This window comes from Cydia pomonella, chromosome 27 (genome assembly GCF_033807575.1).
Source record: "Cydia pomonella isolate Wapato2018A chromosome 27, ilCydPomo1, whole genome shotgun sequence".
Lineage (NCBI taxonomy): Eukaryota > Metazoa > Arthropoda > Insecta > Lepidoptera > Tortricidae > Cydia > Cydia pomonella.
Genome location: NC_084729.1, coordinates 6,260,200 through 6,378,588, shown reverse-complemented (window position 1 = coordinate 6,378,588; position 118,389 = coordinate 6,260,200). Strand labels below are relative to the sequence as shown.

General features: G+C 37.3%; 5 protein-coding genes and 1 non-coding gene across 10 annotated transcripts; 1 reads left to right on the top strand and 5 right to left on the bottom strand.

Annotated features, from left to right (window-relative positions):
• Positions 1–8,456: 8,456 nt before the first annotated feature.
• On the bottom strand, positions 8,457–18,144 carry LOC133532497 (L-dopachrome tautomerase yellow-f-like). Its single transcript, XM_061871207.1, has 9 exons — positions 17,709–18,144; positions 16,017–16,178; positions 14,115–14,276; positions 13,894–14,010; positions 13,139–13,312; positions 11,718–11,884; positions 10,207–10,384; positions 8,968–9,070; positions 8,457–8,614 (listed from the first exon to the last, which is right to left on the bottom strand). The coding sequence occupies exons 1-9, from the start codon at positions 17,821–17,823 to the stop codon at positions 8,572–8,574; spliced, it is 1,221 nt and encodes a 406-aa protein (XP_061727191.1). The 5' UTR covers positions 17,824–18,144; the 3' UTR covers positions 8,457–8,571.
• Positions 18,145–22,138: 3,994 nt separating this feature from the next.
• Positions 22,139–65,691, bottom strand: LOC133532476 (gelsolin-like). 3 transcript variants are annotated; one of them, XM_061871168.1, is made up of 23 exons: positions 65,565–65,691; positions 58,806–58,917; positions 43,082–43,162; positions 42,116–42,190; positions 41,210–41,402; positions 40,199–40,314; positions 33,787–33,964; positions 33,050–33,150; positions 32,528–32,644; positions 31,901–31,969; positions 31,731–31,793; positions 31,317–31,428; positions 30,959–31,079; positions 30,267–30,423; positions 29,817–29,882; positions 29,279–29,351; positions 28,789–28,883; positions 27,229–27,354; positions 25,380–25,500; positions 24,733–24,878; positions 23,902–24,012; positions 23,244–23,360; positions 22,139–22,287 (listed from the first exon to the last, which is right to left on the bottom strand). In XM_061871168.1, exons 1-23 carry the CDS (start codon positions 65,603–65,605, stop codon positions 22,237–22,239), a joined length of 2,442 nt encoding a protein of 813 aa, XP_061727152.1. In that variant the 5' UTR covers positions 65,606–65,691; the 3' UTR covers positions 22,139–22,236. The 3 variants fall into 3 exon arrangements, with proteins under 3 accessions (XP_061727152.1, XP_061727153.1, XP_061727154.1); XM_061871169.1 differs by lacking the exons at positions 58,806–58,917; positions 65,565–65,691 and adding an exon at positions 58,428–58,495; XM_061871170.1 differs by lacking the exons at positions 58,806–58,917; positions 65,565–65,691 and adding an exon at positions 56,513–56,639.
• LOC133532475 (uncharacterized protein K02A2.6-like) lies at positions 34,539–39,769 on the top strand. 2 transcript variants are annotated; one of them, XM_061871167.1, is made up of 2 exons: positions 34,539–35,781; positions 36,132–36,264. In XM_061871167.1, exons 1-2 carry the CDS (start codon positions 34,792–34,794, stop codon positions 36,135–36,137), a joined length of 996 nt encoding a protein of 331 aa, XP_061727151.1. In that variant the 5' UTR covers positions 34,539–34,791; the 3' UTR covers positions 36,138–36,264. The 2 variants fall into 2 exon arrangements, with proteins under 2 accessions (XP_061727151.1, XP_061727150.1); XM_061871166.1 differs by having other exon boundaries at positions 35,686–35,781; positions 36,132–39,769.
• Positions 65,692–71,109: 5,418 nt separating the features above from the next.
• On the bottom strand, positions 71,110–92,917 carry LOC133532501 (gelsolin-like). 2 transcript variants are annotated; one of them, XM_061871212.1, is made up of 11 exons: positions 92,780–92,917; positions 89,485–89,556; positions 81,920–81,994; positions 80,873–81,065; positions 78,905–79,020; positions 77,254–77,431; positions 76,380–76,480; positions 75,113–75,229; positions 74,637–74,705; positions 74,460–74,522; positions 71,110–71,542 (listed from the first exon to the last, which is right to left on the bottom strand). In XM_061871212.1, the coding sequence occupies exons 2-11, from the start codon at positions 89,551–89,553 to the stop codon at positions 71,471–71,473; spliced, it is 1,053 nt and encodes a 350-aa protein (XP_061727196.1). In that variant the 5' UTR covers positions 89,554–89,556; positions 92,780–92,917; the 3' UTR covers positions 71,110–71,470. The 2 variants fall into 2 exon arrangements, with proteins under 2 accessions (XP_061727196.1, XP_061727195.1); XM_061871211.1 differs by lacking the exon at positions 92,780–92,917 and adding an exon at positions 89,743–89,935.
• On the bottom strand, positions 80,141–80,213 carry Trnav-uac (transfer RNA valine (anticodon UAC)). The gene has a single exon. It is a non-coding gene; the product is annotated as a tRNA-Val (tRNA).
• A 5,820-nt stretch (positions 92,918–98,737) lies between the features above and the next one.
• Positions 98,738–115,722, bottom strand: LOC133532612 (cholesterol 7-desaturase nvd). Its single transcript, XM_061871363.1, has 9 exons — positions 115,200–115,722; positions 109,773–110,018; positions 106,112–106,295; positions 104,748–104,933; positions 103,962–104,134; positions 103,000–103,105; positions 102,534–102,655; positions 101,175–101,345; positions 98,738–99,934 (listed from the first exon to the last, which is right to left on the bottom strand). The coding sequence occupies exons 2-9, from the start codon at positions 110,010–110,012 to the stop codon at positions 99,770–99,772; spliced, it is 1,347 nt and encodes a 448-aa protein (XP_061727347.1). The 5' UTR covers positions 110,013–110,018; positions 115,200–115,722; the 3' UTR covers positions 98,738–99,769.
• Positions 115,723–118,389: the final 2,667 nt, after the last annotated feature.

Genomic DNA, 118,389 nt, shown 5'->3' with positions numbered 1-118,389 from the left:
AGATTGAGATGAAAATCGATATCTGAGGATCCCAGAGGACCTTTATTATGATTCTGAGGTCAAATTTTTAGAAAACGCACGCCATTTAAAATTTCGGCATTTAAGCTCAGATTGAGATGAAAATCGATATCTGAGGATCCCTGAGGACCTTTATTATGATTCTGAAGTCAAATTTTTAGAAAACGCACGCCATTTATGTTTTCGGCATTTAAGCTCAGATTGAGATGAAAAACGATATCTGAGGATCCCAGAGGACCTTTATTATGATTCTGAGGTCAAATTTTTAGAAAACGCACGCCAGTTTTGATTTCGGCATTTAAGCTCAGATTGAGATGAAAATCAATATCTGAGGATCCCAGAGGACCTATTTTATGAATATAACATAACTTACTTTTACTTTTCACTTTATCTAAATCCACGAATTCCATGGTGAATGTCTTGCACTCGCGTTTCAACTCTGGCCTTGTCGGTGTCAGTCTTACTCATGGGGCGACACTTAGAAATGTAGTTAACATTAGTTAAGATGGAGGCGATTTATATTAATTGAAGCGAGACATCTCTAACTTTTGCTTAAAGTCGACTTCCGATTATGCAAACTACGCCACCAGATGTCACTATAAAATTGATACAATTTAAATATGGAAGTCGGACGTAAGGAATACAATCTCCATGTACCTACCAAAAAATGACCGTCCGTCCGTCTCTAGTTAGGTGACAAAACGGCGCACGGTGGGCTGAAAATCGGCCTTCATAGAAATAGAAACCGAAGTCTTAAATTTGAACTTTTTTTATTGGAATAGCTTTTGTTGGGTTTTATTATGTCCCAAAATTAATCTATCGTAAGTAGCGTCTAAGAATATATTATTAAAAAAATAAAAATAAAAACTACATTAAAATATATCTTAAACAAAACTACATAAAGATAAAAAGGAAAAAGATTCAAAACTAAAAACTACAACTAAAGTTATAAGTAAAAAGCGGCCAAGTGCGAGTCGGACTCGCGCATGAAGGGTTCCGTACCATTTAAGACGTATTAAAAAAAATCTACTTACTAGATCTTGTTCAACATTTTACCACTTTGGACACACATTTTACCACTTTGGAAGTGTCTCTCGCGCAAACTATTCAGTTTAGAAAAAAATGATATTAGGAACCTAAATATCATTTTTGAAGACCTATCCATAGATACCCCACACGTATGGGTTTGATGAAAATTTTTTTTTTAATTTTATGACGTATTAAAAAAAAAACTACTCACTAGATCTCGTTCAAAACCAATTTGGAAGGTGGAAGTTTGCATGGTAATGTATATCATATATTTTTTTTAGATTTTTCATTCTGTTATTTTAGAAGTTACAGGGGGGGGGGGGGGACACACATTTTACCACTTTGGAAGTGTCTCTCGCGCAAACTATTCATTTTAGAAAAAAATGATATTAGAAACCTCAATATCATTTTTGAAGACCGGTTTGATGAAAAAAGATTTTTTGAGTTTCAGTTCTAAGTATGGGGAACCCCCAAAATTTATTGTTTTTTTTCTATTTTTGTGTGAACATCTTAATGCGGATCATAGAATACATCCACTTACTAAGTTTTTTTGATCAATATAGCTCTTATAGTTTCGGAAAAAAGTGGCTGTGACAGAATCGGACAGAAAGACGGACATGACGAATCTATAAGGGTTCCGTTTTTTGCCATTTGGCTACGGAACCCTAAAAATTGGCTCCAGCTCGGTGCCTTGTGGCAAGGTGCCTAGAAGGCTGGCGGCATTGCCGCGCTGGACAGCAATGCCAATGCGTTGTGCGAGGTAAGAGCCAGCCCTCTTGTCACCCGTTGCCTACACGAGGCGCTTCGAAAGCTCTTTAAAAATGTTGTGAGCGCCAGGTCCCCACGGGCCAAGGGTTTCCACCCCAAAAGGCTCAAACATATAGCTCAAATCTTAGCTAATTTGGTTGGAAAAATAATTAGTTATATTTTTTTTTCAAAATCTTTGTATGGCGCGTATCAGAAAAATCGAGTTTTCTCCGAAAATAAAATTTTACCGTAATATCCTGACAGATGATTTTAAAACCAATTATTCTTGATTTTTCCACATAATTAGAATTTTCCTACGGGGTGCACTTTGTTTTAAATCGATTTTTTTTAATACGGTTATATTCGTTATTTTGACTACAAAAAATGAATTTGAGTTTGATCGAACCAATAACTTACGCGTAGTGAATGATGGATGTAATGGTTTTATTTTCAATTTTCTACTTGTAACTTGTGTGTTTATTATTTATCTACTTAATTAAAACAATGAGCAAAAGTTATTTCAGCATGAAAAAATAAGTTTTTTTTATTTTTTATTAGATAAGTGCATACGGTAGAAAAGTTCGCGTTATGTCAAAATATCCTTAATAATTGATACAAGGTTGGTACATCTGCAAGGATATTACGGTATACAATTAATTTTTGAAAAAAAAGAACCGTTTTACTCGTACGCTCCATACATTTGGTTAAAACAAAAATTCACTACGCGTAGATTATTGGTTCGATCAAACTCAAATTATTTTTTTGTAGTCAAAGTAACAAGTTTAACCGTATTACAATAAAAAAAATACAAAAAAAAAATTAAAAAATTACATCGATTTAAAAAAAAAGTGCACCCCGTAGGAAAAATCTAATTATATGGAAAAATCAAGAATAATTGGTTTTAAAATCATCTGTCAGGATATTACGGTTAAATTTTATTTTCGGAGAAAACTCGATTTTTCTGATACGCGCCATACAAAGATTTTGAAAAAAAAAAAAATATAATTAATTATTTCTCCAACCAAATTAGCTAAGATTAATTTTTGGACATAATAAAACCAAACAAAAGCTATTCCAATAAAAAAATTCAAAATTAATACTTCGGTTTCTATTTCTATGAAGGCCGATTTTCAGCCCACAGTGCGGCCGCCATCTTGGATTCCAAAATGGTCATCATTTTCGAAATCTGCACTCCCTAAAACCTATGAAACGATATCCATGACGACTTTTATGACAGTGCACGGCCGCCATCTTGGATTCCAAAATGGTCATCATTTTCGAAATCTGCACTCCCTAAAACCTATAAAACGATATCCATGACGACTTTTATGACAGAGTGCACGGCCGCCATCTTGGATTCCAAAATGGTCATCATTTTCGAAATCTGCACTCCCTAAAACCTATAAAACGATATCCATGACGACTTTTATGACAGATTGCACGGCCGCCATCTTGGATTCCAAAATGGTCATCAATTTCGAAATCTGCACTCCCTAAAACCTATAAAACGATATCCATGACGACTTTTATGACAGAGTGCACGGCCGCCATCTTGGATTCCAAAATGGTCATCATTTTCGAAATCTGCACTCCCTAAAACCTATAAAACGATATCCATGACGACTTTTATGACAGAATGCACGGCCGCCATCTTGGATTCCAAAATGGTCATCATTTTCGAAATCTGCACTCCGTAAAACCTATAAAACGATATCCATGACGACTTTTATGGCAGAGTGCACGGCCGCCATCTTGGATTCCAAAATGGTCATCAATTTCGAAATCTGCACTCCCTAGAACCTATAAAACGATATCCATGACGACTTTTATGACAGAGTGCACGGCCGCCATCTTGGATTCCAAAATGGTCAATATGTTCGAAATCTGCACTCCCTAAAACCTATAAAACGATATCCATGACGACTTTTATGACAGAATGCACGGCCGCCATCTTGGATTCCAAAATGGTCATCATTTTCGAAATCTGCACTCCCTAAAACCTATAAAACGATATCCATGACGACTTTTATGACAGAGTGCACGGCCGACATCTTGGATTCCAAAATGGTCATCATTTTCGAAATCTGTACTCCCTAAAACCTATAAAACGATATCCATGACGACTTTATGACAGAGTGCACGGCCGCCATCTTGGATTCCAAAATGGTCAATATTTTCGAAATCTGCACTCCCTAAAACCTATAAAACGATATCCATGACGACTTTTATGACAGAATGCACGGCCGCCATCTTGGATTCCAAAATGGTCATCATTTTCGAAATCTGCACTCCCTAAAACCTATAAAACGATATCCATGACGACTTTTATGACAGAGTGCACGGCCGACATCTTGGATTCCAAAATGGTCATCATTTTCGAAATCTGTACTCCCTAAAACCTATAAAACGATATCCATGACGACTTTTATGACAGAGTGCACGGCCGCCATCTTGGATTCCAAAATGGTCAATATTTTCGAAATCTGCACTCCCTAAAACCTATAAAACGATATCCATGACGACTTTTATGACAGAATGCACGGCCGCCATCTTGGATTCCAAAATGGTCATCAATTTCGAAATCTGCACTCCCTAAAACCTATAAAACGATATCCATGACGACTTTTAAGACAGAATGCACGGCCGCCATCTTGGATTCCAAAATGGTCATCATTTTCGAAATCTGCACTCCCTAAAACCTATAAAACGATATCCATGACGACTTTTATGACAGAGTGCACGGCCGCCATCTTGGATTCCAAAATGGTCAATATGTTCGAAATCTGCACTCCCTAAAACCTATAAAACGATATCCATGACGACTTTTATGACAGAATGCACGGCCGCCATCTTGGATTCCAAAATGGTCATCATTTTCGAAATCTGCACTCCCTAAAACCTATAAAACGATATCCATGACGACTTTTATGACAGAGTGCACGGCCGACATCTTGGATTCCAAAATGGTCATCATTTTCGAAATCTGTACTCCCTAAAACCTATAAAACGATATCCATGACGACTTTTATGACAGAGTGCACGGCCGCCATCTTGGATTCCAAAATGGTCAATATTTTCGAAATCTGCACTCCCTAAAACCTATAAAACGATATCCATGACGACTTTTATGACAGAATGCACGGCCGCCATCTTGGATTCCAAAATGGTCATCAATTTCGAAATCTGCACTCCCTAAAACCTATAAAACGATATCCATGACGACTTTTAAGACAGAATGCACGGCCGCCATCTTGGATTCCAAAATGGTCATCATTTTCGAAATCTGCACTCCCTAAAACCTATAAAACGATATCCATGACGACTTTTATGACAGAGTGCACGGCCGCCATCTTGGATTCCAAAATGGTCAATATTTTCGAAATCTGCACTCCCTAAAACCTATAAAACGATATCCATGACGACTTTTATGACAGAATGCACGGCCGCCATCTTGGATTCCAAAATGGTCATCATTTTCGAAATCTGCACTCCCTAAAACCTATAAAACGATATCCATGACGACTTTTATGACAGAGTGCACGGCCGCCATCTTGGATTCCAAAATGGTCAATATGTTCGAAATCTGCACTCCCTAAAACCTATAAAACGATATCCATGACGACTTTTATGACAGAATGCACGGCCGCCATCTTGGATTCCAAAATGGTCATCATTTTCGAAATCTGCACTCCCTAAAACCTATAAAACGATATCCATGACGACTTTTATGACAAGAGTGCACGGCCGCCATCTTGGATTCCAAAATGGTCATCATTTTCGAAATCTGCAATCCCTAAAACCTATAAAACGATATCCATGACGACTTTTATGACAGAGTGCACGGCTGCCATCTTGGATTCCAAAATGGTCAATATTTTCGAAATCTGCACTCCCTAAAACCTATAAAACGATATCCATGACGACTTTTATGACAGAATGCACGGCCGCCATCTTGGATTCCAAAATGGTCATCATTTTCGAAATCTGCACTCCCTAAAACCTATAAAACGATATCCATGACGACTTTTATGACAGAGTGCACGGCCGCCATCTTGGATTCCAAAATGGTCATCAATTTCGAAATCTGCACTCCCTAAAACCTATAAAACGATATCCATGACGACTTTTATGACGAGTGCACAGCCGCCATCTTGGATTCCAAAGTAGAAGTCTACTTGAAACGGTACCGTACGGTACCCTTTCAACTGTAGCGGTACCGTTTGAAAAATGTACCTATTACATTTTATTTATTCGGGTACCGTTACAGTTGTATAGCTTTTCAATTGATACCCTTAGTTTAGGTATCGGTCTTGTGCGATTTTATTCGGGTACCGTTAGCTTTGGATACCTATTCAATTGATACCCTTTGTGTAGGTATCGGTCGTTTGCGATTTTATTCGGGTACCGTTACAGTTCTATAGCTTTTCAATTGATACCCTTAGTTTAGGTATCGGTCTTGTGCGATTTTATTCGGGTACCGTTAGCTTTGGATACCTATTCAATTGATACCCTTATCTTAGGTATCGGTCTTTTGCGATTTTATTCGGGTACCCTTAGCTTTGGATACCTATTCAATTGATACCTTTATTTTAGGTTACCGGTCTTTTGCGGTTTTTCAGTCCCTGGATATGGATATCACTCATTTAGATGTCACAACAGCCTTTCTTAATGGCCAGCTTAAAGAAAGCATTTTTATGCATTTGCCAGAAGGTTTTCCTGTCATTGATTCAAATAAAGTGTTAAAATTAAAAAAGGCTGTTTATGGCTTAAAGCAATCATCACTTGCTTGGTATAAAAAGGTTGATGAAACTTTGTGTAACTTAGGATATACTAAGAGTAAACTTGAGCCTTGTGTATTTGTTAAAAATCATAACAATAATAAGAAAACTATTGTTGGAGTTTATGTTGATGATTTTTTGATATTTTCAAATCATAGTACAGAAAAAGATAGTCTTGTAAAGGCACTGAGTCAAAAGTTTAAATTAAAAAATGTGGGTCAAGTAAAACAATACTTAGGCATGAGAATTAATATAAATAAAGATGAAAATTTCATTACTATAGATCAGGAGAATTATATAGAGACATTATTGAAAAAATTTGATATGGAAGATTGCAACCCTGTTGAAACTCCTATAGAATGTAAATTGAATGTTGAAAAAACAAATCTTTGTGAAGAAAACCTGCCATATCAAAAACTTATAGGTAGCTTGATGTATTTATCAGTATTAACTCGGCCTGATATATCTTATGCTACTAGTTACTTGAGTCAATTTAATAATTCTTATTCTTATGTTCATTGGAACTATGCTAAAAGAATTTTAAGATATTTATTGAGAACAAAAGACTATTGTTTGAAATATTCCAAAGGAAAAGCAGAACTGGTAGGTTTTGTAGATGCAGATTGGGCGAGTGATACCATTGACAGACGGTCATATACAGGTTTTTGTTTTATGAAGTCTGGTTCTGCTATTTCTTGGGAGAGCAAAAAGCAAAGGACTGTTGCTTTGAGCTCATGTGAGAGTGAGTACATGGCTTTATCAGAAGCTTGCCGTGAAGCCATTTACTTGAAAAACCTTGAAGTGGAACTGATGGGTTTTAGCAATAAAATGGTTATATACAATGACAGTCAGAGCGCATTGAAGCTGGCAAATAATCATCAGTCACATAAGCGTTCTAAACATATTGATGTTAGATATAATTTCATTAGGGAAGTGATTGATAATGATATTGTTGAAACAAAATATTTGCCAACCGCTAACATGCCCGCTGACCTGTTAACAAAAGGTTTACCAGAGGTGAAACATTACAGGTTTATGAAAACACTTGGTGTGATTCAGAAATGATTTTATTACTTAATTTCTGTTATCACTAAATCATTTTTATATATTCACTTGAATAGTGTAATTACTTCATGTTTTATTTTATATGCCTGTAGAGACAAAATATTTTTTTTTAATGAAAGATAGTTTCACTGGTTTATACCTGTCAAATATTAGTTTATTTCTTATTTTGATATAGTGGGGGTGTTGTTTATATATCAAAATAAGTTTAAAATATAGTTCCTAGCGCCATCTAGTACAGGCATGTAACAACATATGTCTATGGTAATATCTGTTCTTATGAAATAAAATCCCGTTACTTGTCAACCGTCATCCGTGTGTTTCATTACTTTCTTTAGAAGGGGAGTAGGATGACTTAAACAATGTTTTTGTGTATGTCATCCTAATCCCCTTATTTTTGTTTACACATACAGTACAGGTCTACAAAGCGGTAAAACGCTGGGATCAGCTACGAGCGTAGCGCTACGAAAGCATTGGTAGCGAATGTGTATCAGTACTTTTTGGGTTCCGTACCTGTAAGTATTATATTTTGTTTTGAAGATGTGGACATTTTGATAGTGTAGACATTTTGGCAAAAACGGAACTCTTATAGGATCATTTTGTCAAAAAATGCTGTTATTAAAAAAATAAAAAAAAAAATTAGTAGGGGAGACACCCTAAAAATATACATTTTTTTAAATTTTATTTTACGACTTTGTCGCTATGATTGATTTATGTATCCATGCCAAATTGCAGCTTTCTAGCACTAACGATCACGGAGCAAAGCAGCGCACAGATAGACGGACATGGCGAAACTATTAACATGACGAAAAAATAACCCCAAAAAAGGATTTGGACAACAATCTAGTCATTTCAATAATCTAGTCATATCAATATTTTTTTTGAAGATGTTGACATTTTGATAGTGTAAACATTTTGATATGGTGGTTTTTTTAAATTACGCGCATTTCGTATTCTTGATCAGATCTTGCACTCTCCCTCTGAAAAAATAAATGGTTAATATTTTTATTCATTTTGAACATAAATATATTGTAATTATAACTGAGTTGACATACATAGTTGCTTAAAAATAATTTTAACCGCTTATTAGATCCACTTGCGAAAGTGAGCTGAGCCGGTCATCGGGTGCTACCCTATCGAACAGAGGGCCTATATACCGTGAATACAGTCTCTTTTACACTAATTAAGGCGTAATCAGAGTGACAGAGAAAGATGCCCGCAATTTGAGAACTTCGGTGTTCTATCCGACACACACGCCCCCTGTCGATAGTGATTTAATAAAGGAAAGATTTAATGTAGTTTATCAGAATTCCATCCCAAAAGCTTGACTTACTTCAGAATGTAGAAATTATTTTTCGTGGGGTCTAGGGTGCCGTAAACAAAGCGGGGGATCTGATTCACTAGGACCCACACCTCGTCAGCTTTCACCTTTAAATCTGCAAGAACGTGAAAATAAGGGAAATTAACAATTTTTACTTAACGTGTTCATACAGTATACAGGATGTTTATTTAGTCACCCGCAATAATTTACGGGGTGAATACATAGGTTATACTGAGCAATTTTTACTATGAGACCAACCCCGAAATCACGAAATAAAAAAAATTTCTGTTTCATACATTTTGGCTGTCTGACCTTGACATTTTCTATGGGAGAGTAATTTTTTTTTCGCGGTTTCGGGTACACACCAGCACCACGTTCTCGGGCGTCAGTGGTCTCCTAGTGTTGCAGCAGAGGACTTTATGAAGGCACTCTAGTTAACTCTGAATTGTTGACATACCCGAGATATACACAAGTTTGTCATGGTCCTGTGTCACCAGCACCTCGTTTTCTGGCGTCAGTGGTCTCCTAGTGTTGCAGCAGAGGACTCCATTTTGAACGGACTCTAGTTAACTGTGAATTGTTAACTTACCTGAGATATAAACAAGTTTCTCATGGTCCTGTGCTACTAGTACCACATTTTCTGGCGTCAGTGGTCTCCTGGGGTTGCAGCAGGGGATTCCATTTTGAACGGACTGTAGTTAACTGTGAATTGTTGACATACCCGAGATATACACAAGTTTCTCACAGTCCTGTGTCACCAGCACCACGTTTTCTGGCGTCAGTGGTCTCCTAGTGTTGCAGCAGAGGACTTTATGAACGAACTCAACGAGGGGGGTGGGGTTAGGGTCGGCAACGCGCATGTAACTCCTCTGGAGTTGCAGGTGTACATAGGCTACGGAGACTGCTTACCATCAGGCAGGCCGTATGCTTGTTTGCCACCGACGTAGTATAAAAAAAAAAAAAAAAAACTGTGAATTGTTAACTTACCTGAGATATAAACAAGTTTCTCATGGTCCTGTGCTACTAGTACCACATTTTCAGGCGTCAGTGGTCTCCTGGGGTTGCAGCAGGGGATTCAATTTTGAACGGACTCTAGTTAACTGTGAATTGTTGACATACCCGAGATATACACAAGTTTCTCACAGTCCTGTGTCACCAGCACCTCGTTTTCTGGCGTCAGTGGTCTCCTAGTGTTGCAGCAGAGGACTCCATTTTGAACGGACTCTAGTTAACTGTGAATTGTTGACTTACCTGAGATATAAACAAGTTTCTCATGGTCCTGTGCTACTAGTACCACATTTTCTGGCGTCAGTGGTTTCCTGGTGTTCCAGCAAAGGATACCATCTTGGGCTACGTTGGCGAAGAACAGCACGCCGTCGTGGTAGTCGTGGCTGCCGCTTTGGGTTAGGGGACCTCTTGTGCCTAGGAGCTGGACAAAATGAAAGTAAAACGTTCCAATTAATTAAATCCAATGTCATGAGAGAAAGAAGTACTTTCATATGCCAACATTTTCTTGGGTAAGGGATACCGCGCGTACCCAAAGTTTTATTAAGTATTTAACACTAAAGGTGGCATTCGGTTGGTGACTACAGTAACGTTACTGTTGCAGCGTTACAACGCTCAATCAAGGCCACCTTAAATTGCATCACACCAACAGGTCAGAATAAGTATAACATAATAAATAAATAAATAAATATATATATATATATATATATATATATATATATATATATATATATATATATATATATATATATAAAATAAGAAAAAAAAATATATAAAAAACAATCAACCAGGACAAAGCGAGATGACATCCATATTGCCCATCAACATCATGGACCTAGAATACTAAGGAAGCAGTTTCGCTTAAACACAAATAGGTTTCCATCATTCACCAATTTTCTAGTATTTACGCGTGACACACTCACATTGACAGTAATCTCTATGGTCTCATCCACAAATCTGCCGTCAGTATAATTGAAACGTCAGTGCATTAATTGTTCGAAGAAAAGAATTAAGTAAATACGCCGGCATGCGTGGTCGAATGTTGCAAAAATGCTACCGATCGAAAGAAAAAAAGAGGCAGGATAAATTTTCATACATAAGTTAATCAATTATCACATTATTAATCCAATAAGTAGTACCTAAAGTGGAGGGCGGTCTCACTTTTTTTTCCATACTAAATTGAACCTTATCCCCAAGATAGAAAGGTGTTCATACCAAACTACAGAAAATGTACTCAATCTGCCTAGGTATACATTCGTGACACGCACACATTGAATCCTTCCGCCATTGCACTGTTACAGCTGGTCGTCAGTTGCGCGGCCTCTGTCAAATTGTTCCTCTATGGTGCCCATATACCTCTGTTTCGGACGCAGTTTAAGGATATATCCGGATCCGGGTCAGGCCACAGCACAGCGGATGTTATTCCAGATCTAGAGCAGAGCCCAACTAGGGAAGTACCTCCTCCTTACAGTAAACCGCAGCCAAATAACACTAGCCCCTACTCATACTGTTGTGTTCCTGCAGTTGGGTAAGAGCTCAACGAGAGTGCGGAGTGTTAGGGTCGGCAACGCGCAAATAACTCCTCTGGAGTTGCAGGCGGAGACTGCTTACCATCAGGCGGGCCGTATGCTTGTTTGATACCGACGTAGTATAAAAAAAATCTTCATCCTTTCGGAGCTATGCGTCCATATAAAGTAAGTTAAAGCTCATACTCCAAATCATGCGTACCTATTTCAAACGTTCATCTGTTACCTTACCCTCACTTGACCATTAACGTTTCCTTGTTTCGAAGACTTCAGCATAGACGTGTCGATGGAGAACTCCTGGGTGGACACCAGCGGGTGAAAGAAAGCTGTTCTGTTGGTGGCATCCCGGTTAGATAGGGTAATGCTGAATAATCCATCTCGCCAGTTGATCACGTGTCCTGTAATGAAGAATGGTATCTAACATTTGTTATGATATAGAAAGAAAACAAGAGTATTTTGATTAGGAGGAGTCGGCAGACCACTGTTCAAGAGCCTAACGCAACTCTTTGGGGGTACTCTTCGGTCATTCAAAAATTTAATACAGTTCTTAATTCTCTTTGACAGTTTTTTTTTTTTTTTTTTTTTATACTACGTCGGTGGCAAACAAGCATACGGCCTGCCTGATGGTAAGCAGTCTCCGTCAACACCTGCAACTCCAGAGAAGTTACATGCGCGTTGCCGACCCTAACCCCACCCCCCCCCCCTCGTTGAGCTCTGGCAACCTTACTCACCGGCAACAGACAGAGAAGTGTAATTGACCATAGCGCCAGCGGAGGTCTCCGTTTTAACTCTGGCATTTTGCTTTTGTACCTATGTCCGCACATTCTCCTCTACAAGTCGCAATTCTTCACCGATTCCCGTGAAATTTTGTAACCTTTGATTAAACAAAAAAAATGTCGATCTAGTTTTTGGAAAATTTTCTAAATGCAGAAATTGGTATAAAGGACTTAAGCGCCAATAGCATCTCTGGCGCCTTGGACCATTGTGAGTTCACTGTCATAACGACTCCACGAACTAAGTAATTTCACTTTTACATTTTCTAATCTTAACACGAGCTTTATAGCTCACAGAGCCACTAGTAGTAAGATGGATTTTAAAGAGAAGTGCTTACATAGAACTTTGGAACAGCCACGTGCGAAGTTGTGATCCCCATTTGTCCCCGTTGGGCACAGAATAAGTGCGTTCATATGAAATGTTCCGATTTATGGCGGTGAATAGACCACCAGTAAGAGTGAAATTCATAGCCCCATCATCCAGCCTAAAAAGGCCGTCCTTTAACCTCCAGCTGTCTTTCTCTTTGAGTGAGAAGACGATGAGAACGTTGGTGGCAAGGTCCGTGATGTAGGCGTATGTGTCTGAACAGGAGGCCCCAACGTCCACCGTTATGGAGGTTAGACCAGGATCCAGGTAAAGTAAGGAAAAAAAGTAGGTACAAACCAGCAACAGTAAAGTTCATGGCCCCCTCATCCAGCTTGAAACTGTCATCCTGGATCCTCCAGCTGTCTCTTTCTTCGAGTGCGAAGACGATAAGACCATTGGTGGCCAGGACCGTGATGTAAGCGTATGTGTCTGAGCAGGGGGCCCCAACATCCACCGTTATTGAGGTTAGATCAGGATCCAGGTAAATTAAGGAAACACATGTAGGTACAAACCAGCAACAGTAAAGTTCATGGCCCCCTCATCCAGCCTTAAACTGTCGTCCTGGATCCTCCAGCTGTCTCTTTCTTTGAGTGAGAAAACGATGAGACCGTTGGTGGCCAGGTCCGTGATGTAGGCGTATGTGTCTGAACAGGAGGCCCCGACGTCCACCGTTATCGAGGTTAGGCCTGGATTTAAAGAAAGGAATAATACTAAGTATTAAGACAATTGATACTCATACGCATGTTTGCTTTGATTTACGTCTACATACCTAGTTCTTTTTTACGACGGTGACAGACAAGCATTCGGCTCATCTGATAACGGCAACTCCCTTTGCGTTCCGCTATGCGACCCCTTAGAAACTAGTTTTTTTTAAACCTCATCGAGATAACCTTAAGAGAAAGAGTTTAGTGGGAGGAAATTCTAATTTTTAGTGCAAGAAGGTAATAACTCTAAATAAGTAGGTATATTAGGTAACCTACACAGGATTGTCCAAATTTACCACCTTGTCATGCAAAGATGTCGGTGCCGAGTGCCAAGGCATCCGACACTTCATTTTCTATGACGGGTGATCGAAGAACATGTGATCTTTTGTATAGAAAAGATAGAAAATGAAGTGTCGGGTGCTTCTGTCCGGACCCGAAACCTTCTAGCGTTAGTCATCCTCTATGATAAAATTGATAAAAGATGGGGATGGCCGTCATAGCTTATAGATTCAGCATTGTTCATTATTAATCTATTAAATTGGATAACGGTATTAATATTTTACCTCCTGGCGTCCTCTCGTCGACCAGATCCGTGGGTTTGAGCTGGTATCTCAAGATTTGGCTTTTACTGTTGAGGTCATAGAGAACTATTGCGGGAGGCTGAATCTGCTTCCTCTCTCCTGAAACATGCACTAGATATTGGAGATGCAACTGCGATTCGATAAATCCTGCTTGAATAAATAAATTTTAGCTCATCTTTTATTTTTTTAATAACGGATCTTACCAGGAACCTCTAGTAAACCGGTGTCCACCATCCAAAGCCGCCCACACTCGTCGACCCTAGGCCGATATACAGAAACGAGATTCCTGCTGGCTACGTTAGGGTATGGACGCAGTACTGGGCTTGGGTCTGACAGCTTTATATAGTTTAAGGTTGAGGGAATACCTAAAATATTTTGGTACCATAAATTTCTTCTAAGCGTATATCTCTGTATCTTTAGGTATTTAAATAAAAGCAAACAAAATCTACCCTCACATGGCTCCTTAAGCCAGTTGATGGTAGATGAAAACATTACATGATCAAATAATGTAGGTTCAAGTCAGGTCGTTCCTGTTCAGATGATGTATTCAGGTGGTTTTGTATTTGGTTGTTTAACCAATAAATGTTACATCTACCGGAAAATGTACAAAATGTTTGTTTACTTTTATTTAAATACCTAAAGAAGAAATACAGAGTAAGTATAAGTAGTTGTAGTTTTGAGATAACTTAGTTCAGATCAAAATGTGCTTCATTGTTATCTGTTTAATGTTATTAATTAACTGTAAGTAGATAACATATCAGCTGCAAGAATATTGTAAACTTGCTTATCACTGTCTACCATGCCTGACACATATATATCGCCTTGAAAATACTAATTCATAGAACCACCGCAAGGAAACTCGCTTAAGAAAAACCGCATCGAAATGGTCCATCCGTTCGAGAGCTACGATGCCACAGACAGACAAACATTGGCGTCTTTTTTTGCATTGGGTGTTAAAAAATCATATCTAAACGTGAATTTCGCGATACGGTTGTTATGCTTGGTGGGATGGTGGGGCAGTATTGTTTTGATTCACCTCTGTGAAGTAAACTAGATGGACATCGGTCATAACAAAGGCATATCGAATTTGATTTCACATTCACAGGGACACCAATGACATGCGTTTTTGGAACTATTCCAGCCAATGGACTAGAATAACTATAAGTCTGACTAGAACTCATAAAAACCGGCCAAGAGCATGTCGGGCTATGCTCAGTGTAGTTTTAGTCCGTAAAAATAGGCCGCCTTGAACTGGGGCTATTAGTGGGTATCCTTTGCAGTCACGTCTGAAAATATCGATACAGACCAAGTGGCTAAAATATGTGTACATAACAAGCAAAACTAACCTTTGTAGCACTTTTACTAAGAAAGGAAAACTTTTAGCAAAAATTCTAAATGGCTTAACTGATTTTTCCTTGCAAGTCTTTATTTCCAGGTTTTTTTTTGGTCCAAAAGTTAGAAGAACGGGGACACATTTTTTTTTGAAGCGATTATTCCGAAAATATTCAATTCAATTTTCAATTTCAATTCAATTATTTATTTAATTCGAATCCACAATAGATCCATAATTGTTAGTATTTACAACAAATCTTAAAATTAATTAAGGTTAGTGACATAGTTACAACAAGGAAATGCCGCCAACATGCTTGGTAACCTTGGTACAATGCATCAAGGGCCTATCTTAGATTTAAGCTACAGTTAGTTAGTGTAGTTATAGTAACACATCTAGAGTCAGACCAAGATAAGTTAGCAGCGATTTTAATAGCCCAGATGGTGCAAGTGTCAAGTAAACATCATAATTTCATAGAAGTTTGATGTTTAAAATAACACTTGCACCGTCTGCGCTATCCAAATCGCTGTCAACTTATCTTGTTTTGACTCTATAAGTATATCCATTATGAAAAATACTAATTCATAGAGAGGGAGAATTTTTCTAATCAGGCAATGTTTGGCGCTGTAGGCAATGTTGAGCAAGTTTACAGTACTTATCGGATAAAAATTGTGCCAAGAGTATAGCATTAATGAATATTGTCATGCTAACCTTTTCCCTCAGAAAACTCATACGTTTTTTGAAGAACTTTAGAGAAAGATGCACTTAATCATACCATGTCGTCTCCTCGGTATAGTGACGAAGACAGTATCTCTGTAAACTTCAAACCCGATTGGCACATTGTTGTACTGGATGAAGAACTTCTCTGCTTCTAGTAGCTCGTCGGCAAAGTGGACGTTGTCGTCGACGGTGCGGTCGTAGTCAGAGTTCTTTGTGTCTGAGATATACAAGAAGACGCTTTGAGGTAATAACATATACTATACTATATGGCTGTGGTTGCCGCTGCCGCTCGGTGTACCTGTCAGGTACGCACAGTTTGAACATTTGTAAAATGTCCGGGTTGCAGATACTAACCCGAAGAAAGTAGATAGTAACCAACGCAAGTCATGGTTGTTTTCTATGTATTTAAGTATTTATATCAAAAAATATGTTTATTGCACAAGAAAGGACACAGAAAAAGAATACAGCGATTGTTTTTAAGAATTGGTGCATAACTAGATTGACAACAGACTTTCCAGAAGTCCCCGCACTAGGCTAGGCCTGTATCGCGGGAGACCAGAATTACATATAAATGTCATGCAAGTCAACGAAAAACTAAAATATATTTTTATATATTAAATATGACAATCAGGTTTATACCTAAGTTGATACATGCAATTTTCAGTATTAAACTATTTATCTTTTGCTTCATTATTTATAACTTCGGTTCTATACATAGGTTCTATACTAATATTTTAGTCTAGTTCATTTTATAAAATTAATAAAGTTAATGTTAAACAATTCTTAGGAGTAATGTCTCAGTTACGCTATAATCAAGTGACAACAACCAGTTGAAGAGTAACCTTTTGGCTACATGCAGAGTGCAATTAATTAATTCGCTCTGAAACTTTACGGCCGTGTTGTAAATCGAAGAGCAGAGGACGTCGCCGTCGTCTCCCAAAAGCAGTGTTAACCCACGGAACAGGCAACTTAAACACGCGTTTATATAATCGTTGTCCGAGTTCCCTCAACACAAGCCTTCTTGAGTTTACCTTTGGGCTTAGTAAATTTTTAGCGAAATGTCCTATAATATTAATTTATTATTCCCTTTATTTCATTTTTTCTCTTACGTCAGGTTTTTTACAATATGTATATAAAAGTAAAATATAAAAACACTTACAAAACAATACAAAAGATATAAACACATTATAAAAAACCTAACCTAGGGTGCCGCCAGCAGCGGGGCAGGGCCCAAGCTGCCGGTGGTCAGGGCCGCAGAGAGAGGAACGCATAATTTATTATTATTATTATAGGTAGTATTTCTAGAAAGTACTTTCAATTAACAATTTAGGCAAAAGTATCGTTATTTATGGGACGGGGACTAAAATATCAAAAATGCTATAGAGCAGAAATGTATCACTTTCTGCACACTTTATAGAACAACACCGATCCACTTTCAGAGCATGAGAAAAGTATTTTACTTACATATTGTTAAAACAATAAACCACTCACCTTTAATTATTCAGACCAAGCTAAGTTGGCAACGATTTTGATAGCCCAGCCTGTGTAAGTGTTAAGTAACGTCATAATTTCATAGAAGTTTGACGTTTAAAATAACACTTGCACTGTCTGTTTCTGTCAATGTTTTTTGGTATAGGTAAGTGTTTATTAGCTTCGAACGGTTATGTGCAAGTCCTTACCTTCATTTTACTTATAGTTTAGGTACTTAATTCATTCTCTTAGAAATGAACCATAAATGGATACTTACACAGAACTCCATCAAAATTATAACTAATTTGCTTCCACGAGAACACCACATTCATGCCGTGACTGTTCACTTTTAAAATTGAACAAAACAACAAAATTGAAATATATCTTTTCATATTTGTGAAAAAATGTCAGTTCACTTTGAGGTTATAATCACAACTGCAAGATTTTGTTTATAGAAATAAATGTATTTTAAAGTATTGTAAGTAGAGGTCCGCGCCACGCCGGCGCGCCGCCGTCGACTAGCCCCGGCGCGCCGCCGCCGACTAGCCCCGGATCGTAAACAAAGTCACGCCGATCTCAAAATTTTGTACATCGATGTTGTGCGAAAATCTATTGCCGGCTTTTCCCAAGCGCGAGCAACGCAGTATCTCGCAGCCTATTATTGCGAACGTAAAAACAATATTTCTACGCATATTTTGAGAAAAATCTATAAACGTAATAAACATAAGAGGCTCGGTAGAGAGTTCCATTTTGTACCATTTGGCGTTGAAACTCTAGGTCCATGGGGTCCCATCGCGCAAAAGTTTTTTTTGTAGAAATCGCAAAGGGTCTGGTGACTGAAGAGCTGGCGGGTTCCTCGCACAACGTATCAGTATTGCGATAGAACAAGGAAATACCGCCAGCGTCCTTGATACAATGCCTACTTTAGATTTAAGCTAGTTATAGTAATCCTCTGTATATATCCATTATGTATATTGTTATTGCACATAAAATGTTATCATAAATGTTTATTTCTCTAAATAATGACCTTCACACCGGCGGCACCGTGCCGCTCCGGGTATAAATGCCGGCGCGCCGCCGCCGGTGTTTCGGCCTGCGGCGCGGACCTCTAGCTGTAAGTAATAAAATACTTGTAAATTAAATCTTATACCTCTCTGATAAAGATGCTTTTCGTACAAAAATCATCTCGGATACTGAATCGAGTTTGTTATTCAAGTTGAGATAATGACTACCTAATTTGGCTTAATGTCATCATGTTTATGTTAATCATGATACAGACTCAAAATGACTTATATCTTACGCGATTATAATGCTTATAGCTAGGGTAGTATGATCTATTAATGGTCTGAACATTTACCTATCTGTTCTATGTAAGTACAGTCACGTCTAAAAATCGATACAGACAAAGCGCCAAAAATATGTATTCACGACTTTATTGCCCATATATTAAGGTAGTATATACATATTTTTGGCACTTGGTTCGTATCTATATTTTTAGACATGACTTTACTGTTTAGGTTTGACTGCAGTTTATCTCTTCCCGAATCCTTGTAAACAACATATATGTAGACCGAGTGAAAAGTACAAGTCTCGAGCAGCTTAAGGTATAAAAGGGCATAAGTGTTACGTGGAAATTACACCCTTAACACCTTTCCGCATAGCCAACGTGTCAATCGTTACAGATAAAGTGAATCATCCTTTCTCTTCGTGTTTTCCCGGAAAAACGTTTGTATTTATTATGCTAATTCGGTCAACCTCAGTACTTTTTGTACTGAGACGGACTGGAATAACATGTCACGTTCGTACGTTTTCGTGAAAATACGATCAGAAAGGGTTATTCACTACATCTGTAACGCTCCATAGCGTATCGTAGTCATCTCTCTCTATCACTCTTCTATATTAGTGCGACAGTGACCGTTGCGTTTCGTTCGCTACGGAGCGTTAACGATTGGGTTCCATACCCAAAGGGTCAAACGGGACCCTATTACTGAGACTTCGCTGTCCGTCCGTCCGTCCGTCTGTCACCAGGCTGTATCTCATGAACCGTGATAGCTAAACAGTTGAAATTTTCACAGATGATGTATTTCTGTTGCCGCTACAACAACAAATACTAAAAACAGAATAAAATAAATATTTAAGGGGGGCTCCCATACAACAAACATATTTTTTTTGCGGTTTTTATAAATAATGGTACGGAAACCTTCTTGCGCGAGTCCGACTCGCACTTGCCCAGTTTTTTATAATTATTTTAGTTTATTTATATCACAACAAATCATACTTGTACCCTTATAGGGACCGTGCGCGTTGGAGGGTCTGCCATCTTGTGGTCTGAATCGGAACCATAAACATGCACATTTACACGTCAAGTGTTTTCTTGTGCATAGTAGGTACTGCCATCTTGTGGGCTACATCGGAACAATAAACCTCACATTTACGCTTCGCGCCAAAAATCTGACAGCTCCTGTGCTGCCTCCTACAGTGCATGCACGCTCCCTATTCACTAGGGCCACAGATATGTTTCTTGTCAATTTGGTAGCAAGCATACATTGCTCGCCTAACTAGAAGTATTTCGTAATTTTCGTATACTCATATTCAAACAGTTTGGGTACGGAGACAGATGACATCTCAATATAATATTACAAGATATTGCGTTTTAAGATTGTATGAAAATGACAGCTGTCACCGTTCTCCAGCTATTTATAAATACTATAATTAAGTTAAAAATACAATAAAACATATGAAATGGGAGGAGGAGGAGGAGGGAGTCGAAACCACCCGATGCTGCAGCCAACTTAAAAGAAGGTTCCAACCATAGAGTTAAGATATTGACAAAGAGAATTTGACTTATGCCAAACTGTGACACTGCAATGGCTGTATTTTTTCTATGGCAATGGCGGATGGTATAGGAGTGGCATCTCTTATGGTAGAACCATAGAAATAGGATAGTATAGAACGACTGTCAAACTTGGAAAGTGTGACCAAAAATGAAATGCAAGTGTGTGCGTAAATTGTCTATGTGCGAACAAAAATAGTGATGTCATGTTACAACATATTAATAATCTATCGATGTTTAACTGCTTTATCGACTACTTTTTCAAATGTGTTTGAAAAAGTTGAAAATGATAAAGTTGAAGTTGTTTGAAAATGTGTTCGCAAAGAGTTGACTTACCAAAGAAAATTTGAATTTCGCGCCTTTTCCTGCTGACAACTTGGGTTGGATGTGTATACGCTGTGTACAAGTATACGCTGTCTTGTGTTTCCTTGTGTTGGCGGCATAGGCGTGGAAAAGTGGTTAAAATGTAAGTACTGTGTTGGAAAGTGAAGTTTAAATTTATCGCTAAACATGTACACGTTCAAAAAAGGTATTATAACAATCGTTATTATTTTAAGTCGGTTATAAAGGTAATATCTTAATGATGTCTTGTGAACAACTAATTCCATACCTACTAATATACCGACAAGTTATCGATACAGTCATATGAACATTTTGTCAAGCCCTAGCGTAAAGTAACAGTTTAGGTTTTTACACAAAATATTCTAAATTGTTGACTAATATGATGAAATATTAACACACAATTGAAGAAAAACTTATAATGAACTGTTATAATTGGTTTTTTACACTTTTTATGCTGTTAATTTGATAAAATATCGTTACGAAAAGTTCGCTAGGAATATCATAATTACCTGTGAAATGAGTATTTTCCTGGTTTTTTTGGCCCTGAAACACTACAACCCGGCACACAACATGACACCATCGTCACTAAATTACTTAATGTATAATTTTCTTTTTGATTCGCTTATATTTTTCACGTTAAAAAATACGGCAATATGATTTTGGCCGCCTCGGCCGCCTTCGAACTCAAAATTGGTTACGTTTTCTCATATGTAGTCTGCCTCTTTTGCACTTATGGCTTGTTCATATACGTCATGGCTTCCCTTTCGCACACTTCATCTGTCTGTCAAGCGAAGCGACTGACATGTCTCTGGGTAGAACTGTTGCAAAAGTGTCCAGCTGTCAGCTATAAATAATAGTTCCAAATCTCTCCAGAGTAGCGCTAGAGTAGCTAAGAACCAAGGCGTTATTGACGGAGTGAATTGCGCTGTCTATGATTTGATTTTTTTGTTCAAGTACTCTAGGTATTGTAGCGTCACCTATTTAAAGTTTTTTGATGACACTTTTTGGTACATGGAGATTTCGTTCCTTATTTGAAAGGATGCGTGTAGGCGAGTGATACCATGTAACACAAAATCTCCCCGATGGTGAAATAATTATTCTTAAATAAAAAACAGCACTGTTTTATGTTCGACAATAAATATGAACCTGATTTTATAGGTATAAATAATAGTCCCAAATCTCTCCAGAGTAGCGCTATGAGTAGCCAAGAACCTAGGCGTTATTGACGGAGTGAAGTGCGCTGTCTATGATTTGATTTTTTTTTTTAAGTATTCTAGGTATTGTAGCGCCACCTATTTAAGGTTTTTTGATGACACTTTTGGTATATGGAGCTCCAGCGAGCCATACTAAAACTTACGGTGGGGAATAAAAATATTGAGTCTGTGACAAGCTATCTCTGCTACTCCTACTGAAAGTCCTATAAGAACATCTCGTTCGGTCATCTGCCGGCTTTACGATTTCATCTCTATTCTTATTGTACTACTCGTATGCTCCGTAATAATAAAGAGAATGGGAATGACATAAATCACACGTATTTATAGAAACATTTATTTCACGAGGTTATAAAAATGGGTTTACATTTCTTAATAGTTATATCACATTATTTGTGCTCTTTAATTAACAAAAAATCTTATTCTACATCAATGTCATTGTTAATTTCTTCCTCCGAACTCTTGTTTTTCTGAAAGAAAAAAGAACAATTATCATCCCATATCAACATATATAGTGATCCTTCCTAGGATGCGTTCTTCCGAGCTCGAATAGTGCTAAGAAATAGTTATATGTTTTACAAGGGGGCAAAGTTGTTGTTTACCCGCTCGTACGTGCTCGTGCAAAATTGAACCACGAGCGTAGCGAGGGGTTTGAGTTGTTATTCATGAGCGTTGCGAGGGTTTCAAGGCACGAGGGTTAAACAAAAATTTCACCACACCAACGCGAGAAAAATACTAACTAGGTATGATATACCAAAAAACTCAAATCGAAATGAACGTAAAAAAATCATTAAAAATAATTATTTAAAAGTCAATTCCACCAGCTAACATAAGGAAACAACTCAATCTTTGCATCTGATTACTTTGCCCCACATGTGGATAAAATGCAACTTTCTCATTCGTTTTTGAACAATTAAGCGTGCCTTTACCAGTTGGCGTGGTGAAAATTTAATTGTTTTTTATTAATACAGACATTTGTTGCCGAGTTGTGGATGTTTTCTATGTATTTTACTTTTTCTATAATACATATCTATGTTCTTCGTAGTATCGTATAGTATCCTCGTCTGGTGTTTACCCACAAAGCAAGTCTTATATGTTAAGCTTACTGTGAGACTAAGTCGATTTGTGTATGTTTGTCCAATACTTTGGCACATTATTACACAAATTGACTAAGTGGCACAGTAAGCTCAATAAGGCTTGTGTTGTGGGAAATGTATAAGACAACGACAAATATATACATATTTATAAATACTTCAATACATAGAAAACACCCATGACTTAGGAACAAATATTCATACTCACAAATAAATGCCCTTACCAGGATTTGAACCCGGGACCATCGGCTTCATAGGCAGGGTCACAAACTGACTTCAACATTAACTTATCTTATTTACAAAGGTTTTTTCCTAGACAGAAAAGTCCTTACCAGCCACATTTGAGGGTCCCATTCTCCGAAGACGGCCTTAAACAGCTCAGGCTCGTGATCCTGTTTGATGACCACCGCCACCGATGTTCCGGCGTGACGCACCTTCCTCAGGTATGCCTGGAGAATACAACATTGTAATAAATAATAAATATGACATTGTTACACAAATTGAAGCGCTGGTGGCCTAGCGGTAAGAGCGTGCGACTTGCATCCGGAGGTGGTGGGTTCAAACCCCGGCTCGTACCAATGAGTTTTTCGCAATTTATGTACGAAATATCATTTGATATTTACCAGTCGCTTTTCGATGAAAGAAAACATCGTGAGTAATCCCAATAAGGCCTAGTTTACCGCTTTGTTGGACGGTCAGATTGCAGTCACTTTCGTAAAAACTAGTGCTTACGCCTATTCTAGGGAGCAGTAGCCAAGCGGACCGTGGGCTTGCATGAGCTGTGACAAAAATGACGAGACAACGCGAGGAAGAAGAAGATTATTACACAAATCGGCTATAAATATAGAGGAGATATAAGATATAAGAAAGAAAGAAGTTCCCATTTTTGCAATGGATAATTTCGTTTCCCATTCAATATGTCTTCGGGTTGCGGCAATTAGACCACAGACATATTTTTTGAGAATGACCGAGTTTAGTCTGTGTTGATACCTCAGCGATGTGGTTGCCAGCTTTCTTCATGGCGTCGCTGGCCTCCTTGCCGATCCAGACGTACAACTCGTCTCCCGAGTCCAGTAGGTACACGTCATCTTGGTGGAGAGCCTGGGAATATAATTTTGATAAATCAATATCTACATACTTGGTAAGCTCATCAAAAGTTATCACATTCTCATGTATACTCTAACCGCCCACAGATCAAAACCGGTCAAGACAATTATCATGAATCAAAATAAACATTCAAAGTACAATGGAATGGAATGCCTTAATGACTTCTGCGAAGCTAAATTGTTTGTTTAACACAAAAGAAATCATATCCTACATGAGATTTTCAGAGTGTATTTAGTTTCTTATCTCCCATAATTGGGTCCCAGTACGACTTGCAAGAAAACAGGCAAGCAACTTGTGCTGATCGTTCTGGATCTGACCCTTCTGATGAGCATTGATCTTCGTCAAAAAGTCAAGGTTTTGCATCAACTTGGTTCATCATCATCACCCGCTTAAGCTAGTCTTCAGTACTTGATACCACTGATAAAACGACATCTTTAAGATTCTTCCCTTGTGTTCAACGTTGAAGCTTTCTGCGAAGCCGACAGCGTTGTTACACACAGATCTCCATGTGATCGGCTTGACCACTCACGTGCACTAGTTTTACCGTACCTTATATCTGTGACGAAATACCTCCATCTTTAGGATCTTTTTGCTTAATGTTTAAGATTTCTTCGAAACTGATGGCATTGTCGTCAACACAACAATTGACTGCTACCTGTGATGCATCACTGGATAGCAGTCAACCTTCCACACCCTTACCTTTAGGATTCTTACCTTCTGTTCAATGTTGAAAATTTCTTCAAAGCTGACAGCGCTGTTGCCAGACAGATCGGCGTCAAAGAGTCGGGGCTCGGCACCGAGGCGTTTGGTCACTCGCTCGCGCCACGCTTCAGTGCTGGATACTTGTGAAGCATCACCGGCTGAAAGGGAAGATTAATAGTGTGAATTAGTTATGAGCTAAAACAGAGTACACGTTCATTATTCCGCGCAGCTGTGTCTAAAGTCCGTATAGCTCTCATTATAGCCGACCTCCGGTAGGAGATGGCACTGGAAGAAGAAGAAGAAAAATAAACCAGAAGATGTTCCTAAATCAAAACACAATCGGACGAAATCCCTGTCAATGACACCAGTCATTCAGTTATTATCAGATAATAAGGATTTTGAGACCAATCAATACAATGAATTGTGATTTGTCACTTAACTAACTATGATCTATTATCAATGTGTTCACATTGACTGTCTTCCACCCATACTATAGTTGATTTATGGTATGGTATGGTTGGTGGTTTAGTATTGTCTGTAGTATGGTGGACATTGGTATGGATTTAGGTCTGTTCTGAGGTTTAAAGGTAAACATGAAATAATACTTCATATGGTGGCTAAGTACCTATTGGCGTCTAGATTCAGTGCTATCTACTTACTCAGGTAGGACCAGAAGTCATCGGGCTCGTTGCCTTGAGTGATGACCTCGAACTCCTTATCGGCGCCGAGGATTCTTTCCACGAATTGTGCTGCCTCTTGCTGTTCCACATCGCTGGAGGTCTGGAGAGTATCGATTTATTAGGCTTTAATTCAAATACAACAAATACATAAATTACTACTAATATTTCTTCTTCTTACCACCTCTATGCCGACGACCTCCAAATTTACTCTCAATGCGTAATTAACGATCTACCTAAGAGTATCGGCTCCATAAATCGGGACTTGGAACACATTTCCAGTTGGAGCAAACGCTATGGGCTGAATGTTAATCCGTGTAAGTCGCAAGCTATAATTTTAGGCAGCTCTCAACTCATTTCTCGGATTGACTTTCTTAACTTACCTTTCATAGTGTTTGATGGTGTCCCGGTTCCATTATCGAGCCAGGTAAAAAATCTTGGAGTTATATTTGATCGCACACTGTCTTGGGTACCACAGATAAGTGAGATCAGTAGGAAGATGTTTGCTTCTCTGGGGTCACTTCGCAGGCTTCGTAGCTTCTTGCCGCTCGCTACCAGAATTGCGCTTGCTCAATCTCTTCTTCTCCCTATATTGGATTATGCCGATATTTGCTATCTTGATCTTACAGAGGACCAGCTAAATAAACTTGAGCGCCTTCAAAACGTCTGTATAAGATTCATATTTGGATTACGCAAATATGACCACGTCTCTGAATTTCGTACCCAGCTCTAGTGGCTCCCTATTCGTCATCGCCGTAACTCTCATATTCTTGTACTTCTTTATAACATTCTTTTCAACCCCTCCACCCCTCTATATCTTAAAAAGCGTTTCAACTATCTTTCCTCGGTCCGCTGTGCGGAGATGCATCTCCTTGCTCCACCACCGTCATCATCAAAATTTTATAGCAACTCTTTTTCTTTTCGTGCTGTTCGGTTGTGGAATGCTTTGCCATTAGACATTAGACGTGCAAAATCCCTTCCCGTTTTCAAAAGTCTTTTGAAGACTCACTACCTTTCGCTGCCTTAACTTGCCTTTATTTATGATTGTATAATATATAATGTATGTATGTATATATGTATTTATTTTATTAGTATGTAGGTATGTATTATATTGTTTGCGTCTTCATTTTGTTGAATTATATATGTATATCGGCACTACCCGTTCAATGTTGTAAGTTCATTGTTTCCTGCTACCCAAAGGTTGTCTGGAAGAGATCGCTTCTTAGCGATAAGACCGCCTGTTGTTACCTAACTTTTACGTGTTTTTTTCATTCCCTGTCTATTTTTAAATGTATGGTGCACAATAAAGAATATTTACTTACTTACTTACTTACTTACTTACATAAATAGACATTAAATAAGTTACTAAGTGTAGTGTCACCTACGTGACTTCTCTTGGGCTGCAGATGTCCGTAGATTGCGGTGACGGCTTTCAATTAAGCGGGTCTTTAATACTTATTTGCCACCAACATGGTGTGAAAAGTTTTAGGGAAATTGCTAAACCCTTCAGTTGTCAAGCGTGTATTTGAACTAGCCTTTTAATCATCAAATGATGATTGGTGAGAAATTGAAAGACATTCAAATCGAATACCTACATAAATAAATCATGGATTCGTAACTTTTGCTTTATAAGGCGCCAATCTATAAAATACTAAACTACCTATTAACTAGATAGATGTCAAGTGTAGTCAACAATGGGGTGATTTATATAAATTCGAGGATTTCTTCAGATAGTTCAGGTGCTCCCAGGGAACACCACGCGGCCCACCGGTTGAGAAGGTGTCTGTTTAATGTTTTTGTTATAGATGGATGACAAAGAATAGGTTCTCACCTGTCCATGCCACACGTAGATCTTGTTGGGCGTCTCCAGCAGGAACACATCCTCGGGCTGCAGACTGGTGGTCACTTCTGGCACCTGTTCTGCCCTCATGTCCTCAGCTGCCTTGGTTCCGTGGATCTATCATCAAAGGTATATTAGCTGGTGGTAGTTGCTGGATTGCCGTTTAATATTCCTCAATGTAAGTAATTAAGTTACTGGTAAAAAAAACATTTTTTAATTTCTATATTATTTCCGACTGAATTTAATTTCCCAAAGAATTGAACTTATCAAAACGAATCATATACGAGTCCAATATCAAGGGGTCTAGTAGTTTCTCAGTTTTCTATAAGTGAAGTTATAATTAATGTGTTTATGATACCTAGTTAAAAGTGTTAAAAATATCGATTTGCTCTTACAAATTATAAACGTAGATTTTATCTACATATATGATTTGATCATTAACCAGTGGTGGCATCATGGTTCCATTTTTAGGGTTCCGTAGTCAACTAGGAACCCTTATAGTTTCGCCATGTCCGTCTGTCTGTCTGTCTGTCTGACTGTCTGTCTGTCTGTCTGTCTGTCCGAGGCTTTGCTCCGTGGTCGTTAGTGCTAGAAAGCTGAAAGTTGGCATGGATATATAAATCAATAAAGCCGACAAAGTCGTACCATAAAATCTAAAAATTTAATTTTTTTTAGGGTACCTCCCCTACACGTAAAGTGGGGGTGAGTTTTTTTTTTCGCTTCAACCCTAGATTGTGGGTTATCGTTGGAAAGGTCTTTCAAAACTAATAGGGGTTTTCCAGAAACATTTTTTGATAAAGTGAATATATTCGGAGATAATCGCTACGAAAGAAAAAAAAAAATGTGTCCCCCCCCTCTAACTTTTGAACCATAGGTCCAAAAAAATATGAAAAAAATCGTGGAAGTAGAGCTTAAGAAAGACATTAAATGAAAACTATAGCCGACATGATCAGTTTAGCTGTTTTTGAGTTATCGCAAAAAGTTTTCTCTTCATAGTAAAAAGACACTTTAATTAGGTACTGATTATGCAAATTTGCCTATTTGTTTAACTCGGGTGAAAGGTACCGTTTCATCCCTTGGTTAACAATTTACTATACTTTAAGCTCCAGTTTAGCTTATTGTGACGGAAGAGTAACTACGGAACCCTACACTGAGCGTAGCCCGACATGCTCTTGGCCGGTTATTATCACTTTACGTCACTATGCCCGTCACTTTCGCGCTTACATACATGTTAGAACCATCTTAGGTGTACCGTACGGCTAAGCTGGTCAGCTCTTTATCATTTATCACCATGCTTCTCACATTCTAACAAGTATGTAAGTACAAAAGTGACAGGCATAGTGACAGGTGATAAAAATGGAATCATGCTGCCACCGCAGTATCGCTACATATTCGCTAGCGACTGCGTAAACTAACTCACAATGCATCTCCCTCGTACTGACATTGGTGCAAGCGACACGCACTGCGTTTGAGTTGACGCGTAAAACTGATGATGAGGGTACTGGTAAGCTCAAAGTAAAGTGCAGATAGACGGTATCTTAGCTAACTTACCCTGAACAGCCTGACGCCGTCGGTGTCGTAATTGTCCTTCTGGTTGGAGTTCCTGAACCCGGAGGCTTTCCCACCCAGAAGGGTCACCAAGCGACCTGATTGAGTATCACGTTATTACTTTACTAGTCAAACCATAATAACACGTATTTAAAATACCTTTTAACAAAAAACATAACTTAACAAAAAAGTATGTCTTTATTATAGAAAAAGATACCTACACTCATGAACAACTCATAAGAAGATAATTAAAAATTAACAAAATATGAAGTCATAATATGTTCCTGCCTCGACATGGTGCTAGCCTGTTGATCAGCGCTGTTCTTCGACTTTAGGTGTTCTTGGCGTTTAAAAGTTTAAAAAGCAACTGCATGAAATCTTATTACATTTAGCCCTTGCTTTATGTCGATAAAACGTGCCGTAGACGTTCACTATGAAGTATAAAAGTTATCATCCGGTACCAGAGTTACATTTGAGCTGATATTAAACATACCCTTGAAGATCTTGAGGAAGTGTTGAGGCTCCTCACCCTGAGGTACCCTCACCAGCGTAGCTTTGCCAGAGAGCTGCAACAAAAAGCTAAATAATAACAACTGTTGTGGCATCATAGACTACGACCAAGCTAACTTGGACCCGGGTATGTCCTTAAACTACGTCCAAAAGAGAGGTATGGGCATTGCGAATGTCATCTCGCTTTGTGTGGTAGGGCACAGCACAGCGGATGTCATTCCAGATCTAGAGCAGAGCCCAACTGGGGAAGTACCTCTACCTTACAGAAAACAGCAGCCAAACAACACTAGACCCTACTCATAGTGTTGTGTTCCTGCGGGTGAGTAAAGTTGCCAGAGCTTAACGAGGGGGGGCGGGTTTAGGGTCGGCAACGCGCATGTAACTTCTCTGGAGTTGCAGGCGTACATAGGCTATGGCCACTGCTTACTACTAGGCGGGCCGTATGCTTGATTGCCACCGACGTAGTACAAAAAAAAAAACTTACAGTGGCAATAAGCTAAAATATATGTAGCAAAACTTACTGCGTTGTCAAGGGCAACGGACTGAATCGCCGCTGCAGTCTTCTCGTCTAAGGTAGAATCTTTGCCCTGCGAACATACATATTGTTATAGTGGTAGTGATATTAATAAAATGTATGTTTTATCTAGGACTAAGTCAATTAGGTCGTTCAAATTTGTTTACAATTTTGCTACCGATCTATCGGATACGATACGTTGTGTCATTCTAACTATTGCTCAATCTCGCTCTGTTGGACTGATAAATTGCCAGGGTGGCAGACAGATCGCTTCGCAATAGCAAATATCTTCTTCTTCCTCGCGTTGTCCCGGCATTTTGCCACGGCTCATGAGAGCCTGGGGTCCGCTTGGCAACTAATCCCGAGAATTGACGTAGGCACCAGTTTTTTTGAAAGCGACTGCCATCCGACCTTTCAACCCAAAGGGTAAACTAGGCCAAATATAACTGCAACTTACCAGCCAAAAGTAAACAATATGGCCACGGCCCGTCTCTCCCTGATACTCGTACTGGATGACATAAGAGTCGCCTTGGAACAGCTCGCCGAAACGCTTGCCGGGTTCAGTGCCGGGCGAGGCAGAGTCGTACGCCTTCACCAGCTCCAGGCCTTCGATCCTGAAGAAGATATTAATTGAAATAGATGTGAAAAAAAAATACAAGGGCCGAGAGAAGACAGTCCAAATTCGGACCGAGGTTCGCGTCTGACGATGTAACTACCAAGCCATCTGGTCACGGCAGCACCCGTCCTTACACCAACACCTTTGGTCAGCTCTGAGGGTGAGCAGTCCCTAAGTTGTACATCGTTAATACTCGTACTCAGGAAAACTGGTATTTAGTTTTGGTGATCTTGTATGGTTACACTGCATTATAGTCTCTCTTTAGGTATTTAAATAAAAGTAAACAAAATCTACCCTCAAATTGCTCCTTATGCCAGTTGAGGGTAGATGAAAACATTACTTGATCAAATAATGTAGGTTAAAATCAGGTCATTCAGTGACAGATGCAGGCGGTATTTGGTTGGTTAATCAATAAATGTTATAACTACCCGAAAATGTATAAATTTGTTTACTTTTATTTAAATACCTAAAGATACAGAGTATAGGTGTAGACGGTGTCTCCAGAATTCTCTGATGAATCTGATGATACTAACCTGTAGACGACGTATTCGCCATCGCCCTGGTCAGGCATGAAGCCGCGGGCGGAGCCAGTCTTACCAACCACTCGAGCACGCTTCGCAGATGTCGCTTCGTCTCCATTGAAGTATTCTTCATCTGTACAGATCATTTCATTGGTATATTAGTAAAGACATTTCTTAGAATCCGTCCAAGCTATTTCATTGAGGTCATCCGCATTGAAGTCCTGACGTTATTATAAGGACATTAAAATGAAGCAGCCAAGAAGTGCAATCCCAATTGGAATATAACCTTTATTGTGACATGTTCCCTCTTTTCAAATTTTATAACTTGCATTCAATTAAACCTTCCAATAGGAACCAAATTGTAACTCACCACTGAGCGACCTAACCAAGCGGTTGTGTGACATGCCAACGTCCCTCCAAGTGGCGAAGTATTGTTTGAAAGCGGCCGGCTCGGTGCCCTGAGGGATCCTGGTTACTTGTACCTGGGAACATATAAATAATTATTAAAATTCATTTGCTCCTTTTTGTTAGACTATGCTGTCACTTGGAAGATTGTGTTCGACTTCTAATTCTAAAAAAAGTCGGGGAAAAACAACGCTGCGCCTACGCTATTTTTTATTGGGACAAATTCCTCTAATGCATCAAGTTATGTTGATTATACATCGTTTACTGTTGGATATGTTATTTCTCTGTTTTTTTTTTTTATTAAACTAACATCAAAATAAACACAAATCGAGAACACTGTTGGTGGTGGTGGTACACTGTAGCAAATATGAAAACTTACCCATTTAGGATAGTTTTTAGCGCTCAAATACTGCTGGGCCTTGTTCATAGCTTCAGACTTTTCCTGAAAGAAACAAGTAACGTAGGTAGTAGGTATGTACGTCCAGATAATATAATGATTCATGCCTTATTATTTCTTATTTGATATAGTATTAGTAATTTTTTTCTTACCTTATCAGTAGACTGTTTGCCAACCCAAACGTAGATGCTGCCGCTGACCGTGTCCAGAATGTAACATTCCTGTAAAAACAAATATGTCCTTAGTTAAAGACAGCAAATCTTGCTTTTCAACGTTTTTTCTTTAAAATGAGCCTTCATACTATGCTATAGAGCCAAGAGAAGCTAGTGGAAGGTCAACTTAGATGGTATGGGCATGTAATGCGACGTCCACCCGAACACATGACCCGGCAAGTACTCGAAGTGTTTCCGGCGCCAAGAAGAGGAAGACCTCTCCAAACATGGATAGCTACCATAAACAAAGACGTGAAAGATGGAAATGTCACATCTAAGACAACCCAGGACAGAGCCTGGCGAAGAAGGACTAGGAGAGCTGGCTCCAAATGATGAGATAAGGCTAGGCGGAGGGAGAGAGAGAGTCTATTGTATAGAGACCTCCATTCTAAGCGTTTGCATCATCTTGATCTTCGATCTAAAACAATTTTTAGGGTAGCATAGCAATAGCAAGCAACCAGTCCCGATTCTGTCCTTTGCTATTCTGCTTTGAGTACCGATATCTCCTTTTTTAGACTATGTTGTGGAAAGATGTACCACAGATATTGATGATAAATTGGGACTCACAGCGGGCTTCAGCTGCTCCTGGCGGAAGGGTTTGGGCAGAGGGGTGATCTTCAGGGAGCCGGTGCTGTCCGAGATCTCGGAGAGGGTGATGGTCTGCTCCTCGCTCCTTTCGAAGGCCTGTACGAAAACACGACACAGGTGAATGATAAGAAGCAATGCTATTCACAAAAAATACGGATCTATAATCTGTATTTTACAGCCGATTACGAGATGAACCGATTATTGGATGAAATTAGCACTTATGTTGCGGAAATTAGTTAACATTTCATACTCGCATCGAGCCGAATCGACCCGCAAATGCCACAGTAAAAGTGTAAATTATAGGGACTTATTTAGTAGACTTTACATCATATTTTTCTTCGCTATTCAGCTGAAAGCTTTTAGCTTTAGTGGCTACATTGCTTGTTGCTTTTGACTTAAATATCTCTACTTCTTACGTGGAGGCACAATAGCCATTAATTGGGATCCATTATATTTTCAAACATAATTTTGTATGGCGGATGTATTACAGATTTATTTTACCTGGTCGTCGCCGCCGGCGCTCTCTTCAGGCACGCTATCCTTGGAACCAGATCCGAGAGCCGTGAAGAATTTCTGGATATCGGTCTCGCTGGAGTACTGATCTGTAACATTGATGGATCACGTTTTGGATATATTTTTTTAATGAGAAATTTACAAATTAAGCACTTGTTAATTTTTAACTTAGTAAATAGATAGATCCTGGTCCTCAAATTTGGTCCGATCATGTAGCCTAAGATCTCCACTCTTTGACATTATGTTTTATGACCCTTTATTTGCGTTGCGTTGCATTGCTTTATATGCGTGAGAGACGTTGACATTGATACAACGGGACAGAGGGTGATTGGAGGCATTTGGAGGTCTTTGATATTGTTCGCGGAGGACGCTAAGGATTAGCTGGACAGAAAGGAAGACGAACGAGGAGGTACTGAGCATGGCAGGAGAGGATGCCTGTTAGAGACAGTAGCTAACAGAAGGGGCAAGATGGTTGGCCACCTGATACGGCACGACAGATTCTTTTTCAACATCCTGGATGGCAAGATTGAGGGGAAAAGATGCAGAGGAAGGCCCAGATTGACATATCTCAGCCAAATAAAAGATAAAGTTTTTACCGTATCGTACGAGGAAGTTAAAAGGCTGGCTCAGCTAAGAAAAGAGTTGCGATTACTCCACCGACAAGAGCATAGCTCTTAAATATTACCAAACTAAAGGACTAACTAAGGAGAAATAAATAAATTTACCAAGGATTTCCACCCGTCCCCTGCCGTTATGGTCCTGGTCCCTGATCTGGTTGGCGACGGAGATGGCCTTGAGCTTCTCCACGTTCTTGGCTTTCTCGCCAACGAACACGTAGATGTTCTGGTCTAAGTCCAGGATGAAGCAGTCACCCTTGTTCATGGAGGAGATCAGCGGGTCCACCTGGAGGTTTATATATTATGTAAATGTCCTAGTGCTGGAGACTTGCCAATAGTTGCCACCTTCAATCTAAATTCCAGGTGACAAACGGATTGTTTTAGTACTATATACGACATCGTGTTAGAAAATAACATTAAATAAAATAAAGATAGGTGTCTTTTAAGTCAAAAGTTCATCTTAAAATCTAGAGAAATATAAAATAAAGAAATATAACAAGCTGGAGTTAACCCTGGTAGGTCAATGACATGTAGATTTAAATTTGAAAGTGAATATCCATCAAAACTTGAACAAGAATCGACCAGCGCTCGGCCAAATTTAAATAATTTTTCCTATGTAATTTTTTTAAAGCGTGTTCGGAAATTAGGATTTCGATGGTCCATTTAATTGTCACCCTGACTTTAGCCGGGCTTTACACAAACAGGTAACCAACCACATTGAATGGAAGCCGCTTTATTCGATCGTGTCATATCTTAGCTGCAAAACTATGGAAGGTAGAGGCAAGGAACAGAAACTCCTTAGGCAGAATTGTTGCAAAAGTGTCCAGCTGTCAGCTATAAATAATAGTTCCAAATCTCTCTGATATGTATATAGGTAATGAGTTGTGGACCTACCTGCCAGTCTCATAATAAATAGCCTACTGAACAGACGTGTGTCTTTATCTTATGCACCCTGCACATATATTACATTGGCGATCGACGATTAAATTATGGACTATTGATGCGTGCAAAATAAAAATATTGTTTTTTTTTTACTGTGTTAGTGGTGTTAAAATATTAAATTGACTTGAGAGCGGTTATTTTGTTGTGGTGCATTATTAGTGGTACAAAAAAATGTCGGTTGGAAAGATCAAGGCTTTCGAAGTAGCTTCTGGCAATTGGACTATGTACATCGAGCGTTTGGAGATGTATTTTCAAGCAAACGACATTAAAGCGGATGTGCATTTACCAACGTTGATAGCGGTCATGGGCGCGGAGGCGTACGAGCTGTTGAGAAATTTGACTAGCCCTAAGAAGCCCGGGGACTTGGAATACTCGGAGGTCATTAAGATTATGCAAGAGCATGTGGAACCCAAGCCTTCGTTTATGGCCGAGAGGTATCGTTTCCGGCTGCGGCGTCAGGGCGAGGACGAAACCGTGGCACAATACCTCACGGAACTCAAGAGATTGTCGAAACATTGTGAGTTCGAGTCGTCATTAGAGGACAATCTCCGTGACCAGTTAACGTGTGGATTAAAAAATGATACTATCAAACAACGTCTCTTTGCCGAGAAAAATTTAACCTATTCAAAAGCGGTAAGCCTTGCGTTCTCGTTGGAAGCGGCGGAGAGGGACGCAGCGACTGTAGAACGCCCGTGTGCGAGCGAGAGTAACGTTGCCAGATCGGACATGGCGTCCGTAAATTCGATCACACCGGGACCACGTGGCGGAAATAGAGGCAACAATCCGAATAACCGACAGAATAACAGTGCCAGTACCAGCAATATGCCGAATAATGGCTCCAAATGTGCAGTGTGTGGACGGGAAGGCCACCGTGAAGCGGGTTGCCGTTATAGAAATGCCACATGCAGCAAGTGTGGGTGCAGGGGGCATCTTAGGCGGGTGTGCCCGTCTTGGGAAGCAGCCAGCGGTCAGGGGGCGGCCAGGGGGCGCAGCTCGGGCGCCGGCACACGCGGCGCGGGCGCTGGCGGTCGCGGCTCGCGGCGCGCTTTTCACCACGTCCAGGCGGCACAATATGAGACTCCGGGAGCCGACGAGGGCAATTCGTCGGAAACCGAATTTGAAGAGAGTTTGCATCATCTCTGCTTGAACGACTACAGTGCGGTAAGCATGTCTATGCACGTAGACAACATAATGTTAGACATGGAAATAGACACGGGCTCCCCAATATCCTGCATTAGTAAGGAAAATTATTATAAATATTTTAGACATAGGCCGATTAGGCCATTCAATTTGTCATTTACATTTATTGATGGGAGTAAATTTAAACCGTTAGGGGTTATAAGGCCAGATGTTGTTTACGACGGGAAATTAAAAACTTTAGAACTTTTTGTTGTAGAAGGGGGTACAGCAACTTTGTTAGGCCGGCAATGGCTAAGGGAGCTAGGGATTAAGATCCCTGTATTTAACTGTCAGACTGTGAGTAATGATGAACTGTGTAAATTACTCGACAGGTATAAGGAGCTATTCAGCGGCGGGCTGGGGCGGTTTACGGGCGGCAAGGCGACTCTTCGCGTAAAGGAAGGCGCGGCACCGGTGTACTGTCGCGCGCGCCCTCTGCCGTATGCGCTGCGCGATCGGGTAGACCACGAGCTGGACGAGATGCTGCGCAGCGGAGTCATCGAGCCCGTCGACACATCGGAGTGGGCCACGCCCCTTGTGCCGGTACGTAAAGCTGATGGTGGATTAAGGATTTGTGCCGATTACAAAATAACCCTGAATCCGAATTTGCTGATCGATAGGTACCCGCTGCCAAAAATTGATGATTTATTAGTAAGGCTGAACGGGGCTCGCGTTTTCTCGAAAATTGATTTAACCCAAGCGTATAATCAGGTAGAATTAGATGATTCGAAGGAATATACGGTTATTAACACACATAGGGGATTGTTTAAGTACAATAGGTTGGTCTACGGTCTATCTTCTAGTCCTGGTATTTTTCAGAGAATTATGTCTAATTTACTAAAGGATATTCCACAGGTAGAAGTATTTTTAGACGACATTTTAATAGGCACACCAGACGTGGCATCGCATTTAGTGACATTAGACAAAGTTTTACGAAAATTGCATAGTCATGGCATGAAACTGAAAAAAAGTAAATGTTTCTTTTTTACTGAAGAAGTTCAGTACTTAGGTTTTATTATTTCTAAAGACGGCATTAAAGCCGACCCGGCCAAGATTGAAGCAATTGTTAAAATTCCACGACCACAAAACGTAACAGAGTTAAAATCATTTTTAGGCATCGTTAACTTTTATGCCAGGTTTGTGGCAAGGTTGAGCACCATATTGTCGCCTTTATATGACTTGCTTCGGAAGGGCGTAGTGTGGAAATGGGGTAAACAATGTGAAAAGGCATTTAAAACAATTAAGCAGGTATTAGTCAGCGCCGAAGTATTGTTACATTACGATCAAAACAAACCCCTGATTCTTACGACAGATGCTAGTTCGCGCGGGATTTCCGGCGTGTTGACCCAACCCTGCGTCGGCGCGGGGCCGGGCGCGGCGGCGGAGCGGCCGGTCGCCTATGTCTCGCGCTCGCTTAACGACGCGGAGCGTAATTATTCGCAAATTGATAGAGAAGCGTTAGCGATTGTGTTTAGTTTTGAAAAATTGCATCAATTTCTATATGGTAGGCGTTTCGTGTTAAGGACTGATCATAAACCCCTTGTTAGTATATTTGGTCCGAAACAGGGTATCCCTGCGATGGTAGCGAGTAGATTGCAGCGGTGGGCGATTAAGCTGTCGGCATATACCTACGACATAGAATACGTGCGGACCGACGCGAACGGCGCCGACGGGTTATCGCGCTTGCCGGTGCCAGTCAAAAATGCGACGTCGCTTGATGGCTCACCTCCAGAGCAAACTTATTTACATTTTGTGCAGAATGAAATGTTGTTAGACTATCATGAAATCAAAACACAAACTCAACGAGATCCAATTTTAGGTCGGATTCTAACTTATTTACGATCGAGTTGGCCATCTCAAATAGAAATAGATAACTTACGCCCTTATCATAACAGGAAAGGCGAACTTTATGAGGAATTAGGATGTGTTATGTGGGGCCATCGCGTTGTGATACCACAGAGCTGTAGGAAAAAAGTATTGGCTTTATTACATGAAAGTCATATGGGGATAGTGAAAACTAAAGCTTTTACAAGGAGTTACGTATGGTGGCCCGGCGTCGATGAGGCCGTGGAAGCTATGTGTCGCGCGTGCACGGTGTGCGCGGCCGAGGCCGACGCGCCGCCCCGGCACAGGCCCGCGGCGTGGCCATTCCCGGCAAGAGCGTGGTCCAGGGTCCACGCAGATTTTTTAGGCCCTATAGGTGGGGTAACTTATCTCATTTTGGTGGATGCACGATCAAAATGGTTAGAGGTCTTCCCACGATGTAGCACCTCCGCCGCTAATACAATTGAGAAACTGAGTGAGGCTTTCGCTCGCTGGGGTCTGCCAAGGCAATTAGTATCCGATAACGGACCGCCGTTTACTAGTAGGGAGGTTGCGGCATATTTGACAACTAATGGTATAGAACATTTGTTTTCAGCACCATATCATCCGGCATCGAACGGAGCAGCCGAGAATGCTGTGCGCATTATCAAAAAGGTTATTAAAAAAGCTGTTAGGCAAAAGCAAAATATAAATATTGCAATCAATACATTTTTATTACATTATCGTAACACCGAACACTGCACAACGGGTGAAAGTCCAGCGGCATTAATGTTAGGTAGGCAAATACGTACCAAATTAGATGCTATTAGACCGGATTGTGAAAAAAAGGCGCGCGAGTCCCAAAAGAAGCAAATGTCTAGTACTGCAGGTGTAAAACGTGTATTTCAGCCAGGTGAACTCGTTTGGGCACGGCAATACCAGGGCGACACGAAATGGACACCCGGGCAGATATTACGGAGAGAGGGAACAACCGACTATACAGTGTTAGATAGCTTAGGCAGGGGGTCCCATAGGCACGTCGATCAGCTAAAGCGGCGTTCAGGTGTTTTAGTATGTCCACCAGATCCATCAGCTTTACTCTTACCGCAGGGCAGGCCAGAGGAACAGGGGACCACGGCTAGAGAGGCGGCACCCACTCCATGTACGCCAAGGCAAGCGAGGTCATCGGCGACACCACCAGACACCCCGGCGCACAACGTCAATGGAGGCGCGCGCCACAGTACACCGCCAACACCTACCGCTGGCCCCAGTAACGATCCCCAAACGTCACCCTTGCCGCCACCGGAACCGCCTCAACCCCGCCATGTTAGAGAGTGCCGGATTTTAAATCCACCGAGGTACAAATTTTAGTTAGGTAATTTTAGTTTTATTTTAACGTTACCTCTGTAGGAACCTTTTACATGCAAGATAGTTAACTCACCATTCGCATACCTTACCTCGTTGCAATAAGGTTTACAAAGGTTTAGCTGGTTGTGTTGATAATAATATACCTGTATAAATAGTAGTAAATAGTTATAACTTAGCCTGCGGGTACGTTGTTAACTAAGTAGCATAAAATAAATGTTTTGTTTCTTTATTAAAACTTTTTTGTTTGTTATATGTGATTGGATGAATATTGACCTAGATTTCATTTGTTTAAGTTATACTACTGTTTAGAGTCAATACCAAAATTAATTAAAAGTTACTTAAATAATAAGAAACATGCCTAATGTGAGTACATGAATCAATTTTTTCATCTATAGGAATGTTAACTCTCCTTCGCGGGTAAACCACTTTAAATTAAATGTTATACTTACCCATGTACGTTCCTATACCTACGGCTCATCAGCTGATCTGCGTTCCGATTTACGATGACTTTGTTGAGTAACCGACATAAAGTAAGATAACTACATATTATGTTGCAATACTGTTGTTGATGTGTAGGTATAGGTACATTTTTTTTTATGTACTTAGTATTAAGAAGAGAGTAGGAAATATTAAATTAATTTCTTTAATGATAATTGTTTGCCGACTGAGATTTAAACTGTTTTTCCATTTTTTTAAGACTATCCACGTTTAGTTTTTAAGAAGAGAGTAGTGATATGTATATAGGTAATGAGTTGTGGACCTACCTGCCAGTCTCATAATAAATAGCCTACTGAACAGACGTGTGTCTTTATCTTATGCACCCTGCACATATATTACACTCTCCAGAGTACCGCTAGAGTAGCTAAGAACCTAGGCGTTATTGACGGAGTGAAGTGCGCTGTCTATGATTAGATTTTTTTGTCAAGTATTCTAGGTATTGTAGCGCCACCTATTTATGTTTTTTGTCGGACACTTTTTGGTATATGGAGATTTTGTTCCTTGTTTCTACCTTCCATATGCAAAACGACTCGACCTGATTAGACTTGATCTGGTTTAAAAGTAAATGTTCCAATGTTCTGTTCTGATCCAGAGTATTATATTCTTTGTTCTGATCGCTTTGAGGTTACATGCTCTCTCTCTTTCAATTAAATGAGTTGGAGCGTGTGTTTTCAAGTGGGTTGAAAAGGACCCAGCATATATGGATTATAATATTATTAAAAGTACGGACTTGTCTAACGCGAACGTTGCGCTTGCCCTTGATCTGGAAGAGGCGTTTGGCTGCGCCTGCGTTGGTGGTGACGTGGTTGAAGCCGGAGGCATGGCCACCGTCCAGGTAGCGAATGGCTGGAACGAGAAAATAAAGTTTAAATAAAAAAACACCTTGATGTGCCGTCGGAAAAGTGTTCAAAATTGCGACGTTTCCACGTAGAAATTTTTTTTTAGAATTATATTTAACTTTTGTATGGAAATCGAAATTTCCCATTTCCAAAATGAAAGTTCCCTTTGTTTTATGTAAATTTTCTTGAAATTTCCGAGAACTTCACCTACTTTTTAGAAATTTTACGCAACTTGCATATTTGTACATAATGTGCTCCAAAAGACCACAGTTTTACTCGATTAGTGTTAAAAATATAGTATAGGTAAGTATAAGTAGCTAATGTTTTCATATAATACATAAACAAAACAAGACAATTAGCGCATTTCAGACTGTTAAGTTAAACAAGTTAATTGATGACTTGATGAGTAATGGAATGGAATAATGGATGTCGATCATCATCTCAGACTCTCAGACTAAAATAGCCACGTTTACGTTTGCAATCCAAAGTAGGCACTAGGCAATCAAGAAGAAGTATATATAGGTAGAACTTGTTGACTTATGCAATAGCGTCTGTGTTTTGTGGGTGTTATCTACGTACCGCTTTATTTAGGTAATCGAGAATTTTGAAAATAACAGTTTTGAATGATTCACTATTAGTTTCACTAGACTTAAATGGACCGGGATATGGACCATGATTACCTTTTGTATTGTTTTCGAGCCCCTGATATTCAAAAACAATACAAAAGGTAATCATGGTCCATATCCCGGTCGATTTAAGTCTAATTTAGAAAATGTTGAGTTATAGATCCGTACTAAGCTAATTCTGCAAAGACTTATCGCTGCTGATCCAGTAGTGGATGTCCCAGGACAAGTTGTTGAATTTCTATATCAGAGCGTAAATGAAAGTTTCAGTAGACTAACCAGGTTGGAAATACTGCAGGAACTGCGCGCTCTCATGCCCCAGGGTCTCTCTATGCTGGATAGCCGCGCCGCCGAACTTGTCGTCCAGCCCGACCGTCAAGATGGCTGCCGCGCCGGACTCGTCCTGTGTGGACTCGCTGCCGATCCAGTAGTGGATGTCCCAGGATAAGTTGTTGCGTTTGTCGGCTGACGTCTGGAAGAGGAGTCACTGGTTATTAAAGTGAGGTAACATATAACTGGGACATTTTACGGACGCTATTGAAATAATCCTATTGATAAAAAATTGATCTGTTTATCAGCGTGATGTGTGAATGTCAATGTACGTTTTCGTATTTCGTTTCAATATATTTTTGTAATATTATAGGACATTGTTACACAAATTGACTAAGCCATGATGCCCCACGGTAAGCTCAAGAAGGCTTGTGTTATGGGTACTCGGACAACGTTATATAATATATAAACATTTAAATTCATAGAAAACATCCATGACTCAGGACCAAATATCCATGCTTATCTCACAAATAAATGCTCTTACCGGGATTTGAAGTATTTGAACCCACTAGGCCAGACCAATATTGTCAAATTATCTTATACCTATATATATTATATATTTAAATTTAATGAGCAATTTTTGTATATTTAAATATTTTGGGGGATCTCGGATACGGCTCTAAAGATTTCGATGAAATATACTATTAGAGATTTCGGGGGCGAATAATCGATCTAGGTAGGTCTTGTCTCTAGGAATAGGTACGCGCATTTTTGAGTTTTTCAATGTTTGCCGAACAAAATTCGGTCTCCCGGATATCATTCGGTAATATTTCAGTTAGTCTGACGTTTTCAATCAATCAATCAATCAATAAGATTTTCAACGTTTGTCCATTACTTTATGGAATTAATATTTACCTTTAATACAATGTAGGAGTCTCCTTTATAGAATTTTCCAACATCTTTCTGTGGAACGGGCACTGGGTTGAAGTCCTGAAATAATAAACTACAATTATTGTTTACTATTTATGAAAACGCGAAGAAACGATAACAGTATTAAAATAGGTACCTAATTGTGAAAGGAAAGTACCTATGTGTAAGCACTTTAAGATTATACGAACTTCCACGAGTATCAAAATGTATTAACTAATAACGGAAATAAAATATTGAAATATTCTTTATTTAACAGTCGAATTTGAAATTTTCAAAAAATAACGAAACGATAGAAAAATTATATATGTTTCTAAATTGCTTAAATCGTTTTAATTGCTTGTAAATTGTGTGTATTTGCAGCAAACAAATTTATAAACGCTTTATCTATCTATCTATCTATAAAACTATCGAACTGCTTACAAAATTTCAAGAGAATCGGTTGAGTAAATACGAGGTCTGATGGCAAAGCATCTTTGTCAGTAGAAAAATACAGGAAATTCAAAACTTGTATGGGAGATCGATCCTTTGCACCAAATTTTTTCAAATTTATCGCCTTTTTCTACTGACTAATGTCTTTCCCTGAGAGTTTAAAAACTGACATGTATACCTCAATCGATGAAGCGCTGGTGGCCTAGCGGTAAGAGCGTGCGACTTGCAATCCGGAGGTCGCGGGTTCAAACCCCGGCTCGTACCAATGAGTTTTTCGGAACTTATGTACGAAATATCATTTGATATTTACCAGTCGCTTTTCGGTGAAGGAAAACATCGTGAGGAAACCGGACTAATCCCAACAAGGCCTAGTTTATCCTCTGGGTTGGAAGGTCTGATGGCAGTCGCTTTCGTAAAAACTAGTGCCTACGCCAAATCTTAGGATTAGTTGTCAAGCGGACCCCAGGCTCCCATGAGCCGTGGCAAATGCCGGGACAACGCGAGGAAGAAGAAGATGTATACCTCAATCCTCCAAACCTCCAAGCCGGCTTGTCGGCCGGCGTTAGCGAACGCGGGGTGCACCATGGCCTTATGTCTCGCGTCCTGTAACAATAGACAAATTTAATAAATTACTTTCATTATAATATAAGTATATCCAATCAAAAACATTACTTACATTCTTCTTTTAGAACAAAAAAAATGTAGATGTAATATTAAACCAAGTGACTTATTTTAGTCAGTAGTGTCATTACAGAGTGCCTACCGCGAACCACGTTCGAAGTGTTACCTCCCTGTCACACTTACGTACGAATTTACAAGTGCGACAGAGAGGCAACACGTCGAACGTGGTTCGCGGTAGGCCCTCAGTACCGCCACAGATCATATACCGCGGAGTGTCCACAGAACTTTATTTCCACCGATTTGCCTACTCGTATTTTCAAATTGTGTCAATATTAGATATCTTTATTTTTTCAAATGATGTGCCATCAGCTCTTTGTTTTGCTTGTAGTGGCTCTGTGAGCTGTAGGCCTCGCAAACCCCGACGGCTCCACTTTAGTCAGACTTCTACACCGTGTTTTTTTTTCCCTGCTGGTGCCCTGAGTTTAAATTAAGTAACTTTCTCAAAGACACCGGTATTCTAATTAACTCCATTTCGGAGATAATCAATAATTAATAATAATAATGCCCTTACGAGCGTATACAGGGCCTGTTTACATATTGATTAGTGTTTAGTATGAGTTTTTACATTTGCTAATAAACTTAAGTACTATCTCGGACGACCGATGTTCGAAATGACATTCATATGTCACAGTTTTCAATTGTTTTGTGGAGTTAAATGTAATGCCCGTGTTACTACAATGCTATATAAAATATTTGGTGACATTTTGTAAAAATAAAATTGTTTTATCTGATATCCCGAAGTTAACGGAATTCAATATAAACGCGGTGTATAGTTATTATAAGTAGGTCGCCGTGTTGTCTACATATTAAGGGTCACCCCACACTAGCGTTTTTTGTGCGTCAGCGGTTAGTCAGCGCTATGGAAAAAGGCGTCGCTGCGCAGTTGCGCCAACGTTGCGTCGAGCAGCAGCCATAGAGTTGACAAGCGTCGACGCTAGTTAAATCATAATATGAAAAGTTACGCAAACTTTTGATAGCGCATTATTTTAAACTGAAATTTAAAACGAAATCTATTTTTTTTTCCTATAAATTCGGTCGTATATTTGAATTTTACAACCAGTGTGCTAAATGTTGACATTGACGTATATCGTATGAACTCATAGTTCGTCTTGGAATAGGAAAGGTGAGCAAGCAAAGTCGACATTAATATCCTTTTGGCACGAGGCCAAGAAAACAATTTGGGTAAACAATGTCAAGTGTGATCGTGTTACTGACCTATTCTTCATGATTTAATAACAAAACTTCCGTAAGAGTTTTTAATGATTCACGGTTAGTTCAGTACACTTAAATCGACCGGACAAGTGTGGACAAGACCAGTAGTAACGTTGAAAGCGAACGCATCCGACGCGCACGAATGAGGGTAGACCGAGCGCGGTCTACACAACTGACACCCACCCGCTGTCTCCAGTTACCCGTGAACAAGATGAATATATAGTCGTTAGATTTGTAGCTAGACTTGTTTGGTTTGTCCGGTTTTTTCTTCTATTGAGCCAACTTTAACCTTAGGTTTTAGTTAGTCTGCCCTTGAAAATATAATCAAGTTTTCGAGGGGTTTTACACGGAAAATGCCTTTGAATAAAACGTGTGAAAATTCAATATAAAAAAAACTAAATTGTTGTGTTTTTATTTCGTGCAAGATATTCAGAAATCATTTATTTTTAGAGTCAACATCCTTATTTAATTCCATAAATCATAATAGCTGAAGGTTGTTGACATCTGTCAATGGACAGTAAGTAATAAGTAATAAGTAAGAAGTAAGTAATGACTTTATGGAATTGATAAGGAATCTATATTTGGTAATATTTCACGGTTAGCCGAAGGTTGTCGACGTCTGTACATTACTTTATGGGATCGATAAGGGATGGGAAGGTCACGGTGGCCTTTATTTACCATGACATCACTATGCTGCCCATCACACTAGCCGTAAGTAACCATTGGGGAACTGATTCAATTATGTAACGTATGCCCTCGTATTAAAGTCCAAATTCAAACTGGTTCCATTGGCTATTACGGCTTTGTTACGACTGTTACATGTATGTATTGTAGATTGTAGAAAGGCTGTCTGATCACAGTGATCACGGACATCACGGTAAGTCACATAAAAGTAGTAATTGTGCAAATTTTTTGATGTTGTCGTTTGTTTTTCAAAGCGGCGTACAACATCTAAAAACAAAATCAATGTCGATTTATGATCTTTTGTTTTCGTTCGCTGTTTGTGGGTCGTTGTACGCAAAAACTATATCTTGGATAGAAATGTTGTTGTTTTTAGAGAATTATAAAGAGCTGCCTTAACTGTAGTAGGTATTAAAGGAAACAACAGGACAAGGATATTATATCTGTCCGACCTAATAAATATGCCCACGTCAATACGTTTACCATCGTGTTTCTATAAAATGTAAAACAGTCACCATCACATATACCGGAACGGCCGAGGTGGTCAAAAATATCTGAACACGCACCTAACCTTGGTCGCTCCGATATATCTGATGGCAACTGTACAGTCAAAAATGTAATTTGTCCTATAGTACGAGTATGAGGTATATAGCGACTTCCATGTTGTTTGCCACTGCGATAAGGTACGGAATGGGTCACAAATGAAATCTTTTGACTGTACCTACTTATTGTATAATATTGTAGATCGTGTCATTCACGACGACGCGTGCCTTGACACTTATTGTCATATTATTAAAGTTTAGATTTGACAAATATGCGCGTCACCGTGGATGACACGAACCATACATAATATCCGATTATGTTGAGTAGGTATTACATAATCTTATATTTTTTACCGAATTAATTGCCAGGCATTAGATCAAAATTAAATATCTATGTCTCAACTAAGTACGTACTTACAATTAAATAGGATTATATATCTTGTAGAAAATTAAATAAATTTTCATTTACAAGCTTAGTTTGCACCCGAAACATTTCTAAGCCAGCTGTTTTATACAAAAACGTAAATAAAAGAGACTAGAAAAGTTTTATATGCAAATAAACATAAAACGACATCTGCAGTATATTTAAAGACTAGGAATTTTAATGTGCCTAGTGCTCTCGTAAAACCTAGAACATCTGGAGCACATCAGCCGGCTCACAGAACGTAAACACAGATTCAATTACAAGAATTTGCATTTTGACAAAAAACTTTCAGGAATATTTTCTTACTTACCTACACTTCTTTAAAAAAATGTCATTAAAAGATATAACTACAATCTTTTAACAGAAATGAAACGTATTTTCTTCAAATTATTATTCTACTCGTTGACTGTAATGGTTGAATTCAGATTTCGTATACCAAACTATATCTGCACACTTTTCATGTATGGGCTTCCAGCTTGAATATTTGGTAATCATTTCGATACACTGTATTAGTCAATTATGAAAAATTTGACCAATCACGTGCCGCCGCGCACCCATAGAAAAGACATAAACGGGAAACTATTTCATTCAACGCGCGTTCATGTGTTTGTACTACATTTTAGTCTGTTGAGATATTTGCCAATTTTCATTAATTATTTAGGTTTTATAGCAAAATAAATGTTATTTTAGTTGACTAGTAGAAAAAGTATTGTAAGTATACAATAGTGATATAATCAAGCTTTTCAATTTCGTACCTTACTTAGGCAACTCATCAAGCTTCGTTGAAACCTGCCGAAACCGACACCGAAACTTCGGTCTGACACTATATAGACATAGACATATACATTATTTATTGGTAATAATAACTTAATAACTTACAGGTTATTTTATTTTAGTATATGGAAAACCAACAGCGCTATATATATCTAGAACTTCCAATAGACAATAGATAGATTATTATAAATTAGTCATTATATACATATTATTTCATTATTATATGTATTATAATGTAGTGTCTGTGTAGTCTGCGATTCTGAACTAGGCTATGAACGAAATTCCAGTATAACTAGAGCCCTTGACACGTATCGAGTATATATAATCGGGAATCAGATTTATTCTGGTACTCAGCGATGCATGAATATAAATCTCATGGTCGTGAAAAACATTTGCACTTTACGATAAGTGAATCCACTTGACTGGTTTGTTAGATTATTTTAAGATTTAGATGCAGCAATGTTATATATTTATTTTATTTAAGGTTGCGGGTTCAAATCCTGGCTTGTACCAATGAGTTTTTCGGAACTTATGTAAGGAATATTCTATGATGACTAGCTTTTCGGTGAAGGAAAACATCGGGAGGAAACCTGCATACATCTGCGAAGAAAATAAAAAAGGTGTATGTGAAGTCTCCATTCTCCAATACGCATTGGGCTCACGTGGGGACTATAGCCCAAGCCATTTCGCCGAGGAGGCCTGTGCCCAGCAGTGGGACGTATACATATAGGCTGAATTATTATTACTATTTTATTTACATTTTATTGCACAAAATTTATACAACAATATACAAATGGCGGACTTAATGCCAAATGGCATTCTCTACCAGTCAACCATAGGGCCAAACGAAGCTCTCAATACATGTTTGTCTTCAAAAAAAGGGTCCATATAAGTGACACTTATCTGACACAAGTTATACCTTCTTCATAAATGTACCCTGCAGCTTTTACTACCCAATACACCATTTCCCGCTAATTTTTAGGGTTCAGTAGTAACTAGGTACCCTTATAGTTTCGCCATGTCCGTCTGTCTGTCTGTCCGCGCTTTTGTGCTAGAAAGCTGGAATGTGGCATGAATATAGTTTATATTTTTCTCCGTGAGCTTCTACGGATTATCGTCTTATCTATTGTTTAAAAACCGCAAAGGCGCGTGCCACTATGAAAAAATGGTCAGGCCGCATAGGTAGCGTTTATTGAATTACTACTCTATTGAGCACGGAATAAGATTCATTATGAACTAACACAGAATTCTAACAGAATAGCTGTCTGATCTCTATTGGTGCGTCTAAGGTAGGCGACTAAACGCTCTCAAACCAGCTTAACTTGTGACACTGCGATCCGAAACAAAGATACGTATTCGAAGACCTCGCTTGCGGCCTGACCATTTTTTCATAGTGGCACGCGCCTTTGCGGTTTTTAAACAATAGATAACACGATAATCCGTAGAAGCTCACGGAGAAAAATAGAAACTATACCTATAAATTAGGTACGCCGTTTTTTAGCTCCTCTACACGAAATGTGGGGATGTTTTTTTTTTCGTTTCAGCCTTATAGTGTGGGGTATCGTTGGATAGGTCTTTCAAAACGAATCGGGGTCTTGGACTATTTTTTGGTTCAACATCATATTTTACACCTGCAGCCTGTGGGCTAGCTATACTCAGCGGGCGTACAATGCTCTACGAATACAATATAACAACGTTTTCAGGATGCTGATGGGGCTGCCACGGCACTGTAGTGCGTCGAGAATGTTCGCGGAGGCGCACACGGATGACTTTTTTGCAATTATACGCAACAGATCGGCGTCACTTATGCAGAGACTGTGTGGCAGTACCAATAGCATCCTGAAAACGTTGGCAGGTAAGATAGATGCACCACTGCTCATGCACTGGAATGGACTGCATGTGGCAGCCACAGATGCTGAGAAGTGGTGCATCTAGATTGCCTAGTTATACTTATTTTTTATATTAATTTTTTTGTACTTGTTGATATGTTATTATTATTTTATATGTCACTAACCTTAATTAATTTTAAGATTTGTTGTAAATACTAACAATTATGGATCTATTGTGGATTCGAAATAAATAAATAATTGAATTGAAATTGAAAATTGAATTGAATATTTTTGGAATAATCGCTTCAAAAAAAAATGTGTCCCCGTTCTTCTAACTTTTGGACCATTGACCAAAAAAAAACCTGGAAATAAAGACTTGCAAGGAAAAATCAGTTAAGCCATTTAGAATTTTTGCAAAAAGTTTTCCTTTCTTAGTAAAAGTGCTACAAAGGTTAGTTTTGCTTGTTATGTACACATATTTTAGCCACTTGGTCTGTATCGATATTTTCAGACGTGACTGCAAAGGATACCCACTAATAGCCCCAGTTCAAGGCGGCCTATTTTTACGGACTAAAACTACACTGAGCATAGCCCGACATGCTCTTGGCCGGTTTTTATGAGTTCTAGTCAGACTTATAGTTATTCTAGTCCATTGGCTGGAATAGTTCCAAAAACGCATGTCATTGGTGTCCCTGTGAATGTGAAATCAAATTCGATATGCCTTTGTTATGACCGATGTCCATCTAGTTTACTTCACAGAGGTGAATCAAAACAATACTGCCCCACCAAGCATAACAACCGTATCGCGAAATTCACGTTTAGATATGATTTTTTGACACCCAATGCAAAAAAAGACGCCAATGTTTGTCTGTCTGTGGCATCGTAGCTCTCGAACGGATGGACCAATTTCGATGCGGTTTTTCTTAAGCGAGTTTCCTTGCGGTGGTTCTTAGCTATGTTTGATAGAAATTGATCCAGCAGTTTGAAGAGTATCATTTCCAAAATGATGTAAGCATTTTTGGTATAAAATGGATATTTTTGCTATATACTCATATAGCGTACGGGTTTGAAAATATTTATTTACGATACAAGTGCGAAAAATAGGAAATTCGTAACGAGTGGCGATAAATTAAAACACGACCAAAGGGAGTGTTTTAAATCGACACGAGTTGAGACGACACGTGTACGATACGTGTCGCGAGAGTTTTTCAGTACATATGACCCTTTAAATTTTCGACATAGTTACATAATGTGCTCATTTACGCACTAGTGCGGGAAAGCAAACGTCAGTACCCCTAGTGTAAATTTATTCGATAGCGAAACGTGACGTACGCGTTTGCGTTAAGTCTCATTTTATATGGGATTTTGAGTTTCCAAAACGTCCCGCTTGGCGCGCTGTTTCTTAATCCCATAACAAAATGAGACTTAACGCAAACGCGTAACGTCACGTTTCGCACTGACGTTTGGGGACTTTGATGAACCCCCGCCATCTTGGAAAATGTGTTTCATTCTTAAATACTTACTATCCTTATATATCCATTATGTATATTGTTATTGTAAATAAATACTTTTTAAATAGAAAAAAAAATACTTAAAAAATAGCACAATTAAATACTTAGAGTGTAGTAGGAACGACAAAGTAGGAAAAAAAGGGGAATCTCCCCTTATCGTTTCTAGTGAAAAGGTTACAACGTGGAAATGCCACGAATATATAATAGACATTTTGCACTGCGAGCGGAAAGGGGTGGTTTCGGTAGGTCTTCATTGTTTTGACAATAACTGAGTTATTTTGACGATATGTAAATCATTATAAAGGCATTGCAGATTAGATTCATGAAATTAATGGTTTACAAAAAAACTAAATTTAAATGTAAAAGTACTACCTATGAACAACTTTTCTTAGAATGTAAAATTTTAACAGTTCATGAAAAAGTCACGTTATTCTTAGCTATGGAACAAATGTATAATGATGAGTTTAAAATACCTATTGTCAATCAAAGGTTAATAAGAAACAGAGATAATAATAAATTGCTAGTACCTAGTTTTACTAATTATTTTGGCCAGAGATGTAGAAAATATTTAGTCCCTATGATCTATAACGAGTTACCATCGGATTTGAAGACCAAAAGGATAACAAAACGAACATTTAAAAAGAAACTTAGCAATAATGTATTAAATGAAAGGTAAAATACAACCGCTATAAATTGTACACATGCACTGCATTTTTATACTGTATGATCACATTGTAGCGTTAACGCCTTACTTCATGTCGTAAACAAAAGTATTATATCTGTTTAAAAATAAACTTTGATAGCTATCAATAGAAGTGAATATTATAACCGCCATATAGGGCTGCGCATGCGGTAAGGGGTTAAATAGATAATAATATAAGTAACATATAGACTACCTAGCTTACATATTATAGGAGTTTCGTCTGCCAACAAACCACTCTGTGGTTTGGCAGAAGTATATTGTAAATATTTATAAGGCATTAAACGTGAATAAACGTTTTTTTTTTTTATATAAAATAAGCTATCTGCAACAGAAAAGTCCCGTTTCTTAAGCACAGTTTTTTTCTTTCGGAGCGAATATTTCCGAAAATATTCTGTTGAGATAATTTAGCCTATTTACGTCCCACTGCTGGGCACAGGCCTCCTCTCATGCGCAAGAGGGCTTGGGCTATAGTCCCCACGCTAGCCCAATGCGGATTGGGGACTTCACATACACCTTTGAATTCCTTCGCAGATGTATGGAGGTTTCCTTCCTTCACTGAAAAGCTAGTGGTAAATATCAAATGATATTTCGTTTATAAGTTCCGAAAAACTCATTGGTATGAGTCAAGATTTAAACCCGCGACCTCCGGATTGAAAGTATCCACTATATCCACTCCGGATTGAAAGTATCCACTATATACAAATATCCACTCGGCCACCACCGCTTGTAAAAGCGAATTTTTTTTTAACAAAACTTGTAGGGGAGGTACAGTCGCCATCAGATATTTCGAAGCAGCCAAGGTGTCCAAATATTTCTAAGCAAGACTAAATTTCAATAAATTCTGCACTCTGCAAATGCCATTTATATCATAACTATTGCAATGGCAACAAAATCTGAGCACGGTTTTTTCAATAATTTCTTTGCACACGTCTAGTCGAAAATATCTGATCGTGCCATGGCGATTGTACCTAAAAAAAAATTCTTGGTATTTTTATTTTACCATTTTGTTGTCATGTAATGTATCCATGCCTAATTGTAGCTTTCTAGCACTAACGATCACGGAGCAAAGCCCCGGATGGACAGACGGACATGGCGAAACTATAAGGGTTCCTAGTTGACTACGGAACCCTAAAAAGAATGTGAATCTTATTAATAAATAAACCTGTCATCGTACCTGCTGTATTTCCCACTAAAAAAGCTTTAAAGAATTTCCCAGCGATGTTTCCACCTACTATATGTTCAAAGTTTCGTTTTATAGGTCATAAAATATTCCTAAGTCATAGTGAAAATAGAGAACTATATCAATATATCATTGTGCTAACCTTTGGCACTAGCGGACAAGACTAAGAATATATTTTTTTAACATTTATTTAGAAAATTAGTTAAATTTTATTTGTATGCATCATAATTTTATGTTTTATATCGTTAGCAGTTTCTCGGCTTCATAAATTTTAAGATTTTGCTACGAAACTACTACTAAGCTGATTATTATTGATAGATTTTGCAGCTTAGCACCGACTTCAAACATACCAGTTGGTAACTCGTGTATGTAAATAGGATAATATTTTATTTTATCCTTTTTGAAGTCAGTTTTTGTTTAAAGGGTTTTTCAACAGCTGTTATGCATATTGAGGGCAGTGGGCAGAATAGACATGATCGTCAAGTCACGAGGTGTAATTTAAGAAATCAAATGTATACTACGTTTCCGTAGAAGATAGCTTACTGTTATGTGTTCGCTATGTACGGAGCTATTCATAACATGTTTGTTTATTTATCTACCAGCTTTATGAGGACAGACGGAACGTTCAATGCAGTATGTTTGTATACATTTATTAGGGTTGCCAATTTTCTCCTTAAATAAATAATATTTTTTTATTTTTATTTATTAAAGTTCTAAACATTATAATAATATTGTTGTTCCACGGGTAATGCCACCTTATGGCGGTCGGCGCTTACGTTGTTATTAACGACGCTCCAATACTAATGCGGCGCTACGCAACGTAAGCGCCAACCGCCATGAGGTACTTTTACTCGCGAATCGTCACATTTATTAGGGTGATAAAAACATTGTGTTATTATTACTATAGAGAAGTCGTAGCGAACAATGAAATTATCGCAATCGCAACCTGTATCACGAAACCAAAGCGTTGTAAAACTTGTAAACGCCGGGAAATTGATGGCGCTTACGCGTTTAGGTCGCCGGATTCACGCTCCGCCTCTATGGTTTGTTGTGTAAACAACAACTCACGGCGCGAAATACTGGTTCTCTGTGCCGGTTCTATACGTAGTAATAATAGTTCAAAGAATAACACCCAATAAATAATAAGAATAATAATATTCTTGAAATGTATGGCTATTTATACGACATGTCAGATAAACGTCCGTTCATACAATAAGTATGACGTGAGTATGACGTGAGTTAATAAGAGGAATAATAGTTCAATGTAGAATATACATGGATTGTACCTGGATGTTTTCTTTGTATTTAAATAATGTGGGAAGAAATTAAATTAATGGCTGGTTTAATATAGAGGTTATGGACATTTTGGTCATAAATCTGTCACATTTTTTATATATTCTTTTTCTACATGTCATGTTACACACCCATAAAATACTGAACTTGATTCATTGCATGACGTCACTAGGGCTGTAAAATAAAATTGTTATTTTCGGTTTAACGACCGTTTTTCCACAAAAATAACAGGGTATTTTCAACTGACTTACAAAATCGCCACTTTTCAATTGGACGGACGTGTTTAAATCTTAGAGCATTTAACCAACCGAAGTCACCTTTATGTGCTTACACTTCTGTCGAAAACCTCATCCAATGGTCATACTCACGTCATACTTATTGTATGACTATGAACGGACGTTTATCTGACATGTCGTATAAATAGCCATACATTTCAATTTATTTATTTGCAACAGGTACAAAATACAGCGGGCCGCCGGCATATAAATGCCTTGCACGCTCTCACATATACGGCGCCCCACACACTAAAAGGTCGGGCAAAGCCCAAGGCCCCATACGCACTATGCGCCAGCCGCGTGCGGTTGCGGCGGACCGCTTAGTGCGTTCAGTATTTATGGTTGCGGTTTCATACATTCTTAACCGTCATGCGGCTGTCCGCACGCGGCTAGCCGCTTAGTGCGTACGTAGCCCAACGTACAGAGCGCGCTCCGCGGGCTCTTATATAGGGGGCACCTGCGACGCCCCTCACACTCAAAGGTCGGGCATAGATCGCGATCCGCGCGCTCTAACAAACCCCTCACACTCAAAGGTCGGGCATAGATCGCGATCCGCGCGCTCTAACAAACCCCTCACACTCAAAGGTCGGGCATAGAGCGCGATCCGCGCGCTCTAAAAAACCCCTCGCACTCAAAGGTCGGGCATAGAGCGCGATCCGCGCGCTCTAACAAACCCCTGACACTCAAAGGTCAGGCGAAGCCCTTCATTAAGGTGTTTAACTTAATGCTAGGTGTACAGTACGTGGACCCTGATAGGGCGTATCTAAACCTTAGGTACTTTTGACGTGCCCGATATAGGTACCACGTATACTCGTAATATCGATAAAAAAATCATTAAGCTTATAGCAAATTTACGCTTAGTTTTAACATGCTACTGTCACTTTAAGAATTAGATTCTTATCTTTATAGTACCTACTTGAGACATGACATGATTATAATCAGTTTACCTACTTCAGAATAAGTGCTTAAGGAAGGACAAAGTGACGCAACTGTATTGTAATGTATTTTTTTTATACTACGACGGTGGCAAGCAAGCATACGGCCCGCCTGATGGTAAGCAGTCACCGTAGCCTATGGACGCCTGCAACTCTAGAGGTGTTACATGCGCGTTGCCGACCCTTATGTTATGTAATAGTGGTGTTAGTGTTATCTATTTATTGACCGCGGGCCAGGAGCATATATAGTCAGTCGTCGCCTCCCGGCTGATACTTTTTCCGATGATAGTTTAGATGATATCGTGAATTTAAAAAAAACACTCAGCCGGTTGTATCGCGGTGGAAAGACCGTCAGCTGTAAAATAAACATGTACAATTATTATTATTTTACATGTAAAAAATACGCGCCTTACCACTTCAAATCCGCAAAGTATGCGTAATTTGTAAATTGCGTAACCGTTTATTTGGAACGCCTGATGGAATGCTATATGCAAATTTTCTTTGTTTTATTACTATAATAAAAAGGTAAAGCGTTTAATTTTTACATGTTCGTGCGATCAGCTCACGTTCTTACCACCGCGATACAACCGGCTGACGATTTTTTAAATTAACAATAGCATCTGAATGATCATGTGACAAATTATCAAACAGGAGGCGATGACAATTTTTTTTTACTTGTTTCGGTGGCTGCCATTCCTCAATCCACCAACACTCTACTTTTAATTTCGAATACAAGGAAATTAAAATACACGTGCAATCTTCAGTAGTATTTCTTGGGGGTACTTTAATTTAACAATGTAGGTAAAAACATCGTTATTTATGGAATGGGGAGTTAATTATCAGAATGGAAATTGTACAACAAATCCATTTAAAACCATAATTTAATTTTTTCTGAGAACAAACCTATAATTTTTTGCACACATTTTAGAATAACAAGGACCCACTTTCAGAGCATGACCATGAGAAATGAAAATTAGTTTTTATGATACAAACGTTCTGGGAACTAACGGCCCGATTCGAAGAATGAGATACGATAACGATAAGTTCTGGTTTAGATAAGTTCTCATTTAGATATCGTTTGTATGTCGTATAATTGACAGAAGCAGCTCAATTCGGGCAACGAATGTCACTTTGACGTTAGAAATATCGTAGATAGATCTTATTGGGATCACAGCGGAATAGAAATAAACGTCAATTTTGACATGTCGTTTGGTTATCGATCTTTCAAAGATCTTAAACGTGTCTTAATCATTCTTCTAATCGGGTCGTAAATAAAAGAAAATCTTGCTGGTTCGGGTTCTACCTAAAATACTAGTTTTAACAATATATTTCTCGCAGGTACCTACTACGGTCAAGTTTCAGTACCATTTCGAACTTTGTCACAGTAACAACATTATGAGGTTTCTAGCGTTTTCATATCGATTGTCACTGTGGCAAGGTACGAAATGGTGTGGAAATGAAATTATTTGTCTATACCTGGACATAGCTTTTTAAAAATATACTAGACATTTTGCTGTATTGAAATGGTATTTAAATTACTTTGACTGATTTCGAGGGTAGGCGTAACTTACCCTGAATGAAGGTTGACACTATGTTGACATCAAATAAGAGATTTAAAATAATTAAGTCGTTAACTGCCACTATTTTGATATCAAATATAATTTAAAATTAGTAATTTATTTCACTGACAATATATAGTTAAAATATAATATAAGTAATAGTTTTATTTTGCCGTTTTACGCTAGAATATTTTTTCGCATCTCCCTAAAGTTTTATTTTGACACAAATCCGCATCTCCGTAAAAAATCGCATAGCAACAGCGTCTAATTATCATATCTACCGACACTCGTCATATCGAACTCCCTAAATATTTAAAAAGTTATACTTAGGCACTCAAAAACGTGTATACTTACTGGCAATAATTAAAAAAAATCGCAATATAGTTTTAAACGCGCTCGCGGCAGTGGCACGGGCGTTTGCAACAGCCACGCGATTCGACTGCTCTGATAATCCAATGTCAATGCCATGGGGTTGTCAGTGTTAGAATAGGAATATCCTGAATTTTATGTAAATTATTTTTTCTTTTTTAGTTTTAGTTAAAAATATTGAAATTAATAATTATTCAAGCTGTTAGACCACTACACTATTCTTACAGGTTTTTATTTCGTAATTTTTAACAAGCAGAAACGCCTGCCAACGATGCTTTTAAGCTTAGAATAAATTTAAAAGTAGAAAAATTACTGCCTTGGGTGAGACTTGCACGGCCTCTGGATTTTTATTTCTTATTTTTATGATGATATCACCAATTTAATAAAATTTTGATTAATGATAGTTATGGCTAGAATGTTTAGAGCTAATGAAATTAAGGACAATAATTACATTATGGCAAACTAGTATCATGACTACAGAGCATTAGGGCCAATACCTTTTAGGACAAAACGGTTAGGGCAAGTGATTTTTAGGACAAAAGTTATAAGAGATTGCGAGGGAGATCCTGGACACAGGCCTTCTCTTATTGCAAATCACAGTTTTTGTTCTAGGCTCCCTTATTCATAAACTTACTAAGCCTCTGTTAAATTTTGTATTTTTCTAACAAAATAGAATGTTGAAATTACGGTTGAGGACAAAAGATTTATCAACGGCTTGTTGGTTTTGACAGACGTACGAGTATATGGGGTTTATATATCTATCCTTTGAACTTTCTGCTGAGAAAACAGAGAAAATTATAGGTAGTTATGTGTTTCCCTGTCCCTCTTAGCAGCAAGATAGCAGAAAGTATCCGGTGAAAGGACAGATGTAATTACTCCTTTAGGAACCACGACACAGCTCAATAAGGAATATAAAATATAGAAACATTAAATTCCCATAATTTTAATGTTTTTTTCTAAACCTAGCAACACCGGCGCCGCCTGCGTGTGACCGTCTCGCCTGCATTGGAGATGTACTAAAGAATGGCTATAAAAAAGGCATTTTCTAATCTATCAACGATTTAAGTTTATACTTAAAGCACTAAGATATTAAGTCGAGAATTCAATGGCGAGATAAAATCTAATATGTCTTTTAAGGCTCCTCAAAAGAAAACGAAGGTCGTTCATTGTTTTGGCATAATTATAAAAACATATCTATTTTGCCCGCTATTTACTTAATGTAGTATCAGCTAAAGGAGTTCATTAGGTAGTGATACTTTCGTCAATTAAACCGTGGTTTTATAAACAAACAGTTTTTTCAAACGACAAGCTAATTTCAGTAAACAAAATTCGACCTCACAATTATTTTTTATACGTTATAAATGATACGGAACTCTTCATGGGCGAGTCCGACTCGCACTTGGCCGCTTTTTATTTATTTGTGTCGGGTTTATCAGCAGGTAAACTAATTTGTTAGAGTAGCTCTAAGTATCATGGGACTTACGTAATTAACTTAATAATACATTTAGGAGTGCAGAGGTACCTATACTGTAGTAGTACCTACATACTTTATAAACGAATGTTGTCAAGCGTAACGTAAAGCGAATCATATACAATGAAAAGTACTTTTCTGGCCTCCGCCCAGAACACATTATCTTGTCAGTGAGGCTAGTAAACTCAGACCAAACTAAGTTGGCACCATTTTGATAACCCAGCCTGTGCAAGTGTTAAGTAAATGTCAGAATTCCGCAGAAGTTTGACGTTTGAAATGACACTTGTACTGTCTGCTGCCAACTTATATTGGTCTGACTCTAATGCCAGTAATGGCAGGAGTGCGTGCTGCAGTGCGTGCGTACGCACAGCCCTCTATGCCGCTAGTCCGGATTGAGTCATACAATCATTAGAATAAGGTTCACATTACCTTGTCAGTGAGGCTAGTGATGCCGGTGACGGCAGGGGTGCGTGTTGCAGTGCGTGCGTACGCACAGCCCGCTATGCCGCTAGTCCGGATTGAGTCATACAATCATTAGAATAAGGTTCACATTACCTTGTCAGTGAGGCTAGTGATGCCGGTGACGGCAGGGGTGCGTGTTGCAGTGCGTGCGTACGCACAGCCCGCTATGTCGCTAGTCCGGATTGAGTCATACAATCATTATAATAAGGTTCACATTACCGTGTCAGTGAGGCTAGTGATGCCGGTGACGGCAGGGGTGCGTGTTGCAGTGCGTGCGTACGCACAGCCCGCTATGCCGCTAGTCCGGATTGAGTCATACAATCATTAGAATAAGGTTCACATTACCTTGTCAGTGAGGCTAGTGATGCCGGTGACGGCAGGGGTGCGTGTGGCAGTGCGTGCGTACGCACAGCCCGCTAGTAGCAGCAATGCTGCGAGCGTCCGTAGTTGAGCCATGCTGAAACAAGGATACATTTTAATTAACGCACAGAAATAATAATTTATCGGAAAAAGTTAAGAGGCTGTCAATATCTAAAGGTCGCAATTGGGAACTTGACACATGTTGAATATTATAACAAAATTTAGTTAAATGGATAGAAAATGGGTCATTCATTATAAAAAAGTGGAATTTAAAAAGACATATGTGACGTTATCTATGAAAAGGGACCTTATTGTCGATGGCGCTTTCGCCGTAATAAACGATGCTCCGATATAAATATAACACTGCGCGACGCAGTACGGCGTAAGCGCCAATGATATTATAAAAAAATACAAGGCTCCAAAGGCTCAAAAATATATTTTTACTGTCAAATATAAAAAAAGAATATTGTACCATTAGATTCCTTAAATATTACTGAAAAATAAATTGTAGGACAACTATATACATAAACGCAACATTTCACGGTCTAAATAGCAATTTTCTTGATCTTCCATACATTTAGGACAGACTAATTTAATGTGACGTCACATTACATTATAATTTTGTTAGAGACGTTTCAGTAGTCGAGTGCGAGCGTCAGACTTTAACTCTCATTTCTGATCTTTGTGTTGCTTAAATGCCATGAGTCCTATAGACATTTGATCCTCAAGAAAATCAAGATCGATTGACATTATTTACAAAAACCTGTCAAGTAGCCAATTCCCACCTCTCGTGAAGTTTTATGAGCAGGTTCGGTAGGTGGTTAGGTATGTAGATCGATTTTTTCTGTAGTTTCGTTTTCTGGAAAATGTTCAAACTTGTAAAAATTGGCATAAAGGACTTAAATGCCAGTAGGGTCTACGGCACGTAATAATTCGATATTCGGCATATTCGGCAAGTTTTCCAATGTTCATATTCGGCAAATATTCGGATCTAAAATTCGGATAGTCAAAAGATACGACTGTCGCCTTAAAAATCTACTTAAACACACCTTTTAAAGGCGTCACCTTGAACTACCTGTGTTTACAAACACACACATAAACAATGTGAGTAAATCTCTATAAAAACTGTGCGAAGCGGAAACTCATTCATAAGGAAAAAGTGTTGCAATCGTAAGGTTTGTTAGTCACTTAATGACGAGTATTAATTAGTAAGCTTACCGCTTATTAATCAGTCGATGTCATTATTTCTTTCTAGGTATTTTAAGGCAAGACTGGTAAGGAATGGACTGGTAAATGTAGGTATTTTTATATTGACGGCATCGGCATTCATAATATGCCTGCAATTGGGGGCCGGATTTAGGGGAGGGCAACCGGGGCTACTGCCCCGGGCCTCCACAAAAATGCCCCCCCCCCACAATAGAAAATTCGGTAAATTTACCATTTTATTTGGAAAAAATTTGGGGCCAGGGGGCCTCCACTCCTTTACTGCCCGAGGCCTCCAGACCTCTAAATCCGGCATTGGCCAATTGGGATGTCAAACATCTTGATAATGTCGCGCGAGTGCTTAAAAACACATGAGTTAAGCCGTAAAAGTAGTTTAAGAAACAGGATTATATGCATTAAAAAAATTAAATTTGTAAGTGCCAATTAGGTGCATAATTAAAGTGAAGGTTTCGTAAGACCAATATTACGGAGTGTCATGGAAATTTATAGATAAGTCTAGTCATTTATTTAAAAAAAAAAACGTGTCTAATACTATAGATTTAAATGAATCTGTTTTTATAGACAGCGGGCGGCGGTGGGTTACAACATAATAAACAAATTAAATATGGAGTATAGAATTAAAAAGAGTTAAATCTGTTATGGTAGAACTGTTGCAAAAGTGTCCAGCTATCAGCTATAAATAATAGTTCCAAATCTCTCCAGAGTAGCGCTAGAGTAGCTAAGAACCTAGGCGTTATTGACGGAGTGACGTGCGCTGTCTATGATTTGATTTTTTTCAAGTATTCTAGGTATTGTAGTGCCACCTATTTAAGGTTTTTTGATGACATTTTTTGGTACATGGAGATTTAATTCCTTACCTCCACCTTCCATAAAATTAAATCTATTTTTTTTCCAGTCATATGCAGTATGGAGCCAAATCTTTTAAAATTGATAAAAAAATAATGAAAAGTCAAACTAAAGCAGCTCTCTGACTCTTGTTTATAGTAAAATGCAGCCAGTGCTTAAACTGATGTTAAATACTTAATTATTTTACGGGATTTGTCGTTTACGTCTTATTATTGGCGTCACGTCCATTACAGGGGTTTTGTTAAATACATGGTAGGTATAGCTTTTAATATTATAGCATTAGCTAGTATGATACATCCTGTTGTATCTAAGAATCCGCGACCGGCATACAAACGGGTTATCCTTGATACCTATTTAATTCTCGCATGGAGGTTAAAGACTTAGCAGCAAATTCTTCTCGTTGAAACAAATCCAGTCGCAAAACGATAATTTTAACTATAAGTAAGTAAGTAGGTAAACACTTTGTTGTACGAGAAAAATAAATATTACATCAGATGGAAAAAAATATAAAAAAATATTGGGTAAATAATTGGGGATAAACATGCTAAAAGACAGTCAACCATTGGGTCAAACAGAGACATATTTTATTAATTTTGAAAGATAATTAAATATACTGCGGCTGATTTTATTAACTTAATATGTTCGGGTATCACTATAAATTGTATGAATTGTTATGAAGGCGTATACATACATTTTTTTAGTCACCCCTAACGTGGATATATTGATGGCTGGGAGATCAAACCCGATGAATCATTTTTCATTTCATTTAAATTATAACTACACGATTGTCAGGTATATAATAGTTCCACTTTCAAAAACCCTTTTGCTCGAGCTATCGGGTTTGACCACCCACCTATCGATATGTATAAGTATGTACCCACGCCAAATTTAATTAGTTAATAATTAATTTAATACTTTGTGATCAGTGATACCTAAAAGTTAATAAAAAATTGGTACCTATCAACTTCTAGTATTTTTTTTTTAAATTAAATAAAGTTTCTAGAAATAAACACGTTCACTAGCTGTCAATTAAAAGTTAAGTATCAGGAAAAACAAAATTAACGAATAATATAATGTTAATTTCTAAGTATTAATGCATAACAATAGAATTACGTAGCGAAGGGAATGAAGTAAATAAGTCACAATTTGCATAGTGAAGCGACCTTTGTCTTATTATCACAATAGGTTATTGGATTGTACAAATAATCAAATAATTTTGTTTTGTACGAAATTATAGCAATTGGCTTTGCCCGTGACTTGATACCAATTTACATGCATGTGGTAAAAAATTAAATAAAAAAAGTAGTAAAAAAAATCAAAAGCTTATTTGTTTTTTTTGTAGTGTTTGTTGTTAGATCAGTAGTTTTTGACCTTTTTGAGTTTCAAAAAATAAGTACCTATACTAATAAAAAAAACCATGATATGAAACACTTTTTTTGTGACGCTCATAAATATAAAAGAATGTAATGAAAATCTATTATTTATACATTCCTTTATATTATTATTACATACATTCCTGAACGGGTGAAACCAAAAAATCTAGATAAGTGAGATACTTACAGGTTTTCAAGACCTTTATTTGATGAACAATGGTAACGTAGAGATAAGAAAAATGTATGAACATTATAGGACATTATTTTCTCTTTCAAGATCGAAATTATGATTCTCAGGGTCACTTGCACCAATCCTGGGTTAGCCACTAACCCGTTAACCCAGGGTAATATTCTACTGGTAACTCCGGGTTTAACCGATCAACCCCGAGTGAGTGGGTAACCCTGGATGGCGCAAGTAACCCCTTAATAGAGGTATCAGAAATCGGTAGAAAATATACCATGTGGATAATTGTGTAGCCTTTTTTTAATTATTTAAATAAATGTAGAACCGCATATTATTACTTATTACTACTCGTTAATTAAATATTGTACTATTATTAGATCATTACCTATGAAATTGGCGTTTTGTATAAGTAGAGAACTTTAACGAAATTCGATTTTTCATACAATGAATTTTGCGGATTATTTTGTGATGGCATTTTCAAACAAAAGAAATTTTTGCCAGTAATCTGAGACATTATTAAGGCACATTTTCTATCTCATATTTTTTTTTATCTGTCCCGTCAGAAAAATATAAGTCATTTAAATACTCGAGCCGGCAGCACATGAAAAGAGCTGTTTTCAGGGCGGTATTCTGAATACATAAAACAATAATTGTATGTATAATCGTTGTTTTGTAGCGCACTAATGAAATTAAAAAATACTTCGAAGTTACTATTAAAATAAATAAACTATGACATGACTAATACTTATGAACAAAAACGCCAATTTCATAGGTAATGACCCAATATTACTACGTATAGAACCAGCACAGAGAACCAGTATTTGTGAGTTGTTGTTGTTTTGACAATAATAGCAGCGGAGCGTGAAGTTCGCGACCTACGACTTACGACGTTTTGGTCGCGTGGTACAGGTTGCTATGGCGACAATTTCATTGTTTGGTATGGCTTCTATATAGCAAAGAGAATTAAGAAGACCAAGAGTGCTCACTCCATACAACGGTTTTGTGACTAAAAATACTATTATTTTAGTAGTCTACATCTAGTGTCAAGTAGCGGAACTCTCAGTACTGCTACTCGACAGTAGATGTCGCAGCAAACAAAAAGTCTAATGCTCAACGATTTTCCGCTAATATTGTAACTAGAGTAATCTGGAAGCTAGATGTAGACTACGAAAATAATAGTATTTTTGGAAACAAAACCGTTGTATGGAGTGAGCACTCTTGGTCTTCTTAATTCTCTTTGTATATAGTAATAATAACTCAATACTCTTTTCTTTTGTCGATCAATTATTTTTATAACTCAATGTGATATATAAAACGATATTTTTGGATCACTCTGTGAAAGTTATTCAACTTTGGCAGATATCCGAATGACTGTTATATCAATAATCAGCTGCACAATGGACATGCCGAACTAAACTTTATATATAAAGAAATAAAGTCTTCATTAAACAACACGGTGACAATATTTTCCTTAGTTTTGCCTTGTGACCGTGAATATGAAAGCGGCATATTAATCTCGCGTAAGTAAGACATATCGACTATTAGTCTCGTAAGTTTGTATGACGAGTATCTTGACCAAATGACTTATCAACTTTTTGCGTTTTTCTCGAGAACGATATTTTCTGCAGGCGTATTATACAGTGTGTATTTTTGATATAACCTCAAACTTAAACTAGACGTAGGTTTTAGTGCTATAAAACAATTCTGAAAGATTTTTTTAGTTTAGTCTTCACTACCAGAGCACAATTAATTTTTGAATTTTTTTCGAGCGGCAATGTATATTACATCATGATCACTTTTGACAGTTGTGACGCCGCCGCGTCATTAATGAGACGTTTTGATTTAAAACAAAGAAGTGATATATTGAATTATTTTGTATGAAAAAATAAAAGTCGTCCATTTTTTATAAAACCTATGAAATTGTGCTCATTACAGCCTAAACTAACTGCCCTTTGATTATGTGTTAATATCAAAAATACACGCTGTAGATGGTTTTATCCACGTGATAAAATAACTGTCACTTGCATGATGTGGGTAGGTGAATAAACTTTCAACCTCACAACTCAGATAATCAATGTTGTGGTTTAAATATGACACACAAGAAATTTAACACGTTTACTTCGGATTGTTTAGTCTTCCTTAGACTGTTTTGTGAGACCCATAAGTTATATAATAGTACATTACGATACAAGTGCGAAAAATAGGAAATCCGAAACGAGTGGCGATAAATTAAAACACGACCGAAGGGAGTGTTTTAAATCGACACGAGTTGCGAATTACCTATTCGCACATGTATCGTACAACGTTTTACAGTACATATGGCCCTTTAAATGTTCGACACAGTAACGTAATATGCTACTTCTCGCACTAGTGCTATAAAGTAGCCCCATATGTACTGTAAATAATATTTTACAGCAGTACCTACATTTTGTACAAAAAAAGGAAAACAAATGGCGTCGCCACTCTGTTCCTTTAAAAAGACCTCAATATATTACGTTTAATTTCATTTATCGTTGGGACCGCGGTTAAGGACATTTTCATTTAAAATTGTACTATTAGCGGGCAATTACTAGTTAGTAGTTCCTGTCCTGGCTGATTGAACTGGCATTCAATGTCAAATTCATACGCTTTGTTTCAAAACGGCTGTACGCACTTGATTTTAAAATAACGTTAACTTTTCTAAATATATAAAAAAAAACTTAATCCTCCTATAACTAGCCATATTATGCCTAAATAATTTATTTAACAAATAAAAACATGCCAATTTTGAAGAAATAGCTACGTAAGTGGGTACTCCAAAAGTACGCAGGGTCTTGAAAAGCGAATTGTAATAAAAATGATTGTATTGTAGAAGAACTGAACTTTATTCCTAAGAATAAGCATGTTACTCAGGTTGAAAAATACGCTAGGTTCCAAAAATTAAAAAGGTATAAATACATTGTACACGTTGGTAGAACTGGGTTTGAAACACAACAGTAAAAGTAGTATAAACAAATTTTACCGAATGTATTTCTAAAATAAACAACAAAAAACATCAGTGCCCTGTCACCTTTTAAGATGTGCTTTAAAAAGGACATCACGTAGGACTTCAGAATCGAAAAAGTAAAGAGTACTTACATTGTAGGTACGTTTGCAGAACTGGGTTTGAATCCGCGCATGCGCTGTGGAGGTGCGCGCGCGACTGATCTTATATAAGTGGTAGTTGACTTCTTGAACCGGTGTAGATCGCGCAGTTGCCGATTATAGCAGTATGGCAATCTCCTGGGGGCCTATCCAGGATAGCAATTGTTAATAGAAAACGCCATTTAAACTTAAAAGATGTCAGGAAATAAATAAATAAATATTATAGGACATTTTTACACAAATTGACTAAGTCCCACAGTAAGCTCAATAAGCCTAGTGTTGTGAGTATTTAGACAATGATATATATATATAATATATCTTATACCATTAAACCAACAATTCTTCTATCTATACAGGGTGACCTTAGCCATTGGACAAACCCTGAAATCCCACGTAGGGTTACTTCTCAGGAATGCTCTGACGTTAATATTTTTTAAATTAGAACAAAAAATAAAAAAAGAAATTTTTCGAACATAAGTTATTTGCAATAATCGACAACAAAAAGAAACACACTGTGTTAATCTTTGGCAGTGTTTTTGACAATTTGTTCGAAATATTTGATAATGATGACATTTTTCTAAAGTCAGAAGCTTATTAGTGTCTTAAATAAAAATAATAATCAAAAAGGTCGAAGAAGGTTCCATACTATTCTTTTAGGATATTACCTTAGGAGCTACTAACACATACAGGCTGCTCCAAAGTAAAATATGGTAATTGGTAAATTTCTTCGAAACCGCTACACCGGTTGTTATGATACTTTGTACACTGGTTCTAAATACCATATGTACATTTCGGCTTTGTCCAATGGCTAGGGATACACTGTATGTATTCATGTCGGCTCTAACGATTTAGATGAAATTTGCTATATGGGGGTTTCCGGGGGCGAAAAATCGATCTACCTAGGTCTTATTTCTGAGAAAACGCGCATTTTTTTCATATGTTTCTATATTTCTGTCGAGGTAGTTTGGCGCTCGAACGCAGTGAAAGCGCCACTAGCTCGAGAGTCTCGAGACTGATGTGGTGCCTTTCACCCGAGTTAAACACTCTACTTTTAATTTTGAATATGTACCAGGAAGGTAAAACACGTATATTTAAAAAAATACAGTTGACTAAACCGTATCGAAATGAATCTTATTGTTGAGTGAGAGTAAGTAAGTGAGAGTACATGAAAAGTACGCAATTATATTGTTGTACACGAAATCTTAATTCAACCAGTACAGTCGACCAGTAGAAAAATATATTTGGAATGTAGGCTTGTGAGTGTATTGAATCACCTAAGTGTGCCTCTGCGTACTGTTATACAAAAGTTTACTGTGTCACTCAGAAGCAGTATGGCGTAAGTGTTTAGCGGTCATGTTATCAACTTGAACCCGCTGAAGTTCTGATTACTACGAAACCGATATCATTACTGTTGAACAACAGACTGGATTTATTTATGTTCGCTTAATTAATCACAACAAATGGAGGAATAACAAATAAATTGCGGGTGTTTCATAAGTGACTGTGCAGGTCTGCCATCTTGTGGTCGAAATCGGAAACGTAAATTTGACATTGACACTTCAGCATGAGATGACATGACATGAGATGACATGACATGAGATGACATGACATGAGATGACATGACATGAGATGACATGACATGAGATGACATGACATGAGATGACATGACATGAGATGACATGACATGAGATGACATAACATGAAATGACATGACATGAGCAAGTGCTGACCTCTATGATATAAGTAGGGTTGCCATCATTATTCGGAACTGATACGGGACAATGGGGTAGTTGGGTTTAAATTCTTTTCTTGTGTTTCTAACCACTCTGTCACGCTTTTGTTTATGTCTTCTATCAAATAAAAAGCGGCCAAGTGCGAGTCGGACTCGCCCATGAAGGGTTCCGTAGACCGTACCATTTATGACGTATTAAAAAAAAAACTACTTAAGTTTGCATGGTAATGTACATCATATATTTTTTTAGTTTTATCATTCTCTTATTTTAGAAGTTACAAGGGGGGGGGGGGGGGGCGGACACATTTTACCACTTTGGAAGTGTCTCTCGCGCAAACTATTTATTTCAGAAAAAAATGATATTCGAAACCTCAATATCATTTTTGAAGACCTATCCATAGATAACCTACACGTATGGGATTATTGAAAAAAAAAATTTCAGTTTCAGTTCTAAGTATGGGGAACCCTCAAAATTTATTGTTTTTTTTTTCTATTTTTGTGTGAAAATCTTAATGCGGTTCATAGAATACATCTACTTACCAAGTTTGAACAGAGTCCAAGTTTGTTCTTATAGTTTCGGAAAAAAGTGGCTGTGACATAATCGGACAGACAGACGGACATGACGAATCCATAAGGGTTCCGTAGCCAAATGGCAAAAAACGAAACCCTAAAGCCATTGCTATATTATGACTTTCTAGCTCTAGATTATATTTAACATGAATTTTTTTATATACTAATTGGCGATTGGCCCTAGTCTCACCTGATGGAAACTGAAGACAGGGCTTAATATGCAGCTCGCCGGCTCAGTAGTAGCCTATTCACTTTTGCTTTAAAGAGACCGAGGTCATATTTATCAATACAGATGGCGGGAGCGCATTCCATTCTTATCAATTAAAAACAAAATTTCATCCCATACAAAAGCTCCGCTCCACATTTTTTTTTGCTATATCCATATTGGTTACATAGATATAATTGTGACCATTTATTCTATCTGTATTGATATAGGACAAAAACGGAACGGGTCATATATGAACATGATTCTTTTCTACTCTGGAGCACTGTCCTTTCTAAGTACATTTTTTTCTTTTATTTTACAAAAATGGGTTTTTAGGGTTCCGTAGCCAAATGGCAAAAAACGGAACCCTTATAGATTCGTCATGTCCGTCTGTCTGTCCGTTTATTTGTACAATTTCCATGATAGTTTTTAAATTGACATGTATTCGGCTGAAAGGCACTACATATGTCAGTCTCGCACTATTAACTACATCGACAGAAATTGATGCCTTTTAAGTTTCATCCCTTGGTGTACCTTGGTTAACAATCTTCTATTTTTATTGCTTGATCATATTGTTAATATAATATTTCCAAGGAAAAAAAACAAAACAGAACTAAGTACATAGATATAAAGTTATTCGCGTCACTCGTTAATATTACTAGGAATCGTTCACTCAGATATCAATTGCAAACATGTTTACTAACACAAATTAGATGATTAAAATGGTAAAATATGGATAATAGTTCCTGAAATATATGAGGATATTCCTGGAAAAATTATGTACGACTTCAAAACAGGAAAATGCTGATTGACAGAGCGACTGCAAAGCGCGAGCGAAGATATACCGTCGGCTTTAGGTTAAATGAGGGTGGGCTAATTGGCCCATTTGACCAATAAGGGTAAGCGGCATGTCAACGGATAGGTTATTCTAACTTGTAAAACTTTTACTATGGCAGGTAGTCCCAAATTAATGTGTGAAAAAAGTGATCGCTGCAAAAAGTAGTGTGAGTTGAAACTTGAATATAGTTTTTTTTCCATAGGTACTAACTAAGTTTCTGTGTCACAGATCATGAACGTTTTGTTATTGTCGATGATTTTGTGTCACGATATTTTAGTGTTTTATTTCCTTTTCTTATTTTTTTTTTCGTGTATTTTTTAAACAAGATTTGAAATCTTGCCATACAAAAAGATGGAGTACTTAAATTAAAAAAATCCCTGTCGATGGTATGTCGCTTATTCTTATTGGTTCATGGGCCACTCCGATTTGTCCAAACAAATCTGCCCTCCTTTTGTGAGCAGCTTTCATAATTGGCTACTTGATTATCTTGATTATCCTGAGGATCAAATGTCTATATAGGTAGGACTCATGGCATTTAAATAACACAAAGGTCAGAAATGAGAGTTAAAGTCTGACACTCGCAGTCGACGATATTGTAATGTGACGTCACATTACATTAGTCTGTCCTAAATGTATGGAAGATCAAGAAAATCGCTATTTTGACCCTGAAATATTGCGTTTGTGTATATAGTTGTCTTACAATTTATTTTTTAATAAAATCATAGAGAAATAAGAAGGAATAGAGTACTTACTCCATATATCATTTTTGGTACCAAAATACTTATTATTTTCGCAGTCGACATCTAGCATCGAGTAGCGGAACTCTCAGTACTGCTACTCGACAATAGATATCGCGGCAAACAAAAAGTCAAATGATCAAAGATTTTCCGGTAATATTATAACCAGAGTAACCGGAACTCTATTTTCAACTCCTACGCTTACTCTGGTTATAATATTAGCTGAAAATTGTTGAGCATTAGACTTTTTTCCCGCGATATCTATTGTCGAGTAGCAGTACTGAGAGTTCCGCTACTCGATGCTAGATGTCGACTGCGAATATAATAATCATTTTGGTACCAAAACTGATGTATGGAGTGAGCACTCTATTACTTGTTATTTCTCTATGTTAAAATGTAAGGAATCGAATGGTACCATTTTCTTTTTTCTTTTTGAAAGTAAAAAAAATTATGACATAAAATGTAAGGAATCGAATGGTACCATTTTCTTTTTTCTTTTTGAAAGTAAAAAAAATTATGAAATAAAATGTAAGGAATCGAATGGTACCATTTTCTTTTTTCTTTTTGAAAGTAAAAAAAATATTTTTTTTTGAGACTGGTCGTTCTATTTTCTATCCATTTAGCGAAATTTTGTTATAATATTCAACATGTGTCAAGTACATGTATGAAATGTTCGTAAATTCCGTTTTCGGAAATTATTCAAGATGTCGGAAAAAAAAAGATGTTGGAGCCACGGATGTTCGCGAGGCCTACAGCTTAAAATTGTGACGTTTTCAATTAAAAGGCACCACATTGTCGGTAGTAGATAAGGTTGACTTCAAATTGAAGCTTTATGGAAATAGCGCCTTATTGACTACCGACAATTATATTATCGATTAAAATTTATACTTGACTAGCCTCTAGTTTGCAAACTAAGTACAAAATATCATATGACCGCTTTGCTTTGGTCGCTATTCGGTAAAGGAAAGCATCGTGAGGAAACCGGACTAATCCCAATAAGGCCTAGTTTACCCTCTGGGTTGTAAGGTCAGATGGCAGTCGCTTTCGTAAAAACTAGTGCCTACGCCAATTCTGGGGATTAGTTGTCAACCGGACCCCAGGCTTCCATGAGCCGGGGCAAAAATGCCGGGAAAACGCGAGGAAGATGAAGTGGGACTAGTTTGAAAATATAATGTGTTACAATAAAGTAACGGGCGTCTTTTTTAATTCATTCTTAGGGTTCCGTACCCAAAGGGTCAAATACGGAACCCTATTACTGAGACTTCGCTGTCCGTCCGTCTGTCACCAGGCTGTATCTCATGAACCGTGATAGCTAGACAGTTGAAATTTTCACAGATGATGTATTTCTGTTGCCGCTATAACAAAAAAATACTAAAAACGGAATAAAATGAATATTTAAAGGGGGCTCCCATACAACAAACCCGGTTTTTTTTATTTCTTTAAGAAAACACAGTACATGTAGATTAGGTATTTATTTTGGTGAGAAATATCACATAATAAAATATAGTCAGACCAAGTTAAGTTTACAGCGATTTTGATAGCAAGCTGCTACATGTAGTAGCTGTGCAAGTGTTATTTTAAACTTCTTACCTCTATGAAATTATGACGTTAACTTTTTTGTCTGTGCTATCGAAATAGCTGCCAACTTACCTTGGTCTGACTCTAAAAATCTTTGGCGTAGATGAAGAATTACTAATTACAATAAAAAATGCATTTAAAGACATAATTACTAAATATCATGCAAGTCTATAAAGTTGTCATAACATTTTGAGATTTGTTCTGTGACAATAGAAGTCAAATAAAAAAATATTATGGCGTTTAAGCCCATTCGGGGAAAAATAGTTTAAACGGTGCCGGCTCCCCTCCTTCGGGTACTTTGGACACGTGAATCTGAAAAAAAAAACCAAATAGATATTAACTAAGTATATTGGATATTAGGTATAACTATATTCTGTTTTTTTATTCCGTAGACTAAAATGACATTTCATGTGGTACTAAGAAATGTCATGTCTTACATATGAAACGTCATTTTAGTCTACGGAATAAAAAAAACAGACTCTTATATAGTACTAACTAAACTTGTATTGTAGATACGTAATAGTTTTGTAAATGCATAAATTTGTTATCTGTTACTTTTCTATAGTTTAATATACTTTTCTGCCCTCTGGGCGGAAAACGTGAACTTTGCTCCCGCTGCGCTAAACGAAGTTGCCGCTTTCCGCCATTCCGCCTCCGTCGAGCAGAAAAATTGTATACGCACCACGGGAGGAAACGTAGGACATTCCATCCCGCGTGTTTGCCACCCTCGCCTTGGGCTCGGGTAACAATTTTACACGCGGCACGCAATTTCCTACTTTTCCTCCCTTGGGACACAAATAACTATTCTACACCTAAGATACTGTAAACTGTTTGTTTTTTTTTTTTACTACTGAATAAAAACGATTTTATCTTTAAGCTACTGGATATTTTTTTTTTTTTTAGATATTTCTAATACAAATATGGTAAGTGACCAAAATTCATAAAAACAAAAATATTTACTTTTAATTTATCAAAAAATTTATAGCACTTGTTAGGTATCGAAAACCCCTTTTAGTTTTGATAAACATATCCAACGACAGCCCACACCATAGGCTTGACGTGAAAAAAAAACATTCCCACTTTACGTGTAGTAGTAATTGTGGTATCCATGCCAAATTGTAGTTTTCTAACACTAGCGATCACTGAGAAAAGCCGCGCACGGACAGACAGACAGGGGGATATGGCGAAACTTTAAGGGCTTCTAGTTGACTACGGAACCCTAAAAAAGTGAGGGACCTATGTGTGTGTCTGTCTTACGAAAGTTTTGTTGATTTCACTTTTAGACATAGAAAGACAGAAATTTTTTATTCAACATCACATGAAATGGCAGAGTTAACAGACAGTGACATTTAATACAAATAAGCCTTAAATTTAGACTTAAAAACTAAGAAATTGAGTTGTATATACACCGTGGACACAGATTTTAACCACGCATTCCTGAGGGCATAAGGAGCAAAAAAATTTTTTTTTTTTGCCGAAAAAAAAAATCCTTTTGCGTTTTCTGCACACGACACGTTATTTATTTTTACACCTCGGTGAAAAAAAATCAAACAACGAATAAGTAAAGCTTTTTTTTTTACAGACGAAAATTGCGAGGTTACTTTAAAACTTTAATATCTGTCAGTAGGTATGTCTAAACCAAGTCACATAGTGGCAGCGTCACAGCTAAAACGGCGTTTTTGACTAAGTTATAAAAGAAACAAAATTTCACAGAAATTGTCATTATCTCTAAAACAAGACCGATTTCAGAAAACATTGTATGACATTTTAGTCTCTAAATGCGGTCAAGAATACACCTATGAAATCTGTCGGGTTTAATTGGCCCACGGTGTATAAGGGAGAGATATTCATGAGGGTTAAAAAGGAGCTTGCCTCAGCATAGTGGTTTTTGAGATAATATTATGTTACTTTTATGGTTTTTGAAAGATATTGTCAAGTCTACCAATACCAGCTATGTAATCGGTCCGAAAATGACATGCAAAACGCAGAAAACAATAACTCATTTTACAGGAAATTAAAGAAATGGCTAATTAATAATGCATTTTATGACATCTGAGAATTCTGTGACATTAATTTGAATTTAATTAAATTTTTATATCTTTTGTTATTCCTGTTAATAATCTGACATTGTACAATTAATATGCATTATTTAATTATTAATGATCGAAAATGTATTAATGATGTGTAATCTTATCTTTAAAATGTATTGACGTGTAATTATTCCATGCATATACGAAATACATGAATATGAATATTGTGACTTTTTGTTCCTGCTTCATAAACGCGGTAAGCGTCAATAATAGTAGATAGAACAATGTGCAAAAGGTAATTTTTTTCTATCGATCTACTCGTTCGCCCTAATAGTGTTACCAATCATTATAAGTACTAGTTTTTTATGGCCCACTGCTGAGCATACGTCTCTCTTCGAGTACACCACTAGTTTCGACTGTCCCGAGCCCGAGTTTATCTCACCCAGAAGTGACCGGCAATCTTCTTAATGAGTTTTATAAATAAAATGAAACTGAATATAATTTTTATCTCTTGCCACCATCAATGTGCCTCCTCTTTTTCAGCCGATTGGCATTATCAGGGATGATGGCAAGAGGCCTGATGGGGTGTTCTTAGTTTCTAGGAGCTTAGGACGGATGTTAGTGTGGGATGCTACCTGCGTAGACACACTGTCACCGTCCCACCTCCAACGGGCTAATGTGCCCGCTTTTACATCCATCCGTCAAAAAAAAAAAAAAAATAATCTGTTTATTTCAGTTTTTTGTTGAGGTACAGTCAGCACTCAGTTATAATCTCTATATTTGGAGATTGTGTTAACTAAGTTTAGCCTTAACTAAGTATATAATTAGTCCTGTTGGCAGTTAGTGTTTACATGTTATTATAATACTATTTGTAACAAAATTAATTCAATAAATCAGTGCTTTCTTAAGTGTACTCTTTATTTTATCAGGATTTTTTTTTAGGATTTTTTATTTTTTTATTTTATTTTTTCATTTTAGTCCGTAGCAGCGAAATTTAGAAATGTAATAAATATACTTAAGAGCCTCCATGTCGAGTACCATTTTGTACCATTTGGCGTTAAAACTCTAGGTCCATGGGGTTCCAGCGCGCACAAGGATTTTACAGAAATTGCGAAGTATCTGGTTGACGTAACTGGTGACCGAAGAGCTGGCTAGTTATAGTCCTGTACTACCTCTGTATATATAATAACAGTACTTACCCAAGCGGGGCAGTTGTTATTCTTGAGATACTGTTCTGCTCTGTTCATCGCCTCCATTTTTTCCTGAAATTAAATCAAAAAAAGCTGTAGATTTTGAGAAAACCCTTTAAATATTAAACATGTCTTTGTTCAATTTTTAAACGAAGAAGAAGTTAGGAGATAACATATTAATATTACCTTTTGGTTGGATTTCTTTCCGACCCACACGAAAACGCCGCTGGTATGAGCATCCAGGATATAACACTCCTAAAACAGTAAAAAAAAACCCATTAACTTTATTAAAATATTTAAAACAATAGATAATCAGAATACCTATCTTTTCGCCATCTACACTTTTAGATCATTGGCTCGAAAAGAAATATATAACCAAAACTGGGTCATATAAAAAATATATATTATATTTTTATTATATATATTATATTTTTATACAAACAATTTTATACAAATCTGTAAACGCTTTTTAATAACTATTCCAGAAGTTCGGTTTATTTGTTTTCGTGAAAATCGTAAAATTAGCTTGAAATTCAATTATGAACGTAAATTTTATGTCAATGAATGCAGGAAACTCATAGGCCATTATTGCATCCAGCTGTATAATAATTAATTCTATAATAAAAAGATAAATTAGTAAGCAATCTTTTCATATTACTTACATCGGATTTAAGCTGGTATTTTCCCTTAATCGGCTTGATTTCGGTGGTCTTCATCTGTCCAGATGCATCAGATATTTCAAACAGTTTTACTGCTTTTGCGACCCCGGTTTCAAACTTCTGCAGACATGAAATATTAAAAATGTTAGAGTTCGTCTAAGCTACAGGTGACATTCGGACTGCAGCGTTACTGCTGCGGTATTGACGCGGGAGATTTCACTGTCAATTTCCTTGATAAAGGTGCCATTTCAAGGGTGGCAGCAGCCAACGTCTAAGGCTGAAATGAGACCAGAGTGGCGTCAAGATCTCAAAGCAGGTGTAGACAAACATGACAAGGACTGGTTAGAGAACCTTAGGCAGAAAAGACTCCGTGCTGCTAGACCTCCTCCCTTGGACTCTCGTCATGTCTGTGATTGCTGTGGCAGAAATGCCACTTTGGTATTGGACTCTTCAATCATCGCAGACACAATCAACTTCCACGCATCACCTGATTTTACCCGACGCTGCAAAGATGTCGTGGTCAATGATGATTGAAAGTTCAACGCAACAGTAATGCGGTAACGATATGAAGTAACACGACAACCTTGTCATCTTTACTGGAAAGGATAGGAGTGACGGGCAAATATTACCATGGAAGATTTTTCGCAGTAGACTCAAAATACCATTTAATAAGACGCATTTCATCATCCCCATTGGCAGAAGAATAGGCGAAAGAACATCACACGATCATTTTACCTACACGGATCTCGTTATCCACCGATAGCGAAAAGGGATTGAGACAAATATGACACACCAGACCTTTTAGCTATAAGGAGTACCTCGTTATCCCACTAAGAGATCCCAGAGAAAAGGGACAGAAAATATAACATGTGGTAATATTTGGTATTATTTATGGTTTGCATTTTGATTAAGTAATTTCTATCTCATAGAAAGAGAAACAGATAGAGAATAAAAAATTGAACAAGGAACAAGATTTGCCAGTAGACTCACCTCTTCCCACAAGACAATTCAACTACAAGTAAATACCCCGTCTTCCTCACCATAAGCTGCATGGAGGATGGAGTCCTTGTCTTCCGAACCCAGCGCCGTGAAGAAACTGTTCAGCTCAACACTGGAGTTGGCATCTGTCCCCCCTTAACCACACGTACCTCGTCGTCCCCACCATCAGACATAGGGGTGTCGGAGTCCTTGTCTCCTGAACCCAGCGCCGTGAAGAAACCGTTCAGCTCATCACTGGCGCTGGCATCTGTCCCCTCTAAACCACACGTACCTCGTCATCCCCACCATAAGACGCAGGGGGGACGGAGTCCTTGTCTCCCGAACCCAGCGCAGCAAAGAAGTTGTTCAACTCCTCATCACTGGAGCTGGAATCTGAAACAAAAGAACGGATATAGTGGGTACAGCGTGTGGGTGTACATACATAAGAACAAAGCTCGTTACGCTAGTCGTCGCACCTAACCTGTGACGCTGTCCGATAATTCTCTGACAAAATAGGACAAAAATAGTTCAACGAAAAGGCACACTGAACACTTTTCCTCTCATTTCATATTTCAATAGACGCTATTTGGTCGCAGTTCACCTAACGCACTCCTCGCTTCGCTCGTCGTCGTACCTAGCTTTTAACGATGTCACATGAGAGTTTCCTGACAAATGGTCACAAAAATGTGTCAATTTCAAAGCACCATTTCTTCTCCACCACATAAAATAAAGATCCGATGACCTGCATCGGCCAAGGGGACCGTTACGGGAGGCCGTTATGCTCCTGGGTCCGGAATCCGGATCTGGTTGGCGGCCCTGATGGCCGTATGCCGTTCCTTACTCTTGTTGTCGTTGCCTCTGCCCCCACGTACACGAACACATCGTGATCCTAGATGAAACTTAATACATCGCACACACATATATATAGTAGAAAAGCGCTTTGATAGTAGAAAAGTCAACTCATGGCAGGAAAAAATTCATACCTGAGCCGCAGTTAGAGCAGGTTTCAGTTAGTAGATTCTTTCTCGCTTCGATCGTCGTCGCTCCTAACCTTTGACGTAGTCAATTTACAGTTTTTGTCAAATATAGGACATAAATAGCCCAGCAAAAAAGGTAGTTACACCATTTTTCTCTCATTTCATGAAAAAACTTGGGCATAAACATACCAATGATTTGCACTCGACCCCTCCCGTTATGGTCCTGGTCGCGGATCTGGTTGGCGGCCCTGATGGCCGTGTGCCGCTCCACACTCTTCGCCTCCGCCCCCACGTACACGAACACGTCATGCCCCTTGTCTAGGATAAAGCAGTCGCCGGCGTTCATCTTAGATATGTGGGCTTCCACCTGGAAAAAACATCATTAAATTAAAAATAAATAAAAACCCACTAAATGGCTCGCTATATTCCAAAAATATACAATTTTGTGCCAAAAATGCCTTAAATACATCATTTAGGATAAATGTCGATACTCTTCAAACTATTAAGAACCACCGCAAGCGAACGCGCTCTCATGTAAAAAACTGCAACCGCAAGAGGCAAAAAAAATTCTAAAGTTTTATATTTAGGAAATAATCAACTTCTTTATCATTTAGTCACATATGTTTACTTTTTATAGTACCATACAAATATTTTAAATATAGTGATAATCATGAAATGAAAGCAATTTTATTATTACCATATCCGTTTTTGATGAGTAAATGTTAAACTTACAATGTATTGACATGACACAAAGTTTTGGATTTGTCTCAATTTATGTGATAATTTTCCATCAATTTTTTGTTTAAATTTTATTGCACAATATAACAAATAAAGTACAAATGGCGAACTTAATGCCTAAAGGCATTCTCTACCAGTCAACCATCAGGCTAAACAGAAACAGTAGTACGTGCAGGCATTAAGCATAAAAAAACAGAATAAGTAACTTAAAACAAGTAAAATAGCGATAAATAATATATACTAACGGTAATAAACTTACATAAATATACTATAATTAAATATACATACATATATATTAATTTATGTACCCCCTGCAAAAAATACTATGACTACGATGGACAATTAACCAGAGAGCTTGTTGAAAAAGTGCTTGCGTAACATGCGCTTAAACGAGAGCTTGGTTTGAGCCTGTCTGATGTTGAGTGGGAGATCATTCCAAAGCCGGATCGCCGGAACGGTGAAGGAGTTAGAGACAAAATCAGAACGATGACAAGGAACAGTAAGCTTGAGACTACGGGACTCGCGAAGGGTGCAACCTGTTCGGGCAGTTATAAAATGAAATTTGGATCTGAGATCTGTTGGATCTAATAAAACAGAGTATAGTGTGCACAAAATTCGCAACAGACAGGGAGGCAGTTAAGCCGACGGCGATATGCAGATATGTGGTCATATTTACGGAGTCCGAAAAAAATCTGATGCTATTATAAAGAAGCCGATCTAGTTTGTTCAGAGAAACTTGTGTGATATTCGTGTAGCTTTTCTATTAACAGAGTGTAAATTATCCTATAAATAGGTAGCTGATATGGCTTTACATTTTTGAAATATAAAGCTTTTCAAAAACCGATAAGTGTAAATCATAGCATGATTTTGTTATTTAAGGAATCATTAAAAAATGATTTTTCTCAAAAATGTATATTGCACAAACGTATTCTCAGCGTGATAGAAATAAGAGCGAGTAGAAGATTTACATACAAACATTCTACTTGCTCTATTTTCTTTACATAACAATTTTTAGTAACTGAAGCTAGTAAAAGACATAGATCGTAGCGGCTTCTTGGCAGTGGGTTAGTGTGACTCTTAAGAAACGCCTGTATAAAATTACCTGTGTGACGCGGACATTCTTCTTGCCCTTAATCTGGAACAGGCGCCGCTCGGAACCCTCGTTCGTGGTCACTTTACTGAACCCTGATGCGTGCCCGCCATCCAAATACCTGATCACTGAAAAAAAAGATTTGCACATTTTTTTACCAATATGCATGAATATGCCGTGACAGTTCTATGAAACAAGTATAGAGTAACTATATGATCAGTAAATTTAATTTAAAAATGTAATTAATTATAACAGAAATATATTTACGGATTTTTGATAATCTCACGAACAAGTGTTTATACTAAACTGAACGTACAGAGTAAGCCACATACTCGTATAGTTCTGATCAAGACATAGGAATCATTGTCCTCCACTGGCGAAGGCCAGTAAACTCACCCACGTCATGGGTCGTAAGATGTACAATCATATGGCTTCTCGAGCACACGTTCTACGACCATAAGAAGCTATTTAAGATGCAATTATTTAGGTTAAAATATATATAGTTTAACATTTTAAAATATTGTAGTTACATACTGTGACCTTGACATTTAATTTTATATTATCAATAAATTATTATGATTATGATCAATTTATAATGTTGGTAGGTATACACAGACTGATTCAGAAGACGTGAGCAGGATCTACACTATCATATTTACCAATATTTAAGAAATACATATTAATCATAAATATTTAATATTAATTTTATTTCTTTCCTAAGTTTAATGAAAAAGTATGTTGATGAACAGAACCATATTTACTAATATTTAAAAAATACATATAAATCATAAATATTTAATTTTATTTTATTTCCTTTCTAAGTTTATTGAAAAAGTATGTTGATGAACAGAACCATATTTACCAATATTTAAGAAATACATATAAATCATAAATATTTAATATTAAGTAATTTTATTTCCTTCCTAAGTTTAATGAAAAAGTATGTTGATGAACAGAACTTGAGTGCCATATTTGAATTATCATTTTTAACCCCCGACGCAAAGGGAAGCGGGGGCTTAAAAATAATAGTTATATTATATTCATTATTTTCAATGTCTGACTGTGTGTCTGTCGCATTTCACAAGAGCTACGATATCGAACCGTAAAGTGCCAATTACATTATTGCCTGATATCAAACTGGGCCCGAGAAATAATATTTTACCGTTACACCAAATGTTTCGCGTTGGTACACTATCACAAAATCATAATTTTGTAGAAAAAAGAACTGTGATAAAATTTAAAAATATATGATTCCGGCCAGGATCGAACTGGCGGCCTTCTGCGTGTAAAGCAGATGTGATAACCACTACACCACGGAACCACGTGATAAACTGTGCGAAATTCATGCTCACACGCATTGGATACTTTCACTGTCCACACTGCATTTCCACCCAATTACGTCACAATACAAATGACCTTGGCTCGTGTATGTTGGTTAATATTTTGTTAATTCCGTGCAGCCGGACTTTCAGAACCATGGATTTAAAAAATATATCAATAAAAAAATCTTGTCAGGTCTGAGAGGACATCATCATCATCGTATGGGCAATAACTTAATAAGAGAGTGTATACTTATTTTTGGCACTTTGACCGTGCCGATATTTAATACCTACCTTGAGAGTTCTATGCCGTGTCTGCCCTAAGCTATCGAAAATCGCGTAGGCTTGAAATAGTCCAGAAACCCTGGACTTTTGTGCTGTATATCGTACAAGATGCCAAATTATGTAGAATCTAAAATAATTTCCATAGGTACTACCCGTATCTGCGCTAAGCTATAAGAAACCGCGTATTTCTTACTAGACTTAAAGTAATCCAGAAACACCTGACTCTCATAACCCTGGACCTCTCTGTGCTGTATAACGGCACCGTTAAAACGAGCTCCGTCCAAATTGACAGACAAGATGCCCATATGTAGACACTAAAAACACGTATGTACTATGTCGTGACTGCTTCAGTAATAGGAAACCGCGTATAACTTACTAGGCTTGAAATAGTCCAGGAACACCTGGCTCTCATAACCCTGGACCTCCCTATGCTGTATAGCGGCACCGTTGAACCGGGCCTCGTCCAAGTTGACAGACAAGATGGCCGCCGCGCCCTTCTCGTCCTGCGAGCTCTCGTTGCCCAACCAGAAGTGCACGTCGTAGCTTAGGGACGACGGGATGCCTGATGTCTGTAATGGTATTTGAATGATGGATTTAGGTTTTAAGGTCGATTCAGTCTTACCTAAAGGTTTGTTGAACGGGGTATTTGCTGTAGCTACCAGGCCACAAAGGAATTCATATAGACGAATCTCTTAGTATATTTTTGACTTAAAAACGGTTCACATTACCATAGAGAAAAAAGTACATAGAGTGCTCAATCCATAGACCGGTTTTGGTACCAAAACGCTTATTATTTTCGTAGTCGACATCTAGCATCGAGTAGCGGAATTATCAGTACTGCTACTTGACAATAGATGTTGCGACGAACGAAAAGTCCAATTCTCCAAAATTTTCAGCTAATATTATAACAGGATTAACTGGAACTCTATTTTCAACTTCTCCTGCTTGTAATATTAGGTGTAAATTGTTGAGAAATACAATTTCCATCAGTCGCGACACCCGAGACATCTACTGTCAAGTACTGATAACTCCGCTACTCGATGCTAGATGTCGACTGCGAAAATAATAAGCGTTTTGGTACCAAAACTGATGTATGGAATGTGCACTCTATTTTTACTTTATTTCTCTATGACATTACTGATAGGTCCTCCTTATCTGACATGTATCACTGACCAGCGTTGGACGAACGTTATTTTTTTAATTTTTTTATTTAAATACACAATAAGAAATACACAGAATAATTCTTTTTACATATTTTTTCGCCAAACTGCTTGACAGTTAGAAATGACCATTAACTATTACAAATTTTACCGCAAACTGTAACGGTCCGTTAAGTCCGTTGCCCGTTGTTAATCGAAGTATTATGCAAGTGTAAAAAGGCTAACTTCATTTCATATCATATAAAAAATATCATTCAAAATACCTTTAGAACAATGTAAGAATCGCCGCTGTAAAATTTCCCGTGATTGCTCTGAGCAACGGGTACTGGCTGGAAATTCTGAAAAAAAAAGAATGATAATGGCCAAATGCTTTTTGAATGTAGTTAAAAAGATGTACTTATGGAGTGTGGATTTAAGAGGAGAGAAATCTCTTATGATAGAACTGTTGCAAAAGTGTCCAGCTGTCAGCTATAAATAATAGTCCCATATCTCTCCTTAGTAGCGCTAGAGTAGCTAAGAACCTAGGCGTTATTGACGGAGTGAAGTGTGCTGTCTATGATTTGATTTTTTTGTTCAAGTACTCTAGGTATTGTAGCGCCACCTATTTAAGGTTTTCTGATGACACTTTTTGGTATATGGAGATTTCTTTCCTTACCTCCACCTTCCATAGATGTCCTTATATTTCTCGCGTTGAATGATGATCCATATGTCAGTTCCTTCAAATCTATTATGGCTGTGCTTAATTATATATATACTCGATAGTTATTCTATTTATTTATTTATTTATACAAGGAATTCCAACAGCTATAACTATAAAAGATACATTATAAGATAAAGATAGATTGTTAGAAATGTAAATTAATTGTAAGGAAGATAAACAGCAAAGCATTTGACACCCTTAACCACAGAAAATTATATCAAAAACTACAGGAAAATGGTATACAGGGGCCAGCTCTCAAATGGCTAGAAAGCTATCACACAAACAAGTATAATACAGTTAGTATAGCAGGCGAGCTAAGTGAGATGCTGCAGTCAGTACAAGGTACTGCACAAGGCTCGATAGTTGGTCCAACCGAATATCTAATCTATGTCAATGACACGTGTGACACTCAGGGAGGCATCTGTATACCAATTTGCTGATGACACCTGCCTGATAACAGCTGACGCTATATCACTGAAGCGGAGAGCAGAATGCAGCGCGAATTTGATGCACTATGCAAGTGGTCACACGACCTAGGATTATCTATTAACTACCAGAAAACCAAAGTAATGATTTTCATTCCCCTTACATTAAAACCAACTCGACACCTAAAATAGTCGCAAATGAACACTCCTGCTTATAACTGCATAACTCAAATTCGCGTTGCGACTGCAAACCCTTAGATTTTGTAAAACAACATAAATATCTGGGTTTGATAATTGATGATAATTTTAACTGGAGCCCGCATATTGATAATATATATAAAAAATTAAGAGCAATACTCTGTAACTTAAGCATGCTTAGAAATAAAATGCCATATAATACACTTCGCCTTATATATATGGCCATGGCTAACTCTGTGATAAATTATGGCATATAAAACTTACCTTCAACGCATATACAATATACAATTAAGAATGTTAAAAACCATTGTACCTCTTAAAACAAAATACAAGTATAAACATAACTATGATAAGCTTTTTCAGCAGTGTCGGATAATGAATGTATTTGATAAAGCCAAATTGGCAGTGATATTGGAATATAAACATAACATAGGAAAACTAAATAGGTATAATAGACCGAATAACCTCCGGGCACTTGGTAACTTAAAAAAATTTACCCTTCCCAGGAGTTTTAACATATATGGACAAAGAGTATTGTATAGTTACTTACCAAATATCCTAAATAGTTTTCGTAGCTACGTCATTGATAATATAGAGGCTAAGCCACATAAGATTAAATGTATAACCAAGAAAGCCTTGTTACATTTAAGTCATAATAAATCCATAATGTAGTAAAGAGAAATAAGCATGTAATTAATAAATTTAGATTATAGCCTGCTCGTCTTAGCCAATAATCTAAAACAAATATAGATTAAGTTAGCTTATATGGCTTAACATAGTATCGGAACATGTACTGATGTAAAAAAAAACTTCAGAAAGAAATAAACAATTCAAATTTCTGTTTTTTTTAATTATATGAATAATATTGGAATTTAATTATTATTATTTAATTCTTTATCATATATGTTTATCGTATATAAATATATTTATTAGGTTTAATTAGTATTATAACAAAACATGGAATATTAACAGCGGATGCCTCAATGCAATACTGTGGTAATTGCTGATCAATGACCGTCTTTTTATAGTTTTTATTTAATATTAACAACTAGTATCAAAATATAAATAGGTAGTATGATAGTAAAAGTCGTTTTGCTAAATTATTAGCATTTTGCTAAATTACGGCCCGATCCGAAGAATGAAATACGATAACTATAAGTTCAACCGTGGCAGCATGGTTCCATTTTTATCATTTGTCACTATGCCCGTCACTTTCGCGCTTACATACGTGTTAGAACGTGACAGAAATGGTGACAAATGATAAAGAGTCGACCATCATAGCCCTACTGGTTTAGATAAGTTCTCATTTAGGGTCTCCCCAAACCAGTCGACGCGGAGTCGGCTTTCGCCGAGTGTTTTACACCACACTATTCGCATTTAGCCGATCGACCGTCTCCGCGGTTGGACACCTGCGTTCAGCAGTCTCATCCTCCTTGCGGCCGTAGAGACGCCCGATCGCCTGCGACTTGCTATCGCAACAGTTGTAAAGCGACGGTCGGCTCTCCCGTGCTCCGTCTTGCTGTCGAGACGTCAGACAACACACGTACAGCCGTTGAGTCCGACGAACAGATGTAGGACAGCGGGTGATCGGCAATCGTAAATCTCATTTTTGGAGACTGGTTGTTAGTAACAACCTGAGTTTGAAATTGAACAGACCTGTAAGATTATTTTCCTTGGTAATTGTTACATATTATATAATAACCTGTGATGATGGATATTTTACGTAGACGGGCATGGAAAAAAGGCTTACCAGCATTTTTACCGTCATCGGCTCTGTTCGGCCGTCGTCAGCTATATTCGGCCGTCGAAGACGCTGAACGGCTTCCGCCAGCTCTGACCGGTCCTTATCGTAGGTACTCGGCCGTGATCGGAGCCGTTCAACTCTTTCCGGCACCGTACGGCGGTATGAGGAGATTTATGAATGCGAACGTGTGCGGTAGGCTGCAAACAGCGTCGTACGAATGCGAACAGCTTTACGGCAAAACGCCGTTTTCCCGTCGAAAGACGTCGTTTTGCGTGGGCCGAGCCGATTCACGACTTATTCGCTCTTATTGCGTTGTCATAAAGCTTTTTCCGTACGCGATTTGCCGAAACGGCGTCGACTAGTTTGGGGAGACCCTTAGATGTCGTTTGTATGTCGTTTGTGTGTATTTGTGCGAGGAAGTTACCAGCTCTACGTCTGCTATTTTTGGCTAATTCCTTAAATAGTGTAGACGCGTTTGGACCCCATGGGCCAAGGGTCTAGACGCCAAAAGGTACGAAAACGTATTGTGGGCCGAGACTCCTATATTTGGTATTTTTTTAATTTTTCGGCCGCCTCTGCCGCCGCGCCGCCGGCTATTGCAGTTATGTAGTGCCTTACCGGTTAAATATGGAATGACATCTATATTTGGTATACCTATTTTTTAAATATTGCTTAATAAGTTTTTTTTTAACACTATTTATTGACAATAACAATATACATAATGGATATATACAGATGATTACTATAACTAGCTTATATCTAAAATAGGCCCTTGAGGCATTGTACCAAGGATGCTGGCGGCATTTCCTCGTTGTATCGCAATACTGATACGTTGTGCGAGGAAGCCGCCACTCTTCGGTCACCAGTTACGTCAACCAGACGTTTCGCGATTTCTCCAAAAAACTTGTGCGCGCTGGGACCTTAATAAGTTGCCTAACAGCCTAACACATTAGTGTGATTAAGAGGCTAATTATGGAAAAATAAATAATGAGCATAATGAGTTTGCCCTTGTAATTAATGTTGTTATCGATACTCATTTACAAAATGCCATTAGTGTACTCGTGAGAATGAGTTCGATTGTTAATATTGTTATTTAACTTATTTATTTATTTAATCTTTATTGCACAATACATGAAGGTACAAATGGCGGACTTTTTATTTTATTTTATTTATTAAGTACAACCACATCGTATATATTAGGTACATATGTTACATCACAATAATCTTTAAGTACTTCACCTGATATAATACGACAATTATGGAGTACATAGCATTCTCCAAGCATGATATTGGGAACGACATAAGAACTATGGCGGCTTCCTCGCACAACGTATCAGTATTGCGATACAACGAGGGAATGCCGCCAGCATCCTTGGTACAATGCCTCAAGGGCCTATTTTAGATATAAGCTAGTTATAGTAATCATCTATATATATCCATTATGTATATTGTTATTGTCAATAAATAGATAAAAAGAAAAAAAAAAAAAAAAGAACTATGGTACATTACATTTTATAACATTAAATTTGTAAGACTTATAAAACAATTAACTACTATATGTACATTATTTACAATTTTACAAATAAGTACTAATACTAATATATAATTTAACATAGAATAATTTAAATTTGAAATTTGAAACTAATTATTATTTTTGTTTCGGCAATATCTTAGATTTAAACTTAGTTAATGCCTTAAGGCATTCTCTACCAGTCAACCAATGGGTTAAACCAGAAAGATTAACTAGGTGCAGTGTCTTTTAAAGTAAATGAATTTGTAACCGAGACTATATATGATTGTACTACTATTTTATTGGGACTGGACGGACCATGTACGACGTATGCACCCACAGAGGTGCGCTAAGCTAGCCACGGAGTGGGTGCCAGAACGTAAACGCCGGCATGGTTGGCCTAAGAGGAGATGGCGGGACGACCTGGACGCATTTCTCAGCAACTGGACAGATGTTTCGGAATATTGGAAGTGTAGGGGGGAGGCTATTGCCACAGTGGGCCACTATAAGCTTGTTAGAAAATAGTGGCATTTAAAGCGCCGAGATGTGCCTAAATTAATGTATGCTATTTTTTACCTAGATATGTTACACGATTAGATAGGTAGAGTATGGAGTGCCACTATAAATGTTACACTTTAATAGGAGCTTGGTCTGACCCTAGAAAATTGAATCGAAAATTAAATAAAATGTAAATGTTAACTGGTGACCGAAGAGCTGGCGGCTTCCTCGCACAACGTATCAGTATTGCGATACAACGAGGAAATGCCGCCAGCATCCTTGGTACAATGCCTCAAGGGCCTATTTTAGATATAAGCTAGTTATAGTAATCATCTGTATATATCCATTATGTATATTGTTATTGTCAATAAATAGATTGAATATTTCCAGAGTTCATGTAATATGAAGATAATGATTTTGCTCTGAAGGCTGGTAAATAGAAATTTAAGTAGGGCTCATGATTTAATTTTCTCTCTGCTGTTATTATGTATGTTAGGTTTATAGAACTTAATTTTCTCAAAGAAATTATACATTTCACTTCAGAGATATTTAGCTAATACAGAAATAAATTATAAGTAAGTATAGCGAGTGTGTACTCACTTACAAAGCACTTAACTAAAACTTAAATCTAAATAAAAACGTAAGAAACCCCTTTAGTATAATACTTGCAGATCGTTTAATTACCTATTACCTATACAAACAATAATTAGTTAACTAAGTATAGATAAGGTAAGTTCAAATCAAAGACAATAAAATCAGTGAACAGTGGGTAGGGAAGGATATGTTAACATTATGTTCTTAATAATTAACCTGCCGGTCTATGATTCTTAAGTATGTTAGTAAGTACACTACGTTACTACAAATCCATTTGTATATGTCACTGTTTGTGTTCTAAATAAAAGTTCAACCAATGATGATATTACTTGATAGAAAGAAATTTGCAAAAAACAACAATCAGTGTGGATCTCGTCTCTATCTATAAATATTATAGGACATTAATTACACAAATTGACTAAGTCCCACAGTAAGCTCAATAAGGCTTGTGTTGAGGGTACTTAGACAACGATATAATTATATAATATATAAATATTTATAAATACTTAAATACATAGAAAACTCGCATGACCCAGGAACAAATATCCATGCTCATCACACGAATAAATGCCCTTACCAGGATTTGAACCCGGGACCATCGGCTTCATAGGCAGGGTCACTACCCACGAGGCCAGACCGGTCGTCAAAATCTATAGATATAATATGTAAATATAATCGAATAAATAAATTAAACGCATACCTACTTACTCGTAAATATGCCCATAATAATATTATTTTGTTAAAATATAAATATTTGGTTGATTGCAATACATCATGTCCACTTTTCGCTTTATTTCAAGATAGGTATTTCCTTTTAGTAACTAAGTGTGATAAGGAAATTATTAAAATACATTTATTTAACATGATTATCAGAAATCGTTTTCCTCCTTAACAACTTTACTGTTTCATTAAATGTTTTTTTTAGAAATGTTTATATCTACTGAATGAAATTACTTGCATATTTTAAAATAAGACAAAATATTAGAAATCAATCAGTTAAAAAATTATTTTTTTAATTATATGGCGGTTTGGCGGAAGAATAGAATGGTTTATTTAAAATAAAAAAACCTTATTAAGATTTAACTGATATCCTGCGGCCCCACACTAGGCTATGCCTGTCACGTGGCAGCTAGATTCAGTTAGAAAAAAGTAGTAAGATGTAAAAGTAACACACGATAATGCTACTCAAAGAAAATAGGGACCACTAATAATTTTGATAATTACAGGAAAACTAAATTTCATGTTTTTTTAATATGTGAAACAATTGACTACCTACTACTTATTTAATTTTTATAAGTCTTTAAAACAACCAAAGCCCTGTTTTACTATACTTTGAAAAAATACAGGATGTTTTGTGAACCTTTGGCTATATGTTACTAACTAGCTTTTTTATGTATGGCAAACCTTGGCTATTTGGTGATACATAGTTATTCGGTGATAGTCAGTTTTATTGTCTTTTAGCCAAGTTACTTGGTAATTTTATGACTTGGAACCATATTACACCACATTAGCCACATTCGTGCTATTTCTTAGACATTGTTTTAAGCAAAAAAATTACAGGGCAACTCGGCTAAAAGACAATAAAACAGACTATCACTGAATAACCAAGTATCACCGAATAGCCCAGGTTTGCCCTACGTAAAAAAGCTAGTTAGTAACATATAGCCAAAGATGAGGTTCACAAAACATCCTGTATTTTTTCAAAGTGTAGTAAAACAGGGCTTTGGTTGTTTTAAAGGCTTATAAAAATTAAATAAGTAGTAGGTAGTCAATTGTTTCACATATTTAAAAAAACATGAAAGTTAGTTTTCATGTAATTATCAAAATTATTAGTGGCCTCTATTTTCTTTTGAGTAGCATTATCGTGTGTTGTGAAATGTTTATTTATAATTACTACCTGACAGCCGCTAAGCTTAAATGGGATTGGGCCGGGCATATCTGCCGTATGCCAAACGACTTGTGGGCCAAGCAATCTACCGAGTGGACAGTGGACACCAAACATAGTGCGGCGTCACGGCAGACCTCGCAGGAGGTGGCAGCACGATCTTAACGTCTTTCGGAAAGAATAGACCGGGACGCGGAAGAAGCGATGGAAGAAAGAGAGGGAGGTCTTTGCCCAGCAGTGGGACAAAACAGGCTAATAAATAAATAATATTTACCTCGATCCTCCATATTTCTAGTCCCTCCTTTTTTCCACAATTATTGAATGCAGCGTGGGGTTCCGGCATTTCCTGAATTCAGATTTTTTTTATCAATACTTTCTTAAACAACAATAAACACAAAAAAAAATACAACAATACAAAAAAGGAGCTTCAGATGTTAACAATATTAAGTTTATATCCTGGGTCCAAGGTCAATTTTACATAACTACTCTATCACACATAAAAAAATATATTTTAAGTCGAAAAATAACAAACCTCAATATCTGCCATTTTGCACGGATATTTTGTACTAATTTTTTGGATGCAACTAAGTATGTATATAAAACTAAATATACAACTCCCTCGACACAGGTCAGTAACTAACTAAATGCACTCCATGGTTATTATTACGTTTTATACCTTATCATAAGTACCGTCCTCCAACTGTCAACCGAATTTGAACCTTATTTCAAAGTTATTATGATGCCAAAAACGGTCATTAAGTTAAGAGTGGTAGTAGGTACGAACTTCAGCTTGATAAGTTAAAATGTTTGAACATGTGCATATCAACTATTCGGGAAAATCAGAGTTTACATATAGGCATAATTAACCTGCAATTAATACAATATTAATAATGGATATATACAGAGGATTACTATAACTAGCTTAAATCTGAAATAGGCCCTTGAGGTATTGTACCAAGAATGCTGGCGGCATTTCCTCGTTGTATCGCCATGCTGATACGTTATGCGAGGAGTCCGCCAGCTGTTCGGTCACCAGTTACGTCAACCAGACGCTTCACGATTTCTGCAAAGAACTTGTGCGCGCTGGGACCCCATGGACCTAGAGTTTCAACTTGGTTTCAACGCCAAATGGTAAAAAATGGTACTCTCTACAACACGCATAAAAACTGTACTGTGGAAAATTAGTTTAAACTGCGCGAAAACAGTACATGAGAATATATAGAACAGTAACTTGAGAGAAGAGGACCGCTATATTCCGTACAAACGTAGTCCCCATTTTCTTCTCTGTATTTATATTATGGAAAATCTTTTTACATGATTTGATGTAGGTATAATAAAATAAAAATAAAAATAACTATAGTTGTGCCCTCTCGGTCGCCTTTTTAGGGTTCCGTAGTCAACTAGGAACCCTTATAGTTTCGCCATGTCCGTCTGTCTGTCTGTCTGTCTCCGTGGTCGTTAGTGCTAGAAAGCTGAAATTTGGCATGGATACATAAATCAATAAAGCCGACAAAGTCGTATAATAAAATCTAAAAAAATATTTTGGGAGGTCCCCTTTACGTAAAGTGGGGGTGAAATTTCTTTTCGCTTCAACACTACAGTGTGGGGTATCGTTAGAAAGGTCTTTCAAAACTAATAGGGGTCTTCAATACACATTTTTTTATAAAATGAATATGTTCGGTGATAATCGCCCGAAAGAAAAAAAAATGTGTCCCCCCCCTCTAACTTTTGAACCATAGGTCCAAAAAATATGAATAAAATCGTGGAAGTAGAGCTTAAATAAATAAATAAATAAATAAAATAAAAATAAAAATCTTTTATTTCGTGTAACAAGAGACACATATCTTCTTAAACTAACTAAAGCTAACTAAAAATCTAAATTTCTAAATTTTAAAAATCTTAATTTATTAAAGGGCTTCACCATTTGACAGTACTAGTGGGAGTGTAATCTTCCACAGTGTGATAAATATACACAATCCACCCTCTCGGCTATCATCTTCAGAATGATGTTGGGACTGCCCCGCACCCGACGCATCAGGGATGCGGTGCGCCCGCGCATTACCGTGTGAAAGCAATTTACGCGCGCCGCAGCGAACATACCTGACGCGCTACAGAAACGGGGCAGTCCCATCAACACCCTGAATGCGTTATTGTATTGTACACGGAGGGCCCCATAAGCCCGTTGCGTATACTGCGCCCACAGGCAGCAGGTATAGAGGGAAGTGCAGAAAGCTCTGAATAATGTTGCTTTCACCTTAAGAAAGACATTATATGAAAACTGTTGCGGACATGATCTGTTTAGCTGTTTTTGAGTTATTACAAAAAGTTTACCCTTCATAGTAAAGAGACGTACATCCATAGTTCATCCCTTGGTTAACAATCTACTATACTTTAAGCTCCATTTTAGCTTATTGTGACGGAAAAGTAACTACGGAGCCCTACTCTGAGCATGGCCCGACATGCTCTTGGCCGGTTTTTATTATTATTATAAGAGTTAGGAGCGAAGAAATATTTTCTATAATATTAATACCTACTCAGAGAGGAAAATGGGGACTACCTATGTATGGATAAGCGGTCACGCGCGGACATTCACTTAGCATAGTGAGGCCAACATTTTGCGCCGTGGTAGCCTTGGTTAATACAGAGCAAAATAGCCTTTGTTCACACACACATGGGCCATTCTCTGAGAATGCCTGTAATTGCGTCTAATTGCCACGACTCTTTTCATTCATTTTGTATGTCGCGGCAATAAGACCGCAGATATTTTTTGTGAATAACCCACCTATGCAATTTTATAAAGCACATAGACAATATGTTAACGGCACCAATCATGGGACATTTAAGAGATATTTTGGAGTATTTTTGATATTTCAACGATACCTGCAAAATTTCTACCGCTTTATGCGTTAAATTAAAAGTTGAATGTCTTATTCGTCCTTTATGTTTTCTATGTATTGAATGAAAGATGCTGCAATTGGTTTCAATATTATTAACAAATTAAAACTATGTTTTTTTCTCCAGTCATGGAATGTATGGCGCCATTGATTTTCAAACTAACAAATATCAATGAAAAATATAACTTAAGCAGCTCTATTGCTCTTGTTTATGGTAAAATGTTGCCAGAGTTTAAAACTGTTGGTAAATACTTGTTTAACAGGATTTTTCTAAACCATCCCATTACTGGTGCCAGTCCCATCATAAGCAGGGGTGTTTACATAGAATAAAATTTTGTACCTCTATTGTCTATGTGCACAGTGTCACTAACCGACGACCGGTTTGGCTTAGTGGGTAGTGACCCTGCCTACGAAGCTGATGGTCCCGGGTTCAAATCCTGGTACGGGCATTTGTTCGTGTGATGAGCATGGATATTTGTTCCTGAGTCATGGGTGTTTTCTATGTATTTATATATTATATATATCGTTGTCTAAGTACCCTCAACACAAGCCTTATCGAGCTTACTGTGGGACTTAGTCAATTTGTGTAAAATGTCCTATAAATATTTATTTATTTATTTATTTAGTGTATGGCGTGCAAACTTAAATCGATAAAATAGGAAAGAATTAACTTACAGAAATATTATCTTGCTGCGTTATTTAAACTGTAGAAGATAGTAAACAACAAACAACTGGTTTCCTCCACGTCTTTTGACTCACTAAATAGCAAATGGCCTACCAGTTGAATATGAACTGGGTTTTTTCGAACGATTAAATGAGTAATCTTTTCCTGATTAAAATGTATTTTTTAAATTAGGTTCTTTTCCGCGTTATTAGGTTTAATGTTAATATCATCATTATTTAGATATACTTTAAAGAATAATAATTAAACATTCTTCTTCTTCCTACCTTATGGGAGCCTGGGGTCCGCTTGACAACTAATCCCGAGAATCGGCGTAGGAACTTTATATAAAATAGTCACTATTAAAGTCACTCCACAATAATAATTAAACATTGTCAGTTGAAATTAATAATGTAATAGGTAAGATTGTTATATATTTATGCGCGTTTTTTTTATTTAGTAGATACTGGAGACTGTGTTCGTTATCCAGCGGGACTATACCTGTCGCATCGCCTATGACATTATTAATTTTTTTTTTCACCATACTTGCTCGAAAAATAACTTAATTCATGCAGGTATACTATATATTATATGTGGGAGTTATGGATTGTGAAAAAATCTATAACTCCCTCGGGAGTTATAGCTTATTGCATTAGAATATTGCAAACGAGGTAGTTAGATGCATGACAGCCGCAGGCTGGAGTGCATTAAGACTCGAGTTCAAATTTCACTTACCCCCCTCGTTGCACAAAATTTAAATTGCGCTAAATTTAAATAATAATAAATATAATAATAGACGAAACTAATTTTGTACCATTTGGCGTTGAAACTCTAGGTCCATGGGGTCCCAGCGCGCACAAATTTTTTGGAGAAATCGCGAAACGTCTGGTCGACGTAACTGGTGACCGAAGAGCTGGCGGCTTCCTCGCACAACGTATCAGTATTGCGATACAACGAGGAAATGCCGCCAGCATCCTTGGTACAATGCCTCAAGGGCCTATTTTAGATATAAGCTAGTTATAGTAATCATCTGTATATATCCATTATGTATATTGTTATTGCTCATGTGGATTAATAAACGAAATATATTAAATTTTTAACGTATTTTTATTAGTAAAATGTTACAGTTCTAAATAAAATATATTGTTTGGTTTTGTGTTTATTCTGTGCTAGACTTCTTTTATTGCATCTGGAACACCTACTGACATAACATTTTTTTTTAAATTCTGCTACCTAAAGGTTGTCTGGAAGAGATCGCTTTTTAGCGATAAGACCGCCTGTTGTTTACCTCTTCTTTATGTGTTGTATTATTTGTACTGTTTCTGTATTGAGGTGTGCAATAAAGTATATTTGTATTGTATTGTATTGTAAAATAATGTGCTATACTTCCAAAAAATGTCTACAAACATTTTATGTGACAATTTCTCCAAATAAATATAAATTGTCATAGGGATCATTATAAATGCTCGCTTGTCGCTTAAAAAAAACTGAGTCATCAAACAAAAAAACAGACAAGCCAACAAACCTCGTGAGGAAACACCTTTTATGACAATGATGACAAACACATAGGAAATACCTACCGACTTCATTCATAATATAACAATGACTCACACGACTATAGGCTGCAGCTGTCAGTTGGAGAATAGCTAGCGGTAAGCACACACACAGCTACATATAGTACATACACTACATAAATAGATGTGACTGTATTTAAAAAATTGATAAAGAAATTAAAAAACTTATAGGGAGCGTGCATGAACTGCAGGAGGCAGCACAGGAGCCGTCAGATTTTTGGCGCGAGGCGTAAATGTGATGTATATTGTTCCGATGTAGCCCACAAGAAAACACGTGACGTGTAAATGTACATGTTTATGGTTCCGATTCAGGCCACAAGATGGCATACCCTCCAACGCGTACGGTCTCTTATACTGTTTTTTTATTAGGTATCTATTTATTCAATACCATTAAAGAGAAAGTAAAATTTTGACTGAGCAAATATTAAAAATAAATAATTAAGTACTGACAAATAGATACTTAAAAATGTACTTATACTAAAAACTAAACTACAAAACTTAAAACCTAGATCTAAAAAAAAAATACTAGTCTTAAAATAAAATACTAAAAACTATCCCCCCTGCGGCATGGTACCGTAGATGCTAGCAGCATTTCCTCGCTGTATCGAAATACTAATTCTTTGAGCGAGGAAGCTGCCAGCTCTGCGGTCACCGGTGACGTCTCTAATCCTATTAGATAAGTAGTTCCTTAAACAGGTTAAGGGCGCTCGGACCCCACGGACCAAGGGTCTCGACACTAAATGGTATGAAATTGTATTCGGCGCCGAGACCCCTATATTTAGTCTTTTTAGGGTTCCGTAGCCCTTATAGTTTCGCCATGTCCGTCTGTCTGTCTGTCTGTCCGAGGCTTTGCTCCGTGGTCGTTAGTGCTAGAAAGATGAAATTTGGCATGGACATATAAATCAATAAAACCGACAAAGGTGTACAATAAAATCTTAATTTTTTTTGTGTTCCTCGCCTACACGTACAGTGGGGGTGATTTTTAGGGTTCCGTAGCCAAATGGCAAAAAACGGAACCCTTATAGATTCGTCATGTCCGTCTGTCTGTCCGATTCTGTCACAGCCACTTTTTTCCGAAACTATAAGAGCTGTACTGTTCAAACTTAGTAAGTGGATGTATTCTATGAACCGCATTAAGATTTTCACACAAAAATAGAAAAAAAACAATAAATTTTGGGGGTTCCCCATACTTAGAACTGAAACTCAAAAAATCTTTTTTCATCAAACCCATACGTGTGGGGTATCTATGGATAGGTCTTCAAAAATGATATTGAGGTTTCTAATATCATTTTTTTCTAAAATGAATAGTTTGCGCGAGAGACACTTCCAAAGTGAAAAAAAGTGTGTCCCCCCCCCCCCGTAACTTCTAAAATAACAGAATGAAAAATCTAAAAAAAATATATGATATACATTGCTATGTAAACTTTCACCGAAAATTGGTTTGAACGAGATCTAGTAAGTAGTTTTTTTTAATACGTCATGAAATTTAAAAAAAAAAATTTTTTTCATCATACCCATACGTGTGGGGTATCTATGGATAGGTCTTCAAAAATGATATTAAGGTTTCTAATATCATTTTTTTCTAAACTGAATAGTTTGCGCGAGAGAACCTTCCAAAGTGAAAAAAAGTGTGTGTCCCCCCCCGTAACTTCTAAAATAACAGAATGAAAAATCTAAAAAAAATATATGATATACATTGCTATGTAAACTTCCACCGAAAATTGGTTTGAACGAGATCTAGTAAGTAGTTTTTTTTTAATACGTCATGAAATTAAAAAAAAAAAAAAATTTTCATCATACCCATACGTGTGGGGTATCTATGGATAGGTCTTCAAAAATGATATTAAGGTTTCTAATATCATTTTTCTCTAAACTGAATAGTTTGCGCGAGAGAACCTTCCAAAGTGAAAAAAAGTGTGTGTCCCCCCCTGTAACTTCTAAAATAACAGAATGAAAAATCTAAAAAAAATATATGATATACATTACCATGCAAACTTCCACCGAAAATTGGTTTGAACGAGATCTAGTGAGTAGTTTTTTTTTAATACGTCATAAAATTTTAAAAAAATTTTTTTCATCAAACATATGCGTGTGGGGTATCTATTGATAGGTCTTCAAAAATGATATTTAGGTTCCTAATATCATTTTTTTCTAAACTGAATAGTTTGCGCGAGAGACACTTCCAAAGTGGTAAAATGTGTGTCCAAAGTGGTAAAATGTTGAACAACATCTAGTAAGAAGATTTTTTTTTAATACGTCTTAAATTGTACGGAACCCTTCATGCGCGAGTCCGACTCGCACTTGGCCGCTTTTTTTTTGCTTACGCCATACAGTGTGGGGTATCATTGGAAAGGTATTTCAAAACTAATACGGATCTTAAACAAACATTTTTTGATAAAGTGAATATAATCGGAGATAATCGCTCCGAAAGAAAAAAAATGTGTCCCCCCCTCTAACTTTTGAACCATAGGGTCCATAGGTCCAAAAAATATGAAAAAAATCGTGGAAGTAGAGAAAGACATTAAATGAAAACTATAGCGGACATGGTCAGTTTAGCTGTATTTGAGTTAGGTATCGCAAACAGTTTCCCCTTCATAGTAAAAAGACGTACATCCACAGTTAACCGCTATTACGACATTAAATGGGTTGTTAAAATTATTCGGCATTATTCAGGTAAAAATTTACTTATTTTACTCATTCTATTTTTATTTAATATTTAAGTTGTCTAAAACAATTTCATTGGCTGTATGAGTAAAGCCGTTGACTATTGGCAGTTTTAGAACGAAAGAGTAAAAATTAAAAAGTAAGTTGCAATCCCTCTAATTTTATATTCATATTCGTTTATTGCACTCATGTACGATGCATTATGTCTAGGACTCGACTGGATTTCGCTATGGGATTTAGACATGCAAAGTCTAAATCCCGATTGCAAGTAAATTTGTTACTTTAATTATATAGGTACTGATTATGCAAATTTGCCTATTTGTTTAACTCGGGTGAAAGGTACCGTTTCATCCCTTGGTTAACAATCTACTATTCGACGACCGGTTTGGCCTAGTGGGTAGTGACCCTGCCTACGAAGCTGATGGTCCCGGGTTCAAATCCTGGTAAGGGTATGTATTTGTGTGATGAGCATGGATATTTGTTCCTGAGTCATGGGTGTTTTCTATGTATTTAAGTATTTATAGATATTTATATATTATATATATCGTTGTCTAAGTACCCTCAACACAAGCCTTATTGAGCTTACTGTGGGACTTAGTCAATTTGTGTAATAATGTCCTATAATATTTATTTATTTATTTACTATACTTTAAGCTCCAGTTTAGCTTATTGTGACGGAAGAGTAACTACGGAACCCTACACTGAGCATGGCCCGACATGCTCTTGACGGTTTTATTAAATTTTTCGGCCGCCTCTGCCGCCGCGCCAGCTTTAGCATATACTGAAAAAAATATGATCTATCGAGCACACAGTGATTTTCACTTTATACAATATTGATATTGTAAAAATGTTTGAAAAACAGTAAAATATAAAAACAGTATCGTTAACTGTTTGAGCATTTCTACTTGCTGACTTATCTATCATCTCAGTATTATTGGAATATATTATATTTATTAATTAAAACACACACATACCCTCATTTTATTTAATGTACATCTGTTGTGACCTGGGCCGTGACCCTTTTGCCCTGCTGCAACGCACACAGTATGTAGGTACCATAAAATCACCCAACTATAGTCCAATACTGCAACTATGGTCCAAAAGTTCAAAAGGAAATTAAGTATCTATACCAATGTTCCTTGTGGTTTACTCCTAGTTTTACCTTCCATTTATAAACATACTTTGCCTTAGAACTACAAAAATATAGTAAAATACACACCTGAACGAGAAAAAATGAGTTTATTTGTGGACCATAGTTGGGTGGTTTTACGGTAGATACTTTTATTTTATTTTATTGTTTATTAATTATTCCTATTTTGTTGTCTCAATTTTCTTTTGCGCCATTTTTATTTTGTTTCTGTAATAATTTGTGTTCTTTATGATGATTTAAACTTTATATTGTGTGTTTTTGCAGCTGCCAAATAAATGATTTATCTATCTATCTAACAATGAAATCAAGGTTTATAGGTTTTTCTTATTTCAACATTTTCAAAACAAAAAAAAAATATATATATAAAAAAAAAATTAGCGAAATATAAAGCTAGAGTATTATGCTGAAGTGATCGACATCAAAATCAAAGTGATTTGTTAAGATTTAGTTAGCGGAAAGCGTGTTCTCCTGAAATGGAATTTCATAGAAAAAAATACCGTTATTTCGCTAGGAACCCAAAGCTATAAATATGTTAGTTTTGTTACTTTTACCTGAAACTGGTAAAAAATATACGCAAAACACAATTATTATTTAAATAGTTTATTGATCGGCACACTTTCATTCATTATTTCAATAATATCATTAAATATAATAAATCTAAATAACGTCTAAACTACCCAATACCTTCAAGTTTCTATGTATAATACTATTTTGTACACATGTTATTATTAAAACCTATCGTAATGAAATATAAAATAAGTACTAGGTGAAGATACTGGTCTTAAGTCCAAAACTTAATACTTAATGAAAAAAAAAAACAAATGCATTATTAATACAATTTGATACAATATACAAATACACTGCTTCTCCTTCCTACAACTAGGTGGCGTTATTTTGCATTCAAAGGAGCTCTAAGAACCATAGAGAAATATAAGTAAAGAAATAGGGTTAACTCCTTACATCAGTTTTCTTACCAAAACGCGAGTTATTCCATGGTACGTCTAACGTTAAGTACCTAGTGGATTTTTTTTCGTTTTATATGGCTTTTTATTAATTTGCCAGTGTCATGTCGATTTATGTTAACAATAAACAAAAATTTCGGAACGCGAATTCTTACCAGGGGGCCTACCGCGAAAACCGAAATTCGCAAATTGCGGGATCTTTCTCTTTTACTCTCACTAAGACGTAATTAGAGTGACAGAGAAAAATGCCCGCAATTGACGAACTTCGATTTTCGCGGTTATAGCCCTGAGCTACAGTTGATTTATCAGTACCGCTACTTGATACCAGATGTCAAAAGTGTCGCCACTGACGAAAAATGTATTGCCAGAACAATTTACAACTTATATTACAAACAGAAGGAGTTTAAAATACAGTTCCGGTTAATCTGGTTAGGTATAACTAATATTAACTGAAAATAGTTGAGCATTACGAATTACGAAATAAGTCGCGTTTTGGTAAAAAAACTGATGTATGGAGTCAAAACTCTTTCTTTACTTATATTTCTCTATGCTTAGAGTACAGTAGCGTACTTAAAAGTAACATTGTTTTCGGCGTAGAACTGCACATAGAATTAGGTACAAAATACTTTTGCTATCCGCCACAAGATGGCGTAGTCACCAATCTAAGGGGTTCTGAGTAGCATCCTTGAAACTAATGCTATTTTCGCTATAGAACTGCGAGTACCACGCCCTGAAGGCGCGAATTGTCTTGTCCGTTCGTACGTACGCCGGTGAGCTCATGTAGCGTTTGTTGTTCCAGATCATCACGTCGCGCTCAAACTGGAAAACAATAAATAATATTAATTCGTTGATAAAATTAAGGGAAGGAAACGAAAATCGTGAGTAGTCCATTGCGTAGTCAGGTTTAAAGGGGAAATAGTTACTATTGGCAAAGAGAATTAAGAAGAAAAAGTGTGCTCACGCCATACAACGTCCTTGCCTTGCCTTGCCTTTTCAACTCAACAAAGAGGATATACTCGTAAATAACATAGCAAGTAACAAATAAATACATAAATATTATAGGACATTATTACACAAATTGACTAAGTCCCACAGTAAGCTCAATAAGGCTTGTGTTGAGGGTACTTAGACAACGATATATATAATATATATAGATATTTATAAATACTTAAATTCATAGAAAACACCCATGACTCAGGAACAAATATCCATGCTCACCACACGAATAAATGCCCTTACCAGGATTTGAACCCGGGACCATCAGCTTCGTAGGCAGGGTCACTACCCACTAGGCCAAACCGGTCGTCAAAACAACAAATAAATGACCTTTGGATTTTACACTATTTATTTACCTTAACGGTGACTAAAAATTGACCATGTGTGATGAATAAACCATTATCTATCTATCTATCTAAACTAGAACGCCATTTGACTTTGGTAACAAAATTTGACAAAAGATGGCGCTATAATCAATCATCACATCACATTTGACATCATAAATTCTAATTATTATTTCATTTTGACATGTAAACTTTTGACATTATAAATTCTAATTATTATTTCATTTTGACATGTAAACTTTAGACATCATAAATTCTAATTATTATTTCATTTTGACATGTAAACTTGTAAAGTTTTGACATTATAGATTCTAATTACTGGTTCATTTTGACATTATTGATTCTAATTATTACTTCATTTTGACGTAAAAAAGTAAATTGGATTAACTAGTTATTAGCTAACAGTTTGATGAATTTATGTGCGGAATTTGAATGACTAACTGACTGAGACTTAAAACTTGACGTCTGTATTTAATAATTTAATGTTTGTATTTGATAATATTTTAGGAAACACGACATTTATGTAACGTATTTTACTTTGACATGCATAAACTGTGTCAATACAAATAATTTTCACATGCCCTAGGGCCGAGCATATCAAGGGTCAACAATGTTAATGATATCTAATGTACCATATGTTCTTGTGAATAAACTTTCATTCATTCATTCATTCATTCATTCATTCATTCATTCACAAAAACCGTTAATTTGAAACTTACCATGTAGCTCTCTCCCCATATGAACCCAGCTACAATTGGAGCGTTATAAGCCGGCGAGAACATTCTATGTACCACGCGTTGTAGTAGAGGTCCTATAGGGGTCACTGACTGTGAGATCAGTAGGGGGCCGAAGCCGGTGTCTATGCGGAGGCGGACGTGACCGGGGCCCATCTGAAATTGATAACAAAATATAAAAATCATAGCTAGTTTCGAACTATCTACAATATAAATGTATACTACAATAAATAATAGGGAACCCGATACAAAATATATTTTAAGGTAGGTTACCAATGGTGTAATATATACGCATATAGTCCTCCTCTTCGTTTTCGATGACGGCGACCCTAAATAAACATTATGGACGTTGCCTAGCGTGAGCCCTAATGTGGCTGGCCAGGCCGAACTTGCTCTTAAATACTCTATTGCACGCGTGACAATAAAGTTGGCTAGCTGCGTTGAACGTGTACACGTAGGAGTAAGTGGGCTTAGGTCTCTCTTCCCGTAACTGGCGTTTTATATCTAAGCTAGTGAGGCGGTTATCTTCAAATGTTTTGACACCGTTATGGATGTTAGAACGCCAAAAAGACCTCCTTCCAGCAAGTCGACGGCGCAAGCGCTCAGATTCCGTTTGAGCACGTCCTTGTAGCGCAGTTGCTGACCACCGTGCTTCCGCATACCCACTGCCAACTCAGAGTAGAGAACAGCTTTAGGCAAGCGGTGGTCATCTATTCGAAGGACGTGCCCTCACCAACTGAGCTGTCGCTGCATTTGTAGGTCTCCATGCCATACATTCCGGAACAACGCAGGACATTAGAGTTGGGAACATGGTCCTGCCACTTGATCCTGAGTATAGACCGCAGACACCTCAGGTGGTAAGTGTCCAGCTTCTTTATGTCTGTTTTGTAGAGGCAGGCAAGGTGTCTGCTCCATGTAAAAGGACAGGAATGATTAGCGCCCTGTAGACGCAAATTTTTGTCTCGAGTTTGAGATCAAGATAAAGATGCAGATAACGAAATCCATATAAATCGTTGGGTGGACGACATTCGGAAGATTGTGGGTCACTTCTGGATGAGATTGGCTCACGACCGGGATAAGTGGCGTACTGGAGAGGCCTATGCTCAGCAGTGGGCGATAAAAGGCTGATGTGATGATGATATAAATCGAACATGGCAAAGGGTTGAGCATCCAAGCTATAGTTCGGCAAGCCATTTCCGTCAGTAGAATAAGGCGGCAAATTTGAAAAATGTAGGCGCGATTAGTCGATTTTTCATACAAAATTTGAATAACTATTGTGCCTTTTTCTACCTACTGACAAAATTGGTTTGCCAGACTATATATTTGAATACATAAGTTAGTTACCTGTGTAGCCACCACGTCCATGTGAAATAAACTGAGGTCCCCCATCTTGTAATGGTGTTCCAGCTTCATTGTGGCCACGTGACCTTCACCACGCGACCACTCCGCCGTCCATGAGTGCTGACCTGTAAATACATGGCATAATAAGATCCTCGTGTCATGGCAGAGCCACTAGGCTCTGGTGATATCTTGTGACGCCAGTGTATGATAAATTCATCATTAGTGGTGTGATGCGAGTAGATAGCATTCCCCGATTCCGCGCCGTGACATACTTATGGCTAGGCTTAGGGGCTACTTGTTACTACACTTTGAACGATTGCGATAGGTTTCATGACTGACTTCTGCACTGAAATGCACAAAAGAAAAAATAGCTTATCCCCAGGATATTCAGTTTTTCTCTGGCCATCTATAATAAAAAATAGTCATATCAGTACTATAAGAATAGGCACTCCAGTGTAGGTAACCTTACCTATAAAGTTGAGCAAGGAGGGGTACTTTTCCCCCAGGCTGGACAGCAGAGACGGGGAGTGCACCGCATTGAGATGTGCCACGTCAGCACCGTTCTCTGGGATATCCTGTAAATTATTTCGTTTTAAGGTATATCATATCTAGCTTTTTGGTGAAGGAAAACATCGTGAGGAAACCTGCACACATCTGCGAAGAAATTCAAAGTTGTATATGAAGTCCCCAATCCGCATTGGGCTAGCGTGGGGACTATAGCCCGAGCCCTCTTGCATATGAGAGGAGGCCTGTGCCCAGCAGTGGGACATATATAGGCTGAATTAATGATTTTTAAAATTTAAATACCACTACCTCTGCCGAGAGTCTAGACACAAAACTCGCGGCTCCCACAAATGCACACAAATCTGCGACGTGTGCTTTCACAACTCCAAATCCATCATGCTCATATCGCCGAAAATTTTCCATTGAACCAAGGTTTCCCTAGGGATACTGCCCATGTCCTGTTTTTTAGTTACGATCAGGGGAATGGAACCCATTAGGTAGGTAAGTACATAATGCACAATTTTTATCGATCTTTTCCAGTACATCAGAGTCAAAAGTATCAACTATACCATTCTGTAATAGCTTATTAACAAAAAGGGATGGTTCTATATGTAGAACAATTAAGACTGTAAAAGTTATACTTATGTACGTGAATTGTAGAGATTTGTAAAAGTTTCTTACCGGTCCCATATTGGGATACCCTGCTACAATAGGAGGGATTGAAATATTCTCGGGTCAGAGGGTTAGAGCCGGTTATCAGGTACTTTTGGCGCGTTGTTTCATCCGCTACTATTGATGCTGACTGTACATATTTTAGACCCTGAGTCTTCGTTCTCTGTAGAAGGAATGACTCAGGGTGATTGCCTGTGCAATATTTCAAATGACCTCTGATAGAGACAGTTTAAAGAACAATAAGTATACAATTACCATGCAATGCGATCCAACAACGAACTCATTTCGGCCTCTGTATCCCCACGAAGCCAGCTCTTCGGCGTCGCGTAACGTCCACAACGGGGGCCTGTTGTCGGCGTCGTGCCAGATCCACACCGCCCCGTCGGCCTCTACTGTAGGCCAGGTTCGGATAGAGACGCCTTTTGGAGCTGTGGACAAAAATAGGTGTTTTCAGCTATGGCGGTCTTCGTTTGCCGTTCCACTGAGCCAATTAACCAATAGCATTAATTGGTTGTAATTAAAATTTGTATTCATATCTGCGCGGAATTTAAGTGTGCGAGCAGATATTCATATTGGATAGGACGATCGAAAGACGCCGCTGGCTTCGCGGCGCTATTGGTCCGACCAAGCATTAAATCTTCGCTGGCGCTGGGAAGACGAGACGCCAATGTAGGGTGTCTCTAAGAATAGCTCTACTCCTTTCCCACAATGTACATCATCTTGAAGACAAATTAAGGATAAATAACAAACTACTTAAGGTTACTTATGTCATGATCATCCTGTCCCGGAACATTCACGCACGTGCCCTCAGCTTTGAACCTCTACTTGTGGAAGGGATACTCGATGTAGCTGCACTCCATTTTGCCCCTTATCCCAAAGTTTACCCCAAGGTGCAGGCAAAAAACGTCCGGGAAACTAATCAAACTTTTCTGACATTCAAAGTAAATATTTTTTCCTTTTTTACTGTCTTTTTTTTTCATTGTGATTGACATCTGAATATGCAATTTACAAATTTGTTGAGTATAAATTTCTCAAACTCACGATTATCTTGCCCCGGAACATTAACGCATATGCCCTCAGCGTTAAACCTCCACTTGTGGAAGGGACACTCGATGCAACTGCCCCCCACTTTGCCCCCGATACCCAGGTTTGCCCCGAGATGGGGGCAATAAGCGTCCACACATCGCGCCACGCCGTCCTCACCGCGGTACACGCAGAGGTTTTGTCCTGAGGGTTGAAAACAGTTTCATGGTAATAGTGCCAACTTTTTTATTCGAGCTAGTTATTCCGCCTGGTCCATTTCGTTGAATTGAACTTTGAGTACTTACACTCATTTGGATCGCTTTCTGCGGGGTAATTTTATTGAAAGTAGCTCAATAGATACAAATAAAAGCTTTTTATGCAAAGATTTAAACTTTTCATCCAGTTGGAGCAAAACGCTATAAAAACAGCAAAAGAGAACTCCAAATTATAACAGGGGTATTTACGGGCCATCACGGGGCCAATATGGGACACTTTGACAACACTGAGTGTTGAATGTGTGGCGAAGAGGGAGAGACAATAATACACCTAATGTGTGTATGTCACCCCCTTGACTTTGGAGCAGGCTATCTGGAACCAAAGGAATTCATTGCCCTTGAGCTCCAATATCCGACACATAGAAATGGTCTAAAAAAGCTCTTGAATAGGCAAATGCTAACCTTAAGGGGGCTATTGTACAAAAGATCCCGATGGTTTTAATTCTATCCGCAAGGGCTCTCGAAAATATAAGACAAGCTCAACAGATATCCTTACAAACAACAGATACTTTTAAGATAATCACCCAGAAGAAAGAGATGGCAATTCCAACGTTAACTAGGCCAAAGAAAATTAAGAAGACAATGAGTGCTCACTCCGTACAACGATTTTGTTACCAAAAATACTATTATTTTCGTAGTCATCATCTAGTGTCAAGTAGTGGAACTGTATTAAGAGTTCTCCGCTAAATATTAGCGGAAAATCGTTGAGCATTAGATTTTTTGTTTGCCGCGACATCTATTGTCGAGTAGCAGTACTAAGAGCTCCGCTACTTGACACTATAGATGTAGACTACGAAAATAATAGTATTTTGGTAACAAAACCGTTGTATGAAGTGAGCACTCTTGGTCTTCTTAATTCTCTTAGACAAGGTTTGTTTAGCGCCTTTAATAAAAGGTCCTCGAGTAGTGTCATAGTTTGTAACTTTATAAAATCCATAACGGCCCGGCCACGACATTGCGCGGCGGCGGCAGCGGCGAGCGGCGACCATAGGTTAGAGCGAGACACAGCGATCCGACCTTTCGTTCCCACCTATGGCCGCCGCTCGCTGCTGCCGCTGCCGCGTGAAGTCGTGGCCGGGCTGTAAGAGAATTTGTGAAAATACTTACCTAAGGCATCGACACTAGTGACATCCCCATTCTTCACATTTCTACTCTCTGCTACAGCGAACCACCCGTTAGGGTAGGGTGGAGGCAGTTTGACCCCCAGTTGACGGCCCTTCATCGCCCTTGCGATGCGGATCTCCCGATTTGCCCCCTTTGGTATATGCTCGTAACCGATGTCGGCTAGCTCCTGAAAAAGACATAAAAACAAGAAAAAAAGTAAATAAATAATCTAAAAACATTGAATTATTGAAAAAGCAAAGTTACTTAATCAATTATGAAAAATAATTTCTTAATAAATTTAACTATTTGAAAATATATTTAATATTTTACAAATCGAGTTAAAATAGTACATTACGATACAAGTGCGAAAAATAGGAAATTCGAAACGAGTGGCGATAAATTAAAACACGACCGAAGGGAGTGTTTTAAATCGACACGAGTTGCGAATTACCTATTCGCACATGTATCGTACAACGTTTTACAGTACATATGGCCCTTTAAATGTTCGACACAGTAACGTAATATGCTACTTCTCGCACTAGTGCTATAAAGTAGCCCCATATGTACTGTAAACCTTATTAAACTATATATACCTTTTATTTTTTATTTTTTCATTACACCAGCGCGTCAAGGCTAGGGAATGCAAACCGGTTTTAACCGAAACCGTAAAAACCCCAAAACCGGGTTTTTAGAATTTGAAAAAACCGGTTTCGGTTTTATTCGGTTTTTTATTTATTTACCTAAGTTGCCTGTTTTATTCATTATAAGGGTATAAATCAGTCCTAAACCGGTTGAATCGATATCAAATAATGTGGTGTTGTGTTAGTTTGATCATTTCAAAAATCAAAAAAAATCAAAATAGTTTATTAATACAGTGAAACTTATAATTAAAACAAGGTTAAGTAAACTTATTCCAGTTAAACACTGCTAAATGTTGTTTCAAGTTATAGAAATTGCCCGTGACACCTGCACTAGGCTATGCCTGTCTCGCAGGATGGCACTTTTCCTAGTTTGCCAGTTTTTATTGATTATAGGCGCTAAACAATTCACTGTAACGCTTCTCTAACTGTTCATTTGTAACGCTAAATGAATTTTTACGGTACAAAATACAAAAATACGAAAGATTTAAATAATTTAAAGTATTGGCAGTGGCAGGACATCCGTGCTGGTGTACGAATTGTATAGTAGTACTTTTTAATAAAAATGGGTATAAAGGCTTATTTATAATTTTATTATGCGATGCGCTGTAGAAAACTTCCACGTAATCAATTATATCAATGGCAGCTTTAGAGTCTTTTGTTGGTTCGGTGATAACGACTTACCGACAACCTTTTTTGTCTCTTTCGCTCTAATAGGAAAGGGTAGTTCAAACCCTAAAGAATGGAATTACTTGACTACCTGTGTTTGCCCAGTTTGAGCTAACACCATCAGTTTCTAATATACTAGAAGACAGCGAAAAACTTAGAGCAAGATTTCGGATTGGGCCATTTGATTTAAAGACAAATAACATTAAATTATAAATTGATATTGTCATATGTTTAAGAAAAAATGACGTTTTGACGACCGGTTTGGCCTAGTCGGTAGTGACCCTGCCTATGAAGCTGATGGTCCCGGGTTCAAATCCTGGTAAGGGCATTTATTCGTGTGATGAGCATGGATATTTGTTCCTGAGTCATGGGTGTTTTCTATGTATTTAAGTATTTATAAATATCTACATATTATATATATCGTGGTCTAAGTACCCTCAACACAAGCCTTATTGAGCTTACTGTGGGACTTAGTCAATCTGTGTAATAATGTCCTATAATATTTATTTATTTATTTATTATTCGTTACGCTCTTGGTTCAATTTAGAGATCTATCGCTTGCCTGGGTATCAATGTTAGCACGAGGGGATAAACAACAACTTTGCTCCCTTGTAAAGCAAATAACCATGTTGTGCTATCTACTTACACTACCGATAATGTGAATACTCGTAATGGCATCAAAATTATTGGCTCAAGCTGGGAAATATAAACCCTACTTGAAAGTATTTATTTATTTAAACTTTATTTCACAGTAAAAATAAATATAACTGGTGGGCTTAATGCCTTAAACCATTCTCTACCAGTCAACCATAAGGCAAAGCAAACATTCTAGAACGTGGGTGCACTAAGAAAAATATTTAAGAAAATATACATCGTGTTTTTTTATCAGACTCCGGTAACTTCGGGGTACGGTTAAGTACTTACATTTAAGGAAACTACATGGCATAGCCCAATTTTCGTTTTTTTTTTTAATTTTGTAACACGGGCAATAAGTAGGTATAGGTTTGAGAATGATTCATAGAAATATAAATATAAGGAAAGATTATACTGACATTCTGATTTATATAGATTACTTTAACGTTACACGTGTATTTACTAATCTTAAGCCTTTTTATGAGTTATTGTAGATTTTCTTTTATATCCTATAAATATCTTCTGTAATAAATGTCCATATCTATCTGTAATATATTTTTATCTACGCACATGTATATAAATTGTAAACTCTCAAAGTATGATTCCTTAAAAAACCGCAAATTACGACCAGTATAAAGATAAACTGTGAAAATATTATTGCCGAATAATAACGTCAGATTTAATTTTAACATAATATTACATTCAAATTTTTAACTACGCTTGTGTACTACGTGTACTAAAGTCAAAAATCGCAAATTTCTTCACTGTACTAGACCGAACTATTCCCTAATGATTCTGCTCTTAAAATGTTAAATAAAATATAAAACTTCTTTAAAAAAACGTCGCACAAACCGTTCCGTTATATTATTATTTGTTCCTCTCGGTGTGCTACTGTACTAAATGTCCTAAAAGACCGAACTAGTACATTGGTGAGCTTTTACTATTTATCAGTCGATATGACGTTTTATTCAAAATGGCGTAACATGCAGTTCCTGAACACATTATAGAGAGCTTATAATATGTGTGTAAATAAAGTAGAGTATGTACCTCTTGTGTGATGTTATTATGAAATTATGATACTCGCATCAAAACCACACGCGTATTTTAATGTATCAGTCACATAAACTACTACTTCAAAACTGCTGTCAGTTGACTCCTATTTTTTGTAGCGGGTACGGGCACGACAAACTCGGCGACTTAAGGGTTATTTTAAGAACTGCGTATCTATATATGGGCCGATTTTAATTTTCACCGGATTTCGATAAATATTGGCGGATAGATAATTGAGTTCTGTACTTATGATGTACAGCTATACTGTTCGCTAAGCACCTTTGCGTACAAACTTCTATGCGAGTTGGGGCGGGTTACCTTTTCTCTGGCTGACTGAATATTTTTTCGAGCTACGAAAACGTATAGTAATATGGTAACATTTTGGAAAATATATTAAAATTTTACGAGACAAGTGTTGATTTCGTATTTATTGGCAAGAATTAGGAGCTATTCAAACCAGTCAAGTTTTATCCAAATAAGTATGTAAAAAAACACACACACACACATAATAAATATAGCCGGTCAAACAACTTTGTCAGTAGAAAAGGCGCGAAATTGAAATTTTCTACGGGACGATAACCCTTCGCCCTAAATTTTTATCAATTTGCTGCTTATTTCTACTGACAGCTTGCCAGACTATAAATATCACAGTCAAAAAAAAAAACAATACTCACTTTGATATACAGCACTGGACTCCAATAAGATTTATAAATAGCATAAACTACTAAAACTAATATCACAGTTATCATGATATTAAACCTAAAAGTATAAAATAACTCTATGGCTGTTCGCACCAGCGCCCAAGCCATCTTTGGATAAAAAAGTAAAACGTCATTTTCAATTTGACAGCTTTCGTCCATGGCGTTACTCCAAGCCATTGCTGTGTTGGCTAAATGACCTTTTGGTATGGCCATAGAGACCTGAAACAAGAAAAAAAATAGTCTTGCAAACTTTGTCAGTAAAGAGTCTCGCCCTTCGCCCTACTATAGTTTGGCATTTCCATGTACCCTACGAACGTGTAGATGTAACAAGCGTTTATACAAGCTGCAACAAAAATAGTTGGGATCGGTGCCCGTTGTATGGCGGTGGTCACGTGGGGCGGGCACAGATGGGAATGATATGTATGTAGCGCCACGTAGCGCCTATTCCCATCTGTGCCCATCTGTGGACAGGAAGGTTGATTAAGAAGAAGTACCTAGAAGAAATATTTTTACGTGAAAAATCTTTGGGCTTTTATGGAGGGTTGGCCTGCCCCATTGAAAAACAATAATGGTACCTACGTGTAAGCAAGTTAAATGTTTATAAAATACTAATAATAATTATAAATCAGCCTATATGTACGTCCCATTGCTGGGCACAGGCCTCCTCTCATGCGCGAGAGGGCTCGGGCTATAGTCCCCACGCTAGCCCAATGCGGAAAAGGGGTGGTGGCCGAGTGGATATGACGTCCGACTTTCAATATCCACTCGGCTACCACCGCAACTACCCACTACTTTAATATAAAAGCGGGCGCGGCGGCGGAAAGCGGCGAAATTTTGAAACTTAATAAATATAAGCCTCGGTAGTGAGTACCATTTGGCGTTGAAACTCTAGGTCCATGGGGTCCCAGCGCGCACAAGTTTTTTGCAGAAATCGCGAAGCATCTGGTTGACGTAATTTTTTTTTGCGATTTCGGGATTGATCCCATAGTAAAAGTTGCTCAGTTTGACCTATATATTCAGCCCGTAAATTATTGCTGGTAGCTAAATAAACACCCTGTATAGAACACACACTGTGGGGTCCCCATATTCCTACTCTTTCAAATAGACTGAGTTTTGCAGTTTTTGCAGTAAGCAAGATCCGTCAGTTAACTGATGTCAAAACAGCTCGATTAGTATATTTTAGTTACTTCCATAGCATTATGTCATATGGTATTTTACTGTGGGGTGGTGCTTCAGAGATAAATGCCATTTTTGTTCTGCAGAAGAGGGTTATTCGAGCAATATATAAAATGAACCATAGAGACCAACTTAGAGATAAATTTAAGGAAATTGACATCAGGAATGACACAGTGCACTATCAATTCTTTTATGAGAATATTCTGTAAGTACATAGAAATATTGCCGATTTTAAGAAAAATTGTGACATTAATAATATTAATACTAGGAATAAACAAAGGCTCGCAGTGCCCTTCACTCTCCATAAAATAAAAAAATCATTCATGGGTAATTGTGTAAGATTTTATTATAAACTTCCAAACCATATTACTGAATTATCAATTAATAAATTTAAGAATCATGTAAAGCTTATTATACCACACACGACTACATGAATGATAAAACGTGGGATTAATTGTGATTCGAAATGATTAATTATTTCCTATATTTTAATAATGATGATGAAATGGATATTCCAATGTATGTACTTCCTTTGTTGTTTTTTTTTTATTTTATTTGTATGACATTTAGAATTTATTCTAGAAACATTCTAGACTTGTACTTTTTATACAATTGTTTTTTTGTTTGCCGATAATTTGTTAATTTTTTAGTATTCAATTTAATCTATGAATTATATTCATTAGTATTATATATGGAATAATATTCAAATAAATAAATTTTTCTGATAATTAGCAATACTGTCTTACTATTCATAAGAGCTTGTTGCTAGGCCTACATGAATAAAGTATATTTGAACTTGAACTGAACTATATCCATTAGGTATATTTTTAGTGTAAAATAAAATGTCATGCTTAGACGGAAAATTTCTATATCTGGTTAAATTTATTGCCCGTATTGGATTTACACACTGCATAGATAACGGTGTCGTTGCCGCGATGGTGCTACCTCCGCAGTATCAGTCAATACTTATCCTTGATAAAGTGAAGGACGTTCGCCGCCGTATTACTACCGCGATGAGTAATAAATAATAATAATAAATAAATAATATAGGACATTATTACACAAATTGACTAAGTCCCACAGTAAGCTCAATAAGGCTCGTGTTGAGGGTACTTAGACAACGATATATATAATATATAAATATTTATAAATACTTAAATACATAGAAAACACCCATGACTCAGAAACAAATATCCATGCTCATCACACGAATAAATGCCCCTACCAGGATTAGATTGAACCCGGGACCATCGGCTTCATAGGCAGGGTCACTACCCACAAGGCCAGACCGGTCGTCAAACATTTTACACATACAGCGTATGTATGGTAATTTTGGGACACTGTTTTTTCATAATATAAGGATGAAAATGCCTTAAGTTTTTGGCAAAAATTTAATTTTTGGTATTAGCTTATCGCTGACTGCATAGATTTATAATTAGCCTAGATGCCTAGTCTGTACATCCCTAGTGAAGCCATTTCGAGTATGACATTATGTCGCCCTCGTGTCATCGTATCCGAACGGCCCTCGCAGTACTCAAGGTCGAGTTGGTTTGTGTACACCTCCCGGTTATAAATTAAAAAATACAAGAAAGATGGTTGTTTGTGCGGTGAATGGGTGTCACAACACATCAGTGAATAAAAACAAACCGCCTGATATAACATTTCACGCGTAAATATCCAGTTTAATGTGATATTTTTACGTAATTGTAAATACAAAAATCCAAATTTTCGTCAGCCGCCATTACTTATAAATGTTGCCAGGTGACATGAATCTTTTTTCCTCGAAATGAGGCATGACCATTACATTAATAAAATAAAATTAATATGCTTACTTTACGTTCCTTGTATGACTATAGAAAATATTCTTTTTTAGTTTTTCATTCTTTTATTTCAAATTATGTTTTGTCTTTTATAAAATTACAGTTTAAATTCATATTTTTATTATGTGTGATATTCGTTTTAGATTTCCGACTGATCCGCTTCTGTCTGCGAGATGGACGGAAAACATTAGATTAAATTGGAACGATGCAATATGGAAACCGACTAAACATAGTCGAATATGCTCTCGCCATTTTGATGAGCAAGAAAAGTAAATTGTATTTGTGGAACACAGTTGTTACAGTTAAGGTCTGTAAAAACGAAACGCAACTGTCACTGTCGCACTTATATGGAAGACTGATAGAGAGACGAGAGACACAAAGCGTTTCGTTGTCGAAGCAATAGCGATTGCAACCTTGGCTAGGCCGGCAGGTACAATTACTAGTACTGACGATAAATAGTTATTTGTTTTACAAGAGGGAAAGTTGTTGTTTAACCGCTCGTGCTAATTAGCAATATTATCGAGCTAAGTAGATAAAGATCCCAAAATTTCTAAAAATGGATTCTTGAGCGTTGCGAGGGTTTCAAGTTACGAGAGTTAAACAAATTTTGCCCCAAGTGAAACACAAAACTTTTCATCACACCAACCCGAAGAAAATATTAAATGTAAGATATCAAATAAAATCAAACCAAATTGAATCCAAATGATCGTCATTAAATATTTATCATTTAAAATCATTATTCCAAAGTCAATTCTACCAGCTATTATCTGTGCACATTTGTAAAATAAAAAAATAAACGTTTTTTATTTAAACATTATTTCACTAAGTTCAGAAATGCAAAGTCCTTAAAAGAAACCTTGAAAGCTTTTGCTATAAATTTAATATCTACATACACACTCCCAAATGATTGATAGCCAAGTATAAGGATGTGGTTAAAATCAATCTACTTTAAGGAGAATAAATGAACTCTGGCAACCCGTTTTTGTATATATGTGTGTGTCGCTGAGCGTAAGACACGAGCGTCGCACGCACACATCGATCGTGTTTCGGCTTCACTTTTGGCAGATTAGCCTTATGAGGACTAACTGTCTATGTGTGATAGGTCAGTGGCTGACTGTACCTTTCTGTCCACAGACAACTAATACTCATCGAAACAATTCTAAAAACCCCAAACACAATTAGGTTGCGTTGTTTTATCACAGAGTTCCTGTGGCTACCTCCTGTCTCCATCATTAGATCAGCTCAATGGTACCATAATATTGCAATGTCAGCCGACTTACATATGTATGCAAATTTTCAGCTTCATTGGAAACCGGGAAGGGGGTCAAATTTAACTTGCAGACAACGGGACAGGTGAAACTAAATAAAAGCTTGTAAAAAAGGTCATATAAATAGCAAAAAAAGATACGCTCATCAAGGAAATTTACAGATACAGTGACGAAAACAACAACACCGCAACGTAATGCAGCTGCAGTTGAAATTCTAATGCCATCTTAAGAAACATTAATTAACACGCTTTTATTAGGTCGACCTGTGTATGTAACCTGTGTGTGTGTATGTAATTGAATCAAAGGTAACTAATTTAACCATCTTCCAAGGATCGTAGCGTCATGAAAATTGGCAGCTGCATATAGTTCTGATGACGATACAATAATATGGTACTGTCTAACTGATCTGATGGTGGAGCCGGAAGATATGAATTGAAACATCATGATGGAACATCGTATCATAGCTGTGTTTGGATTTGTTAGAAAAGTCTTGTAATGAACTTTGACCACGATTAGGTTTCAAAGTCCGATGATGAAGCCGGAAGATAGGCACTGGCATTCCATGATGGAATATCGTATCATAAGCGTGTATATCTAGTGTTTTTTAAACTATTAATTTATTTTCATGTCATGATTCATGTCACATTACAATAATATCATTCTTTAGGTTTATAAAATCTTGCAAAACTATCAAATTAAAGCTTATTATTTGACGAATTTATAAAGCAATATATTTGTTTTAATTATTTCATCTTGATGCCTACAATCCTCTCACCCAATGGTTGACTGGTAGAGAATGGACTAAGTCCACTATTTGTAGTAAAATATTTCATATCATGCAATAAACTTTATCTAAATAAATAATTTAAATAATATGGATTTCCGCAATGTAACGACGAATTATTAATTATTTCAAAAATCTTTTTTCCGCTTTGCGTGGTCTGCCACTGCCACAAGTGTGTGGCAGTGGCAGACCACGCAAAGCGTATTTTTATTTTTTAAGGTCGTATTTTTTATTATTTATCTAATCTATTTGACTAGACCAATTAAAAATTTTACTCAAATAAATTATAGATAACGAGTTCAAAATGATTAATGTCTTTAATTTTAACCTCCAGTGCACAAAATAAACTCACCGAACGATCAATCTGCCGCCATTTTTCTTTTTTTCTCTAATCGTACTAAGGCAAGCGAGCGTTCAGCTACTCGAACAATACTGGCCGAATACAAAATGATAACCGCCTATATATATGTTAAAGTCCATCTGAGCTGTTTTGTATTTAAAACTATAAAAAGGAATTCTTATTTTCAACCTACTTCCTAAACCCAAAAGGTTGAATTTAGAAAATCAAGGAGAATAAATTAAATCGATTATGCGTATGATATGTGTGATGTATTCAGTTTTTTTCTGGATTGGCGGGAAGGAAAGATCGCATGTTTTGAAATGAGTTGGAGTTTATTTTTGAATTTTTTTTTGAGTTCTTGTGATAATAAAAATAACTTTCACTGGTAAAGGATGAAAGTTATCGCCTTAATAACATCCCTCAGTTAATTTTGGTAGCTGCCTACAACCAATGAGAGTTAGCGATTTGATTAAAAATGAATATGGCACAAAGGTATTTTCAACCGACAATTTGCCGCCTTTTTCTACTGACAAAGCTGTTAATTAGGGTTCCGTACACAAAGGGTAAAAACGGGGCCCTATTACTAAGACTCCACTCCACTGTCCGTCTGTCACCAGGCATCTCATGAACCGTGATAGCTACTATAGCTAGACAGTTGAAATTTTCACTAATGATGTATTTTTGTTGCTGCTACAACAACAAATACTAAAAACAGAATACAATAAATATTTAAGCAGGGCTCCCACACAAACGTGATTTCTTTGCCGTTTTTGCGTAATGGTACGGAACTCTTCGCACGCGACTTGACTCGCACTTGGCCGGTTTTACTATGTATCCTTACACTATTCGCCAACATACAGTCCTCAGTTTGGCGAAAAAATATGCACACCTACCACTAAAGTATAATCTTGAAAAAAAAAAGCGGTATACATTTTTTTAAGTAAATGAGAGTTTTGTTAGTTTAGACGGATCGTTATCTTTTATATGGGGGCTTGGCCGTGCCCCCGCCAAGACGAGACAAAGGGCAAAAGGCAGTGCATATTATTGTATTGTCATAGAAGATACCTTTTTCTGAAATCTGTTTGACACGACTTTCAATAGGTAAATACAATACAATACAAATCCTCTTTATTGCACAACCTCAGAATAAATGTACATGGAAACACATATAATACATGAAGATAGAGGTAAACTACAGGCGGCCTTATCGCTACAGAGCGATCTCTTCCAGACAACCTTTAAGAGAAATGACTCTGAATTTAACTAATTTTACTCTGTATCTTTAGGTATTTAAATAAAAATAAACAAAATCTACCCTCAAATGGCTCCTTAAGCCAGTTGAGGGTAGATGAAAACATTACATGATCAAATAATGTAGGTTAAAGTCAGGTCGTTCAGTCACAGATCCAGATGGTTTTGTATTTGGTTGGTTAACCAATAAATGTTATAACTACCTGAAAATTTACAAATTGTTTGTCTACTTTTATTTCAATATCTAAAGATACGGAGTATAGGAGTTGCATAAAAACTAAATTAAAAATTAATAAAATTTAAGTCTACAACAGTAACACTATACATATACATACACACTACTAATACCTACACATATACAATCTATATAATTCTTGCTAAAAGTGATAACCAGTAAATATCATTTATTGATCGTTTTTATTATTTTCCGTCATGCGTGAGCATGCAGTTATACACTAAATATAGTGTGCACCGATTACACTGAACGGTTCTAATACAATAGGACAAAGTAAGTAGTTAGATTAGACGTCTCGATAACGCACACTAAGTTAAGTATTTTTTTTTTTCTTGGCATTCGTTTCCATGGTTACGGTCGCCTGGGTCACTCTAAAATCCTGATTATATATAATATATATATAATTTTCTCTTAAATGTTCCATGATTGGTGGTTCCATTAAGTTTAAGTTTCTTATGTTATTAACGGCACCAATCATGGAACATTTATATATATATATTTTTTAAGTTTAAGTTTCTTATGTTATTAACGGCACCAATCATGGAACATTTATATATATATTTTTTTTAAGTTTAAGTTTCTTATGTTATTAACGGCACCAATCATGGAACATTTATATATATATTTTTTTTAAGTTTAAGTTTCTTATGTTATTAACGGCACCAATCATATAACATTTAAGAGAAAAGGGTGTAGCAGGATAGCCTAGGAAAAATTGCCCCCAGCGATATTGGGCCGAAACTGTAATCAAACGATGCCTTTTGGGGAGGTTATACTCTGCACAAAGTTTCATCCCTCTGTTACCCCCTGGGGGTGAAAAACGCCCGATTAACCCCAAAACTGTTTTAATTATTTTTTCCTAAACTATGAAAGTGACGAATTTCAAATTTTATACAAATATTAATTAGACTAAAAGCTATGTGCTAAAAAAATATTAACCCCCTAACCATTTAAATTCTTGTAAAAAAAAACAAAAATAAAAAAAGAATCACCCTGTATATCAAGTTTGGCTCATGGCGAACACACCATTTTTTTTTCAAAAATGAATCAGTTTATATTCCACATTATACAAAAGTTTCATGGACCTACTCCAGAAGGAACATTGCGAAATTAATATGTATTGGCTCTTTGGTGCGTACTATTCATTGAACTCCCACTAAGAGCCTTGCATTATTATAAACAATGGTTTGCGATCGGACCGCTGCTCGTGCCCGATTTGAAAAAGGTGGGGATAAAGAAGTATGAATCAAACTCATTTGTATTTATAAAACATTTTTTTCAATTGTTTTGGCTTCGGGACCAAGACGTTGCGTTGCGTATTTGGGTATGGAGTTCCTGAGGGTACAGTCAGCATCAAAAGTAGCGGATCAAACAAGGTTTCAAAAATATCTACCGTTCTGAAACAGCTTACCAAAATGTGGTGGTTATATATGTAGAACACTTAAGATGGTAAAAGATATACTTTTGAATGTAAATTTTAGAGATTTATCTATATTTGGAAAAGTTATTCGGGTTATCAGATACTTTTGGCGCGTTGTTTCATCCGCTACTATTGATGCTGACTGTACCATTATTGGACACGTAGAATTTATGATATGTAGCGTGAGCAACATAGGAATAGGATAAATTCTACGCAAGAATGGAAGAATTTCATACATTTCGATATAATTTAAGCGCTTGTTGTAAATATTATAATGGCAAATTAAATAATTCCAT

What these genes read in the sequence shown, in the direction of transcription:
- LOC133532497 (XM_061871207.1), bottom strand. Translation starts at nt 17,823, where the DNA reads ATGAAAAGATATATTTCAATTTTGTTGTTTTGTTCAATTTTAAAAGTG. An exon ending in TATACCGAGGAGACGACATG is followed by an intron (nt 14,277 to 16,016) that starts GTATGATTAAGT and finishes AAAATATTTTAG; the next exon opens with GTATTCCCTCAACCTTAAAC. An exon ending in AATAATTTCTACATTCTGAA is followed by an intron (nt 8,615 to 8,967) that starts GTAAGTCAAGCT and finishes TTATTTTTTCAG; the next exon opens with AGGGAGAGTGCAAGATCTGA.
- LOC133532475 (XM_061871166.1), top strand. Translation starts at nt 36,280, where the DNA reads ATGCTGCGCAGCGGAGTCATCGAGCCCGTCGACACATCGGAGTGGGCC.
- LOC133532476 (XM_061871168.1), bottom strand. Translation starts at nt 65,605, where the DNA reads ATGCGCGGATTCAAACCCAGTTCTGCAAACGTACCTACAAT. An exon ending in CTAAAAACTATCCTAAATGG is followed by an intron (nt 31,429 to 31,730) that starts GTAAGTTTTCAT and finishes ATATGTTCCCAG; the next exon opens with GTACAAGTAACCAGGATCCC. An exon ending in CTTCCTCAAGATCTTCAAGG is followed by an intron (nt 28,884 to 29,278) that starts GTATGTTTAATA and finishes ATACTCAATCAG; the next exon opens with GTCGCTTGGTGACCCTTCTG.
- LOC133532501 (XM_061871211.1), bottom strand. An exon ending in CCTGGACTATTTCAAGCCTA is followed by an intron (nt 79,021 to 80,872) that starts GTAAGTTATACG and finishes CTTTTTTTTCAG; the next exon opens with TGATCAGGTATTTGGATGGC. An exon ending in AGAATGTCCGCGTCACACAG is followed by an intron (nt 77,432 to 78,904) that starts GTAATTTTATAC and finishes TGTTTTTTCCAG; the next exon opens with GTGGAAGCCCACATATCTAA.
- LOC133532612 (XM_061871363.1), bottom strand. Translation starts at nt 110,012, where the DNA reads ATGGCCATACCAAAAGGTCATTTAGCCAACACAGCAATGGCTTGGAGT. An exon ending in CTCCTTGCTCAACTTTATAG is followed by an intron (nt 102,656 to 102,999) that starts GTAAGGTTACCT and finishes ATGTATTTACAG; the next exon opens with GTCAGCACTCATGGACGGCG. An exon ending in TATGGGGAGAGAGCTACATG is followed by an intron (nt 99,935 to 101,174) that starts GTAAGTTTCAAA and finishes ATTGTTTTCCAG; the next exon opens with TTTGAGCGCGACGTGATGAT.